This window comes from Hemiscyllium ocellatum, chromosome 15, assembly GCF_020745735.1.
Source record: "Hemiscyllium ocellatum isolate sHemOce1 chromosome 15, sHemOce1.pat.X.cur, whole genome shotgun sequence".
Classification (NCBI taxonomy): domain Eukaryota; kingdom Metazoa; phylum Chordata; class Chondrichthyes; order Orectolobiformes; family Hemiscylliidae; genus Hemiscyllium; species Hemiscyllium ocellatum.
The window spans coordinates 3,239,068-3,383,246 of record NC_083415.1 but is presented as its reverse complement, the minus strand read 5'-3'; the positions used below and the strand labels follow the sequence as shown (position 1 = coordinate 3,383,246).

The following is a 144,179-nucleotide window of genomic DNA, read 5'->3' as shown; positions in this document are numbered from 1 at the left end:
TTACCCCAGGTTATGTCAGTGTTCCCCTTCTCCCCTGTAGGCTACCCCGGGTTATGTCAATATTCCCCTTCTCCCCGGTAGGTTACCCCGGGTTATGTCAGTATTCCCCTCCTCCCCTGTAGGCTACCCCGGGTTATGTCAGTATTCCCCTTCTCCCCGGTAGGATACCCCGGGTTATGTCAGTATTCCCCTCCTCCCCGGTAGGTTACCCCGGGTTATGTCAGTATTCCCCTTCTCCCCTGTAGGTTACCCTCTGGTTATGTCAGTCTTCCCCTTCTCCCCTGTAGGTTACCCCGTGTTATGTCAGTATTCCCCTTCTCCTCTGTAGGTTACCCCGGGTTATGTCAGTGTTCCCCTTCTCCCCTGTAGGTTACTCCGGGTTATGTCAGTATTCCCCTTCTCCCCTGCAGGTTACCCCCGGGTTATGTCAGTACTGCCCTTCTCCCCTGTAAGTTACCCCAGGTTATGTCAGTATTCCCCTTCTCCCCTGTAGGCTACCCAGGGATATGTCAGTATTCACCTTCTCCCCTGTAGATAACCCCGGGTTATATCAGTATTCCCCTTCTCCCCTGTAGGCTAACCCGGTTATGTCAGTATTCCCCTTCTCCCCTGTAGGCTAGCCCGGGTTATGTCAGTGTTCCCCTTCTCCCCTGTAGGCTAACCCGGTTATGTCAGTATTCCCCTTCTCCCCTCTAAGTTACCCCGGATTATATCAGTATTCCCCTTCTCCCCTGTAGGCTAACCTGGGTTATGTCAGTATTCCACTTCTCCCCTGGAGGTTATCCCGGGTTATGTCAGTATTCCCCCTCTCCCCTGTAGGTTACCCCGGGTTATGTCAGTATTCCACTTCTCCCCTGTAGGTTACCCCCGGGTTATGTCAGTATTCCCCTTCTCCCCTGTAGGTTATCCCGGGTTATGTCAGTATTCCCCTTCTCCCCTGTAGGTTACTCCGGGTTATGTCAGTCATCCCCTTCTCCCCTGTAGGCTACCCCGGATTATGTCAGTATTCCCCTTCTCCCCTGTAGGCTACCCCGTGTTATGTCAGTATTCCCCTTCTCCCCTGAAGGTTATCCCGGATTATGTCAGTATTCCTCTTCTCCCCTGTAAGCTACCCTGGGCTATGTCAGTATTCCCCTTCTCCCTTGTAGTTTATGCCGGGTTATGTCAGTATTCCCCTTCTCCCCTGTAGGCTACCCTGGGTTATGTCAGCATTCTCCTTCTCCTCTGTAGGTTACACCGGGTTATGTCAGTATTCCCACTCTCCCCTGTAGGCTACCCCGGGTTATGTCAGTATTCCCCCTCTCCCCTGTAGGTTACCCCGGGTTATGTCAGTATTCCCCTTCTCCCCTGTAGGTTATCCCGGGTTATGTCAGTATTCCACTTCTCCCTTGTAGGTTACCCCGGGTTATGTCAGTAATCCCCTTCTCCGCTGTAGGCTACCCCGGGTTATGTCAGTATGCCCCATCTCCCCTGAAGGTTATCCCGGGTTATGTCAGTATTCCCCTTCTCCCCTGTAGGTTACCCCGGGTTATGTCAGTATTCCCCATCTCTCCTGTCGGTTATCCCGGGTTATGTCAGTATTCCCCTTCTCCCCTGTAGGCTACCCCGGGCTATGTCAGTATTCCCCTTCTCCCCTGTAGGCTACCCCGTGTTATGTCAGTATTCCCCTTCTCCCCTGAAGGTTATCCCGGATTATGTCAGTATTCCTCTTCTCCCCTGTAAGCTACCCTGGGCTATGTCAGTATTCCCCTTCTCCCCTGTAGTTTATCCCGGGTTATGTCAGTATTCCCCTTCTCCCCTGTAGGCTACCCTGGGTTATGTCAGTATTCCCCTTCTCCCCTGTAGGCTACCCCGGGTTATGTCAGTATTCCCCTTCTCCCCTGTAGGCTACCCCGGGTTATGTCAGTATTCTCCTTCTCCTCTGTAGGTTACCCCGGGTTATGTCAGTATTCCCCTTCTCCCTTGTAGGTTACCCCGGGTTATGTCAGTAATCCCCTTCTCCGCTGTAGGCTACCCCGGGTTATACCAGTACTCCCCATCTCCCCTGAAGGTTATCCCGGGTTATGTCAGTTTTCCCCTTCTCCCCTGAAGGTTATCCCGGATTATGTCAGTATTCCTCTTCTCCCCTGTAAGCTACCCCGGGCTATGTCAGTATTCCCCTTCTCCCCTGTAGGTTACCCCGGGTTATGTCAGTATTCCCCATCTCCCCTGAAGGTTATCCCGGGTTATGTCAGTATTCCCCTTCTCCCCTGTAGGTTACCCCGGGTTATGTCAGTATTCCCATTCTCCCCTGTAGGTTACCCCGGGTTATGTCAGTATTCCCCCTTCCCCCCGTAGGTTTACCCGGGTTATGTCAGTATTCCCCCTTCCCCCCTGTAGGTTACCCCGGGTTATGTCAGTACTCCCCATCTCCCCTGTAGGTTTACCCGGGTTATGTCAGTATTCCCTGTTCCCCCCTGTAGGTTTCCCCGGGTTATGTCAGTATTCCCCTTTTCCCCGGTAGGTTACCCCGGGTTATGTCAGTGTTCCCATTCTCCCCCGTAGGTTACCCCCGGTTTATGTCAGTGTTCCCCTTCTCCCCTGTAGGTTACCCCCAGGTTATGTCAGTGTTCCCCTTCCCCCCTGTAGGTTAGCCCGGGTTATGTCAGTATTCCCCTTCTCCCCGGTAGGTTAGCCCGGGTTATGTCAGTATTCCCCTCCTCCCCTGCAGGCTACCCCGGGTTATGTCAGTATTCCCCTTCTCCCCGGTAGGTTACCCCGGGTTATGTCAGTATTCCCCTCCTCCCCTGTAGGTTACCCCGGGTTATGTCAGTATTCCCCTTCTCCCCTGTAGGTTACCCCCGTGTTATGTCAGTATTCCCCTTCTCCGCTGTAGGCTACCCAGGGTTATGTCAGCATTCCCCTTCTCCTCTGTAGGTTACCCCGGGTTATGTCAGTATTCCCCTTCTCCCCTGTAGGCTACCCCGGGTTATGTCAGTGTTCCCCTTCTCCCCTGTAGGCTACCCCGGGATATGTCAGTATTCACCTTCTCCCCTGTAGATTACCCCGGGTTATATCAGTATTCCCCTCTCCCCTGTAGGCTAACCCGGTTATGTCAGTATTCCCCTTCTCCCCTGTTGGTTACCCCGGGTTATGTCAGTGTTCCCCTTCTCCTCTGTAGGTTACCCCGGGTTATGTCAGTGTTCCCCTTCTGCCCTGCAGGTTTCCCCGGGTTATGTCAGTATTCCCCTTCTACCCTGTAGATTACCCCGGGTTATGTCAGTATTCCCCTTCTCCCCTGTAGATTACCCCGGGTTATATCAGTATTCCCCTTCTCCCCTGTAGGCAACACTGGGTTATGTCAGTATTCCACTTCTCCCCTGTAGGTTATCCCGGGTTATGTCAGTATTCCCCCTCTCCCCTGTAGGTTACCCCGGGTTTTGTCAGTATTCCCCATCTCCCCTGTAGGCTACCCTGGGTTATGTCAGTATTCCCCTTCTCCCCTGTAGGTTACCCCGGGATATGTCATTGTTCCCCCTCTCACCTGTGGATTACACCGGGTTATGTCAGTATTCCCCTTCTCCCCTGTAGGCTACCCTGGGTTAAGTCAGTATTCCCCCTCTCCCCTGTAGGTTACCCCGGGTTATGTCAGTATTCCCCCTCTCCCCTGGAGGTTTCCCCGGGTTATGTCAGTATTCCCCTTCTCCCCTGTAGGTTACCCCGGGTTATGTCAGTATTCCCATTCGCCCCTGTAGGCTACCCCGTGTTATGTCAGTATTCCCCCTCTCCCCTGTAGGTTACCCCCGGGTTATGTCAGTATTCCCCTTCTCCCCTGTCGGTTACCCCGGGTTATGTCAGTATTCCCCTTCTCCCCTGTAGGTTACCCCCGGGTTATGTCAGTATTGCCCTTCTCCCCTGTAGGTTACCCCAGGTTATGTCAGTATTCCCCTTCTCCCCTGTAGGCTACTGCGGGGTATGTCAGTATTCCCCTTCTCCCCTGTAGGCAACCCCGGGTTATGTCAGTATTCCCCTTCTCCCCTGTAGGCAACCCCGGGTTATGTCAGTGTTCCCCTTCTCCCCTGTAGATTACCCCGGGTTATGTCAGTATTCCCCTTTTCCCCGGTAGGTTACCCCGGGTTATGTCAGTGTTCCCATTCTCCCCGGTAGGTTACCCCCGGTATATGTCAGTGTTCCCCTTCTCCCCTGTAGGTTACCCCCAGGTTATGTCAGTGTTCCCCTTCCCCCCTGTAGGTTAGCCCGGGTTATGTCAGTATTCCCCTTCTCCCCGGTAGGTTAGCCCGGGTTATGTCAGTATTCCCATTCTCCCCTGCAGGCTACCCCGGGCTATGTCAGTATTCCCCTTCTCCCCGGTAGGTTACCCCGGGTTATGTCAGTATTCCCCTCCTCCCCTGTAGGTTACCCCGGGTTATGTCAGTATTCCCCTTCTCCCCTGTAGGTTACCCCCGTGTTATGTCAGTATTCCCCTTCTCCCCTGTAGGCTACCCAGGGTTATGTCAGCGTTCCCCTTCTCCTCTGTAGGTTACCCCGGGTTATGTCAGTATTCCCCTTCTCCCCTGTAGGCTACCCCGGGTTATGTCAGTGTTCCCCTTCTCCCCTGTAGGCTACCCCGGGATATGTCAGTATTCACCTTCTCCCCTGTAGATTACCCCGGGTTATATCAGTATTCCCCTCTCCCCTGTAGGCTAACCCGGTTATGTCAGTATTCCCCTTCTCCCCTGTTGGCTACCCCGGGTTATGTCAGTGTTCCCCTTCTCCTCTGTAGGTTACCCCGGGTTATGTCAGTGTTCCCCTTCTGCCCTGCATGTTACCCCGGGTTATGTCAGTATTCCCCTTCTACCCTGTAGATTACCCCGGGTTATGTCAGTATTCCCCTTCTCCCCTGTAGATTACCCCGGGTTATATCAGTATTCCCCTTCTCCCCTGTAGGCAACACTGGGTTATGTCAGTATTCCACTTCTCCCCTGTAGGTTATCCCGGGTTATGTCAGTATTCCCCCTCTCCCCTGTAGGTTACCCCGGGTTTTGTCAGTATTCCCCATCTCCCCTGTAGGCTACCCTGGGTTATGTCAGTATTCCCCTTCTCCCCTGTAGGTTACCCCGGGATATGTCATTGTTCCCCCTCTCACCTGTGGATTACACCGGGTTATGTCAGTGTTCCCCTTCTCCCCTGTAGGCTACCCTGGGTTAAGTCAGTATTCCCCCTCTCCCCTGTAGGTTACCCCGGGTTATGTCAGTATTCCCCTTCTCCCCTGTAGGTTACCCCGGGTTATGTCAGTATTCCCATTCGCCCCTGTAGGCTACCCCGTGTTATGTCAGTATTCCCCCTCTCCCCTGTAGGTTACCCCCGGGTTATGTCAGTATTCCCCTTCTCCCCTGTCGGTTACCCCGGGTTATGTCAGTATTCCACTTCTCCCCTGTAGGTTACCCCGGGTTATGTCAGTATTCCCCTTCTCCCCTGTAGGTTACCCCCGGGTTATGTCAGTATTGCCCTTCTCCCCTGTAGGTTACCCCAGGTTATGTCAGTATTCCCCTTCTCCCCTGTAGGCAACCCCGGGATATGTCAGTATTCACCTTCTCCACTGTAGATTACCCCGAGTTATATCAGTATTCCCCTTCTCCCCTGTAGATTACCCCGGGTTATGTCAGTATTCCCCTTCTCCCCTGTAGATTACCCCTGGTTATATCAGTATTCCCATTCTCCCCTGTAGGCTACACTGGGTTATGTCAGTATTCCCCTTCTCCCCTGTTGGTTACCCCGGGTTGTGTCAGTTATCCCCTTCTCCCCTGTAGGTTACCCCGGGTTATGTCAGTATTCCCCCTCTCCCCTGTAGGTTATCCCGGGTTGTCAGTATTCCCCTTCTCCCCTGTAGGCTACCCAGGGTTATGTCAGTATTCCCCCTCTCCCCTGTAGGTTACCCCGGGATATGCCAGTGTTCCCCTTCTCCCCTGTAGATTACCCCGGGTTATGTCAGTAATCCCCTTCTCCCCTGTAAGTTACCCCGGGTTATGTCAGTAATCCCCTTCTCCCCTGTAGGCTACCCTGGGTTAAGTCAGTATTCCCCCTCTCCCCTGTAGGTTACCCCGGGTTATGTCAGTATTCCCCTTCTCCCCTGTAGGTTACCCTGGGTTATGTCAGTATTCCCCCTCTCCCCTTTAGGCTACCCCGGGTTATGTCAGTATTCCCCTTCTCCCCTGTAGGTTACCCCGGGTTCTGTCAGTACTCCCCTTCTCCCCTGTAGGTTTACCCGGGTTATGTCAGTATTCCCAGTTCCCCCCTGTAGGTTTCCCCGGGTTATGTCAGTATTCCCCTTCTCCCCTGTAGGCTACCCTGGGTTATGTCAGTGTTCCCCTTCTCCCCTGTAGGTTACCCCGGGTTATGTCAGTATTCCCCTTTTCCCCGGTAGGTTACCCCGGGTTATGTCAGTGTTCCCATTCTCCCCGGTAGGTTAGCCCCGGTTTATGTCAGTGTTCCCCTTCTCCCCTGTAGGTTACCCCCAGGTTATGTCAGTGTTCCCCTTCTCCCCTGTAGGCTACCCCGGGTTATGTCAGTATTCCCCTCCTCCCCTGTAGGCTACCCCGGGTTATGTCAGTATTCCCCTTCTCCCCGGTAGGTTACCCCGGGTTATGTCAGTATTCCCCTCCTCCCCTGTAGGCTACCCCGGGTTATGTCAGTATTCCCCTTCTCCCCTGTAGGTCACCCAGTGTTATGTCAGTATTCCCCTTCTCCTCTGTAGGTTACCCCGGGTTATGTCAGTGTTCCCCTTCTCCCCTGTAGGTTACTCCGGGTTATGTCAGTATTCCCCTTCTCCCCTGTAGGTTACCCCCGGGTTATGTCAGTACTGCCCTTCTCCCCTGTAAGTTACCCCAGGTTATGTTAGTATTCCCCTTCTCCCCTGTAGGCTACCCCGGGATATGTCAGTATTCCCCTTCTCCCCTGTAGGTTACCCCCGGGTTATGTCAGTATTCCCCTTCTCCCCTGTAGGTTACCCAGTGTTATGTCAGTATTCCCCTTCTCCTCTGTAGGTTACCCCGGGTTATGTCAGTGTTCCCCTTCTCCCCTGTAGGTTACTCCGGGTTATGTCAGTATTCCCCTTCTCCCCTGTAGGTTACCCCGGGTTATGTCCGTATTCCCCTTCTCCCCTGTAGGCTACCCTGGGCTATGTCAGTATTCCGCTTCTCTCCTGTCGGTTAACCTGGGTTAAGTCAGTATTCCCAATCTCCCCTGTTGGTTACCCCGGGTTATGTCAGTATTCCCCCTCTCCCCAGTAGGTTACCCCGGGTTTTGTCGGTATTCCCCTTCTCCCCTGTAGGCTACCCTGGGTTATGTCAGTATTCCCCTTCTCCCCTGTAGGTTACCCCGGGTTATGTCAGTATTCCCCTTCTGCCCTGTAGGTTACCCTGGGTTATGTCAGTATTTCCCTTCTCGCCTGTAGGTTACCCCAGGTTATGTCAGTATTCCCCTCCTCCCCTGTAAGTTACCCCGGGTTATGTCAGTATTCCCCTTCTCCCCTGTAGGCTACCCTGGGTTAAGTCAGTATTCCCCTTCTCCCCTGTAGGCTACCCCGGGTTATGTCAGTATTTCCCCTCTCCCCTGTAGGCTACCCCGGGTTATGTCAGTATTCCCCTTCTCCCCTGAAGGTTATCCCGGATTATGTCAGTATTCCTCTTCTCCCCTGTAAGCTACCCTGGGTTATGTCAGTATTCCCCTTCTCCCCTGTAGGCTACCCTGGGTTATGTCAGTATTCACCTTCTCCCCTGTAGGCTACCCCGGGTTATGTCAGTATTCCCCTTCTCCCCTGTAGGTTACCCCGGGTTATGTCAGTATTACCCTTCTCCCCTGTAGGTTACCCCGGGTTATGTCAGTAATCCCCTTCTCCCCTGTAGCCTACCCCGGGATATGTCAGTATTCCCCTTCTCCCCTGAAGGTTATCCTGGGTTATGTCAGTATTCCCCTTCTCCCCTGTAGGCTACCCCGGGTTATGTCAGTATTCCCCTTCTCCCCTGTAGGTTACCCTGCGTTATGTCAGTATTCCCCTTCTCCCCTGTAGGCTACCCTGGGTTATGTCAGTATTCCCCCTCTCCCCTGTAGGTTACCCCGGGTTATGTCAGTATTCCCCTTCTCCCCTGTAGGTTACCCCGGGTTATGTCAGTATTCCCATTCGCCCCTGTAGGCTACCCCGTGTTATGTCAGTATTCCCCCTCTCCCCTGTAGGTTACCCCCGGGTTATGTCAGTATTCCCCTTCTCCCCTGTCGGTTACCCCGGGTTATGTCAGTATTCCACTTCTCCCCTGTAGGTTACCCCGGGTTATGTCAGTATTCCCCTTCTCCCCTGTAGGTTACCCCCGGGTTATGTCAGTATTGCCCTTCTCCCCTGTAGGTTACCCCAGGTTATGTCAGTATTCCCCTTCTCCCCTGTAGGTTACCCCAGGTTATGTCAGTATTCCCCTTCTCCCCTGTAGGCAACCCCGGGATATGTCAGTATTCACCTTCTCCACTGTAGATTACCCCGAGTTATATCAGTATTCCCCTTCTCCCCTGTAGATTACCCCGGGTTATGTCAGTATTCCCCTTCTCCCCTGTAGATTACCCCTGGTTATATCAGTTTTCCCATTCTCCCCTGTAGGCTACACTGGGTTATGTCAGTATTCCCCTTCTCCCCTGTTGGTTACCCCGGGTTGTGTCAGTTATCCCCTTCTCCCCTGTAGGTTACCCCGGGTTATGTCAGTATTCCCCCTCTCCCCTGTAGGTTATCCCGGGTTGTCAGTATTCCCCTTCTCCCCTGTAGGCTACCCAGGGTTATGTCAGTATTCCCCCTCTCCCCTGTAGGTTACCCCGGGATATGCCAGTGTTCCCCTTCTCCCCTGTAGATTACCCCGGGTTATGTCAGTAATCCCCTTCTCCCCTGTAAGTTACCCCGGGTTATGTCAGTAATCCCCTTCTCCCCTGTAGGCTACCCTGGGTTAAGTCAGTATTCCCCCTCTCCCCTGTAGGTTACCCCGGGTTATGTCAGTATTCCCCTTCTCCCCTGTAGGTTACCCTGGGTTATGTCAGTATTCCCCCTCTCCCCTGTAGGCTACCCCGGGTTATGTCAGTATTCCCCTTCTCCCCTGTAGGTTACCCCGGGTTCTGTCAGTACTCCCCTTCTCCCCTGTAGGTTTACCCGGGTTATGTCAGTATTCCCAGTTCCCCCCTGTAGGTTTCCCCGGGTTATGTCAGTATTCCCCTTCTCCCCTGTAGGCTACCCTGGGTTATGTCAGTGTTCCCCTTCTCCCCTGTAGGTTACCCCGGGTTATGTCAGTATTCCCCTTTTCCCCGGTAGGTTACCCCGGGTTATGTCAGTATTCCCATTCTCCCCGGTAGGTTAGCCCCGGTTTATGTCAGTGTTCCCCTTCTCCCCTGTAGGTTACCCCCAGGTTATGTCAGTGTTCCCCTTCTCCCCTGTAGGCTACCCCGGGTTATGTCAGTATTCCCCTCCTCCCCTGTAGGCTACCCCGGGTTATGTCAGTATTCCCCTTCTCCCCGGTAGGTTACCCCGGGTTATGTCAGTATTCCCCTCCTCCCCTGTAGGCTACCCCGGGTTATGTCAGTATTCCCCTCCTCCCCTGTAGGTTACCCCGGGTTATGTCAGTATTCCCCTTCTCCCCTGTAGGTCACCCAGTGTTATGTCAGTATTCCCCTTCTCCTCTGTAGGTTACCCCGGGTTATGTCAGTGTTCCCCTTCTCCCCTGTAGGTTACTCCGGGTTATGTCAGTATTCCCCTTCTCCCCTGTAGGTTACCCCCGGGTTATGTCAGTACTGCCCTTCTCCCCTGTAAGTTACCCCAGGTTATGTTAGTATTCCCCTTCTCCCCTGTAGGTTACTCCGGGTTATGTCAGTATTCCCCTTCTCCCCTGTAGGTTACCCCGGGTTATGTCCGTATTCCCCTTCTCCCCTGTAGGCTACCCTGGGCTATGTCAGTATTCCGCTTCTCTCCTGTCGGTTAACCTGGGTTAAGTCAGTATTCCCAATCTCCCCTGTTGGTTACCCCGGGTTATGTCATTATTCCCCCTCTCCCCAGTAGGTTACCCCGGGTTTTGTCGGTATTCCCCTTCTCCCCTGTAGGCTACCCTGGGTTATGTCAGTATTCCCCTTCTCCCCTGTAGGTTACCCCGGGTTATGTCAGTATTCCCCTTCTCCCCTGTAGGTTACCCCGGGATATGTCATTGTTCCCCCTCTCACCTGTAGGTTACCCCGGGTTATGTCAGTATTCCCCTTCTGCCCTGTAGGTTACCCTGGGTTATGTCAGTATTTCCCTTCTCGCCTGTAGGTTACCCCAGGTTATGTCAGTATTCCCCTCCTCCCCTGTAAGTTACCCCGGGTTATGTCAGTATTCCCCTTCTCCCCTGTAGGCTACCCTGGGTTAAGTCAGTATTCCCCTTCTCCCCTGTAGGCTACCCCGGGTTATGTCAGTATTTCCCCTCTCCCCTGTAGGCTACCCCGGGTTATGTCAGTATTCCCCTTCTCCCCTGAAGGTTATCCCGGATTATGTCAGTATTCCTCTTCTCCCCTGTAAGCTACCCTGGGTTATGTCAGTATTCCCCTTCTCCCCTGTAGGCTACCCTGGGTAATGTCAGTATTCCCCTTCTCCCCTGTAGGTTACCCCGGGTTATGTCAGTATTCCCCTTCTCCCCTGTAGGCTACCCCGGGTTATGTCAGTATTCCCCTTCTCCCCTGTAGGTTACCCCGGGTTATGTCAGTATTACCCTTCTCCCCTGTAGGTTACCCCGGGTTATGTCAGTAATCCCCTTCTCCCCTGTAGCCTACCCCGGGTTATGTCAGTATTCCCCTTCTCCCCTGAAGGTTATCCTGGGTTATGTCAGTATTCCCCTTCTCCCCTGTAGGCTACCCCGGGTTATGTCAGTATTCCCCTTCTCCCCTGTAGGTTACCCTGCGTTATGTCAGTATTCCCCTTCTCCCCTGTAGGCTACCCTGGGTTATGTCAGTATTCCCCCTCTCCCCTGTAGGCTACCCCGGGCTATGTCAGTATTCCCCTTCTCCCCTGTAGGTTACCCCGGGTTATGTCAGTATTCCCATTCTCCCCTGTAGGTTTACCCGGGTTATGTCAGTATTCCCCTTCTCCCCTGTAGGTTACCCCGGGTTATGTCAGTATTCTCATTCTCCCCTGTAGGTTATTCCCGGGCTATGTCAGTATTCCCCTTCTCCCCTATAGGTTACCCCGGGTTATGTCAGTATTCCCATTCTCCCCTGTAGGTTTACCCGGGTTATGTCAGTATTCCCCTTCTCCCCTGTAGGTTACCCCGGGTTATGTCAGTATTCCCCCTCTCCCCTGTCCGCCATCCCGGGTTATGTCAGTATTCCCCTTATCCCCTGTAGGCTACCCCGGGTTATGTCAGTATTCCCCTTCTCCCCTGTCGGTTACCCCGGGTTATGTCAGTGTTCCCATTCTCCCCGGTAGGTTACCCCCGGTTTACGTCAGTGTTCCCCTTCTCCCCTGTAGGTTACCCCGGGTTATGTCAGTATTCCCCTCCTCCCCTGTAGGTTACCCCGGGTTATGTCAGTATTCCCCTTCTCCCCTGTAGGTTACCCCGGGTTGTGTCAGTATTCCCCTTCTCCCCTGTAGGCCATCCCGAATTATGTCAGTAATCCCCTTCTCCCCTGTGAGCCACCCCGGGTCATGCCAGTATCCAGATTGTGTGTCTCTATGGGGCAATTCAGTCTTGAAGCCACAAAGTGCATGTTCATTCCAATAAATTTGGTATGGGCATGTTAACACTGCATTAGTTTATTGACATTTGTCCAGAGTAGTGCCTGTGAGCCTCCCTTCCTTCTCCACATCATACAGTAAGGTGCCATCATCTCCTATCCATCGCCCTCTTGAATAATGCCTATGTCTGTTTCTTCAAATACCCTTAGTCCAATTCTGTCATCTGTGATTATTGTGAGACCTAATACTGTTCATAATGCTTTCCTGGGAATGCATTTACAGTTGTCGTTGTACCAGACTTTGGTCAGCTGCATTTAGTTAATAATTTGCGGTGGTTCTTTCCCCTAAATAAATGCTCTATCTGTTCGTTGCTGACCCCTGTCTAACTTGTTTGGAATTTTCTCTCAGCTGTTGTATCATCCAGCGTCCATATATGCTGCATGGTGTTTGACTCTGTTGCCTGCTCTCATCTTCTAATTTCCCTCTTCTTATCTGGTTTATTGTATTGACATGTCCTTCTAGCACAGCTACCATAAGGCTGCAGGCTTTATCCCTAGCTCATTCCCCTTGGGCATCCTGGTAACTATTCTCATTAATTGTGTCCAAAGTCTGTTTTAATTGTTCAGTCAGGACTGTGAGCTTATTGTCCAGGTCGGCCAAATCAAAGGTTGATACCCCTGCCCCAGATCCTGTCGCTAAGTCACTCAGTATTTCCCTTTTATGTTGCTTCTCCATTCTGGGTTTGGCCTTCCCTTAGTCTGTCCCTGTCTCTTGTCCCAGTAATCTATGGATCAGTGGAGGTATAGTCTTCTACAATGGGGAGAGCACCACTCTGGCAGTTGCGTTCCTGCTAAATTCACCACTGGAGGTACTAATTTGTGGTGGACGTTATCATACAGGACTTTTCCAATGAGTTTTAAAACTAGCCTGCTTTGTGGATCAGGGTAAACATGGGTTGGTGTGACTGTATGGCTGGTTTTAGCCCATTCCTCATTGAAGAGAATGATCTTCCCCTTTACGAGTTTCCCAGGGCATCGCTGTCTGAGTTCCAGTCCCTATTCTGGGCTGCTTGCCAAGCATCCTATCACGGGACACCCATTATTTGAAGGTCCCCACCAATCACCCATGATTTCTTTGCTCAGGTAGCAATTGTCTGAGCTCCCATTTGTTTTTCTATATACTGCCTGCTGGTTGTTGCACCCAAACATTATACTTTTATTGGGGTGTACACACCATCCTCACGTTTGCCTGCGTTCAGTCGGCTAACCCATAAGTATCCTGGGTGCATAAACCCTGGTCTTTCTTGTGTGTCGTTTCTGGGTTTGATGATGATCCTGATGAATTAGCTCTTGATTATGTTCTGTGTGGTCTTGGTTGTCCTGGGGAGAGATGAAGGTTGTTTCTGTTGTTATCCTTGTCTAAGATCTGACTAGTTTAGAACAGGTGTAATGTACACACCCTAACTCTTCCCCAATTTTTTTGAAGGAATGGGAGCCCAATATGGAATGTTAATTTGGGTGTAGATGTCTGGCAGGTTCCAACCTCAGTTTCTAATGGCTATGGTCTTGTTTCCTAATGGTAGGGTTTTGTCAAGTGTGCAGGTTTAAATGGCCTGGCCATGGAGTGGTTGGAAATGACTGGAATGAGGTGGTCAACCTGGACCCCAAAAATTTTCATTTAGTGCTATGAAGTGGTTATTAAGACCAAAGAATTAGCAATACAATGAGGCAAATTCTGTCACAGAGGTTGTATCTAGTGAACAATGCTGGGAAACCATAGGTTCAGTGGAAACCTGTGGGAAAGTCACTGTAAAGAGATTAAGTGGCGCCTGGAAGTAAACAGGCAATTGTCTGAACTGAGCATAACTGATCTTTGATCTGTCTGCTACTATGCTAACCTGGTTAATCCAATCAGAATTTACAACAATATGAGTTGATCCGACTGGACTTATGAAGAAGTGTGAATTGCATATGAGTGCAGACCATCAGAAATAGTTGCACCTCACCTTGGGTGACTGTCAGGAACCCGTTTCATCATCTGTATTAATAACTTAGTACCATCACTAAGTAGGCAGTAGGGTTGGACGAGGGTTGGGGGTGGGGGCAGGTGGGGGGCGGTGCTGGACGAGGTTGAGGGTGGGGGGCAGGTGGGGGGCAGTGTTGGATGAGGTTGGGGGTGCGGGGGGCAGGATTGGATGGTGTTGGGGGCCCTGGGGCAGACGGGGGGGGCAATGTTGGGCTGGGGTGGGCGGGGGGTGGTGATGGGGGCGGGGGCTCGCGCGCTGTCCTGCTACTGTCTCCTGAACGGGGAGCAGAGTTTAAAAACTCCGAGCCCCAGAGGAAAGGCATTTAATGGATTAACCAAATAATTGATTATCCAAATGAAATAGTGCCCGCCCACCTTGTTTGGATAATCGAGGTTCCCCTGTACACGGTACAGGCAGTCTTACCTGTGGCTAGTAGAACCTTATATAAGCGGAGTTCACCTCATCCACCACAGCGTGGGGACCTGAATATTTAAGGGAGAGAAAGGAAGTAGGGTTGTATATCTGTAGCATCACCTGCTGTCCTATGGGGTATTCGACAGGGTTAACTTTACTGTCAAAGTATGTCTCGCTCACTTGCTTTTTGGTCCCTAACCTGGCGGCTGCTGCTAACTGGGAGGCCTTGCTATTCTGGGTGAGCTGCTGCAACGCTTTTTAGTGGGTGAGTGCAGTGAGGGCAAATTCTGTGAAATTGAGACCAAACAGGTCGTCACCTCCTTTCATGCCATCAGAGTGTGAGGGTACACTCTGTGGATCAGGAGATGGTGTTATACGTGTCCCAGGCTGCACCATCTTCCCAACCATCCCTTTTAGGATGCAGTTCATCCTTTCCATGATCCCACTGGATTAGGGGTGGTATGCAATGTCACATTTCTGCTGGATGCCAAGCATAGTCATCACATTCTGCGTGACTTGGCCACTGAAATGGCTTCCCTGATCTGACTTGATACTGCAGAGTAGACCACATCGCGTAAATACCTGTTGTGTTAGGATTTGTGCAGTCATTGTGACTGTATTTGTCCTAGTGGGAAAAGCCTTGACCCATTTTGTGAATGTGTTTATGACTACTGGAATAGAGGTAAATCCATTGATGCATGGTGGAAGGGGACCTAGATAATCAATTTGCAGATTTGTCCAGGGCCTTTCCACTGGACAGGAGCGTACCTGTCTGGATTATTTTGGGTGCACACCACACAGTTTTCTATGTTGTGTGCTACGTCCTTACATAACTCAGGCCACCAGCACAGCTCTTTCAATCATTCAGAAGTGGCCTGAATTCCCTGGTGTCCATGCCTGTTCATGGTATTGGCATATGATCTGATTTCTGTCTTGAATTGGAACTACATAAACTCCTGCCTTTAAGTTTAATATGTTCTATACCTATAAGGAACCTTCCCATTTATCATACGCACTCCGTCCAAAATCTGTTTCAAAGAATCATCATGGCTTGGCTAAGGTCCTCTACGTTCATGTTGGCTGACAGTGTTCTCCTATAGGTGGCTGACAGACCTCTCCTACATGAGTGCCTCTCAGCTAACTTATCTGCTCTGCGCTTGCTTTCTGGGGATGTTTTGTGGTGGTTCCTAACTTTAATTATGTCATGTTTCCTTCCATTGGCTGCCTGTAGTATATATTTTAATAAGAGGGCTGATGGTAGGGATTTCCATCCATTGGAGAAATAAAACCTCCAACTTCCCAGGATGGTAAAAATGCAGTGAGGCTGTTGCATACATCCGTGTTGTCAGTGTAATGTCAATTCTGCTGGAATGTGGGAGTTCCGTTCTCAAGCCACCTCATTGTTGCAACTGCCACACGGTGTGTTTAACTTTTATATTCAGCAAAGAAACTGTGAGTCAACTCTTAATAATAATAAGTAATAGCATTTATTTATTTAACACAATTAATATTATAATAACAAAATACACTACAAACTAACAATTTACACCATAAATCTAATAAACGACCTTGTGCCTTAACTTAACTCTGGATGATCATATCCCAGAGTTTGGCTTTGATCCACGTGGTGATGATCGGCTGGTCTTTTCCCTGGGTAATACCTCGGGGTATCTTCTTCTCTCGGTGGCTGGTCTCGAGTCACCACTCCTGCGGGCGGTGTTGCATATACTTAGAAGTCTTCGTGCCCTTTTGGGAGGGTCTTCGATGTTCACCGATGGATTGATCAGGGTTCGATCACCCTGATTGATCCGACCCACGCAGGCGTTGACATGTCGATGGCAGGGTGGTTCCTGAGCATCCATTCCTGGAGGTGTTAGGGGGCATACAGCTCAGGTAGCCCTTTCCAAATAAAGGTGTGAGGCTCCCCTTCATCTGGTATACAACTCAATGTTTCTGATTGTCCTGGGGAATGGCATTCAGGTCGATGCTATTCAATTCAAACTCAAGTCTGTCAGTCGCCTGCCTGGGTTATGCAGCTTATTACAGAATCGTTGAGCACAGTCACTTTTGGCCAATGCTTGCCTCAATTTCCCAGCATTCCTCATTTAATGTCTCTTTCTTTCATAAGTCCTTCATTTTGAGCAGCCTGTCTGGCCACACCATCTTATAAGAAAATCCCGTAATAGCAGCACCCATTTAAACTAATGGGGCTGGAATCGTGTTATAACCAAGACACGCTTTAAACGTTCACACTTCAGAAACAGTGTCCCCCAGCTGGTGTCCCCAACACGGGTTATAGCAGGACAACCTGGATATATCTGTGGGTGAAGGGAACAGATCAGGGTGGCTGACCACAATGGCTACAGCGGCTAGTTCTGCAGCTTGACCACTGAGATGGCCAGGTAATGTTAAAGTGGATTCAGTAAGTGGTTTTCCCAGCGTGACTGTCATATATATATACCATAGCCAGTAATCTGACTGCTATCCTCCACAGGAAAGATACATTTGGACAGATTTGGACTGTGGTTTCTATGCTCCTATCCTTTTGTCTCATCTCTAATCATCTCTCATGCTGCTTTGGGATGAAAGGACCAGCGTGGTGACTTGCTGCTATTATTTGGCGGTCATGTTAGTCTCCCCCATAGTTTTGTTTATCGGCTAGGAAGGTGAACACCTTGGTATGCCTGACTGTGATGTCCCGACCTTGAAACAGTAAGAGTCCATTGTGCGACACGAATCTGGCTCACTGAGCTATCCAGCAGGAACTGGATTGGGGTGTGCTCAGTTAATACAGTCAGTGGACTGAAACCAGTACTGGACTGCCCTAAAGACTGCGAGGAGATGTCGTTTGCACATGGAAAACACTTGCTCCACGGGCTGTAGGATCCTGGAGGCATAGTCACTAGGCCTAAACGGCAGCTATTGTTATGGTCTGTGGCTGCAACTTCTAAGGCGTTTGGTCCATCAGGGTTGTGAACTAGCAAAGCTGGTGCGAGGGTGTGTTTTAAATCAGTTATTGCTTTTATATGTTGGGATGTCCAATTCCAGGTGGCATTCTTTTCCAGCAATTCTGAGAGTGGGGCTGTTTTGGTAGTGAACCCATCGATGTAGTTCCTGCAGTATCCCACTAGACCTAGGAAAACTCAGAGTGGGAAATCTCAGGGGAGTGGGAGTTAATCTATCCACTTTTGATGAATGTCTCTTTTGCCATGGGTGACTATGGTTCTCAAGCATGTAAGTCAAAAGATGTGGTGCTGGAAGAGCACAGCAGGTCAGGCAGCATCCAAGGAGCAGGAGAGTCGATGTTTTAGGCATACGTCCTTGATTGGGAATGTGAGGGGTTGGTGGGGGAGGAGGCTGAGAGATACATGGGGGGGGGGCTGGGGGAAGGCGATAGATAAATGAGGTGGGGGGTGATAGTGATAGGTTGGAGATAGGTAGTGATAGGGTGAAGCGGATAGGTGGGAAGGAAGATGGACAAGAAGGACAGTTCAAGAGGGCAGTGCCAAATTGAAGGGTTGGATCGAAGATGAGGTGGGGGGAGGGGTGATTAGGAAACAGGTTGATGTTGATGCTGTATGGTTGGAGGGTCCCAAAGAGGAATTTCTACCAGGTATCGGGTGGCTTGGATTTGGAGTTGGAGGTGGCCCAGCAATTGCCTGTCCTTGATGGAGTGGGAGGGGGAGTTGAAGTGGTTGGCCTCAGGGTACTCGGGTTGGTTGGTGCGTGTTGTCCCATGGATGTTCTCTGAAACGTTCCGCAGGTTGGCGTCTTGTCTCCCCAAGGTAGAGGAGACCACATTGAGAACAACAGACACAGTAGATAACGTGTGTGTACGGTGCAGGAAAAACTCTTTTGGATGTGGAAGGATCCTTTGGAGCCTGTGATGAGGTGAGAGGGGAGGTGTGGGCGCAGGTTTTACACCTCCTGCAGTGGCAGGGTAGGTGCCAGGAGGGGAGGGAGGGTTGGTGGGGGCATGGACCTAATGAGGGAGTTGCGGAGAGAATCATCTCTGTAGAATGCAGACAAGAGTTGGGAGGGAAATATATGGTGGTGGGGTCTGACTGTAGGTGGCAGAAATGGTGGAGGATGATGTGCTGGAGATTGGTGGAGTGGAAGGTGAGGATCGGGGCGTTCTATCCTTGTTGCAGTTGGAGGGGTGGATTTCAAGAGCGGAGGTGCAGAAAGTTCACGGCATTTTTGATCACGTGCGAGGGGAAATTGCAGTCCCTGAAATAGGAGGCCATCCGGGGTGTCCTGGAGTGGAATTGCTCCTCCTCGGAAGGAGCAGATATGGTGGAGGCGGAGGAATTGGGAGTAAGGAATCATGTTTTTACAGGAGGGGCTGGGTGGGAAGAGGTGTAGTCAAGGTAGTTGTAGGTGTTGGTGGGTTTTAATAGGTATCTGTATTGAGTCGGCTGTTGAGATGGAGACGGAAGTCCTGGAAGGGTGGGGGGGAGGTGTCTGAGATGGTCCAGGTGAATTTAAGGTTGGGTTGAAAGGTATTTGTGAAGTTGATGGACTGTTCAACCTCCTCGTGTGAGCATGAGGTCGTACTGATACAGTCATCAATGTAGCGGAGGAAAAGGTGGGGAATGGTGCTGGTGTAATTCCGGAAGATGGATTGTTCCACATACCTGACAAAGAGACAGGCAGAGCTGGGCCTTATGTGGGTCCCACAGATACCCCTTTGGTCTGAAGGAATTGGGAGGATTCGAAGGAGAAGTTGTTGAGGGTGAGGACGAGTTCCATCAATCAATCATGGCCAATTCACCTAACCTGCACATTTTTGGACTGTGGGAGGAAACTGGAGCACTTGGAGGAAACCCACGCAGACACAGGAAGAATGTGCAAACTCCACACAGAGAGTCTCCTGAGGCAGGAATTGAACCCAGGTCCCTGGCGTTGTGAGGGAGTAGTGCTAACCGCTGTGCCACCGTGCCAAATATAGAAAAGATATTGTTAAATTGAGAGGATGCAGAAAAGATTTGCAAGGATGTTGCCAGGATTGGAGGGTTTGAGCTACAGGGAGATACTGAGTAGGCTGGAGCTATTTTCCCTGGAATATCAGAGGCTGAGGGGTGACCTTATGTAGGTTAATAAAATCATGAGGGGCATTGATGGGCTGAATAGCCAAGGTCTTATTCCCATTGTAGAGTAGTCCAAAACTAGAAAGCACAGGTTTAAGGTGAGATAGGAAAGATGTAAGAGACAAGGTTTTCATGCAGAGTTTTATAGAATGAGCTGCCAGAGGAAGTGGTGGATGCTAGTACAATTACAGCATTTAAAAGGCATCTGGATGGGTATATGAATAGGAAGCATTGAGGGATATGGACCAAATGCTGGCAAATGGGACTAAATCAATTTAGGATATCTGGTCGGCATGGATAAGTTCTGTGTTATACATCTCTATAAGCTCAGTTTCCCTGCCTGAAGTGACTCCATTAAGTTTGCAATCTTGTGAAGTCAATGAAAATGATGAAGAGGTTCAGCAAGAATTTGTCACACTAAAAAAAATAATGACTGCACCACTATGAAGAAAAGTTGTTCCTCTGAAAGTTCAGTTATTACAGCAAGGTCATCAAGCAACTTTACAATAAAGTCTATTTCTAGCAAAAGAACCACTGCTGAGGTATGCATATTAAAATCATCCTCCCTTTCTATCAGTTTTCTCTTTAATCCTTTTATGTGTGAGTTGCTTGCTGGATTCAGTTTCAAAGGTAGTCTGTATAATCTGGTGCCTCATTGATTACAAGGCAACAGTGTAAACAAAACTCACAATGAGTTCTAGTGCTTTATTTTTCAGAAGTGCACCAATTGTTACACAATCCTTCGTGTTAAAACAGTATATTTCCCATTTTAGATCACAATCAAAAATATAGAAAATGCAGATTGTTTTGTAGATCGTATGAGGAAAGGCTGAGGCACTTGGGGCTGTTTTCATTGGAGAAAAGAAGGTTTAGGGGTGACTTGATAGAGGTGTACAAGATGATTAGGGGTTTAGATAGGGTTGACCATGAGAACGTTTTTCCACATATGGAGTCAGATATTATGAGGGGGCATAGCTTTAAATTAAGGGGTGGTAGGTATAGGACAGATGTGAGGGGTAGATTCTTTACTCAGCGAGTCTTGAGTTCATGGAACGGACTGCCAGTAGCAGTGGTGGAGTCTCCCTCTTTATGGGGATTTAAACGGGCATTGGATAGGCATATGGAGGATAATGGGCTAGTGTAGGTTAGGTGGGCTTGGATCGGCGCAACATTGAGGGCCGAAGAGCCTATACTGCACTATATTTTTCTATGTTCTATGTTCTTTGTTTCCAAGAGTGTTGGTAAATGCAGTGCATTTGATGTTATGCCTATATGGACTTTAGCAAAGCTATTTACAAGGTCCATTTATAAAGGCAGACTCATGAAGAAAGTAAGAGCCCATGGTATCAAAGACAAGTGACACTGACTAGTGGGGTACTACAACAATCAGTGCTTGGGCCCTAGCTATTCATATATATGGGTTTTATATGAATGACCTGAATGCGGAAACCAAATACAATATTTCAAAGTTTTCTGCTGACTCATACTGGGGGGGATTGTGCATTATGAAGATATTTCAAGTAGGCTTCAGATGGTTTAGATAAGTTGAGTAAGTGAGCAAATAGATAGCAGATGCAGTACAATGTGGCTAAATGTGAAGTTGTACACTTTGGCGTGAAAAGCAGAAAAAAAGAATATTATGTAAATAATGATATGTTGGGAAGTGTTGATGTATGAAAGGATTTGGGTGTCATTGTATACCAGTCAATGAAACTATAAAGGTAGGTGCCGTGAACAATTAGGAAAGCAAATGGTATGTTTGCCTTCATAATAATCAGGTTTCTGTTCAGAAATAGGATGTTGTACAGGGCCTTGGTGAGACCACACCTGGAATATTGTGTGTAGTTTTGTTCTGATACCCTGAGAGAGGATATACCTGCCACACAGAGGCAGTGCAGCAAAGGTTCAGTAGGTTGATTGTCCTATAAGGAGAGATTAGCTTGACTGGATCGACATTCCCCGAGTTTAGAAGGATGAGTGATTTGATTGAAACGTATAAAAAAACTAAACAGAGTGAAATAACTTTGTAGAGGTCAGTATCCTGTCACCAAGACAACTGTTATTTACACATGAACAGTCCTTGGGTTTAGTACTGTCTGATTCAGAGTCAGGTACCAGAGCATCAGTGTCTCTGACATTCACCTTTTATATGTTAGCCAGGGCTCGCTGATTGGAACAGCCCCAAGCAAGGAACTCATTCTAAAGGTTCCAGCTGGCTGACCTCATTGCAATCACATTATCTAATGGAGATGGTCTGGTCTTTTCTTTTGGAGAGACTCCTGTGGTGTTTTAGTACCAGGTCAGGTTCCTTCAATTCAGTGTCTGATTTGGGCAATGTGTAATACAGGGGAGCTTGCATTTTGCCACAGGGGCGCCTCATTAGAATTTCACTTTCTTCTTCTGGGCAATAAAGGTGTTGAGGCAGCTATATCCATCATGTCCATCTCTGATTCCGAGGACTAGATAAGGCTTGATGAAGTGAGTGAATCAATGAGTTCCGGCAGCATTTCTGACTGTTCCGAGGGTCAGGCTACATTTTGCTCTTTCACCATTTGCGAATTTGCAGCTTTCATATACTCTAAATGCATGGTCAGGACTGCTGCACTTATCTGAACTTTATATGTCCTTGGTCCTGACCGTGCATCGACCACGACTCATATCTTTGCTGGGCCATTCCTATGATTCTTACACCAAACTTTATCCTCTGTTTCAAACTGTATCTCTCGCTTGGCTGTGTCTTGTATCTGGCATTGTATTTCCTGATACTGTTTCACCCTCCTTCCCCCAGGTCTGGGAATTTCAGACTTAACTTGGTGTGGATTCAATCCATTATCAATTCTGCCATTGCTGTTCTTGTAGTTGCATGTGAGGTGGTCCTATGGTCAAATGAGAGCCATGGTATCTTGGTATCTAGCGAGGTTGTAGGTTGTTTCTTCAAGCCAGCCTTCAAAGTTTGGACTGCTTTTTCTGCCACACCATTGGATGATGGGTGGTACGGAGCTGTCCTTATATGCCAACTCCAATTCACCTTTAAGAAATAACTCAATTCCTGCTGGTAAACGATGTCCCATTATCTGTGACCAACACTTCTGGGATTCTGTGCCTTGAAAAAGATGCGCACAGTTTCTCTATGATCATCCCTGTGTTTGATGACTGGACCCTATGCATTCAAACCACTTTGAATGGGCACCTACAATGACTAAGAACATTGAACCTATGAAAAAAAACGTATAGTCAACATGGTACCAACTCCCAGGTTTACCCAACCATTCCCGCAGATATAAGACAGGTACTGGTGGTAATTTTTGTCCTTGTTCCCACTCACATTGCTATGGCTGCAGCAAAACCTGGCCACCAGACGTAACTTCTTGGCAACATCTTCATTTTGGAGACCCCTGGATGGTCCCAGTGAATTTCAACCAGTATTTGATGGAGATTTTGCTCAGGATAATTGCTCTCGCTGTGCTCTACAATGAGCTGGTCTTTCCATGTCAAACCGTTCTCAATTCTAGTTGTGACAGCCCTTTAGTTTCCCCCATCAACACCAGTCGTTTCAGTTTTGAAAGGACTGGATCTTTCTGCATCCAAAGTCTAATATTGTTAGAGCCCCAAACTGTCTTGTCCTCTTTAGGCAGACCTAGTAGGGGTTTGTGGTCTGTGATTATCACACACATTTTTTGTCCATGAAGATGTTGGTTAAGTTTCCTATCTCCAGATATGACTGCCAATCCTTTCTCTATCTGTGCATATTTACAGTCTGCATTAGCCAAATTTCTGGATGCAGAAACTCTAGGTCTTCCTCTCCATTGGGCCATCTATGAGCAAACCCTGTCCCAATGTAATGCTAGGAGGCATTGTATGACAATACCAGAAGTTTCTTGGGATCATAATGTGCCAACACCTTAGAGGATCAAAGCTGTTGGTTCACTTCATTGAAAGCTTGGGTTTGTCTATGTAACTATTTCCAAGAATTGATGTAAAGGTGCCAAGTTGGATACCAGGTCATTTTTGAACTTTCAGTAATCATTTCCCAGCTCAAGAAATGACCTAAGCTCCTGGACTGACCTGGGAGCCAGGGCACCTTTAATTGCCCTCACCTTATCTTCCAACGGGTATAACCTGGCCTTGTCAACTGTAGCCCACACAGGTCACTTGAGGAATCTGAAATAAACATCTTTCCCTTCTCAGACGTACCTGCCTTAGAAAAACACCTTAGGATTTCTCTAAATGTTCCTTATTAGTTTTGCCTGTTATTAGAACATCATCTAGGTAAAGGGAGACCGGAGGTGAACATTGTAAACCTTGTCCAGCTTCTCCTTATACTTCATACCCACTAACCCAGGCAGAATCCTGGCAAATCTCTTCTGCACCCTTTCCAAAGCCACCACCACACCCTTCTTGTAATGTGGTGACCAGAATTGAATGCAATGCTCTAAGTGCATCCTAACCAAAATTTTACAAAGCTGCAATATTACTCCCTGACTCTTTTACTTAGTGCCTCAGGCAATAAAACCAAGCATGCCATATGCCTTTTTTATCACCCTATCTACTTAAGTGGTCTTTGTCAGGAAGCTATGGATTAAGGGGCTCAGTGTCAGGGACCTGGGTTCAATTCCAGCCAAGGGCAACTGCCTGTGTGGATTGGATTAGATTAGATTAGATTGGATTCCCTACAGTGTGGAAACAGGCCCTTCGGCCCGACAAGTCCACACCGACCGAAACAATTTTAGATTTTCAAGGCATCAAGGAGTATGAGGAGAAGGTGGAAAGGATGAGCCATGATAATATTGAATGGTGAGTAGGCTGAAACGGCCGAATAGCCAACTCGTGCTCCTACTTCCTTTGCTCCTATATTTCTAAGGCATGTTGGATTCAAAATTAGCTGAAAGGCAGGAAGCAGAGAATGGTTGAAGTCTTTTTTTTCTGTTTCCACTGGGTTTCTGCAGTGCTCAGTACCGGGGTATTTACTGTTTGTGCTGTAGATTTGGATTTAAATGAAGGTGATGGAGGAAAAGGACGTGGAAGATATAGAATATAGGGAAATAGAAGGTGATATCTTTAATGTCCATATAACAGAGGAGGAAGTGCAGGATGTCTTGAAATGCATAAAAGTGGAAAAATCCCCAGGACCTGATGGTGTCCCCGAAACCTCTGTGGGAAGCTAGGAAAGTGATTGTTGGGCCTCTTGCTGAGATATTTGTATCATCAATAGTCACAGATGAGGTGCTGGAAGACTGGAGGTTGGCAAACGTGGTACCACTGTTTAAGAAAGGTGGTAAGCACAAGCCAGGGAACTATAGACCAGTGAACCTGACCTCGGTGGTGGGCAAGTTGTTGGAAGGAATTCTGAGGGACAGGATGTACATGTATTTGGAAAGGCAAGGACTGATTACGAATAGTCAACATGGCTTTGTGCGTGGGAAATCATGTCTCACAAACTTGGTTGAATTTCTTGAAGAAGTAACAAAGAGTATTGATGAGAGCAGAGCGGTAGACGTGATCTATATGGACTTCAGTAAGGCATTTGACAAGGATCCCCATGGGAGACTGATTAGCAAGGTTAGATCTCATGGAAGCTGAAAATGTGTTGCTGGTTAAAGCACAGCAGGTCAGGCAGCATCCTAGGAACAGGAAATTCGACGTTTCAGGCCAGAGCCCTTCATCAGGAATGAGGAGAGGGTGCCAGGCAGGCTAAGATAAAAGGTAGGGAGGAGGGACTTGGGGGAGGGGCGATGGAGATGTGATAGGTGGAAGGAGGTCAAGATGAGGGTGATAGGCCGGAGTGGGGTGGGGGCGGAGAGGTCAGGAAGAGGATTGCAGGTTAGGAGGGCGGTGCTGAGTTCAAGGGAATCGACTGAGACAAGGTAGGGGAGGGGAAATGAGGAAACTGGAGAAATAGTTCAATCTAGATCTCATGGAATACAGGGAGAACTAACCACTTGGATACAGACCTGGCTCAAAGGTCAAAGACAGAGGGTAGTGGTAGAGGATTGTTTTTCAGGTGGGAGGCATGTGATCAATGAAGTGCCACAATGATCGGCGCTGGGTCCACTACTTTTCATCATTTATATAAATGATTCAGATGTGAGCTTAAGAGGTGTGGCTAGTAAGTTTGCAGTTGACACCAAAATTGGAGGTGTAGTGGACAACGAAGAAGATTACCTTGGATTACAATGGGATTTCAATCAGATGAGCCAATGGGCTGAGGAATGGCAGATGGAGTTTAATTTAGATAAATGTGAGGTGTTGCATTTTGGGAAAGCAAATTTTAGCATTAACACTTAACGGTAAGGTCCTAGGGAGTGTTGCTGAACAAAGTCACCTTGGAGTGCAGGTTCATAGCTCCTTGCAAATAGCATCACAGATAGATAGGATAGTGAAGATGATGTTTGATATGCTTTCCTTTATTGGTCAGAATATTGAGTACAGGAGTTGGAAGGTCATGTTGGGGCTGTACAGGACATTGGTTAGGCCACTTTTGGAATATAGCGCGCAATTCTGGTCTCCTTCCTATTGGAAGGATGTTGTGAAACTTGAAAGAGTTCAGAAAAGATTTACAAGGATGTTCCAGGGTTGGAGGATTTGAACTACAGGGAGAGGTTGAATAGGCTAAGGCTTTTTTCTCTGGAGCATCAGAGGCTGAGGGGTGACCTTATCGAGATTTATAACATCATGAGGGACATGGATAGGGTAAATAGACAAAGTATTTTCCCTGGGGTGGGGGAGTCCAGAACTAGAGGGCATAGGTTTAGGGTGAGAGGGGAAAGATATAAAAGAGATCTAGAGGGCAACCTGTTCACAGAGAGGTTGGTGCATGTGGAATAAGCTACCAGAGGAAGTGGTGGAGACTGGTACAGTTGTCACCTTTAAAAGGCATCTGGATGGGCATATGAATAGGAAGGGTTTGGATGGAGAGAGGCCAGGTTCTGGCAGGTGGGACTAGATTGGGTTGGCATATCTGGTCAGCATGAATGAGTTGGACCGAAGGGTCTGTTTCCATGTTATACTCTGGTTAGCATCCTATCTTTCATTAATGTAATCTTAAGCAAAGCAGCCCTGCGCTATCCTAATTCCCACTTAGTGCCATTCACTCATTAGCCTATGCTAGCTGGCCGAGTGGAAACATTGCCTCAAATTTAAAATGTTCATCCATTGCATTGCAGCTCTCTGTCTCTGTTTTCTCCCTCAGCTGCACAACCCTCTGAGATCTCTATGCTTATCTCTTGGGCTTACCTACTCTCCTAATTTTAGTCACGCCACACTTGGTGGCTGTCCCTCCAGTTGCTAAGTCACAAAGGTCAAGAACAAGATGTGAAACTCCCACCCGAAACCCTCTTCAATTGATCCAAGTTTGCCAATGCAGCAAAAGTGGTTCAGGGCTGAGTTCAAACAAAGTCAATGTTCCAAGGTCTTTAAACCACATTGTGGGAGTCATAAATTAATGAAATAGATGTAAAAGCTTGAAAGGACAGATTATGTTTATGTGTCATAATCACATTTGTTTTTCAATTCCCTTTTCTTAAAGTTTTGGGAAAAGGACCAACTTTTCAGAGATTTGAAAAGAATTGCTGAACTGCTTTATTTTATATACACTCTGCTACAGCTAGAAAAAAAAAGCATCCAGTCAAGTGGCTTCAACATTTGATATTTCTCCCATGGCTATATTATTTCATTGTGAATGCTTGGCTCAGTTTCAAAAGCTACATTTATCTCAGTAGTTTGTTCTGAGCTCAGTGTGATTGACAAATTGGATGTTATTAAGGAATTTACTATCTTTGACATGAGATTTGAATAGAAGTCTGTTTTATTTTTAATGAGATTAACTGCTTGAGGCTTAAAAGACTTTAATGCGTTCTGTGAATGAGTTTTATTTTTGTTTTTTGGTGCTTAAAAGTGAGCTTGGTGTTACATTGTCAGAAGTTTCTTAAATCTCCACTTCTGACCTTCTGGTCAATAAAAGGAGGCAGGTGTCAGGTATAGACAGCTAGGCTCAAGTGAGTATAGAGGGTGTCGGAGTACACTTAAAAGGGAAATCAGGAAGGCAAAAAGGAGATCTGAGATAGCTTTGGCAGATAAGAGTAACTAGGGAGGGAATAGGACTCCTTAAAGTTCAACATAGTCATCTGTGTGTGGAGCAGGACTTGGGTGAGATCCTAAACAAATATTTCACTTCCGAGCGGATAATATACAAGAGGCTATGGAAGAGATGAGGAAACCATTGAGTGAGTAGGGAACAAGAGTTACCATTGAGTTGGCATAGATAATATGAGAGGCCACAGGCAGTGCAAGGATGGGTGGGAACACAGTTACAGGGCCTAACAGTTTTAGGGTGGCACGGTGGCTCAGTGGTTAGCACTGCTGCCTCACAGCGCCAGGGACCCAGGTTTGGTTTCCACCTTGGACAACTGTCTGTGTGGAGTTTCCCACTAATCCAGAATCTGGTTTCCAGCATCTGCAGTCATTGTTTTTACCTGTGTGGAGTTTGCACATTCTCCCCGTGTGTCTGCGTGGGTTTCCTCTGGGTGCTCCAATTTTCTCCCACAGTCCAAAGGATGTGCATGTCAGGTGAATTGGCTATGCTAAATTGCAATGTCGGGGTAAATATTGGGTAGGGGAATGGGTCTGGGTGGGCTACTTTTCAGAGGGTCGGTGTGGGCTTGTTGGGGCTGAAGTTTCCATACTGTGGGAAATCTAATCTAATCTAAACAACAGCTGAAACACCTGGGACAAAGTCCCACAGGGGGCTTCTAACTGACCCAATGGTGTCCTACAATTTACTTATGGGGTAGAATAGAATAGAATCCCTACATTGTGGAAACAGGGCATTCAGCCCTACAAGTCTACACTGACCCTCCGAAGGGTAACCCACTCAGACCCATTCCCCTTTTACTCTACATTTACCCCTGACTAATGCACCTAACCTACATATTCCTGAACACAATGAGTAATTTAGCTTGGCCAATTCACTTAAACTGCACATCTTTGGACTGTGGGAGGAAACCGGAGCACACCCATGCAGACATGGGGAGAGTGAGCAAACTCCACACAGTCGCCAGAAGCTGGAATCAAACCTGGGTCTCTGACACTGTGAGGCAGCAGTGCAAACCAATGAGCCACCACACTGGTAGGCAGGCTCAGTCTCCTCTATCACACAGTGAGTACTTTTTAACCAACATTTCCTGAAGTAACCATCTCAGGAAGTGAAAAACCAGCACATTGAGTAATCAGAAAAGGAAGCTACAGTAGGAATATTTCTGAATCGTTGCTCAGACCCCAGCTGGACCTAGTGGCCAGTTCTGGCCATTAAGCTTCAGGAAGAGTCTGAGCAAAGGGTCCACAGGAGCTTCACCAGGATAGTATTAGGCATGAGAGTCTTCGGTTTTGTGAGAATCAGAAAAACTGATATTGTTCTCACAGAGAAAGTGAATGGAGAGGTTCTGAATGATGAAAGGTAAATAGGCACTAACTGTTACCAGTGTAATAAAGGTCTTTCACTGTGTCTCCTGGTTACAATATTTGCCAACAGAACCAGAGGTAAGTTCAATGTTTTTCCCTATTGCTGCGAGTTATTAAACGCAAAAATACAAGGCCTGAAAAGAAAGATTCATTAAAAACTTTGAAAAAAAAAGATAAAATACCTGAAGGGGAAACAAAAGGGTGGAAAGCAGTAGTGCAGATCACTGCTGCATCATCCTATGATGCTATGTCACTCAGGGTAATGTTATTTCAGCACAAAGTCAAACCAGGGATTAATACCCATGCACACACATATACACCTCCCCCCGCAAACCTGCCAACCCATGGGACATTACCACAGAGGATATCATTGTCTGGGTAATGGCAACACAGGGATTTCATCCCACAGGAGTCTTAGAGGAAGGGTCACCTCCAAGGAACTTCTACCTCTGCCTTAGAGTCTTTGAAGATTTCTGTCTCCACTACCTTTTGAGATAGGGTTCCAAAGATTCAATCCTGTCAGAACATTTCAACTCTTAAGTAAGCTTATTTTCAAACTGTGACCTTTGGTGCTACATTTGCCAAGAAACAACATTGATTCCACATCCCCTCCTGTCAACACCCCTCAGAATTTTACATTTTTCAATAAAGTTCATAGTTTGACTGGATGCCATTAAGTGTTAGTGCCTGATGACATCTGAAAGATGTCTACAATGGGTGATTTCCCCTGAATTAGTCCCTTGATGGAACACGGATGAATATACTGTGATTTTGCTCTTCGTTCCCAAATCTACTTGAAAGGTTTCTTTAAATCACATTTGTGCTTTACCTTTGGTATCAGTCCCATGAAAAATAAAATTGGTTGTGTATTTTGATGGCAATCATTCCACAATCTACTATGGTTGATGTGAATCTAAAAGCCATACTATTGCCTTTATTCTGCAGCACACACTAGTATCCAGCCAAATGAGCTCACCCAATCCTTGTTCATTATCATAAAGAACAACTACTTCCTCCTGTTAGGTAGTCTGGCTATGCTAAATTGATCAATGTCCAGGGATTTGCAAGCTAGGTGAATTAACAATGGGAAATGTAGGGTTACAGGGATAGAGTAAGAGGAAAGGATGCCCTTCAGAGAGTCAGGGTGGACTCAGTGGGTCAAATGTCCACAGTGATGGGATTCTATGATTCTAATCCTATGGGAGTCCTGTGGGAGATGATGCTCAACCAAAGGCCCATTGGATAGTGTTAATACATAAATGAAATCTCATTCAAACAATGCCTAATCCTTTTTTTAAAGTGATAGTTAAGATCATAAGATAGGAGTAGAAATTAGGCCATTCAGCCCATTGAGTCTGCTCCACCATTTAATCATGGCTGATAAGTTTCTCAACCCCATTCTCGCTTCCTCCCTGTAACCCTTGATCTCTTTGACAAGCAAGAACCTGTGTATCTAAGTCTTAAGTATGCTCATTGACCTGGCCTCCACAGCCTTTTGTGGCAGTGATTCACCACTCTTTGGCTGAAGAAGTTTCTCCTTATCTCCATTCTAAAGGGTCTTCCCTTCATTCCAAGTCTGCACCCTTGGGTCTTAGTCTCTCCTACCAGTGGAAGCATCTTCCAAACATCCACTCTGTCCAGACCATTCAGTATTCTGTATGTTTCAATTAGATCTGTCCCCCCTGCCCGTGTCTGTGCGGGTTTCCTCCAGGTGCTCCAGTTTTCTCCCGTAATCCAAAGATGTGCAGACCAGGTGAATTGGCCATGCTAAATTGCCCATAGTGTTCACGGATGTGTAGGTTAGGTGTATTAATCAGGGTTAAATATAGGGGAAATGGGTCTAGGTGGTATACTCTTCAGAGGGTCAGTGTGGACTTGCTGGATCCAAGGGCCTGTTTCCACACTGTAGGGATTCTCTGATTCTACACTCCTAACCTGTCCAAATCCTGCAGTCTTCGGTAGCAACACAACAAAGGAAAATCATTTCTAATGATAGTGGGCGGCACGGTGGCACAGTGGTTAGCTCTGCTGCCTCACAGCACCTGAGACCCGGGTTCAATTCCCGACTCAGGTGACTGACTGTGTGGAGTTTGCACGTTCTCCCCGTGTCTGCGTGGGTTTCCTCCGGGTGCTCCGGTATCCTCCCACAGTCCAAAGATGTGCGGGTCAGGTGAATTGGCCATGCTAAATTGCCCATAGTGTTAGGTAAGGGGTAAATGTAGGGGTATGGGTGGGTTTCGCTTTGGCGGGTCGGTGTGGACTTGTTGGGCCGAAGGGCCTGTTTCCACACTGTAAGTCTAATCTAATCTAATCATCAACCTCCCCATTTCCTGATCCCCACCAAGCTCACTTCTTGCAGGTTTGTTTTTAGTTCTTGCATGGGGTCATCAATCTCTGATTCAGTTAAAGAGAGTCTCATTTTGAGCACTTCGGTGTCCGTGTTGTAATGGATATCCAAAGTCAGCTATCTGAACTCTGGCTTAATAGTTGCGGGGGTGCAGACAAATCTTAAATCCAAAAGAATACACTGACAATAGACTACTTTAAAAACACTAAATTTTATTGTCTGTTGTTAAAAATGTTAACAACTTGGCTGGAGCTTGAAGTACAATTCAGTGCTATTAAAATAAATACTATTCCATACAAAAATGTCATGGAACTGCAAAGTAGCAGAGATCTTACACAGGAAAGTCATTTAAAAAAAGGTAACACTGTTGTGTTTGAAGTGAATTAGCCTAATCCAACGTTTCATTCTTCTTGTTGGTCACATAAAGTTAAACAAAACCTTCATCTAGCAAAACATTAAATAATAAATGTTACGAGCAGCATATAAAAAATGTTTGTATTTCTGTAGCTGTAAAACCTTCCATATCTTGGGACATTTTATGTAGCAAAAGAAATAAAAGTAGATACAGTTTGGTCCAGGAAGGATCATCCATTGTATCATAAAAGTAGGTGTAAAGGTGGAACACAGAACAGCCCTCTTAGTCCAATTAACATATAACAATTCTATGTAGAATTGTCCCTTTAAACTCTCAAAACAGTATGGATTACACTGCCTAATCAAACCTGCTTCCTTTTGAACCCCACTTTTAAAAGAGTGATCTTTTGAGCTTGTAGATATCAGGCAGTAAACCAGACTAAACCCCATATAAAGTTTATGGGGATGAACCACCCATTTCACCTACTTCTCCAGAAGGGCATCAAACTTCGTATTCCTAGAGAATCAAATAAACTATCCCACAAAAAAACTGTACTGGTGTGAACTCTCCGACATGGAGCTACTTACCATACAACAGAAAACCACAGAAGCTGAATATCTGAATCCTGTATAAAATATGCTGCAAACACTCAGCTTAGGTGGTAAGAGGAAGGTAGCATTAATACATCAGTCTGTTGACCTTTGTCAGAAGTTGTTCTGATGAAAATTTAATCGACCTGAAACATTAAGTATACCTTCCCCTATGTATTTATCTACTTCAAGCTCAACTCCTTGTTGTACAGTTATACAAACCAAGCCTTAACAGCAAACTCATTATATGCAGTGACATTTTCCAATATATTAATGGAGAAACCCAATTTATTAAAATTTAATTTCTATTCACGTTTAAGTGAATGTGTTTTGGCACAAATTATCTATATGTCCGACAGTGGCAAAACTCCAAGGTGAACCGACAGATACGTATATTAAGTATTGCTAACAGGATTGCTTAAATTAAAATGTGATGTTTGGAACAAAGAGGAGGTTTTTTAATTACAAAAAATATTGTGTGATGCTTTATGGAAAATAGTGAAGATCAGGAGAACCCACAAGTCCCTGCATCAGATTTTCATTGTGTCCTGGGACAGAAGGCACAGGTGAATGAAGGCATTGGCAATTGGTACTTGCCAGTCGTGCACTGAAGCAAACTTCTGCACAGGAGGCACAAGCTCTGCATTTGCCCTCCCTCTCAGTATAATGAAGGCAGAGCACAAAACCTTCCCTGAGAGCAATCCAAAACCCTGCTGCACATAGCTGGTACTCTGTAAAAACACTGCCCATAACAGGGAATAGCTCAGCAGCATCACTTCAGGAGACAAAAGCTCTCAACTCTCCCAACAAAAACAAAAAGTGGTACAGAAAGAGAGCTCAGATAAGCAGCTTTCAAGTTTACCAGCTCAAATATGATTCTCAATTCCAAACTGTAACGAAAGTTAAGGTAAAAGTCTAATAAATTAATGAAGCACTCACTTCTTAACCTCATCTTTAACTAAATACCATTGAATGACTTGTATAGAGTAACATACAGTATTGCAAACACAGCAAGGTCCCACAACTAGTAAAAAGTGATCAGTTAATACACCTTTGATGGCACTGATGGAGGAATGTTAGCCAAAGCAGTGGAAAATCCCCTTTTGTTAAATACTGACTCAGGGTCTTTTATGATCGCTTAACTTGATAAATTTTCATATGAAGAATAGCATTACTATGCGCTGTGTTACTATTGTGCTGTCAATGTTTTAGTGTGCTTGTATCAGTTGCCTTCTGATCCTGAGGCAGGGTTGATGGCAAACTGACACTTCAATCAACAACTCTGCAAGTTACAGTAAACACTTTACATTCAGAACTGGAAACTTTTGGAACTAGAACCCTGCAAAATACAATGAAATTCAAATTTTGTACACTCTTAAGTGCTTTGAAAATCTTTAAAGCAACTTAAGAATAAAAGAGACCACAGAGGGCGAGCCTAGCTCCAGAATTTGTCAAGTGTCTTTTACCACAACAAAGACTCTTCTCTACAGAATACAATGCTATGTTTAACCGTGAGACATTAGTGTGGAGCTACTAAAGTATTGATTCCCTATGGTCAACAAGTAACTACGTAGCATCCGGGGTATAAGATCAGTAGCCAAAACCAACACTGGGTCTTAGGGTCAGAAGACAGACGCCCACATCTAGTCACTCAGGTAGCCATGGTATGCAAGGATGATCACAAAGCTTCAGTGAAAATTTGATAAATCCAGAAATTAATAAACTGAGGTGAGGCAAACTGCATTTTCTTGTGCTAATTTACTGTTAGATCAGAGGACAGTCCTGTGACGATCAAAAGTAATTAAGGTAGAACAATCTTATGGCTGCTCTTTTAAAAAAAGCACCTGATCTAAGTTCTACAACATTCAGAAAACTTTCAGTTATGCTTCAGTGCTTTCGGAATGTTGACACAACATAGAAAATCCTTGGCAACTTTGTTGGACATTTCACTCTAGGTTAACTTGTAAATGTTAATAAAACAAATAGATTCCCAAAATTTGGTTACCCAGAAATTCACAGGAACATTCATACAAAATGCACAATTTCAACATTTTTTTTAGGATGATGGCTATACTATTGGTTTTCTGCGGCAGACTTGTTCTTAACCTGAAGACTTCAAATCTAAATGTTTTAGCTCCTTAAATTCTGTACAATATTATCTCTCACAATGATAAAGGCCCATTTATTAAAGAATATTGCTTTACATGACTGAGAACTGGATATTAGTTCTACAAGTTTAACTTCCTAATTTTAATACTGAAATTTAAAATATGCATGCTGCAATAATTTGCTGTTTGTTACAGGAGGTTAAAGCAACGACTTTTCTCAAGTTCTCAGAACAGTTAACAGACAGGATCTTTGTTTAGTGATCCACCAGGGAGGGTACTGCTTTAATGATCAACTCAAGTAAGCAGCACAAACACTTTCATTTTTAAACTCTGCAAGTACATGGGCTGCCAAACTGGAGATCACAAGCTCCTCCATTGCTAACTTTGCCATCTTTCAATTCTGTCAACATTATAATATACCTAGTAATAAATATTGAAGCCAATACTTCCCTCTGTGCATCTATTCTAATATATTCATCAAAACAAACCAAACACCCCTTCAGGAAAGCCTCTGCACTATATAGCAGGTGCACAACCACAATCAGTAGACAGTTGTATATGGTGTGCCACTGAAACAGAGCAAGAGTCAATTAGGTTTATGCTGCTTCAACCTGAAGCCCTGGTGAACTAGGGAAATGAAATGCACAGTGGGAAGGAATTGGCTGAGTAGCTCAGAGGCCAGCAACATATTTCTCAACAACTCTCCATTACTCTACTGATGTCGCAGCCATTGGCATTTTGATACTTCCTCTTGCAGATGCAGCCAACTCTTCAATTTCAGCATTTAACCTGCGGATTACCCACTCCATTGCTTCTCGTCCCTGCACAGAAAAACAGACGTTGAGCCGTGGCAAAAACAGAGCAAGTCATTCAATAAATATATTTAAGCTGCATAGCCAGGAAAGAACAATTATAAACCAAGACAGTAACACTGTTTGGAGTCTGTTGAAAGCAATTCAGCCCATTAGTCAAACCATACAAGCCAAAAGTAGCCTCACAGCTATTTCAAATTCCTGTCAGTACCTTTCAGGGCAAGCATTACTGGTGCTGCAATTGCCATTGATGGTGACAAGGCAGAAAATGGAAATGTATCTGGTTCACAAGAAGAGAGTCAGTATGTCTATAATGCTCAACTAAGTCAGGGCTAAGATAGGAAAAGAGATAGAAAAGAGACTAACAGCATAGAAGCATATTTAAAAGCGTAGGAGGAAATGGTTGGGAGGGTGTATGAGAAATCAGGACACAGATAGATCAGTAATTGGGTTGTTGAAAAATCATCACTGTGGCATTTACAAATTGTAATGTCAAAATTAAAAACATGCACTCATAATTCATAAAAATTACAATAAAAGTATAAAGCGTTGCATAATTCTGATCATTTCAGAATTCACAACAAAAATACATCACAAAATGCAGGACTGCTTAGTTTACAGAAGTCACATAGCAAAGTAGTGTGTCATGGAGATGTACAGCAAGGAAATAGACCCTTCAGTTGAACTCGTCCATGCCGAACAGATATCCTAATCTAATCTAGACACATTTGCCAACACTTGGCCCATATCCCTCTAACCCCTTCCTATTCATTTATCTATCCAGATGCCTTTTAAATGTCATAATTGTACCAGCCTCCACCACTTCCTCTGGCATCTCATTCCATGCACACACCACCCTTTACGTGAAAAAGATGCCCCTTAGGTCCCTTTTAAATCTTTCCAATTTCACCCCAAACCGTATGCCCTCTAGTTCTGGACCTCCCCAACCCAGGGAAAAGGCCACGTCTATTTACCCTAACCATGCCCCTATTGATTTTATAAACCCCTATATCGTCTGATGTTCCAGAGAAAACAGCCCCATCTATTCAGCCTCTCCCTCTAGCTCAAACTCTCTAACCCCAGCAATATCCTTGTAAATCTTTACTGAACCCTTTCAAGTTTCACAACATCCTATAGAAGGGAGGCCAGAATTGCACACAATATTCCAAAAGTGGCCTAACCAATGTCCTGTACAGCTGCAACATCTCAGAAATACTATACAGGTAATTTTTAAAAAAATTCTCTTTTCTGTTGTGTAACATACAATTCTATTCTCCCAATCACTGTACTCACTTTATTTGCATTTGCAGAGATCGTGTTTGCCATTATTCCTTCCATATAGCTGCTGAGACTGACTCCTTTCACACTGATAATAGCTTCTTGGGTAAGGATAGTTCTGAAACAACAAAACAGAATTATACAGGAAATCCTATGAGAAGAGGAGCAGCAAAATTATTAACATATAATTTCCAAGTTCACCGTCTACTCTATTCTACTTTAAGCAATTACTGCAGAAAGCAATCTGCCTTTCCACTGAAGGTAAGCCAACAAGACCTGTGGATTAGGCATTGGGAAACATCTTTACATTGAATGTGGAAAAGATGAGACATCAGGGAGACATAGTAACACACAAACCAAGGAATGGATGCATCTTACAAAGTAATGCATTGCCTGGAGCTTGTCACTAGCTTCACTGAAAATGACAGAAAAGGATTGGCACCAGACTGGCAGCTAGAATGAGAGTGGTTGACATGACAAATTTATGCTCTTGGAAAGTTTCTGATTCTCCACTTGTCGTCTTCAAAGCAGACAGTGGACTGCTATTAGTCACTCAAAAAGAAAACATAGAAGTTACCTATGCAATAAGAAGCTACCTATGCAACAGGACCAAGAAGAAATAGGAATATTTCCAAAGTGGAGTAGCCATATAGACTCGTGACATTACTACTGTAGATACACAGAGTGTTTTGTGTAGAGTCACTGCACTTCAACAACACTTATACCTACTTTTCTGGATCCTGCGGGTGAGGTTTATACTCCAATCGTTCATCCACTGATACTAGATTTGTTAATGTTATCTGAAACATACCATAATGAAGAGACAGACTTTAGATATTATTCAGAACAGAGTTCTACAATTAAGATACTCAGAGTTATATACCATTGATGACAGATAACATGCCCACCAATAAAATGCCAAAGGGGATGATGGTACCTGGTTTCACATCAAACCTAGAATAGTGGTCTGATTGAGGGCTGTGAAGTCACGTCAGCTTGGTACAAATCATAAGGTGAAACTGTACTCCCAGGTCTTGGGAGAGACCACACGCTGGGTGTTTCAGTGAATGGAAACTCATCATTGGTACAGCAGGGTTTGCTGTTCTGTAGCACAGTGTTACACTACATTATCTCCATAGCAGAATGTGAAGATCAATGCTGAATTACACTAACTTTACAACAGACTACTTGATATGGCAGGCCCATGACTTATGTACTGTATGAGTCTCCCTCTTATTTTCTTCATTTAACTATACCATTATGTTCTTCTGGTCCTTTTCCCATCCGTATATTTATTTAGACTCCCTTTCATGTATTAATGCTATTTGCCTCAATTACTTCACATAATCATGAATTCTACTTTGCCCAGCTCTCTGGGTAAAGTCATCCTCTTGGATTCATTAGTCACCTCTCATATACTCCTACCAGTTTTGAACTCACTCAGTAGTGGAAACATCTTCCTTACATCTACCCTATCGATTCCTTTCATTGTCATAAAGACCTTCTATCAGGTAAATGAAACTCACTCTTTCCTGGAGGGAAGTCCTTTGCTGAGGTATAACATCTCAATTCTGTAGTGCCTCTGCATTCTTTTTGTAAAATGGAAACTGAAACTATTCACAGTGATCCACCCAAGATCCTGCAGAAACGTGGCATAACTTCACTAAATTTTAATTCTATCACACTGCAGGTACCTTTTAACTTGTGTTTCTAATTTAACTAGTTTGAGAGATTGAACCAGGTCTCTATTTCTTAAGTACAAACATGCAGCCAGAGAGAAGAATCGTGTTATTTTGATTCTTTTTGATGCAGTTCTATTGTATGATTCTGGAAAGCAAAGAAGAAATTTTCACTTGTGCACTGTCACAACATGTGAGGTACCTTGAATTTTAGACTGGTGGAAAGGACCAGCATCAGTCACCTCAATATTCACCCAGCCAATGATCCAGACAGGTAGGTGTGTCACAATAAATTTGAGAATAAAATCTGAGCTGGCACCAGAAATACTGCCCATGAAAGTTACTTTGATTTCATAACCCAACTGGTTTATTGAACTTCTTCCAGTAAGGGAATCTTTTACCCCGGTAATAATTGTTACGACTTTCAAGAGAGTCAGCTACCAGAAGACAGTTTTAAGATAACTTCTCTCTAGTTCTTTTTCTGATCAGGAATGCACTGCCTGAAAGGGTGATGGAAAGAATTTCAAAGGTAACTGGATGAATTCATGAGATGGAAAAACATTGCAGTTATAGGAAAAGAACAGGGAGTGTGACTAATTACACATATTGTTTTGAACTGCAAGATCCTTTGAATAGAATGTGATCACGTTAAAAACAAAACCTGAGATAAATCCAGAGAAGCATATATAGTCATTAATCAATACATATCAAAGGTGATTACCTGAGCTGTTTCAAAGCTTGGATATAGAGGAGTTTTTAAGGGATTAAATGTGGAAAGAAAGCCAGAGGGATTGAGGGATGGAAATCTAGAGCTGCAGGCACAGACAGCTGAGTTCACGGTTTCCACTGGTGGCAAAAAGAGTGGACTTTGGAGTTCACAAAACACCAGAATCACAGCAGCAAGGTCACAGAGGGACTTAAACACGACTAAGAATGTAAAATTTGAGGCATTGAGATAATGGATGGCAATGTAGGTCAGTTAAGTACGGGGTGCTCATGCTGATGTAGGGGCTGGATTCTGGACAGCAGCGTTTGGATTAGCAAGTTTATGAAGGAAGAGAGCACGGGAATAATCAGAAATAGAAACATAAGGTGCTGGAGGAACTTAGCAGGTCTTAGAGGGAGAAACAGACTTAATGTTTTCTGTCCAATTATGCTACTTCAGAACTTGGATTTGAAATGTTAACTGTTTCTCGCTCCACAGACGATACCAGACCTATTGAATTTCTTCAGCCCTCTGTTTACAGCTCAGATTTTCTGCATCCACTGTATTTTGTTTTCATTAAAATAACTGGATTTGGAGTTTAAAAGAAGACCTGAATGAGGATATCAGCAGGAGATGGACTGAGGCGGTGGAAGTAGGCAAACGGGAGGTTAGAAACTCAGCTCAGGATCAAAAATGCAGGAAAGGTTTAACCTGAAACCATGGGCAGGTGAGGGACAGGATTAGTAGCAAAGGAATAAAGCTTACACCAGACACATCACCTTTTGATACGAACAGGTTACCAAACATGTGAAAGGAGAAAATTAAAGTTCCCTAAGGCTGAGTGTTGTACAAGAAATCTGAGGACACAATAGAGGGGCTGAGTGGATTGATGGAGAGATAGAGGAGCAAATTGCTGCTGATGCTGGAATCTGTATTGAAAATAATCAATGCTGGAGATCACAGTGGGTCAGGCTGCTGTGATTTCCAGCATTTTTCTTTGTTTTCAGAAAGAGAGATAGAGTTAAATGTAGTCAGAATACATGTGGAATTTGGCCCCTTGTCAGTCCGGCTTTTCACTTCTGTTACTCTGCAAGATTATTCCAGTGTCAAAAAGTGTGGTGCTGGGAAAGCACAGCAGGTCAGGCAGCATCCGAGGAGCAGGAGAGTTCACGTTTCAGACATAAGCCCTTCATCAGGAATGTGGGAGGGAAGGAAGTTGAAAACTGTGGATGCAGGTGGGGCAGTAATTGTGATAGATTGGTGGGGAAGGTGGAGCAGATAGGTGGGAAGGAAGATGGACAAGTGGGACAGGTCAAGAGGGCGGTGCCAGGTTGGAGGGTTGGATCAGGGATGAGGTGGGAGGAGAGGAGATGAGGAAACTAGTGAAGTCGACATTGATGCCATGTGGTTGAAGGATCCCATGGTGAAAGATGAGGCGGAAGTTCTTCCTCTAGGCTTTGGGTGGCTTGGATTTGACGGTGGAGGCAGCCCAGGACTTGCATGTCCTTGGCAGAGTGGGAAGGAGAGTTGAAGTGTTCGACCACAGGGCGGTGGGATTGTTGGGTCCATGTGTCTCAGGGATGTTCCCTGAAATGCTCTGCGAGTTGGCATTCTGTCTGCCCAATGTAGAGGAGACCATATCGATAGCAACAGATGCAGTAGATGAAGTGTTTGGATGTGCATGAAAATCTTTGCCAGGTACGAAAAGATCCTTTGGGGCCTTGGATGAGGAGAGGGTGTAGGACACAGGTTTTATACCTCTTGTGGCGGCAAGGGAAGGTGCCAGGTGTGGAGGGTGAGTTGGTTGGGGGCATGGATCTAATGAGGGAGTTACAGACTGAATGATCAAATAGGGTTGGGGAGGGAAACATATCTCTGGTGGTGGGGTCTGATTGTGGGTGGAGGAAATGGCGGAGAATAATGTGTTGTATTCGATTTTAGTGGGTGGAAAGTGGGGACGGGGTGGGAGGCTTCTATCCTTGTTGTGGTTGGAGGGATGGGGTTTAAGAGCAGCGGTATGGGACGTAGAGGAGATGGAGATGCGCTGGAGGGCATTGTTGATCATGTGTGAGGCGTCTTGTTTATATTTTTATGGTCTTGTCAACCTTTGTTTTTACTATTGGGTATACAGCAGTTAGGTATTGCAGAATATGGAGTAAATTACATCTTTGGCGAACTGAACTGAAGGAGATTAATTTCGTCTTGGAAAAAAGTACAGGTTTTCGTAATCTCCAATACTACAGCACAATCAAAGTTATTAACCAGAATGAAACAGCTTGACCATTATATCCATTATATGTGGGGATATATTGGTCAAGATTCAAAAATAGCCTCAGCATTCAATTTTTAAGAATTTTGCTAGGAATTCAGCTCAGAGTTGTCCATAACAATTCACATTCCACAAGAACACTTTAGATGATAAGGACGCAATGGAAAAGGAGTATTTACTAATTTGGCAAATTTTTAAAGTGACATTTTTAAAGTTGGATGCTTAAAGTCTGTAGAGCATTAGAGGGTTGTAGATTTGATGTCCAATCTGTGCCAAGCTGAGCTAATGCTATCAAAATTGACTGCAGACTCCCTAGATGAGAAAAAGAGCTGGTGGGGAGTGAAAGTGCCAGCTCAAGCACCCATTCACAAACCAAAGACACTGTGGAAAATGTGCAGTTGACCAGAATGAGTTGGATTCAGACCCTGGTGCCCTTAAGTCAAATAGCTGCCTCACACATGGGCTGGGACAGTGGCAGGAATGCTATCCAATGTGGAGCAAAGTGACAGCACTGTTTGAGAGTAACCTATCCAAAGGTGACTGCAATAAGCTTCCTGTTGTACCATAAATGAGATACACCTGAGAATAATAAGCAAAAGTAGTAAATAACGTTTAGTGAAGACAAAATAGTTGAAATATTGTCATAGCAAAAATATCCTACAGAAATAAAGTCTGATCCACAGTGTACCTACCAAGACACCAATTAGTTCATGCCTGCTAGTCACTGGTACTAACTGGTTGCCACAAGACCATTTTTAGTGTGTGATTTTTCCCTGGCACTCAGGTCATTGTGCTCAGGGTTTACATTGTCAATGTTGTCTGTTAAACCTGCAGAAGGAACTGCAGATCCAGAAGTACAGCATCTTGGACATCAAATACAGCCCATTATATAAAACAGGGATCATCACTTCAGAATGTGGGACTGGTTATTAGCTAAATCTGAAGTTTGCACAACAATAGAGTTTTTCCAACCACATATTAAAACTCCAACTAAACCCCCACATATATTAGACAAGGGAAAATCATGCATAATTTCTAGTCATGTTACTTGACTAACATTCGCAGATTTTAACTCCATGGTCCGTTTCACAGGGTCCACAACGGAGTGTTCCTGTACATATGTCCGTGTCCTTGATGCACCAATGAGCTGAAAAATTGAAAGAAAGATCAATGTTTCCTTTAAGCAATAATTTAGCATTTGACAAATGTGACATTTTATATTATGGCGAAACTAGCCACATGACTGCTCCCCAACCACAGTTTTTAAGTGAGATTCTCCAGATTCCCAAAGCTACATCTGTAGACAATTATTTACTTTGAAAAGGTTCTTTCTTCCAACAGTTTCCACCTATGAAAGATGGTGGACATGGAAGAAACAGCCATTTCTAATGGTGCATTGTCATATGATGCAGGTTTGCGGAGAGCTAGGAGGGCAATCCTCGAGGCAGGCTTTGTCATGTGCAACACATGAATTTGCTACATGTTGTTGGTTGCTGTTTTTAACATTGGCATTTTTTGCTAAGCACTTTACTGACTAGTTGTAGCGGCCATTCACAGCCCACAGGATGCATCGTCATTTTACTCTATCACTGAGTGATTCCCTTGTTCAAGGCCTCCCGGTCACTTTTTTAAATGTCTCTCTGTAGCAGATCATTCAATTAGTTGTCTGGCTGCAGCTCCCTCATGATACAGAAATACCTGAGGCATGTTTTCCATCCTGCTTGGACACGTCAGCAGAATGTTCGGGGTGGGAAGCCAGAATAGAAGTGGTGGATGATGGTGGTTAGAGAAATTTGTTCAATTATCAAATTACTTCTTTTTTCCCCCAACAGTTAAACATAGAGGCTTCAATTACATTGATCCACTTCAATTAACACCAGGAACTGCCTTGTTCATCAGCATTTGAGGGAAGTAAAGTTGTGAGAGTAGACAAATGTAACTGACTGGGTTTTTCTAGTAATGGTATGGATGGCTAAATGGCCTCCTCTCGGGCCATAATGGCTCTAAATAATGGACAAGTGGTATTAGGACACGCTACACAAAAAAAAGGGAAGTTGTAGATAATTTGGTTTTTAGGACTTTAGACTCCCAATCATCCTCAATTATGATAAAACTCTAGCTACATCTTGCACAAATGATTTATTTACCAAGCTGTTGCAAATAGACCTTGATCTCTCTTACAGACAAGCAGTGCCAAATAGAATAATAGAATTTTACATTACAGCAGACTGTAACTGCACTGGCGAAGGAGCCACCCAGCTGGTGCCATTCTCCTGCCATATCTCTGTAGCCCTCTAAAGTCATCACTTTCAAATATATACTCAGCCCTCTTTAAACTTCACATGTAATCCATCTCCAACAGTACTCCAGGCAGTCTCATCTCACTCCTAGCTCTCTTGCTGACAATCTTGAAATTGTGACCTCTAGTCAATGACACACCAACTACTGGAAACAGAATATCTTTATATATCATGTTAAAATTGTTCTAATTCTGAACACCTCACTAAAATCACTGTTGTAATAGAACATTACAGCACAGTACAGGCCCTTCAGCCCTCGACGCCGTGCCCATCTAACCTATACTGTTCCATTCTCGTCCATATGCCTATCCAATGACAAGTAAATGCCCTTAAAGTTTGTGAGACTACTATTGTTGCAGGCAGTGTATTCCATGCACCTACTACTCTCAGTAAAGTAACTACCTCCGACATCTGTCCTATATCTATCATCCCTGAATTTAAAGCTACATCCCCTCATGCTAACCATCGCCATCTGAGGAAAAAGGCTCTCACTGTCCAACCTATCTAACCCTCTGATTATCTTATATATCTCAATTAAGTCATCTCTCAACCACCTTCTCTCTAACAAAAACAGCCTCAAGTCCCTCAGCCTTTCCTTGTAAGACCTTCCCTCCAGACCAGGCAACATCCTATAAATCTCCTCTGAACACTTTCCAAAATGTTTCCACATCCTTCCTATAATGAGGTGATCAGAACTGTACGCAATACCCCAAGTGCAGCTGCACCAGAGTTTTATACAGCTGCAGCACGACCTCATGGTTCCGAAACTCCAATCCCTCTACCAATAAAAGCTAACACACTGTATGCCTTCTTAACAACCCTATCAACCTGGGTGGCAACTTTTAAGGATCTATGTACATGGACACAGAGATCTCTCTGCTCATTTGCACTACCAAGAATCTTACCATTAATCCAGTTTTCTTTACTGCTGTTACTCTTTCCAAAGTGACTCATCTCACACTTTCCCGCATTAAACTCCATTTGCCACCTCTCAGCTCAGCTCTGCAGCTTATCTATGTCCCTCTGTAACCTACAACATCCTTCAGCTCCACAACTCCAGTAACTTTAGTGTCATCCGCAAATTTACTAACCTATCCTTCTACACCCTCGTCCAGATCATTTATAAAAATGACAAACAGCAGTGGACCAAAAACAGGTCCTTGCAGTAGACACAAGTAACTGAACTCCAGGATGAATATTTCCCATGAACCACCACCCTCTGTCTTCTTTCAGCTAGCCAATTTCTGATCCAAACCGCTAAATCACACTCAATCCCATGACACCGTATTTTGTGCAATAGCCTACAGTGGGGAACCTTATCAAACACCTTACTGAAATCCATATACACCACATCAATCGCTTTACGCTCATCCACCTGTTTGGTCACCTTCTCAAAGAACCCAATAAGGTTTGTGAGGCACGACCTCTCTTTCACAAAACCATGCTGACTACCTCTAATAAACTTATTCCTTATTAGATGATTATAAAACCTATCCCTTATAGCTCTCTCCAACACTTTACACACAACTGAAGTAAGGCTCACTGGTTTATAATTACCAGGGTTGTCTCAACTTGAACAAGGGAACAACATTTGCTATCCTCCAGTCTTCTGGCACTATTCCTGTCGACAATGATGACATAAAAATCAAGGCCAAAAGCACTGTAATCTCCTCCCTGGCTTCCCAGAGCATTCTAGGATTATTTCCATCCAGCCCAGATTTGCCAAATTAGTAAATACTCTTTTTCCATTGTGTCCTTATCATCACACTTTCCAGAACTGCTAACATCTCCTCCCTGTGAACCTCAATTCCATCTAGTTTAGTACGATGTAATCTCAGTATTCTCCTCGACCACATTGTCTTTTTCTCAGGTGAATACTGACGAGAGGTATTCATTTAGCACATTCCCTATCTCCTCTGACTCCATACACATATTTCCATTACTATGCTTGATTGGCCCCAATCTTACTCTAGTCATTCTTTTATTCCTGATATACCTACAGAAAGCCTTATGGTTTTCCTTGATCCTATCTGCCAATGACTTCTCATGTCTCCTCCTGGCTCTTCTTTACTCTCTCTTTTGGTCTTTCCTGGCTAACTTGTAACTCTCAAGTGCCCTAACTGAGCCTTCACATCTCATCCTAACGTAAGCCTCCTTCTTCCTCTTGACAAGAGATTCAACTTCTTTAGTAAACCACGGCTCTTTCGCTCGGCCACTTCCTCCCTGCAGACAGGTACATACTTATCAAGGACCTGCAGTAACTGTTCGTTGAATAAGCTCCACATTTCAATTGTGCCCAACCCCTGCAAGTGACTTCCCCATCTTATGCATCCTAAATCTGGCCTAATTGCACTGTAATTGCCCCTCCCCCCAGCTATAACTCTTCCCCTGTGGTGTATACCTATCCCTTTCAATCGCTAAAGTAAACATAACTGAATTGTGGTCACTATCACTAAAGTGCCCACCTACCTCCAAATCTAACACCCGGCTGGGTTCACTACACAGTACTAAATCTAATGTGGCCTCACTCCTTGTTGGCCTGCCTACATACTGTGTCAGGAAACCCTCCTGAACACATTGGACAAAAACTGTCCCATCTAAAGTACTTGAACTGCAGTATTTCCAGTCAATATTTGGGAAGTTAAAGACCCCCATAACAACTACCCTGTCACTTTTGCTCCTATCGAGAAGCATCTTTGCTATCGTTTCCTCGACATCTTTGGAACTATTCGAGGCCTACAGAAAACTCCCAACAGGGTGACTTCTTTCCTGTTTCTAATCTCAACCTCAGTTGACAAGTCCTCAAATGTCCTTTTTGCAACCGTAACACTGCCCTTGACTAACAATGCCACACCCACCCCCTTTTACAGTTTTCTCTGTTCTTTCTCTGTCCCTACTCTGCTCCAAGTAGAACGAGCCCAATTTCTGAAATCTTTCTTTCTATCTAAAATGTCTCATTCTGGTATCATTCTAGTAAATCTCCTTTGAACTTTCTCCAGGGTTTTAACATCCTTCCTTAAATAAGATGCTCAGAGCTGACTACCATACTTTAAATGTGGTACTCCCCAATGATTTGTGAGAGGTGCAGCATCACTTCTTTGCTTTTATACTCAGGGCTCTGTGGAAAAGTGACAGTGGGTCAGAGGGGGCATTGGTCAGGGAAGATGCAATTGAATAAATTATTTTAATTTAATTTAAAGAACAAGGGATTTCATCTCATACGAGAGTTTTATTTAGCAGAAAGATAAGTTTTATACGGAAAACACTTGAATGTGACTCAGCAGTAAACTGACATCATCCAATTTAAAAAAAAACCTCCTCCCATGGGTTACATTCCTATACTTATACTAAAGTGATGCATTGGAATCTTGGCTCCTGCATCTAGTTTGGGAAGTAATGCGTTGGAAGTCATCAGATAAGGTATCACATGTAAACTGGAATTATCAAATGCAGCCAGTGTGCACTTCCTGACCTTTTCTCAAGTGCACACTCCGTTCTCTACTTTCTGAACGATGCTTAGTAGTGACTTGCTGATCAACCCAGCAGGAGTCACAGTGAAGGAACAGAAAGGTGACCTTGACCTGCTTTTTGATGTATTAAACTATTGTGCAATAGTAGGAAGCCTGATACAGAATTACACAACTGAGGTTATATGCAACCAGTGTAACCTTTAACATACATTTCATGACAGAATACAAGATCATTGCGATTATGACTGAACTTTACTTGCCCTGTCAGTATGAATTGATGAAGCAAATGTATTATGCAATTCATAGACTCACTGACTAAAATAAATAGCAAAACTATAAACCTAAATCACAAAACTCCACGTACTAGGATTAACTTCTTTTATAATTTCATCTTCCCTTACCCCACTATTATACACAATAGATTCAATTAACTCAGCATAATACACAAACATGCAAGGACGTAGGCCAGAATATCATTTACTGGATCAGTGGTGCTGGAAGAGCACAGCAGTTCAGGCAATATCCAACGAGCAGTGAGATCTACGTTTTGGGCAAAAGCCCTTCATCAGGAATAAAGGCAGTGAGCCTGAAGCGTGGAGAGATAAGCTAGGGGAGGGTGGGGGTGGGGAGAGAGTAGCATAGAGTACAATCGGTGAGTGGGGGAGGAGATGAAGGTGATAGGTCAGGGAGGAGAGGGTGGAGTGGATAGGTGGAAAAGGAGCTAGGCAGGTCGGACAAGTCCGTCAAGTCACAGGGACAGTGCTGAGCTGGAAGTTTGAAATTAGGGTGAGGTGGGGGAAGGGGAAATGAGGAAGCTGTTGAAGTCCACATTGATGCCCTGGGGTTCAAGTGTTCCGAGGCGGAAGATGAGGGGTTCTTCCTCCAGGCGTCTGGTGGTGAGGGAGCGGCGGTGAAGAAGGCCCAGGACCTCCATGTCCTCGGCAGAGTGGGAGGGGGAGTTGAAATGTTGGGCCACAGGGCGGTGTGGTTGATTGGTGCGGGTGTCTCGGAGATGTTCCCCAAAGTGCTTTATATGCTACTCTCTCCCCACCCCCACCCTCCTCTAGCTTATCTCTCCACGCTTCAGGCTCACTGCCTTTATTCCTGATGAAGGGCTTTTGCCAGAACATCGATTTCGCTGCTTATTGGATGTTGCCTGAACTGCTGTGCTCTTCCAGCACCACTGATCCAGAATCTGCAGACATTGTTTTTACCTCCTAGAATATCATTTAGCCAAACTTTACAAGTCCGACCAGATCAGTGAACCAAACGCAGTTCAAAACGATGAAGACAGAACAGAATACACTCTAGTTTTTCGTCTCCAAGTGCATACATCTATCAGATCAGTTACATGTTGAAAACTATGCATACCAACAAAACCTGGCACAGTAACTCAGAATTTATACACCAAGGTAACAGCTTACCTATATAAGTAAATAGATTTCCTATGCAAAATTTTAATGAACACAATTATGTGTGATAAAGAAAATGGCAAGGTGCAACAGACATGCAAAGTACTTCTAACAGGACTCAGAACAGGTCTTCTGGAACCTCTAGGAACATGAAAGCCAAAAAGGAAAGTTTGGTTTGTCAGCAAGAAGCTATTAATACATGTTGGTGCCAAGACTCCTTGGCTACAGGTGACTTAGAAACTATATAGATAACTGGCTTCAGATTTAAATATATAAATGCACATCCATAAACTTGCTTTATAAATTTCCCAGTCATTACTGGACCACAAATTAATACAAACTATGACCACATGATTTTGAGAAGTCAGCTGGACTGAAGATTGATGAGTCAGCTCAAACTTTTCTCAGCTTGCAAACTCGCTGTTAAAACTGGAAATCCAGGATTGAATTAATTTTGAATTTTTTTAAATTCTTGGCCATTCCAAATAAAGTGTTGAGCACTCCTATCAGTTATTGTTTCACCCCACAGCTAGTGTACAGACTCTGATCTCCCTCCCCTTTTACTGCAGACCGTCCCAAGCTGCTGATATGAAGTTGCAATATCATTCTCTTCCTGACTAAAGGGGCTGTTCACAGCCTATTATGGAGTCATCAGATTCCCATACATCAACTTCTGGGTAGTGGGAAACTGGCCCAGATTGATTAATGTCACAATGACAACTGTAAAATACGGCTTGTAGTGACCCTGTAGATTGATCCTGGTGAATGATAACAGTTTGGGTCATGTTCTTAAACTTGTCCCTGAGTTCTTCATAGTGCAATGGTAATGTCCCAATCATGGGTCAGGGACTACTATATTTGGAGTAGCAGTAGTTAGACATGTCACCGAAAATACTAACACATACTTCACAATACCATGAACAAATGACTCTGACTTGTTAGATAAACTGTGGTACAACAGAACACTGCTATCCCACTCCCCAGAATTACTTTCAGGCTAATAAAATGTACATTTGGATGGCACCCCTCATGTCAATGCAATGAGTGTGAGGATAAGGTGGGATATTTGGAACTCGCCCTGGTTACTAGGGACTGCTGCTGGCTCAGCAATAGTTATGGTGCATTGAACGGAGGAAGAGTCTGGGGGATAAGAAGCTTCATGTGAAGGTGCACTCCCTGACCTTGACCACGCCAGTTCATTCACAAGAGAATTAGATATGCTGCTTAAAAAAAAAGAGACACACTATGGCAAGATGAGGAGCAGCTGAGTTGCTCTTGCAGAGAGCCAGCACAGACACAATGGGACAAATTACCTCCTTCTATTCTGCAATCATTCACTTCTATCAAGAGACAGATAGCTCAGTATTTAAGAGAATTAAAAGTAAGGAACAAAAACAGAAGGATCAGTGATAGGAAAAGGAAATAGTATGGTGAAGCAAAAGGTTTAAAATGCTTTTCAAACTGGGATAACATGACAGCATTTACAGAGTGCTTTGGTGAACAGAAGCAAAGTCAAAAGAATAATAATTGCCAGGTTGATCATGCAAAGTTAAAGGGCAGCACTGATATAAGCTGGGGAACAAGCCTTTTACCCTTTCAACTGCAGATTGACATTGTCTTTGCAGGGCTAAAAGAAGATAGGGTGGGAGGTCTTAAAACATTGGAAGAATCTTGTGTTTTCGAAAAAATAAAAACTGGCAAGATTGACAGAATACCTGGAAAAATTTGATGACAGATTCTGCTTCTTATTACCTAAAAGTGATGGTTAATAGTTAATAACAAAGAACAATACTTACTGATTTAACAACAGATGGTAGACCCCATTCCGTACTGAGCAGCCTCTGACTATGTAACTTGCCTTGGTCATCAATACGTCGATCTAATACATCCACTCCTACAACACATGGGTTCATGGGATTGGGATACTTCTGCATGGCAGCTTTGAAAACTGTTTCCCAAGGGTGGCTGAAGAAAGAAGGACAAAGATTCAGCAACAAAACACTGGAGAAGAAAAATTACAGACTGCAGAAGTGTATCGGTGAATTTTGCGTTTGACAACAACGAAGTAGGATAATTCTGATAATTAAAAACTCCAATTCTGTTGTGAACTTGCCTGTTCAAGAATTAGTCTCTCATTTGAAGACATTATCCTCTGCTCTTTAATGCCTAAATCACAAACGTATAATGTTTGTGTTTTCAAATGTCTATGTTCAGAAGATAAAACCAATTCCACTATCCAGTATGCCAATTTTAACACTGTTTCTGGAATCTAAAGCATTGCATTTCCCGAGATTAAGAAGGCAGGAAGCTTTGAATTCTCTCACCCAATAAGAAACTGTAGACCTGATCAACACTAATTAGTTACCATTCTTAAAATAAGCTTGTACCTTACTTATACAAGTGTGTGTCCTGAGTTTACAATTTAAAACATAAAGAACTTATAAGGATAGACAACAAAAACTGTCAGAAATTTAAGGAACTATGAAAATGCTAAGAGGATATTTCAAAAGGCAGAATGAAGAAATGACATTTTTCTATGTATATTAGCAAATATTTAAAAAGAAAAAAGAGGCTGAATGAAATTAAATTTAAAAAATGAAGAAATGACAGAAACATTGAACAAGTAATTTAGGAAAATTTTGAACTACCAATTATTAAGAGGTTAACATTGATAATTTTCAATAAATTCGAATTGGACCAAAGGGTCTATTTCTGTACTGTACGACTCTATGACTCTAGATGGTAGAATCAACAAATGACTCCAAGATAAATTGGGAAAAAAAAGATTTAGGACCGTATCCTAGCATACTGGGGGAAGTTCAGGCCAAACAAAATCCCAGAGCATAACTTCAAGGATGCTGCCTGGTCTGGAGGATATATTTTATAAAGGAAGGTAGACAGAGCTAGGGCTTTACTCATGGGAACAAAGAAAGATGAGAGGTGAGTTGATAGAGGTGCAAAAGATGATGAAAGGCATAGATACAGTGGATAGCCAAAGACTTTTTCCCAGGGCGGAAATGGCTATCACAAGGGGGCATAATTTTAAGGTGTTTGGAGGAAGGTGTAAGGGAGATGTCAGAGGTAGGTTCTTTACACAGAGTGTGGTGGGTGCGTGGAATGCACTGCCAGCATTGGTAGTACAGTCAGATACATTAGAGACATTTAAGTGACTCTTGGATAGACACATCGATGATAGTAAAATGAAGGATACGTAGGTTAGTTTGATCTTACAGCAGGATAAAAGTCAGTACAACATCGAGGGCCGAAGGGCCTAAACTGTGCTGTTCTGTTTTAAGTTATATGCTCAAGTCCTGCAGAGCAGAAACTATGGCAAAGAAATGGAAGGAGACAAAAATAACAATCTTTTAAAAGAAAAAGAGAAAATAAAACAAAAGTCTAGGCAAGTCATTTACTTCAAAATAAAGGCTTTGTGCGTGGGAAATCATGTCTCACAAACTTGATTGAGATTTTTGAAGTAGTAACAAAGAGGATTAATGAGGGCAGAGCGGTGGATGTGACCTAAATGGATTTCAGTAAGGCGTTCAACAAGGTTAGATCTCATTGTATACAGGGAGAACTAGCCATTTAGATATAGAACAGGCTCGAAGGTAGAAGGCAGAGAGTGGTTGTGGAGAGTTGTTTTCCAGACTGAAGGCCTGTGACCAGTGGAGTACCACATAGATCGGTGCTGGGTCCACTACTTTTTGTCATTTATATAAATGATTTGGATGTGAACATAGGAGGTACAGTTTGTAAGTTGGCAGATGCCACCAAAATTGGAGGTGTAGTGGACAGTGAAGAAGGTTACCTTGGATTACAATGGGGGCTTGATGAGATGGGTCAATGGGCTGAAGAGTGGCAGATGGATTTAACTCAGATAAATGAGAGGTTTTGCATTTTGGGAAAGCAAATCTTAGCAGGATGTATACACTTAATGTAAGGTCCTAGGGAGTGTTGCTGAACAAAGACACTTTGGAATGTAGGTTCATAGCTCCGTGAAAGTAGAGTCACAGGTAGGTAGGATAGTTTGGTATGCTCTCCTTTATTGGTCAGAATATTGAGTACAGGAGTTGGGAGGTCATGCTGCAGCTGTTCAGGATGCTGGTTAGGCAAAAGTGAGGACTGCAGATGCTGGAAATCAGAGTCTAGATTAGTGTGGTGCTGGAAAAGCGCAGCAGGTCAGGCAGCAGCCAAGAAGCAGGAAAATCGACGTTTCGGGTAAAAGCCCTTCATCAGGAATGAAGACCGGTAGCCTCCAGGGTGGAGAGATAAATGGGAGGGGGGTGGGGGTTAGGCTACTGTTGGAATATTGTGCGCAATTCTGATCTCCTTCCTATTGGAAGGATGTTGTGAAACTTGAAAGGGTTGAGAAAAGATTTACAAGGATATTGCCAGGGTTGGAGGATGAGCTATAGGGAGAGATTGAATAAGCTGGGGCTGTTTTCCCTGAGCATCGGGGGCTGAGGGGTGACCTTATAGTGGTTATAAAATCATGAGAAATGTGGATAGGGTAAATAGATAAGGTGTTTTCCCTGGGGTGGGGTGAGTGCAGGACTAGAGGGCATAGGTTCAGGGTGAGAAGGGAAAGATATAAAAGGAACCTGTGGAGCAATTTTTTCAGGTAGAGGGTGGTGTATGTGTGTGTGTAATGAGTTGTCACAGGAAGTAGTGGAGACTAGTACAATTGCAAAATTTAAACGGCATCTGGATGGTATATGAATAGGGAGGGTTTGGAGGGATATGGGCCAGGTGCTGGCAAGTGGGACTAGATTAGGTTGGGATATCTGGTTGGCATGGACGGGTTGGTCTGTTTCCGTGCTGCACATTTCTATGACACTATGACTCTAAGATGTTGAAATATACAGTCTGATATAACATTACAAACCGGTCAACCAGGACCCATTAACCTGGAGTTCTTAAAAGCAAACTGAGCCTGAGTCAAGATTGAGGTGCTGGAAAAGCACAGCAGGTCAGGCAGCATCCAAGGAGCAGGAGAATCAACATTTTGGGCATAAGCCCTTCTTCATACTGAGCCTGACCAAGATTCTAGAATCCTCTGTAGTACTAAAGAAAACCTCAGAAGATACACAGGAGAATGCAGTAAAATTGGTTCCCATAAATTTTTTTTTAAAAAACGTAGAGAACCGTTTCTTGAAGAATATAGAAACAGAGGACACTTGGATATGGTGGTTGAAGTGGAGCTGCTCTTATTAACTCCTTACATAATTGACCTGGAGTTAGGAAATGCAATCTAACAATAACCATGAAAGAAACCAGAAGGACACAGATGAATTAGCAGGATGAGTTTTTAGTTAAAAATCACACAACAACAGGTTTAATTGGAAGCACTAGCTTTCGGAACGATGCTCCTTCATCAGGTGGTTGTACGCTCCGAAAGCTAGTGCTTCCAAAAAAAAAAGCTGCTGGACTACAACCTGGTGTGAGATTTTTAACTTTGTACACCCAAGTCCAACACCAGCATCTCCAAACCATGATGAGTTTTTAGGTCATGAATGTAGTTCATGTTTTTAAAGATGGAAATTCATCCAATACTAATTCAAAATTGTTTTCAATCAATGAAGAATATTTTGATGTAAAGATTCAAAATAATTTCGAGGAAGCTTAGCATGCAAATACACAAGCATTAAAATCACCAGAGGCGATCACCACAACCCACATAAAAGCAGAATCCTTGGTTTTATACTTTAAAAGATGTAGAATACAACACTTTAGGTCATAGTTAAGTTCTTGTATTACCGCCTAGTGTTTGTAGCAAATGTCACAGGGACACTTTATAAGCAATAAAAAGATGCAAAAAGAATAATCTAGATAACTCAAGGCTGTTTTCACTCAAGTTGTGAAATTTAAAGAATGATCTCAACCTTTGAATAGTGATAGCATGAACTGTGGATCATTTCCAATGGTCAGAGAGATTGTTCCAGTGCAACTCAAATTCATTACCACGGAAGGTTAGAAATAAAGACAGGAAACGATGGAAAAACTCAAAGAGGTCAGGGAGAATCTGAGGAGAGAGAAATGTTAGTTTTCCAGGTTAGAATTCCAATTTCATTAAAGTTTAACTTGTAAAAGCCAGTATTTGTTGCTCATCCCAAATTCCAGTGAAGGTATGTAACTTTTCAAATACATATACAAAATGATTAGAGAAGGAAGCACTCTGTAAAAAGAATTACTGAAGCTGAATTCACAAATGATCTCAAAGGGAATTAGGCATTATACATAAAAAAATTAAGAAATGTATGGAACTAAACAGGAGCATTGAATCAGACTAGATACACAAACTCCTTGTTGACATTTAATGGATCTGATTTCTTAATACTCTATTAATCTATTTTCAATTAGCATTACCACACATGAATTATAAAAGTTATCTATTTTTAACAGAAGTTGATCAAACCCCAGTCAGATGATAATGACAAAGAAATTGTCAAGGTTCACCATCATTAAATTATGTCTGGAATTTGGATAGATTAGCATGGGAAACTATAAGCAGTCAGCAATTTTACATTCCTTTTAAGCTGCAGAATTAAACTCTCCCAGACTGTAATCAATTGTAACTCACTGAACTGAAGAGAACTTCACTTTATACATGAATACTCTCACTGTAAAGCAATTCAAAAAGTTACAGTATTGTGGTGAAATTAAATTTTTAACTGTGTGCGCAAAGTGCATAATTACTATCCTGAAAAACAGTATACTTGCAAAATGTAAAATGACAAATAAGATTCACATTTTTCAAAGTGTTAAAGGTAAACCTGGTTCTACAGTTCTCACATGTATGTCCCAATGCATTTTACTTCCAGGTTTGCTGAGAGAATATTTCAATATGCTACATTCTTAATTCGTTTGATGATATCATTTCTGCTGGAGCCCTGGAGAAGCATTTTACTTTGCATTAAACTAAAGTCAGGAAAGCGGAAATCCACGCCACAAAATTGTCAGGTCTTTGTGAGGAACGCCCCTTGAGGTCAGTGGTGAGCTCTGTTGCTTCATGGCTGACCATGAATTGCAGGCCACTGGCCCACTGTTGTTTGATAATACACTGCAACCACAAAGATCTTATCATATTTAACTTGGCATTGCTGGTCAAGGCTCCCAGCAAGGATATGGCAATGTACTAATATGAATTTTTTTTCCTATCCATCCTAATCATGGGCATCTGAAAGGAGGCCTTCACTTGTGAATACAGACAAAGTCTTTTCCCTGGGGTCGGGGAGTCCAGAACTAGAGGGCATAGGTTTAGGGTGGGAGGGGAAAGATATAAAAGTGACCTAAGGTGCAACTTTTTCACTCAGAGGGTGGTACGGATGTGGAATGTGCTGCCAGAGGAAGTGGTGAAGGCTGGTACAATAGCAACATTTAAAAAGGCATTTGGATGGGCATATGAATAGGAAGGTTTTGGAGGGATATGGGCCAGGTGCTGGCAGGTGTGACTGGGTTGGGATATCTGGTTGGCATGGACGGGTTGGACTAAAGGGTCTGTCTCCATGCTGTACATCTCTATGACTATGATTCTAAAACTGCACATTGTACTCCAAATGTGGCCTAGCCATTACTGAATTCGCCATTATTAACATGCTGGGGACCTTAGATGACCCAAGTATTAAATCCAAGATTATAGTCTATTTTAAAGATGATGAGTTGAAGGGAAACATTAATTAAATAAAAAATATTTAGAAAGCCTTTTATTCTTGCATTGTAAAAAAACTAGAAATTTATAAGAATGGGGTCAGGTGCAAACCTCACATATGGCAATTAACCTAAAGCCAAATTGAAGACATTTACACAAAGATGCTTTGCAGACTTAAAAGTGCAGGGCAGTTAAAATCATTTTTACAGAATGACAGTATATACAACTCTCGTTATAACAGTATCAGATCCACTGGTTTGTATAGTCAATACACAAACTGCTACACAGACCAGTTGGAGCGAGTAAATTAGACTCCAAACTCTGCAATTTGTACACAAAGTAACTGGATATGTTGCTACAACAATATAGAACACTAACCTTTGTGGAGGTGCATGAAGAACTTTGTGCTGACTGTAAATTACAGTCAAAACACTTAGGTTCTGAATTATCAAGTGAGGTGTTAAGTCTGCTTCAAACTGAAAATTATTTTATTTTTAAAAATGTATTTGACCTGTCAAATTCTCCTCCACTGGTATGGAGTCTTGCTGGAGTATGATTCACATGCACAGGATTTCCTGAATGCAAACAACGTGTTTGGGCCAAATGAGAACATCAGCAAATTATCTGTGGCTAGTATCACCATGAAAAGTAATGGTGTCTACCAGTGACAATCCTTGGCTAAGTTTAACCAACTCCCAAAACCCTATCTACCATCGACAAGGCACAACTGAAGAGTGTTTGAATACTGCATTCGAGGAACAGGACAATCGACTTTGAAGGCCCGAAATGTCGATTTTCCTGCTCCTTGGATGCTGCCTGACCTGCTGTGCTTTTCCAGCACCACTCTGATCTAAACTCTGGTATCCAGCATCTGCAGTCCTCACTTTTGCCCAGTGTTGGAATACTCCCCAGTTGCCTGGAGAAGTGCAGTTCTAACTCAAAATGTTCGACCGTATCTAGCAGCCTGCTTAATCAGCGATCCATCCGTCACTTTTGCTGTTAACCACAGAGGCATAGTGGCAGCAGTGTACACTATCTACAAGATAATTGCCTCATCAGTAAAGCTTCTTCAAAAGCACCTTCCTAACTTGTGACCTTTACCACCAAAGAGGTCAAGGGCAGCAGAAAAGTAGGAACACTACCACCAATAAGTTTCTCTCCACAAGTATTGTTCCTTCTGTGTCACTGGGTTAGAGCCCTGAAACTTGCTCCCTAGCAGCACTTTGGGCGAATATACAGCTAATGTTTCCAGGTGACAGCTCACCAGTTTCTCAAGGGCACTTATAGACTTGGACAATAAATGCTGACCTTCCATAATGCTCACATCACGATACATTTGTTTCCCCCTGTCATCTCTGACAGGGAGGGGAAGAGCTTGCTTCCAGCATCTACTCATGTCAGTGAGTCCCTGCACCATGTTGCATGCCCAGGGCAGTGTCAGGTCAGGCCGCTGACAGTATAACTGGCTGGTGGAACGGGGCAGAGTTAGTGACCTTAGGTTGGGAGAGTGGCCCGTTTGCAGGGGCAGTCTACCTTGACAACCCACATGGTGGACAACAGCGGGGCGCTGCTCCCCGGGGGGGCCGACTCGACTCGACTCAACTCAATCAGGTGGCGCTGGGAAAGCGCAGCCGCTCGGGCCGGCTCTCCCAGAACCACACCCCTTCTCCCCACTCAAACCCAGGGCCTGGGCCCGTGAGGCGGCCACTTACTTGAAGACATGCTCGGAGGTCCAGATCTTCATTCTCTCGCCTCTCTCACTATCCCCCTCTCCCCGCCCCCGCCTCCGCCTCCGCCTCCGCCTCGGACCGGGCCCGGTCTCTCCTCTAGCCCCGTCCAGTACCCGCCGGCCGGCCCCTGACGTCAGCGCGCTCGTGTGCGTCATCCACGTCGCCGGAACGCGGCCGTTCGCATGTCCATGACGTCGGAACGTTCACGTGCATCATTCATGACGTCGGCACGTTCACGTGCATCATTCATGACGTCAGCACGTTGGGTCCCCGGGTGTTTGACCCCCACTACAATGGCGCATGCGTCTGTCCCCGTGTTTGACCTTGACAGTGTCGCCTCTCTAGTGACTAACACACAGTCGGGGAACGCTGGAGAAACCCTACAGCTCGGACAGTTTCCATGTGAAGAAACAGAGTTCATATTCCGAGACCATGGACCTTTATTAGATGGTAATGGCGGGAGGTGACTCCGCCTCTGGTTAAAGGTGATGGATGGATCGCTGGTCAAGCGGCCTGCTCTGGCCTAGGCACTGTCGGACATCCTCAGGTAGAATTGCACCTATCCAAGCAACAGGGCAGTATTCCAACACACACGGTCATACTGCAATCAGACCACCCCAGGGCTCTCCCCTGCACACTCTCCATTACAGTCACACCCTTCCCACAGCATGGCCCATTCACCTTTCTTCGAGGAGAAAGTGAGGACTGCAGATCAGAGCTGAAAATGTGATGCTGTGCTTTTCCAGCAACACATCTTCACCTTTGATAAATTGCCCAGTGTTCGTGGATGAAAAGGTGTTGCTGGTTAAAGCACAGCAGGTCAGGCAGCATCCAAGGAACAGGAAATTCGACGTTTCGGGCCAGAGCCCTTCATCAGGGTTCGTGGATGTCTAGGTTAGGTGCATTAGGCAGGGAATGGGTCTTGGTGGGATTCTCTTGGGGGGGGGGGGGGTTGGCGTGGACCTGTGGGGCCAAATGGCCTGTTTCCACACTGTAGTGATTCTCTGATAAAACAACATTCGATGCAAAGTCACAAGATTATCTACACTCCATGAGCTAACGTTTGGAGAATGATTTTCGTGGAAATTCCTCATTGGAATCTGTCCTAGAGTAGAAGTGACCTGTACAAGAGGGACAGATTGCACCCACAGTGGAAGGGGACTATTATACTGGCAGGGAGATTTGCTAGAGCTGCTCAGGAGGATTTAAACCATTAAGATTGGGAGGGAGGGATGAGACCCAGGGAGATAGTGAGGAAAGAAATCAATCGGAGACTGGTACAGTTGATAAAAGAAGCAAATCAAAAAGTTAGGGGTAGGACTGGCACCTTAATGTTTCAGGATACAAATGCTACAGGAAGGATAGAAAGGGAGGCAAAAGAGGAGGGGGAAGAGGAGTTTTTGATAAGGGATACATTACAGCTGTACTGAGGGAGAATATTCCTGGAAATACATCCATGAAATTATTTCGGTTGAACTGAGAAATAAGAAAGAGATGATCACCTTATTGGGATTAGTCAGTCAGTCAGAGGGAAATTGAGAAACAAATGTTGTAAGGAGATCTCAGTTATCTGTAAGAATAATAGGGGGGTTATGGTAGGGGATTTTAAGTTTCCAAACATAGACCAAGACTACCATAGTATTAACAAATTCCTCTCCATCTAAACCCTTAAGTGTGTACAGGAAAATATTTTCTGATTCAATATGTGGATGTACCTACTAGATCTACTCTTGGGAAATAAGGCAGGGCAAGTGAGTGAGTGTCAGTGAGGGAGCACTTTAGGGCATGTGACCATAATTTTATTAGTTTTAAAATAGTAATGGAAAAGGATAGACAAGATCTAAAAGTTGAAGTTCTAAATTGGAGAAAGGCCAATTTTGACAGTATTAGGCAAGAATTTTCAAAAGCTGATTGGGGACAGGTGTTTGCAGGTAAAGGGACATCTGGAAAATGGGAAGCCTTCAGAAATGAGATAACAGGATTTCAGAGACAGTATATTCCTGTGAGGGTGAAAGGAAAGGCTGATAAGTATAGAGAATGCTGAATGACTAAAGAAATTGAGGATTTGCTTAAGGAAACGTGTCAGGTATAGACAAGATAGATCGGATGAATCCTTAGAAGAGTATAAAGGCAGTAGGAGTATACTTAAGAGGGAAATCAGGAGGACAAAAAAGGAACATGAGATAGCTTTGGCAAATAGAATTAAGGAGAACCTAAAGAGTTTTTACAAATAAGGACAAAAGAGTAACTAAGGAGAGAATTAGGCCCTTCAAAGATCACAAAGGCAGCCTTTGTGTGGAGCTGCAGGAGATAGGGGAGATACTAAATGATATTTTGCATCAGTGTTTACTGTGGAAAAGGACATGGAAGATATAGAATATAGGGAAATAGATTGTCACATTTTTTAAAATGTCCACGTTAGAGGAGGAAGTGCTGGATGTCTTGAAACACATAAAAGTGGATAAATCCCCACGACTGATCAGGTGTACCCTTGAACTCTGTGGCAAGCTAGGGAAGTGATTACTGTGCCCCTTGCTGAGATATTTGTGTCATCGATAGTCACAGGTGAAGTGTTGGAAAACTGGAGGTTGGCAAACGTGGTGCCACAGTTTAAGAAGCAATGGTAAGGACAGACCAGGGAACTATAGACCAGCGAGCCTGATGTTGGTGATAGGCAAGTTGTTGGAGGAAATCCTGAGGGAAGGATGTACGTGTATTTGGAAAGGCAAGGACTTCTTAGGGATAGTCAACATGGCTTTGTGTCATGTCTCACAAACTTGATTGAGTTTTTTGAAGAAGTAACAAAGAGGGTTGATGAGGGCAGAACAGTAGATGTGATCGATGTGGACTTCAGTAAGGCATTCAACAAGGTTTCCCATGGGAGACTGGTTAGCAAGGTTAGATCTCATGGTATAAGGAAGAACTAGCCATTTGGATACAGAACTGGCTCAAAGGTAGAAGACAGAGGGTGGTGGTGGACGGTTCTTTTTCAGACTGGAGGCCTGTGACCAGTGAGTGCCACAAGGGTCGGTGCTGGATCCACTACTTTTTGTTATTTATATAAATAGTTTGGATATGATCATAAGAGGTATAGCAAGTTTATAGATGACACCAAAATTGAAGGTGTAGTGGACAGCAAAGAAGGTTACCTCAGATTATAATGGGATCTTGATCAGATGGGCAATGGGCTGAGGAGTGGCAGATTGAGTTTAATTTAGATAAATGCGAGATGCTGTATTTTGGGAAATCAAATCTTAGCAGGACTTATACACGTAATGGTAAGGTCCTGGGGAGTGTTGTTGAACAAGGAGACCTTGGAGTGCAGGTTCATAGCTCCTTGCAAGTGGAGTCGCAATTAGATAGGATAGTGAAGAAGGCGTTTGGTATGCTTTCCTTTATTGGTCAGAGTATTGAGTACAGGAGTTGGGAGGTCACGTTGCAGCTAAGCAGGACATTGGTTAGGCCACTTCTGGAATATTGCGTGTAATTCTGGTCTCCTTCCTATCGGAACGATGTTGTGAAACTTGAGAGGGTGCAGAAAAGATTTACGAGGATGTTGCCAGTGCAGCAGGGATATTGGGGCAGTACGGTGGCTGTAGTTAGCTCTACTGCGTCACAGCACCAGGGACCTGGGTTCAATTACAGCCTCCTGCAACTGTGTGTGGAGTTTGCACATTCTCCCAGTGTCTGCGTGGGCTTCCTTTGGGTGCTCCAGTTTCCTCCCACAGTCCAAAGATGTGCAAGTTAGGTGAACTGGCCAAGCTAAAATTGTAGGTTCAGTGCATTAGTTATGGGAAATGTAGAATAATAGGGTAGGAGAATGAGTCTAGGCAGGTTATTTGTCAGCGGATCGGTGTGGACTTGTTGGGCAAGTGGGAATTTATGATTGGATGGTGTTGGTGGTTTCTGAGACTATCTGTAAGGAATAATTCTGGAGTATGACTTTCAGGCTATTGCTGGACTAGTCTTGTGAGACAGCTCTCCTAATTTTAGCAGTAGATCCCAGATGTTTGTAAACAGGGCTTTGCAGAGTTGACAGTACTGTGTTTGCATATGCCATTTCCTGTGCCTTAGCTGATGCCAGGTGGTCTGTCCAGTTTTATTCCTTTGCTTTACTAACATTTGACACAACTGATGGCTTACTCAGTCACTTCAGAGAATAATTCAGAGTCAACTACATTGTAGGTCTGAAGTAGAGAGATTTTAAATTTATTTGGAAGTGCAGACAGATCTTCAGTTTCATGGCTCATAACTGACATTTGCAAAAGTAGAGCACTCTACTACATTAGAGGGTCAGCCTCAAGTTTGTGATCACATTTCAATCTATCACTTCAAGTAACCAATGAGTCACATCTGACAGATCAAGTCTACGTAGTAAGAAACCAGCGGAACTCGGTGCAGCATAGTATCCCTCTCTCTGCCTGTAATGCCAGCTTAAAGTACCATGCCTGGATTTGGTGGCTTAATAATTTGTAGCCACAATGTGACCGTGCAGATTGCTAATCAGCCTGTAAATCCTTCCAAATGCCTGGAGGCAGGTAGTAGGAGTTTGTTTGGGTGGGGTGGAGGTGCACTGGTCAGCCATTCTGTAAAAGGACAACAGCAAATCACTCAGCACTTTGCCCATAAGCATGGGCCAACCTTCAGAAATGAGGAAAGCACATAGCAAGCCACCAACAAAAATTCTCAAAAGAACATTTTATTAACATTCTGAGTGTCTAATTTTGTCAACACAAACATATTTTAAAAAGTACAGCAAATCTCAGACATTGTAGGTAGAGGTTACCCAGCAAAAAGACAAAGCAATGTTATTTTAGCCTTCAGAGAATGTCGACAGATAAAATGTTGACCCCCATGACCACCACCAGAAATAGTTAGATCTCTGCTCAATTCACAACTATTGAACAGATTTCTTCCCTCTTTATTCCTTTCCGGAAATCAACCCACCTATCTACCATTCAGCAATCCAGACATACATTTGATGTCCTTCAACATTACACTATCTGCTTTGGTGACTTTTCCCGCTCACCAACTTCAAACTCTACTAGCCTTTGGAGGGCAGTTTCCCCTCAATACCCTAGTGTTTTAATATTTAACCTGGGCTCCTCTTTGTACATAATTAGACTGAATATAAAAGAGACAAAGCCAGATTGGCAGTTTTTATTACAGCAGAGTAATTCATGTCTGACAGCAGCAAATTTTAGAGGTGAGTCTTCAGTATAGACTGTACTTACTTCACCTTTCTAGCATCACTTAATCAGCAAGCTGGCAATTGTGTGCGCAGCTTTAGAATCTTATTAATGGAGAAGCTGATGCACAGCAACAGTCGTCTATGTCGCCTGTGAATGAGAGAGAAGATTCCTTCTTGTCAGACTCTAGGCTTTTCCATTGCTATTTCTGACAGACCAGTTAGTGAACACAGTACACAGTACAAAGAAGGGAGGGGAAAAAAAAATCAATGTCATAAAGATGTTTTTATAGCAGAGAGCCATTCAGCCCATCAAGTTAATGCTGTTCTTTGAATTCACTAAGTCCCATTCGCCCACTCTTTCTCAATGCTGTGCACCGATTTTGCTTTTCAAATATATATCCCATTTTATTTTAAAGTTACTATTGAATCTGCTTCCAATATTCTCTCAAATACATTCAGCTTGATAGTTATTCAGGTTGAAAAAACAAAGCACTTTCCTCCAAAACCCCCTTTACAGTAATAGGGAGCAGGTATGAAGCTAATGGTCCAGAAATTGAGTGGTGAATGGTTAGCAATCATGGTCATTGCCACTTTGAAATTGAGAACCTGAGGATTTAGCACAAGTGCAAATTGATGCACAAATCCTAAATTGTGGTCTGTCATTGACAGCTCTGTCACGAGGCACATAATGGGCCAATTCATATCTTCCAACTTGAGCCAGTGATCAATTAAAATCAATTGCGTTGATGAGAATTTCCAGTCTCATCACTGTTTAACACCCTATCAAAGTAAAGCTCCAAAGTGAAACAGGGTTTTCACAACAGTGATCTGATTAATAATTAATACTCAACAACTGAGTTGACTTTAAGTAATTTTATAATTGGAATATTGCTTAGTTCCTCCATTACATATAGAACACTACTGTCAATTGTTCATTGAAAAAGTTAGAAGGTCTCACCACGGATTGCTAGAATTGTTCAACAAGGTGCTTTGTTACGAACAAGTCTGGACCAATGTCACAGCAGCACAGCTCAGAGGCTTTCCTGTGGGTCCGAAAGCCCCAAATTTACAAGAGAAATCAAATCAACAGTAAACAATAGGTGGCACAGCAAAATTTAAAGTTGCACATACTCCCTAAAGCCCGGCCTTTGAACATTCCATTTCTTAGGTTGGATCAATATTTGTTGCTTGAAATTTGCTGAATCATTTCAAGATAGAAGAATCTCATTTGAATTTCTAATGTCATCCATAGCATACTTAAACAGCTTAGCATTTATAATACTATCATATTAAAATCAAAACCGGATTTAAATTTAAGCTCAGTGCAGGAGCCAAGATTTCAGAAGTTGTCCATTTTGTGATTTCTGGTTAATTGTTTTTGGGACTTTACATTGGCAGAAGCACTGTTGACCCCCACCCCCAATTCAGGTAGCTAAGCACAGCAATGTGCTATTAACTACATGGAGGCTAGGCCTCAGGAGTGTACACTTGATTGCAAGGAAAATCATTTCAGGAGTGTGCCATAATCAAAGAGAGCACTTAAAATATTTACAGAAAGATCTCAAACACAGACAGGATTTGGTTTAGAGTGTGTCAGGAGGCAATTTTCAGTTTGGAAAGATGGTTCATGAATTGTTCATAGCCCTCAACACATCAACACTCAATCCTTCAATTTATTGCCTCAGAACACACTTGAAACTCTCTTCCTTCTAGTTTGTCCAGCGATATAACCTCAATCTTCAGATTTCTTGGGTGTAGTTCATCTTGGGTCATTCTCAAAATGGCTCCTTGTGAAGGAAACGACTGAAAAACGTAAATGCAGCCAGAGGCTTGTCTGTTGGCACCATGTGACCTGCTCCCTGTCAAAGATGGGACAAAATAAATTCAATACTCTGTTGCAGTGCAACACCCAATTATTCAAATCTACTTTCTTCTTCTAAACTTTCTCAACTGCTATCAGAGGGACCAACTCAATTCTTTGATGTAATCAAATGATCATTCTGTGCAAAGAGTGGACAGATTATTTTCAATCCTGCGGCAAAACAGAGGTTTTTGAACATGGTAAAACATATGAGCATACAATCAAATGCATGTTTCTTCAATGTGAATTGGCTTTAATGCAATTGAATAATTTAGATCTTTATTTGTAGAACGCAAACTTTCCTTATCTGTACTGGCTATACTGCAATTCCAGCCCTGTTTGTTTAAATGATGCAGCTATTGCACAATTTTCTTGTAACATGAGATTGCATGAAAACGGAACTGCCACGTTATATCAGAACAGACTACATATAAAACAGAAGTAAAAGTTGGCCACTCAGACTCAAGTCCACTCTGCCCTTCATTCATGTCATGGTGAGCCTGTTTGTGTTTAGAATTCAACACTCCCATCTACCACTCTTTTGATTCCCCTGCCTAAACAAAAAACTACCTTTGCCTGAAACATTATAGGTTGGCTGCACAGCTGATTTGTGATGCAGACTGATGCAAACTGTGTAGGTTCCCCACCCCCCCCAACCCAACCCACTTCTTTACCTCTCCCTTTGCCGAAGGTGTAATCATCCCCAGTCATCTCCCTCTAATGAGGGAGCAGCCCTATGGTCTGGTAACTTTACTCAAATGACACTCCCTCCATTGGAACACACTGCCTCAGAAGGCAAAGTTGCACTACTCAAAAAAATGCTCACCTCATTCCTAAAATGGTGACTGCTAATTTTTAAAAACAGTACTACCTAGTTCAGGACTCACCCACAAGAGGAAACATTCTTTCATAATCCAACTTGTCAAGAACAGGATCTTGTACATTTTGATTGTGTCATCCTTCATTCTTCTGAATGCCACTGGAAATAAGCCTGGTCTTTCCAATCTTCCCTTAACTTTAATCCAAATATCAATCTAGTATCTCCAATCTATCTCCAATGCACTCACATTCTTCCTTAAAAGGAGACCAAAATTGCACAGTATTCCAGAAGTGATACAATTCTCTGTAGAACTAAAACAACCTTACTTTAACTGTCGTTTGCTAGACACTTAAAGCCCCTGCAGAATTCTGCAGTTGTTTTCCATTTGGTCAACACTTTTTATTCATCCTGCCAAAGTGAACAGTGTCACATTTTCTCATTATACAGGCAGATTTATTGTTGTTGCTCACTCACCATTGGGCTGCATTTTTCTTATGCCCTCGTCATAACATACTTTTCTATTTATCTTGGTATCAATATAAATTTAGTTACACTTTTGCTTCCCCCAAATCATTAAAAAAGTGTCGCAAAAAGTGAAGGACTCAGCACTGACCTGCCAATCAAAGAAAGACAGTTTATGTAATACTGCTTTCTGCCAGCTAATTTTCTAGTCAAGCAAACCTGTTAGTCCCTGGCATCACTCACTCCTACCTCACACAATAATCTTTAAAGTGACACCCTGAAAAATGTTTTCTTGAAATCCAAGTACATTATACCTTCACCCTTTATCCACATGTTATTGCTTAAAGGAGCTTAAAATAATTTAGATAAGACATTATTTCTTGTGCATATGATGACTCTTCCTGATCACCAAGATTTTATTTCCCCATTGCCCAGTTATAACTGGCTTAGAAATCTAGTCCAACACCGTCCCCATAAACATCAAGCTATATGGTCTAGTGTTGTTTTCTGCTCACTCCTTGCTTGAATGAGTTATATTTGCTACTTCCTAGTCTTATCTACAACTTGATTAGCCACCTCATTCACAACACTTAAGGTGAAGTCCATCTGGAAACATTTCATGGAATTTTACAGGGCTATCATCAGACATTACTTTCCACCAGAGCTTAGTAATAGATTCTTAAGAGGAGAGTGGCTGGAATAAGTGGGCAGTTTGAAAATTTGATTTCAAGAGCTGAGGGCTTAGGCAGGTAAAGGAGGCTCAATAAGAGGCCAGAATTGGAGAACAAAGAATTCATGAAGTGTTTTAGGAGGTTACACTGATAAAAGGAGAGTCAGGACTACACTGGAATTTGAACACAATTGCATTGCCAGATGGAGTCCATTCAGCAAGCTCAGCATCAGTGGATGAGTTTTGCTTTGCATTCGGATGTGGAAAATAGTTTTAGGATATGATGAAATATACAGAGCATGAACAAGGTTGAGGGGTCATGCTGGTGGGACAATTCATTCTTTGCCTTAACCTACAGGTTCATCTCTCACTCCCTACCTGTCCCGGTTCAGATCAGCACAGCTGACTCACACCGTGATGGATTTGATCCATCTGATTAAGTCCACTGTTAACAACAGGCCAGCTACGAGTGGTTTTCAACTTTGCTGTTTGGAGGCAGATATAAATACTGGACAGGTTCTAGTTGCTTTGCTTTCGTTGAAGCATGAAAGAAAGTTGGAAACAAATGGGTCAGGCAGCTGGAGGAAATTTCATCGACATTTGATGCAATGACCTTTCATCAAAATAGGAAAACCAATTAGATAGAGATGTGATAATTAATAAACAAAGGTAAGGGAAAGGAAAGAATGTGAAAGAGAGAATCTAGGATTAAATAACAAAAGGAATGACGAATGAAAACTAAACTGCAACAAGATAATGAAGTAAAATATCAAAAATATGATTTTTAATGTCATTGCCTTGAGCTATTAGAAAAGCCACAATGCTAACAGAGAGGAAGTTCCAGTATTTTGAGTTGGTAACAGTGAAGGAATGACAATATATCATATATACTCGAGTAATAGTCGAATTTTTTGACTACTTTAAGGTTAAATTTATGGGGTTGACTATTACAAATATTAAATGGATACTATTTTTGAGGGGCTGAAATTCATACCATATCATATCATTAGCAGAAACCCAATTGATGTCTACATGAAAAAAAATTATAGATCATTCTGAAAATCCGGAGTGGCTCACAACAGCCAGTAGACTGGAAGTACAGCAGAACAACCGGCAGACTGGAAGGCTGGAGCAGAATGGGACAGCCGGCAAAGAACTTGGGTCAACTTTTACACAAGATAGATGGAAAATTCTAGATTTGGCCAAAATAGGAGGTCGATTTTTACATGAGATTGACTATTACTTGAGTATATATGGTATTTCCAAGCCAGGATAATGAGTGGCTTGGAGGGGAACATGCAATTGGATGCGTTTCCATGTATCTACTGTCTTGTCCTCCTAGATGGAGGAGGGTGCAGGTTTGGAAGGCTGCTGTCAAAGTAAACTTAGAGTTACAACAGTGCACCTTGTAAATGGTACAGTGTGTCTGGGGTTAAACCCATTTAGCATGACAGCAGTGGCACACAACATAAATGGAGGATATTCTTAGTATAAAAAGGTGTGACTCTTACTGACAGTCATGATCGGGTGTATCTATGACAGATAGATTAGAGAAGAGGAGGTCAAGCAGGCCATTGCTTAGGTTTTCCCTGACTGCCACGGACCCAGTTGAGCAGAGATGGTATAACTGAAACACTCTTGGTGGTGGACATTGGACACATTCTGTGCAACATGTCGAAGTACAGAACATCTCCAGGACATCATGCACAAAACAACTCCCCCAAGGACATGCAGGTCCTGGGACACCTCTGCTACCAAACCCTTACCATCCGATCCCTGGAGGAAGAATGCCTCATCTTCTGCCATGGGACCCTCCAACCACATGGGATCATTGTGGATTTCACCAGTTTCCTCATGTTCCCTCACCCACCCCACTTTACCTCCGATCCAACCTTCCAACTTGGCACTGCCCTCTTGACCTGTCCATCTTCCTTCCCAGCTATCCACTCTACCTCCCTCTCTGACCTATCACCTTTATGTCTAATTTCACCTACCTATCGCATTCTCAGATACCTTTCCCCACTCCCCCAGGCTACCCACTCATTCCTGATGAACAGCTTATACTAGAAACGTTGATTCTCCTGTTCCTCGGATGCTGCCTGATCAGCTGTACTTTTCCAGTCCCATACTCTTGAGTTCTGATCTCCAGCATCTATGGTGCTCACTTTCTCCCCGTAACAGATTCATCACTTGGTAAGGGTGGTAGGTGATAACGAGCAGATTACTCATGTTTGACCTGACACCACAGACATCATGGGGTCCAAAGTCAATGTTGAGGGCCAATGCCCCTGACTGTATAGCACTGTACCATCACCTCTGCCGCACCTGATCTGCTGGGGAGAAGGGACATAGCCAGGGAGGTTGATGGTGGCATCTTTGGAATTGCATGAGGGTAGGAGTCCACGAGTATAACCACACTGACCTGTGCTTGACCAGCTTAAGTGGCTGCTATTGTACAATATAGCAGAGACTACAATCTTAAGCAGTGAACTCAAATGTTAAATCCCAAAGATTGCAAACAGTCCCCAAAAGATGACATTTTGTTTTTGAAAAGGAGTATTGAATTTCTCTTTGCCTTCACTAATCTGTTGTTTATGAATTGTTAAATCTCAAACTTCTTAGAGGTTGTTTTGCAAAGGCATGGATCAGAAATATTTCTCGTTTCTGTCCACAGACACTGCAATACCTGTTGGCCTTCTCCAGCATTTCTTGCGTTTATTGAACATAGATTAGATTTCCTACAGTGTGGAAACAGGCCCTTCGGCCCAACCAGTCCACACTGACCCTCTGAAGAGTGCCCCACCCAGATCCATTTCCCTCTAGCTAATGCACCTAACACTATGGGCAATTTAGCATGGCCAATTCACCTAACCTTCATATCTTTGGACTGTGGGAGGAAACCCACGTAGACACGAGGAGAATGTGCAAACTGAAGCTGGAATTGAACCTGGGACCCTGGCGCTGTGAAGCAGCAGTGCTAACCACTGTGCCACCATGCCACCCTATAGCAGGGGGAATAGGCCATTTGGCCCCTCAAGCTTGCTCTGCCAACCACTTCATGCTGGATCATCGATCTCAAAAGTCATTTTCCAGCACAACCCATCTATTTCTCAGTAACTTTAATATCCAGAAGTTTACTTCACACTAATGCACCCATACCTTGATTGTCAAGAAAGCAAGGTTGCCGAACTCCTTGACAAATCCTCCCACCTGATCACCGTTTCCATCATCATACAGCCAAGTTCGACGGTTCACTGTCACCTAAGAAGAAAACAAAACGGGTTGACACAGAGACCAAGCTTCCAACACAATAGACCCAGAAGAAATGTCAATGCATTGTGAACAAGGTCAGAAGATAGAGGTCTTTTCTACAATTCATTCAATTGATGATGGTATCAATGGCTATGCTAGCATTTATTACCAATCCAGAGGGCAGTTAAGAGTCCACCACATTGCGGTGGGTCTGGAGTCACATGTACGCCAGACCAGGTAAGGATGGCAGTTTCCTTCCCTAAAGGACTTTAGTGAACCGGATGGATTTTTCCTGACAATCAACAACGGATTCATGGTCATCATTAGACTGTTAATTCCATATTTTATTGAATTTAAATTCCAGCATCTCCTGGGATCTCCAGTACTCAAGAACATATCTAGGTCTCTACGATAATACAACAAACCATTGCCTTTCTATAGCCAGTCTTAAGTATAAAATTTGCTTTGCCCAGATTCAACAGAGAGATTCCAAGCCTGCAGCTCCTTCCCTCCCTCAGCTGACTCCTCCGGCTGTAAATTAAAGACAAAGCTCATGATTACTGACAGCTGACAGGCACTATTTCAGTCCTTTGTGGTTACAGCTACATGCAGCACTGGATTTGATCCATTTAAAGAATGAGCAATGTAATTTGCAAAGCAAGATGGCTCAAGGTCCAGCTAAAATAATAAAGTATATACAATAAAAGCATTTATGAAAAATATGAAAATATTTTTCATATAAAGCCAAGTCAAAACAATAGGTAGTATGAACGTGTGCTGAACAGATATTGCTCATAAGTAATATTTCAGTGAATCAGGATTCTGTGTTGCACAACTTCTGTTTATGTATCCAAAATTTAAACAGCAGTTTGAAAACTAGCACAATGTTCCACTTCCTCAAACTCTGGAACTCGGCACATTTGAAGCTCAGTCTACATTTCAGACTTTATTTACCTGCTCCTTTTGTGGAGGGGGAGGATGCAGAGATTGACTACAATTTTCTCTCCTTATTACCAATCAATAAAATTCATATCAGAGAATGGGTTATCCCAAGTTCTTTGAGAGAGGAATCAAGCCTTAACCATAATTCACATACTGTCCCTACCCCCCCCCCCCCCCAAATAATTACATTTCTCTTGCTATGCCTAGTCTCCATTTGGAATGAATTAATTAGTTCAGGGTCTCTCACAGGGAAGCAGCCATTTGGCCCATCATGCATATACCTGCCATTTCCAAAGGGTTTTCCAATTATTCTCACCTTCACCATATCATAGTGGTTAAGTTTAAGATTAATCCAATAATGAATGTCAAAGTAAAGGATGTGATAACAGTTTCATTAATTTTTGGAATGTACCTGTGCATATTGAAACAATATTCTGTATCACTTGCTTACAAGGCACAAGACAGACAGACAGAACCATGGTAATGGTCCTTACAGCTGGTGTCTCAACTCATCATCATTAGAATCCAATAGAAAAACAAACTGAGTTCTTGACTGTTCCTGCTCATTTCCCTGTTGAATTGGAGTGTCTGCTCATCCTTTTAAAAAAATGTTTCTTTTCAGATGATTACAATATGATAAAGTTCAGTTCACACCATTTTTTTTGTATAATATCTGAAGCATCGCAAAGGTTTCTGCTGTATAACTCAACCATTTCATTGCAAGTTGAGAGGACAGTTCATGCGAATCTGTCTTTTTAAATGGAAAACACAATACTATTCTGTCTCAGACTTTCTCCAGTTGTACTGAGGTATTTCAAGAATCGAAGCTCTTTCCCCTTTATTTTAATGAATTTGAATTCAAATTTTGTGACAGTACTCGAATGTAGATGTACACAATTAGTCCTCTGCCACTCCCACTCACTCTGTTCTCGAGAGCAATGAGCAATGAATAGAAGCACTCACCTTTTGTTGAAGTGACTCCACAAACCACTCATCTCCCATGAAGTTACAGGCCATATCCACGTCGCCATTGTAAACCAGGAGCTGGTATTGCTGTTGCCAGAAGTGTGGCAATATTGAGAGGAAAATAAAACACACAGAATAAATATTCTATCTGAAGAGATCATAAAGCATTTGTGTTGCAGAGAGCGAACAGAGTACAGGCACCTGGGCTACAGGTACTCACTCACAGCACTGACACTTCGATGCAGTGCAGAGGGAGTACTACATTGTTGGGGATGCCACAATTTAGATTAGACATTCAACAAAGGCTCTGTTTGACCCCTAAGATAGATGTAATCTCTCTTCTAGCATCATTGAGGAAGACCTAGTCAAATCATCACCCTCAAAACAATATTATTGAAGCAAATGATCCCATCAGTTCCACTTTGTTGTTGGTGGGATCTTGCTGTGCACAACCAGGCTGCTGAATTTTGTTACGTTGCAACAGTAAGTGCACTTCTAACTGCTTCACAGACCGCAAAGCACTTGAAGACATCTGGAGGTTGCAAAAGGGTCCTTCCCAGGAAAGCAGCTGGTGACAAGTGCTGTCAACAAGGGTCAGTGTTGAGGCCACAACTTTTCACTTTATGTATTAATAACCCTTGGAATGGAGGGCATTCTGGCTAAGTTTGCAGATGATACAAGGATAGTATTAAGGCAGCAGGGAGGCTGCAGAAGCATTTAGACAGGTTAGGAGAGTGGGTAAAGAAGTGGCAGATGGAGTACAATGTGGGAAAGTGGGATGTCATGCACTGTGGTCAGAAGAATAGAACATAGAACAGTACAGCACAGAACAGGCCCTTCAGCCCACGATGTTGTGCCGACCACTGATCCTTATGTAAAGTATAGATTATTTTCTAAATGGGGAGAAAATTTGGAAATGTGAAGTGCAAAGGTGACTTGGGAGTTCTTGAGCAGGATTCTCAAGGTAAACTTGCAGGTTGAGTCAGTAGTTAAGATGACAGATATAATATTGGCATTTATTTCAAAAGAATTAGAATATAAAAGCAGGAATGTACTTCTGAGGCCCCTTAAGTCTCTTATCTCTTTCCCCTTACAATTGGGGAGTGCGCTGTCAGTACATGGGAAACCTCTGGATGAATATTAAAACTCAGACTCTGCCTGCCAGGTGACTGGGGAGAGACTTTAATAGCACTGGTCAGTGACCATAAGTCTGCTCATCATTCTTTTTTGTCAGTCAGTCAACATGGCCAAAGAATAAGTAACACAGGTTAACTGAACATTCATTGGTGGCTCGAGTGTTCAGGGATATGTAAGTTAGCTGCATGAGTCAGGGTAAGTGTAGGATAATAAGGTGGGGGAATGAGTCTGAGTTTGTTCCTCTTCAGAGGGTCCTGTTGGGCCACATAGAATCCCTGGTGTGGAAACAGGCTATGATTCAAACCTAGGTCCCATGTACATCATCTGGGTCGCTAGATTAATAGCCTTTAATAATACCATTAGGGCCACTGTAAAGACAGTAATTGGTCTAGGCTGAGAAAGGTGACCACAACTTGTAGGCTGCCAACAGTAATGGTCTCGGCTTGTATGAAGCATAGCCTTGCAGGTTAGATATCAGAGGGATAGTGGTACTAACAAAGCTGTGAGTGGGCAAGTATCAAGATAAGGTGAAGGCCATTTAGGACTGAGAGGAGGAGGAGGAATCTCGAATTCTCTGCCCCAGAGGCTGTGGAGGGTTGTGTTGCTATGGTCTGGCGATGGAGAAGACCATTGCGGAAGTGACCATTGCCAGACCATAGCAACACGACGGCTGGAGGAAGAGCAACTCATCTTCCGCCTTGGAATCCTCCAACCACAAGGGATGAATGCAGATTTCACCAGTTTCCTTCTTCCCCCCCCCCCCCCGCAGTCCCAACCCTCGAACTCAGCACCACCTTCCTCACTTGCAATCTTCTTCTTGCCCTCTCCGCCCCCACCCCAACCCCCACTCTGGCCTATCACCCTCACCTTAACCTCCTTTCCACCTATCGCATTTCCAATGCCCCTCCCCCAAGTCCCTCCTCCCTACCTTTTATCTTAGCCTGCTGGACACACTTTCCTCATTCCTGAAGAAGGGCTCATGCCCGAAACGTCGACTCTCCTGCTCCTTGGAAGCTGCCTGACCTGCTGTGCTTTTCCAGCAACACATTTTCAGCATACATTCAAGGGAGAAATCAATGGATTTTTAAATATTAATCCTACCATAGGATATGGGAATAGTGCAGGAAAATGACATGGGAAATCAACCATAATCCAGTGGAATGATACAGCAGTCTCAACGGGGCCAAATGGCCAACTGCTGCTTCTAGTCCCCACACTGTTGCAACAATGCAATGAAGCTTTAACTCCCCACAGTCCCAAACCAGTGCTACACGATTAAAACATGCACAATCCCTCAAAGTTAATGGCTGAATTAAAATTGATCAGTGGAATGGAAAGAACGTTTAACTACCCTGGCAGACAGCAGTTTCATGTACTGATCCTTCATATCACTGTACAGCCGTTGATAAAGCAGGTTCACTTCTGCGCTAAACAGGAGCAAACAAAAATCAAAGTGAGTGTTAAAAGTAATTCAATCATCCACATGTTCTAAAGAAGGCAATACTTCCAATGTCACAGCATCCCCAGGACTTCCCTGTGAATGTAGAACCCACTCCAGTTAGAAAAGCCTTCTTCTCCCCCTCCCACCAATCTCAACCCCACAAAGAAGCAGGCAATCCAAGCGAAAATCAAACCCTTGCTGAAAATATTTTAAATTCACATTCAATTTAGAAATAAAGCAGGAAATGTGAACTTAATACATTCAGTTGCAAACTGACAGGATCCGGTTCAAAATCCGTCTTCCATTCTGTCCAATTTGACCTGTTGTCAAAGTCAGTGGAGAGTTAAGATCATGCTGGGGACAAGTCTAGAATTTCATCACATGCCGTGAGATTTCTGACAGTGGATTAGGCTAAAAGGGAAGGAGAATTTGTGATGTATTGTGCTCGTCATAACCCTGTCCCAAACAAACAAGGATCAGGTCAGTCAGACTGGTCACACTAGTGTCCATACTCTCTGGATTATAAAATCATACAATACAATAGAAACCCTTTGGCCCATTGAGTTTGTACTGCCAGCGTCACTAAATTTACACTATCCCCCTTTCCAGCACTCAACCCATTGTCTTGAATTTTTATGACATTTCAAGTGCTCATTTATGTACTTCTTAAAAAGGTTCAAGGTTTCCCACCTCAACTAACTGTCTAAAGTAATGTATTCCACAACCTCACCAGCCTCTGGGGCAAAATAATTTTTCCCTCAATCCCCTCTAAACATCCTATCTTTCACCTTAATATTAGTCCCCCCTTGTTATTGATCCTTCAACTAAGGGGTCAGCTGCTTTCTATCGATCATGTTCAGGTCCTTCATAATCCTATATAGTTCTATCAAGTCCCCCTCAACCTTCTCTGCTCCAAAGAAATCCAACTTCTCTTCATAGCTATACTGCTCCATCCCAGGCAACATCCTGGTCAATCTTGTCTGCACCCCCTCCACTGAGATCACATCCTTCCAATATAGTGTGGTGACCAGAACTGCGCACACTACTCCAGCTGTATAGCTCCACCATAATCTCTCTGCTCTTATAATCTGACAATGGCAACTGTGGCATATATCTTGTTAAATCGCCCTATCCTGCCAGTTTCAGGTACGTGTGGACCAGCCCTGCCAAGAACCCTCTGTTCCTGAGTTTCCTAACATCCTGCCACTCATTGAGTACTCTTGGCTTTTTACTTCTTCCAAAGTCAAAACCAAACCTACACAAAGTTTAGTTCAGCTCACTTAGGAAATGTGATCACCACTGAAGGTTTTCTCATGGATTAGCAGAGAAGGTATAATAGATTAAGTGGGCAAAACTAAGGAAAATGGATTTCAATCCAAGCAATCCGAAGTCCTCCACTTTTAACCCAAAGAGTTAAAAGATAGAACAGGAGCTTTCTAAATGATGAAAAATTAGAGAGAATGGAAGATCAAGGAGATTGTCAGTTCATACACACTGATCATTGAACTGTCCTGAACAAGTGGAAACAAAAGGACTTATGAAGCATTGACTAGTTTCTGAACGACTAGGATAGAACAGCATAGGGATTATACTACAGCCATATAAAATTCTGGTTAAACCACGGACAGCGGTAGGAGCACCACACCTTAAGGAAGATAGATGAGGGGAGCACAGTCCAGTTTTATCAGAATGATGCCCAAATGTCAGAGGAATATGGAGGAGAGATTACACAGGTAGGAATGTATCCCTTAGAATTCACAGTTTAAGAGGTTAATTTGGTTGAGATTATTCAAAAGAAGTGGAACATAAGAGAATGGGAGAGATAGAGAAAACACTTGCTGCTCTTTGGAGAGTCTAGGCCATGATCTAAGGATTTGAGCCAGATCTTAAGTTAAGAAACACTTGTACAAACTAAGGCTGGTGGAACACTTCCACAACCACAATTAACGCTGGACTAAATATTCATTTTAACTTGGAGATTGATGGATCTTTATGATCAAGGAGCACAGGCAGGATATGTTGAATTAGGTCCTGATCAACCAGGAACTATGGAGCAACTGTTTCATGCAGAGGGTGGTGTGTGTATGGGATGAGCTGCCAGAGGAAGTGGTGGAGGCTGGTACAATTACACCATTTAAAAGGCATTTGGATGGGTATATGAATAGGGGCAGCATGGTGGCACAGTGGTTAGCACTGCTGCCTCACAGCGCCAGAGACCCGGGTTCAATTCCTGCCTCAGGCGACTGACTGTGTGGTGTTTGCAAATTCTCCTGGGTGCTCCAGTTTCCTCCCACAGTCCAAACAATGTGCAGGTTAGGTAAATTGGCCATGCTAAATTTCCCGTAGTGTTAGGTGAATGGGTCTGGCTGGGTTGCACTTCGGCAGGTCGGTGTGGAGCCGAAGGGCCTGTTTCCACACTAAGTAATCTAATCTAATCTAGTATTTGGAGGAATATGGGCCAGATGCTGGCAGGTGGGACTAAATTGGGTTAGGATATCTAGTTGACATGGACGGATTGGACCGAAGGGTCTGTTTCCGTGCTGTACATCTCTATGACTTGAGAACAGCAGGACAGGGTGGAGGAGCAGAATTGTTTCATCCTTTGTTTCTAAGTGCCAAATCATCAGCACCATATATCCTCCTCCAGACAACTGGAATTCAGATGATTGACAATGATTGCAAACAATTATTATTGTCAATCATCAGGAGAGGTGAGTCAGGCTGTTGGGTGTGCCGGGGGAGGGGGGGGGGGGGGGTGGGGGAGGTTGCTGGAGATGGTGGTGTGTGCGCATGGTGTGAAGCTGTGGTTAGAGGGGTGTGATTATTGGAGGTAAGGTAGCCAGTTCATTTTGAACAACTGTTGGACAAGCTTGATGACAGAACATTGGTATCACCAAGGCAAAAAGGAGTGGCTACCTTTCACCCAAGGAAGGTAGAGCAAGTTCTCGGAAAATGCTAGAACTACTGATGAAGGATCACTCTGCACGCCTCATGGTTTTAGGAACATTTGATAAAATCCCTTGGACAAGGCTGACACCAAGGTGAAAAGTGGCTGTACGTCTCGATAATCATGGCAACTATTCTGTTCCAGTGAATGATGGATACTATGGTATCAGTGCATGGTCCTTGTTAACTTCCCTGGGCTCAACAGTTACCCCATATGGGACTGTACAGTAAAACTGGGACAGATGTTGGCTTTGGCTGAAAGTGGCACCTATAACTACACAAAGCCAGATACCCCAGACGAGCCAGAAGGGGAAAGCCTGCAATAATATATACATGGAGTATTGTGCAGCAATTAGTGTCAAGTCAAACAAAATAAAAAGGATAATGAAGTCGATTCACAAGGAAGACAGAGGAGGCAGGACCTTTAAGAGTGGGGAAACAAGACGCTATATAATATCCTACGTGAGAGGATACCATCTACATACATGGCCATGTCCCAGCCATATTGTGAACACCATTTATACCACAGTTACAAATCACATGGACAGTGCATGTACAAAATATATCAAAGCTACTAAGAGTAGAAGTGGGCCATTCAGCCCCTCAGGCCGATTCTGTCATTCAATAAGATCATGGTTTATCTGATTGTAACAATTTCACATTCCCACATATCCTCAATAATCTTTCGTGTCCTTACTTACCAAGGAGCTAACTACCACTGTCTTAAAAAATATTCAAGAAATTCTATCCATCATTCAGGAAGACTGTTCCAAAGACTCTGAATTCTTGAAGAAAAATTATTAGCCTTATGTTAGTTTTAAATGAATAAATCCTGATTTTTAAACAGTGACTCCCCACTTCTACCTTGTCAAGAGCCTTCAGGGTTCTGTGTGTTTCAATCAAGTTCTCTCTTATTCTTCTAAACTCCAGGATTTTGACCCAGTGACACTGATGCTTTCAAGTCAGGATGGCGAGTGGCTTGGAGGGGAACTTGCAGGTAGTGATGTTCCCATGTATCTGCTGTCCTGTCCTTCAAGATGGAAGTGGTTGTGAGTTTGGAAAGTGCTATCTAAGGATCTGTGATGAATTTCTGCAGTGCATCTTGTAGATAATACACACTGCTGCTACTGAGTGTTGGTAGAGGGGGGAGTGGATGCTTGTGGATGTGAAGCCAATCAAGCAGGCTACTTTTATCTGGATGGTATAAAGCTCGAGTACTGTTGGAGCTACATTCATCCAGGCAAGTAGGGAATATTCTATCACCTTTCCAACTTCTGCCTTGTAGGTGGTGGACAGGCTTTGGGGAGTCAGGAGATGAGTTTCTCACTACAATATGCCTCGCTTCTGATCTGCTCTTTTAGCCGCTGTATTTAAATGGAGTATCAAGTTGAGTTTCTAGTCAATGGTAGCCCCACAGGATGTTGATAATGCGGGATACAATGATGATATCATCATTGAAATGTCAAGAGGTGGTGGTTAGAGTGTTTGTTATTGGAAGTGGTCAATGCCAGGCATTTGTTAGGTGCAAATGTCACTTGCCACTTGTCAGCCATGGACTGCTTCAGTATCTGAGGAGTCGTGAATGGTGCTAAACATTATGAACATCCCCGTTTCTGACCTTATGATGAATGGAAGCTCATTGATGAAGCAGCTCAGGGATAAATGATAATGTTCTAATACCTTTCCTAATTGCTTCTAGATTCCTTCCAACACCAGACTACAAATTGTCTAATATTTGTGGCACATGACTCACTTTTAGGTAACTTGAAACCAAATGGCTATCCCCAGAGGAGAGATACACCTAACTGGAACCCATCCCAAAGCATGAATACACACCTCTTATCAAAACACAGTAGGGACAGGATAAAAATAAGAGTGAGAATGTCAATTTTTGTATTGATCATACAGATTGGCTTTAATTCAGAAGCTGGATGTTACCTGCACATCTCCCAGTTCTGCACAAAGGCAGGGATATGCAGAGCCCTCCGAACCTCTGGGTCATTCAGGTAGTCGCAGCAGGCAGTGGTGTTGGTGCATGGGGGATCAAGCCGAACGTTTCTGTGGCTCTGATGTACATCTTTCAGTTTCTGGAAAAGATATGCAGAAGGTGAACATGGAGACAGGGCAGGGAAATCCACTTTAGATGAGGAATGATCTCACTGATGTATATCATAGGAGGTGTAGAAGGAGGCCATTCAGCCCATCATGCCTGTATTGGTTCCAATAGCCAGTGCCAATCTCCTGCCCTTTCCTGAGGTTTTTACTGAGATCCAGTTACAATCCCATCCTCCATACTTTAATTCAACTGATGGAGACTTTGCAGTGACCTCAGATTGTCTTCAATTGACTAGTGATGCTGTCGCACATGCCAACTGCTGCCTCCTGCCAGCATCAGCATCCCATCCAGAGGTGGCACACCTAACCCCCATCCCACCAACTGCCAAGTGCTAGTGCACCCATTTCCCTCCACAGCCAGAGCCCGTTTACTCAACTTGCTGTATTTCTGTTTAATCCCTCCCAACTATACCATGAAGGGGCTGATGGCAAACCTCGTGTCCCTGACAAATGAAACCAGTGGGAACCTGGTCTTGTCTGTACCAGAGTCCCCTTTAACAGGCAGTAGTGTCTGAACAGAGCCTATCCCCTCAAGACCAATTTCACCAAAGTATCTCCAGATTCACCATTACAACATAAACAAAGAGTAGGGACTCCTAACCACCACCCCACATCTCTGCTCCAACATTGTCAGCTGCACCAGTTCAGCAGTCGCACTTACTCTCCTCAAAGAAATTCTTTAAAATGTACTTTAAGAGTTCTGGATCACCCATGGCTTGATTTCACATTTTATTGTCCACTTATACTCCAGCCTGAAATCTTAAAATCATGAAATAAATGCAGGTTGTTGGCAAATTATAAAATCTGGCCACCACTTTCAGTAAAAGAATGTATGGAGTTTACCTTGCGCCACCACAGACTCATTTCGTTTTTGGGGAATAGGTTTCCCAAGTCACTGATGACCAGCTGCTTCCGACTCTCATCAAATCTGTGAAAGGACAGATCACTTGTTGGTTTAAATTTTGGCTCTTTGAAGTGATTTTAGGTTTTACACCTCGTGTGGAGCTAACTCAGATCAGCAGTATTTCCCCGATGACTTCTGTCCACTGAGTTCAAGCCAGTCAGTCCATCTCACAAACACTTGGGTCTTTAGGATTCACAGTATCATCCCACAGAGCAAGAAGCCACCCAATAATGTTACCTTCCTCCAAAAGGCCTACTTAAATTTTACAAGCCCTAGCGACAGGATAAGCATCCCAGATACTTGAAAGAGTCTGGGATTTCTCGCTTCAAAACATAGACCTACCCACTTCAGAATAGGGTTTGTTTCAGTTCCTCTGTTACAACTCAAATGAGAATGTATTAACGTTACAATTTCAATTGAAATTTAACAATATATTTCAAGTAAATTTCTGTATCAAAAACAAGAACTATCAAGAGGTTTAATTTAAAATCTACAAGAATCTATTATCTTTGTGTTATTTGTAACGCGTCAAGGAACATTAAGAGCATCTCAGAATATTTTAAAATATCCAAGAATAGCTAAGAATATCAACATTTAAAGTAAAGTTTTATCTAAAAGCTCGAAGCAAGATATTTTTTCCCCTCTGCAGAAGCTATCTTCTGAGACATATTATCTAAGGGTTTCTACAATCTCAGATATACTTTTCTGACTCAGATATACCCCTGTTTGCCTCTAATGGTCTCTGAACACTTTACACCAAGGCAGTAGATATTCATTACAAACACAGAATGCTGGAGAAACTAAACTCTCATGTGGAGAAAGAAACCAAGTTTATGTTGAGTCCAGTGTGACTCTATCCACAGACTCTGCCACATTTAATGGTAAGGTCCTAGGGAGTGTTGCTGAAGAGAGACCTTGGTGTGCAGGTTCATAGCTCCTTGAAAGTGGAGTCACAAGTAGATAGAATAGTGAGAGTGGTGTTTGGTATGCTTTCCTTTATTGGTCAGAGTATTGAGCACAGGAGTTGGGAGGTCATGTTGTGGCTGTATAGGACATTGGTTAGGCCACTATGGGAATATTGCATGCAATTCTGGTCTCCTTCCTATTGGAAAGATGTTGTGAAACTTGAAAAGGTTTAGAGAAAGACTTACGAGGATGTTTCCAGGGTTGGAGGATTTGAGCTACAGGAGAGGTTAAATAAGCTAGTGCTGTTTTCCCTGGAGCATCAGAGGCTGAGGGGTGACCTTATAGAGGTCTATAAAATCATGACGGGCATGGATAGGATAAATAAACAAAGTCTCTTCTCTGGGGTCGGGGAGTCCAGAACTAGAGGGCATAGGTTTAGGGTGAGAGGAGAAAGATATAAAAAAAGAGACCTAAGGGGCAACTTTTTAACGCAGAGGGTCGTATGTGTATGGAATGAGCTGCCAGAGGAAGTGGTGGAGGCTGATACAATTGCAACATTTAAGAGGCATTTGGATGGGTATATGAACAGGAAGAGTTTGGAGGGATATGGGCCGGGTGCTGGCAGGTGGGATTAGATTGGGTTGGGATATCTGGTCGGCATAGACGGGTTGGACCAAAGGGTCTGTTTCTGTGCTGTGTATCTCTATGATTCTATGACCTGGTTTGAAGATGCCAGTATTGGATTGGGGTGTACAAAGTTACAAATCACACAATACCAGGTTATAATCCAACAGGTTTAATTGGAAGCAATAGCTTTCCGAGCGCTGCCCTGATGAAGGAGCGTCGCTCCAAAAGCTAGTGCTTCCAATTAAACCTGTTGGATTATAACCTGGTGTTATGTGATTTGTAACTATATGACCTGTGAGTTTCTGCAGGATGCCGTTTGTTTCAGATTTCAACATCCACAGTATTTTGCTTTTATTCCATGTTGCCTGTCACTTTCTGGCATTTGCTCTCCTTTAAACTGCTCTAGTGCCACCTTGTTACAGAGTAAAGCCCTCAGCAAGAGCTGGTGAGAGTTGATGCACATAAACACACATTGGTGATACACGCATTGGTGCTGTATGTAGTCCTAGAGTTGGTTACAAATACAATTAGAAAGTGCAAAAATACATTAAATGTATGTGACAGTGAGCAGGAAAAGGGTTTTAAATGGTTGGTCAGGTGGGGGTGGTAGTGGTGGGGAAGGCAGGAGATAAACTGCAACCCCCCCTCCCAAACCCCCCCTTGCCCCCGATTTCTATTTGAATACCAAGTGCACATGTGCAGTGCAGGTTCTGTCCACTATGCAACAATGTACAGGCTCTCTGTATTCACAGGGATTAGAAGCACATAATCCACGATCTCAGCAATTTGCAGCCCTGCCCACCCTCCTGAACCTGGTTTATCTTAATGCCAGGATATTTACTTTCAGCAGGCAGAGTCTGGCTCCTGTTTATTTGCCTGGCAGCACCTACAACAGGCAGCCAATACAAAACACTGCAAACACTCATCTGGGTTGACAGCCTCTGTCAATGTCTCTTTCAGTTCCAATAAAGTGTCAAGGTTTTGAAGGCAGGAAGGTCAAGGAGAAAAAAAGTGTCTTCCCCACAGGGTGTGGGTTTGGAGGCTGATGAAGGCATGAGTCAAACATTCTCTGATCTTATCTGCAACCTGATCGAGGGTTCTGTTAAAGTCACCTTCCCTCTCCCATCGCAACCATCAGCCATCATCAAATCTTTCAGATGGCAGCACCCTGCAGTGTCTCCTCCCCCCCTCGGTAACTTACCGAATCTCACCAGGCACACCTCCAATACAATCAGCATACAAATTGTACACATTCAGACCAGAGGACCACACGATGTGTGACACTTCTTTAACCTGAAAAAGAAACAAATTACTGCATTGCAGTTCACAACCAAAAAAAACTATCCCATGCCAGTAAGACAACTGTATTCCAATATTCATTTCTGTATAGTTTACCCTTCAAAATACCTGAATCTCCAGCAACTGGACCACCACAGGATTGGTACAATCACAGCTGCAGTCCACCATGAGAGCATTAAAACTTTCACAGAAGCAATATTATTGGAAAGGAAAAAAAAAAAGAGAGAGAGTGCAAACGCAAGTTAAACTTTTATAAACCACCCGTTAGACTTCGGCAGGTTGTCGTGTGTTCAATTCTGGGCACCACTGAGAAGGTACAGAAGAGATTTACTGAGGTGGACCAGGGATGACTGGAATACTGCAAACAGTTCTGCATCCCTTATCCAAGGAAAGAGAGAGATAAGCTGGCACTGGAGGCGGTCCAGAGAAGGCTCACTAGACTAAACCCAGGTGTGGAAAGACTGTCTTCTGAACAGAGATCGAGTAGGTTGGGCTGTGCTGTTTGGAATGGAGAAGAATGATAGGCGATCTTATCGGAACATACAAGATCCTTCAAGGACTTTACAGGGTAGATGCAAAAAGATAGTTTCCTCTTGTGGGCAAGTCCAGGATCACCTTAGGTCATACATTTAAGGCAGATGACAAATTTCTTCTCTTAGATAGCATGAATTCTGTGGAATTCTTTACTGCAGGAGGGTGTTGAGGTTGGGTCATTAAGTATATCCAAGGCAGAGACAGACACATTTTGAATTGGTAAGGGAAGAGTTTTATGGGGATAACGTAGGAAAATGGAATGGAGGGTGATCAGATCAGCCACGATGTCACTGAATGTCAGAGTACACCCAACAAGCTGAATGGCTTCTAGCCTCATGATCGTAACATGCCATACAAGAGACGGCAGCTCAAAGTTACAACGCCTGGAATTGGGGATATTAGAATGGATTGTCAATTGAATATAGGAGAAATAAATAGGTTTTTATAGTGTTTACACTTGTAAACAGTGGGGTGCCACAAGGATCAATCCTTCAGTCTCTGCTATTTACAATCTACAATAATGTTATGGATGGGAAGAGCAAATGTACAATGATCTGAGATTACTGATAATACAAAGCTAAAGGCAAGGTGGTGATATAGTGGTAATGCCACCGGACTAGTAATCCAAGAATCCAGGTGCATTCTGAGGATACGTAGTCAAATTCAACCCAAGCAAATGGTGGAAATTAAATTCAAATTAGTAATACATCTGGAATTGAAAGCTAGTATCAGTAACTGATCATGAAACCATCAGTGATCATCATAAAAACCCATCTGGTTCACTGATGAATGAAGTCAGTTGTCCGAACCCACTCCAGCCTGTGAGACTCCAGACTCTCAGGAATGTGATTGACTCAGCTACCCTCCGAAATGTCAACTCAGTTCAAGGGTAAGTAGGGACAGCCAACAAATGTCAGCTTTGTCAATGATGCCCACATCCCATGAAAGAATAAATAATGTAACTTGTGAGCAAGGAGTAAAGAGGCTGAGAAGAGAAATAGATTGATTAAGGAATTGGACAGATCTGTGAAAATGTGACACTTTCCCACTTTGGTAGGACCAATCAAGTAGTATTACATTGTTTCCTGGGTGTTCTTTTGGTGGAGGATGGGTGGGAAGAAATGGTGTCATAAGGAAACATCTGCTTCAACCAACCTTATCAGCAACGTACTGTACTTGCCACTGAACACGGTGGCTACCAGAGCAAGTCAGAGGTCAGGAATATCACAGCAAGTAACTCACCTCCTGACTCCCCAGAGTCTATCCCCCATCCACAAGGCACAAATCAGGAGTGTGATGGAATACTCCCCAATTGCCTGGATGTGTGCAGCTCCAACATCACTCAAGAAGCTTGACACCATCCAGGACAAAACAGCCTGCTTCAGTGGCACCACGTTCACTCCTTCTGCCACAGATGCTAGGTAGCAGCAGTGTGTGCCATTTACAAGATGCACTGCTAAAATTCACCAAGACTCCTCAGACAGCACCTTCCAAACACACAATCACTTCCATCTAGAAGAACAAGTGCAGAAGCAATATGGGAAAACATCTGAATGTTCTTCTCCAAGCCAAGTGGGCGGCACAGTGGCACAATAGACAATCGGTGCAGGAGTAGGCCATTCTGCCCTTCAAGCCTGCACCACCATTCAATATAATCATGGCTGATCATCCTTAATCAGTATCCTGTTCCTGTCTTATCTCCATAACCCTTGATTCCACTATCTTTGAGAGCTCTATCCAACTCTTTCTTAAATGAATCCAGAGACTGGGCCTCCACTTCCCTCGGGGGCATTCCACACAGCCACCACTCTCTGGGTGAAGAAGTCTCTCCTCATCTCTGTCCTAAATGGTCTACCCCGTATCTATAAGCTGTGTCCTCTGGTTCGGCACTCGCCCATCAGCGGAAACATGTTTCCTGCCTCCAGAGTGTGCAACCCTTTAATAATCTTATATGTCTCAATCAGATCCCTCCTCAGTCTTCTAAACTCTAGGGTATACAAGCCCAGTCGCTCCAGTCTTTCAGCATAAGGTAGTCCTGCCATTCCAGGAATTGACCTCGAGAACCTACGCTGCACTCCCTCAATAGCCAGAATGTCTTTCCTCAAATTTGGAGACCAGAACTGCACACAATACTCCAGGTGTGGTCTCACCAGGGCCCTGTACAGCTGAAGAATCTCTTTGCTTCTATACTCCTCTTGTTATGAAGGCCAGCATGCTGTTAGCCTTCTTCACTACCTGCTGTACCTGCATGCTTGCCTTCATTGACTGGTGTACAAGAACACCCAGATCTCTTTGTACTGCCCCTTTACCTAAATCAATTCCATTGAGGTAGTAATCTGCCTTCCTGTTCTTGCCAAAGTGGATAACCATACATATATCCACATTAAACTGCATCTGCCCACTCACCTAACCTGTCCAGATCACCCTGTAATCTCCTTTATCCTCCTCACACTTCACCCTGCCACCCAGCTTAATATCATCAGCAAATTTGCTAATGTTATTACTAATACCATCTTCTCTATCATTACTATATATTGTAAAAAGCTGCAGTCCCAGCACTGATCTCTGCGGTACCCCACTGATCACTGCCTGCATTCCGAAATGGAGCCATTTATCACTACTGTTTCCTGTCAGCCAACCAGCTTTCAATCCAAGTTAGTACTTTGCCCCCAATACCATGCGCCCTAATTTTGCTCACTAACCTCCTATGTGGGACTTTATCAAAAGCTTTCTGAAAGTCCAGGTACACTACATCTACTAATATCTCCCTCGTCCATCTTCAGAGTTACATCCTCAAAAAATTCCAGAAGATTAGTCAAGCATGATTTCCCCTTCATAAATCCATGCTGACTCTGTCCTATCCTGTTACTACTATCCAGATGTGTCATAATTTCATCCTTTATAATAGACTCCAGCATCTTTCCCACCACTGAGGTCAGACTAACTGGTCTATAATTTCCTGCTTTCTCTCTCTCACCTTTCTTAAAAAGTGGCACAACATTAGCCACCCTCCAATCTGCAGGAACTGATCCCGAATCTATTGAACATTGGAAAATAATCACAACGCATCCATGATTTCTCAAGCCACCTCCTTCAGTACCCTGGGATATAGACCATCAGGCCCCGGGGACTTATCAACCTTCAGACCTAACAGTCTCTCCAACACCAATTCCTGGCAAATATAAATTCCCTTAAGTTCAGGTCCTTCAGCCACTGTTACCTCAGAGATTGCTTGCGTCTTCCCCAGTGAACACAGATCTGAAGTACCAATTCAATTCTTCTGCCATTTCTTTGTTCCCCGTAATATATTCCCCTGTTTGTGTCTTCAAGGGCCCAATTTTAGTCTTAACCATTTTTTTGCCTTTCACATATCTAAAAAAGTTTTTACTATCCTCCTTTATATTTTTGGCCAGTTTACCTTCATACCTCATTTTTTCTCTGCGTATTTCCTTCTTATTAATCCTCTGTTGTTCTTTAAAAGCTTCCCAGTCCGCCGTTTTCCCACTTATCTTTGCTATGTTATACTTTTTCTCTTTTAACTTTATATGTTTCTTAACTTCAGTCGTCAGCCACAGCCGCCCATGCCTCCTCCTAGGATCTTTCTTCCTTTTTGGAATGAACTGATCCTGCAATTTCTGCATTATAAACAGAAATATTTGCATTGTTCCTCCACTGTCATCCCTGCTAAGGCATTGCACCATTGAACTTTGGCCAGCTCCCTCCTCATAGCTCCCTTTATTCAACTGAAATATTGTCACTTCCGATTGTACCCTCTCCGCCTCAAATTGCAGATTGAAGCTTATTGTATTATGGTCACTACTTCCCAATGGCTCCTTCACTTCGAGGTCCCTGATCAATTCTGGTTTGTTGCACAATACCAGATCCAGAATTGCCTTCTCCCTGGTAGGCTCCAGCACCAGCTGTTCTAAGAATCCATCTCGGAGGCACTCCACAAAGTCTCTTTGTTGAGGTCCAATACCATTCTGATTCTCCCAGTCTACCTGCCTGTTGAAATGCCCCATAACTGTAGTAACATCTTTGTGACAGGCCAATTTCAGCTCCTGATTCAACTTATATCCGATATCCGACATCCAGACAATTGTTTGGGGGCGTGTAGATAACTCCCAAGAGGGTCTTTTTACCCTTAGAATTTCGCAGCTCTATCCACACTGACTCTACATCCCCTGATTTTGGCCCCCCTCCGCCGCAAGGGACTGAATATCATCCCTTACCAACATGGCCACCCTACCCCCTCTGCCCGTCAATCTGTCCTTACGATAGCACGTGTAGCCTTGAATATTCACTTCCCAGGCCCTGTCCACTTGAAGCCATGTCTCAGTTATCCCCGCAATATCGTATCTATCAATCAATTTCCAAAAGAGCCTCAAGCTCATCCATCTTATTTCTAATGCCTCACAGCACCAGAGACCTGGGTTCAATTCCAGCCTCAGGTGACTGTGTGGAGTTTGCACACACTCCCCGTGTCTGCATGGGTTTCCTCCGAGTGCTCTGGTTTCCTCCCAGTCAAAAGATGTGCAGGTTAGGTGAATTGGCCATACTAAATTGCCCGTAGTGTTAGGTGAAGGGTTAAATGTAGGGGTATGGGTGGGCTGCGCTTCGGCAGGTCGTTGTGGACTTGTTGGGCCGAAGGGCCTGTTTCCACACTAAGTAATCTAATCCACTCACTGTCCTATTTGGGAATTTATCACTATTCTTTCACCGTCACTGAGTCAATATCCTAGAATTCTCTCCCCAAGGGCATTGCAGGTCTACCTACAGCATATGGATTTCAGCAGTTCAAGATGACAGCTCATCATTCACATTCTCAAGGGCAGCTGTTGGTGGGTAATTAATCTGACCAACCACATCCTAGTGACCAAAAAAAAATGCCTGGATTTAAGAAAAATGAAATGTTTTGATTGAAGTGGGCAAAATTCTGACAGGGTGGCTGCCCAGTGCCTTTCCCGTCTGAAGCATCAGGAACTAGAGGTCCTGCTTAGACAATGCTAAAAGGTAAACTGTTTAAAGAGGAAAAATTTGTTCAGGGAGGTGTGGATGCTTGGGACCCCATATCAAAGAAGGCTGGTTGTTCAGTCATTGCATGTGTTCAACACTCAGATTGATAAGTTTGTTTTTCAGCTGTAAGGGGGGGGGGGGGGGGGGGGGGGGACATGACAAGATGAAGCTAATGTGAAAAACAGCCATAATCTTACTGATCACTGGAAAAATCTTGACGGTATGAATGAATTCCATTCCTTCCTGCTGTTTGTGGTGTATGATTCTCTGAAACGCAAGGAGCAGAAGGAAGCACAGATGCTGAAGTTACCCATTAGGACTGAATGAGCATATGAAACACTACTCACCCTCAACTGACAGTCCTTATCTTTATTGTCATGGAAGTTGCATTTTCCCTCAGAACAGCAGAATTTCTGGAGATCAGCCCACAATCTGGAAAAAGAAACACACGAAGAACAAAGTCTAAACATTTAGTCACAGATGCAGTGGGTGTAGTAGGGGAGGAGGGAGAACATTGAAGTGAAATCCACTGTTCCAAGTTTTCCATCACCTGGCTTTTACAAGGTCTCTACTGAAGGAGTAGTTGATAGTGGCATTGAACAGAGTTTGGGGGGGTTGGGGAAGATGCTCCTTTGCTTATACATTTTCCAACTTCTGTCACCCTCCAAAATTCAGTATTTACCTCTCATTAGGGAAAAAAAAGCTGGTAGGCGTTTAAAGAGATATTCTATTCCTGACATTTAAAATACTGTCTCCTTGTGAATGAATTGCAATAGTATGCAGGGACAGCAAGTAAACAGGAAAGCAAATAGACTAATCAGTTATTGCAAGAGAATTACAGCAGAACTGCAGTTATTTAAATTTTGGAAAATCCGAACATGATCTCAAGGTCCAATAAAGATGTTTCAAAGAGGCAAGTGAATTTGATTTACCTGTACTGAGGAATATGTAAAACACTGGCAAAAACAAAGAAACAAGCACCTCAAGCAACAGCAACTGGGCTTTTTTTTAAAAACGTAAGGTTAGTTACACAGCTCTTTGCAAAAGGGCTTCATTCCCATCACTTTACTGGGACGTTCATGAAAAAAAAGGCAAAGAAAGTAAACACATGTGAGGCGGTGCTGCTGTCTCTCTATCACAACACTGAGTTCAGCAGAAACTGAACAGCTCGTGATTGTAGTAGTTATTCAGGACCTTGTTTAATTCGGGGATTTCATACATTTATGCAATGGTAAAGGTTTAGTCCTTCGCAATTTAACTTACAATTTGCAGAATGCAAAGATTAGTTTGTTTAAACAGCAGACTCAAAATTAGAGATTGAAACAAATTCTCTGGTAGATACAGCATTAGATCAGTTTGGCTTCCCTTGTTTAAGGTCAAATCGATTATCTGAATAATCAATTATCCAAACGAAATACTGTCTGCCTATCTTGCTCGGATAATTGAGGCTTCTCTGTAAATACAAAAGTATCGAGGTAATACTTCAGTTTCACGGGACATTGGTGAGTCAATATCTGAGCACTGCCTACACTCTTGGTCTCAGGAAGGATGTGAATGCATTGGAGGCAGGTTAAAAGTGGCTTATTAGATTAACATATAGGAATGGGCAGGTTAGCTTATGAAGGGAGTTGGAATTTAGAAGGTTAGAAGGTTGGGGTGGGGGGGGGGGGGGGTGGAGAGGCCGGGAGGCGGGGGGGGGGGGGGGGGAGGGGGAGGGAAAGAGGAGGGAGAAGAGAACTGGTTGAAGATCCCCAGTGGCCCTGACCAGGAGAATGTGGAGAGCATGATTGCTCAAGGGAAAGTCTGGAACTGAGGGTAACTTTAAAAATAAAGGGTCATCCATTTAAAACCATAGATTAGGAGAGTCTCTTTTCCGCTTAGGTGGTCATAAGTCTTCCTGAAAAGATGTGGAAGCAAAGTAGCATAGAAGGTAGGCCATTTGGCCGATTGACTCCAGCCTGCCATTCACCTTGACCATGCCTGATTCTCTATCTCAATATCATACACCTAGTCTCTCCCTGCATCCCTTCAGCTTTTAGAATTCTGCTTTTTTAATTATTTAATATATTCACTGACTTGGCCTTCATAGCCTTCTGTGGGACAGAATTCCACAGGTTCACCACCTCATTTCAGCTATATTTCCTCATTTCAATCCAACTCTCATCTCCTGACCCCTAGCCACAAGGAAAAAGAATTACTGGACAGAAGCGAGGGTCTGTGGTGACAGTGTTGTGAGGGAGATGGAGATGGTGGGGTGCTTTCACGAGGCTGAACGGAGGGAGAAAGATCTTCTAGACTGGAGGAAGCCAGTTGTGAGAGGGGGCAGCAAGCTGCAGGAAGGAGCTGCCAGCAAAGGTTTGCCTGTGGATCTTGGGAAGGATGGCTTGATTGAAGTCTTGGTGGTGGGGGGGGGTGGGGGGGGGGGGGGAAGGGAGAAGATATGGGTGGGGAGAGGCAGGAGGAAGCAGAGTTGACCTTCCACCTCCAAGATTAAATGCAGCATGGTGGCTCAGTGATTACCACTGCTGCCTCACAGCACCAGACACTCGGTTTCAGTTTCAGCCTTGGGTGACTGTCTGTATGGAGTTTGCACATTCTCCGTGTCTGCTTGGGATCCCTCCCAGAGTCCACAGATGTGCAGGTTAGGTAGATTGGCCATGGGAAATTGCCTATAGGGTCCAGGGATGTTTAGGCTAGGTGGATTAGCCATGGTAAATGCAGGGTTATGGGGGAACAGTGTGGGTCTGGTGTTATGAAGGTGTAGGTGTGTACTGTACCTTTGAGAGCGAGAGCGAAACTACCAAGGACTGATCGAAAACACACAGTGTACTGACCAATTTAACAATGTAACATTTGGTTGAAACAAACAGCTGGAGTTATGTTGCCATAAAACAAAAACAAATTCAAATCTGGCCACTTTAAATTATGCCCCAGATACCAAACTCCAATCAAATTTGAATTTTACTGTTTGGGAGGACATCAAACTAACGAAATGATCCGACGTTTTGGGATATAAAATTGGACACTTTGAACAGTTGCGGGAGAACTGCGAATTTCACTAAGTACAGACTCCTAGCCAACTAGCTCTCAGGGAGATAGCTGTCCATAAGAAAAGATGTGCAGCAGAGGACCGAAAAGAAAACGACCGAGGAGAATCGACAAAGCTGGCTGGTTTTGAAAACGTGATAATTTTTTTTGTAAACCCGAATTGGGGTTTTTTATTTAAAAAAAAATTGGACTAGTATTGTAGAATGGGAGATAAACGATAGGTTTAAGAGAAAGGAGTTGTAAATAGTTGTTGTTTTAAATGTTCTCTTTTGGACTTAAAGAATAAAATTGTAACTTTTTACTTTAAATAGTGAGATCTGGGATAGTTCTTTGCGTCTCAAAAATTTAACAGATTCCAGCGGGAGGTGAGCTTGTGTGTGCTGGGTTTAAAATGGCAGAGGGGTTTACCCCTTGTTGTAACACTGGGTGGGTTGCTCTTTGGAGGGTTGGTGTGCACTCAATGGGCTGAATGACCTGAGGGATTTTATGATGATTCTATGAAATAACTGCAAACATCAAATTGCAGCATATGTTAGTGACAATGTTAGGCTTGGAGTGTTGATAATGGAGTGCCACAAGTTCCCAGTTTCCTTAGCTCCATGAAGGGTCAGCTCTGAAACGTAATTGTTTCTTACATCGGTGATGGTCAAATTATTGGAGAGGATTCTGAGAGACAGGATTTATGATTTGAGGGGGCAAGTAGTGCCTCACAAGCCTTATTGACTTCTTTGAAGATGTGACAAAACACACTGATTAAAAGGTAGAGAAGTGAATATGGAGTTTATGGATTTTAGCAAGGTATTTGATAAGGTTCCCTGTTGTAGGCTCATTCAGAAAGTAAGGTATGGGATACAGGGTATCCCGGCATTCTGGATGCAGAATTGGCTGACCCATAGAAGACAGAAGGTACATGAAAAGCATTCAGCCTGGAGCTTGGTTCTGGGACTGCTGCTCTTTGTGATTTTTATAAATTATTTGGATGAGGAAGTAGAAAGGTGAGTTAGTAAGTTTGCCGATGACACAAAGATAGGAGGAAGTGGATAGTGTGGAGGGCTGTTGTAGGTTGCAACAGGACATCGACAGGAAGCAGCGCTGGGCTGAGAAGTGGCAGGTGGAGTTCAACCTGGAAAAGTGTGAAGTGATTCATTTGGAAGGTCAGATTTGAATGCAGATTACAGGGTTAAAGGCAGGATTCTTGGCAGTGTGGAGGAACAGAGGGATCTTGGGATCCACGTTCGCTCAAAAGTTGCCACCCAAGTTGGTGGCAACCCAAGATTGTTAAAAATGCATTATGGTGCGTTGGCTTTCATGAGCAGGGAGATTGAGTTTAAGAGCTGCAAGAGTATATTACAGCTCTGTAAAGCCGTGGTTAGACCACACTTGGAATATTGTGTTCAGTTCTGGTCACCTCATTATCAGGAGGATGTAGAAACTTTAGAGGCGATGTAGAAATTTACCAGGATGCTGCCTGGAGGTGGAGGTGGAGGGAGCTAGGGCTTTTCTCATTCGAGCAAAGGAGGATGAGTGGTGACTTGATAGAGGTATACAAGATGATGAGAGGCAGAGACAGAATGGATAGCCAGAGACTTTTTCTCAGGGTGGAAATGGTCAGCACGAGGGGTCATAATTTTGGAGGTGATTGAAGGAAGGTTAAGTGGAAATGTCAGTGGTAGGTTTATTTTTTACACAGAGTGTGGTGGATGCATGGAATGCACTGACAGCAGTGGTAGTAGAATTAGATACATTAGGGACATTTAAGTGACTCGTGGATAGGCACTTGAATAATAAGGTCAGTTTGATCCTTGATTAGGATAAAAGTTGACACAACATTGAGGGTCGAAGGGCCTATACTGTACCATTCGATGTTCTTTCTCTCTACAGATGCTGTAAGCCTGAATTTCTCCTCGGTTTCTATCCTCAATTAGATTTAACCCTGTTCTTATCAGCTTCAGCCTCATGAAGCAGGCTCTCAGCTCTTAAAGCCTCCAACCTATTAATCCCAATACACAATGGCCCAAACCAATAGAAGGCAACATTTAAACAAGACCTGCGTTTCAAAAGCTGCAGGACATTTGGTAAACCTGCTCCCCCTGGTGCCCTGAACACTCAACAGCAGCAAAACCCTCCCACACAGAGCATAGCTCAAGGCTCAAAATCAGTTGTTCCTACTTACGTGGATCTCAAAAGCCCATGGTAGAAAGCAAAGTAAACCAAAGAGTTGTCATTATACTCCCAGCTCGATAATCCATTTCCAACAGCCATTCCCTGAAAAAGCAACATTAATATTATGATGGAACAAGAGAACTGGGAGATCGGTTAGTCCCCATTCTATTCAATCATGACCAATCCACTGTAAAACCATGTACTCACCTTTACTCTATACGCTCTGCATCCTTAACTAACATCTCAACAGCCATAGCCTCTAACGGAGAATGTTCCGGATTTCCACTGCCTTCAGGTAGGATGAAGGCTTCATACAGGGCGAACGAACTCTATGGTTCATTCCCCAACAACAGCGAATAGTTTTTCTGCATCTCTTCTACCCAATCCTGTTAAATGCTTTGGCGAGGCTGCCCTGAAAACATTATCAAATCCAAGTGGATTTAGAAAGCCACTGTTCACAATTGGAGCCGTGCCTGATAATCTGACCCAGTAGCACATCAAACCAGGAGACTGTGAGGTCTGCAGATGCTGGAGATCAGAGTTGCGTTTGTGTTGCTGGAAAAGCACAGCAGGTCAGGCAGCATCCAAGGAGTGGGAGAATCGATATTTCAGGCTGGAGCCCTTCATCAGGACATTAAAGCACACAGGCCAGCTATTTGCATGGAGAGTTGGTCTGGATGAGAACACCAAGACAATTTCCAATCTCACGGTTATTGGATAGTGGAGAAATACCCTGAGGGATTGAGCCCAGATTACGATAGAATTGAGGCAGTCAGGAAATGAAATGCAGAATTTATTCAGATTTGTTATTCAGATGAAACTACACCAAGAAAGCAACATTGATTGCCTTTAGGATATTATCGAGTCGTAGGGTCTTTTTCTGTGCTGTAGAACTCTGCCAATTGAGTCTGTGCCAAAAACAATTCTAATTTTCTTCTTATTCTAATTTTCCAGCACTTGGCAACACATGCGCACATTTAAACGCTAGGAGCATTCACCTTGTGGTGTGGGACTGGAGTCACATGTAAACCAGACCAGCTGTAATGAGCAGATTTATTCCCTGAAGGAGATTATTTCATCACAACCCAAGAGCTTGTTTCCATTCCATGAATTCACCCTCACAATTGGTCATGGTACAATTGTAATCTGGTTGCTGGTCTGATGCCAATAATTACTAAACCCCCTGTATCCTCCAGTAAAACACAATGTACAATCACAATGAAGGAAAACTCTCGGAAATCACCTTCTCCAGGCGGAGTCAGGATGATAATAAATGCTGGCCTGGACTCCTATGATCCCACACCAAACAATTGTGGAATTTCCTCAAGTGAAACAAAAAAGATTGAATGCTTTTGATTGGAACATCCTGAAAAGTGCTTTTGGGATGTAGTTACTTTGTTCTCGTGCAATCTAGTGTTATAAGAAAATTCATCATAGATGTTATTATCAGAATCCCTACTGTCTGGAAACAGGCCATTCGGCCCAATAAGTCCACACTGACCCTCCGAAGAGTAACCCACTCAGACCTATCCCCATACACTATTACTCTACATTTACCTCTGTCTGATTGCTCAATAGCTGCGCTACTTAAACTGATGGGGCAGGAATCACAGCATAGCCAATTCAGGCAAGGATGTTCGCATTCTACAAACAACAATCGAAGTTCTTCAAACACATTAAAAAAGAATGCGTATTGAAGAAACACGCATTATAGCAGAACCGTCTGTATACTAACTGTTGTAATGTAGGAAATAGGCAGTCCAATAATGCACAGCAAGATCCCACAAACAGCAACAAGCAGACAGCCTATTTTTAAATAGTGACGTTATTTGGAGGTAAACATTGGCTCTTGAAAACTCAAAAAAGATTTATTTTTTTTAAAACAGTGTTGAATTCTGACATTTTACCAACAACGGATACTCCCATCAGGATGTTGACACACCCCACTTCTCCTATTCTGATTTAAAAAAAACAAACACTGCACATGGAGCCATTTACAGAGACAAAACGAGTCACTAACATGCGGCATCGACCGGGATCCCCAACCTCCCTGCAGCCCCCTCCACTGTTCCTGCCCAACTTGAAACCATCTGGCATTTTCTTTATGATTTTTCATCGTCTAGCTCCCCACCTGAAAACGGATGGTGCTGTCTGTTATAACACGCTCTGCCAGTGTTGGCACGTAGATCCCTCCATAGCTCTCCCCTGTGATGTAGAAACTATTCTTGCTGTATTCAGGGAACAGACGGAAGAACTCCTTCAGAGCCAGGTAGTTATTGAATGAAACCTGAAAGAGGAGAAACATGGTGGGGAGATAGAGAGAGAAATAAAACGTTCCATCAGTAGAGAGAGAGGATTCATTTAGGTCCACATTAAACATGATGCAAGGCAGAACTCAACCAGTCTTATTGTGATTCCTATCTTGGGACTGCAAGACACTGAGATCCCCCAACCCGCAGCAGGAGATGGGTCATGGGGCCAGGAGAAACACCTGTAGGTGGTGGCGGAGGGGGGAGACATCTCTAGGTAGTGGGAGGTGGTGGTGGGAGGGGGAGATGTTCCTCCCACAGTCAAAGATGTGCAAGTTAAATGGACTGGCCATGCCAAAGGTGTGGAGGGATGTGCAGGCTAGGTGGATCAGCCATGGGAAATACAGGGATGGGGGTAGGTCGCTGTAGGATGGTCTTCAGAGGGTCAGTGTGCACTCAGTCTGCCAAATGTCCTCCTTCCACGCTGTAATGCGGTTCTAGAGACAGCTGCAAAGACCGTCAATTCAAGTCCAGTGGGGAATTAAGATTCCTAGTTTTAAAGTCTAATCCAATAGGCTTCATCCATTTACTCTAGACGTATTGAAGTAGTCAGGTAAGAGATTTAGATAAAATCACAAAAGAACTATTGAGAGATTGTTTGAGATTGAGAGATCCCAGCTTTAAAGATTGGGGACCAGGGCAAGGCAATTCAACTGTACCAGAGTGTGACTAGACTGGACATTTGATCCATGATCTCCAAGCCTCGTTCAGAACACCAGAAGGTGTTATGAAAGAGTTTTCCAGGATTTATATTCCCCTATTGGTCCTGGAATTTGCTTCTTCATGAATAGGAGGGATGTGAGGGGGTAGAAGGGCAAGTGGGAGAGGTCTAGTCACATAACCCACCTGTCAGGAGTGTGCAGCAGACTAGTTAAACAAGATAGCTTCAAACTGCAACCACGTGAAAAAGACTTTCAGGTCAGACTGCCTCTTTCCCATTCCCACTTATTGGTAGGAGGTTGTAACCGGCAAAATGATGGCACCATGTCGAGTTGCCAACTGTGATGAAATCAATTCCTGGAGATGGTGTGTCATGGCCAGGTTCCAGTCAGTAGTTATAGTATCCCTATAGTTAGGGAAGAGATTTATAGAGGTTTATAAAATCATGAGAGGCATGGATAGGTGAATATCCTAGGCCTTTTCCTAGGGTCAAGATGTAAAAAGGACACAAGGAGTAACTTTTTCAGGTAGGGAGTGGTGCATGTATGGAACGAGCTGTCAGAGAAAGTGGTGGAGGCTGGTACAATTACGACATTTAAACAGCATCTGGATGGGTATATGAGTAGGAAGGGTTGAGAGGAATATAGGCCATATTGCTGGCCAATAGGACTGGGTCAGATTGGGAAGTCTGGTTGGCACGGATGAGTAGGACTGAAGAACAGTTTCCGTACTCTATGACTATGACCCATCAGGTCTGTACCAATCCTCTGCAGAACATCTCATTCTACCCCATAACCTCTCATTTACTGGCTAATTCACCCAGCTTGCACATCTCTGGATACTAGGGGAAAATTTAGCATGGACATGTACATCTTTGTGTTGTGGGTGGAAACTGGAGCACCTAGAGGAAACCCACACAGACACTGGGAGAATGTACAAACTCAGACAGTCACCCAAGGCTGGAATCAAACCTGAGTCCCTGCTGCTGAGACACAGCAGCACTAACCACTGAGCCGCCTAGTTTGACAATAAATTGACAATCTTCCTCCAGCAATCAGAAAGCAAATAACTCAATTCAACTAGATTTTCTCCCTTCCCTCTGCATCGTGCCAATTTTAAAAATATTTATGTCTGATAGAGAAGAAATGTTAAAAAAGAAAGCAGGCCTTTGTTTTATGATTTTTCTCTAATGTTGCACACAACAGTGCTCTGGAGATTCAGCTTTGATTCCTAGAGACCCAGGCCAATCCTGGAGGGCTGCCAACCCTAGTATAACAGACAGAAGTGGCAAAGGAATGCATTGTGGAAAAACATGAAATTGTTAATTTTGGCAGGACGAACCAAAAAAAAACCTAAATCTGACAACACCAGGCTACACTCCAACAGGTTTATTTGGAAGCACTAGCTTTTGTAGCGCTGCCCCTTCATCAGGTGGACGATGAAGATGATGAATATTTTAAGGTAGCCTAGACCATAACTTTTTCTTATTTTAAAGGCAGATGTGGCATGATGTGATGCAACTGATCAAACCACTTAGGCATAACAGCAATGTATTTAAACATTACAGTCGAAAACAAAAATCAAGCAGAATTTAGAATAACTCAACTATTAGAAAAATGACCCAATACAGCAACTATTACTAATGAACTGTTCTAATACAGTAACATCCCATAAACACATCCCTGGTCAAAAAAAGGTAAATTCAAACATTCTTAGAGGCAGGAGGGAACAACGCCCAGAGAGAGATTTCAGAAAAAAGTCAGGAATTCTTTACAGAAACTTGCATCTCCCTGGAATCTCACATCTTGCGACTGCTAAGGCTAAAAACCAAAACTAGAATAAACCTGAACTGGGAGAACTGGCCGCACTCATTCCATTGTTAAACTAGATATTTTGTTACCTCTGCCTTTACGACCTCTCCAATAAATATATATATTTTTAAAAGTGGGAACATTGTCACAGGGGTCAGATTGTTTCCTGTATGAATCACAAGAAGTGATTATGCAGACACAGCAATTAATGTGATAAGACAGAGCAAATGAAAATGTGATAAATTATAAACAAGGAGAACAAAATAAAAGAGGAGGGAGATTATGTTCCAGTCATACAGTTTACTTGTACTCTCACGGTCGCACTCCCTCTCATCCTCCCCAACCAGCACACCCTCCCAACAGTCTTACCGCAGTATCATTGGTTCTGTACTGTTGGTCATCAGAATAGGAGAATCCAACCCCTGCTGGCGACTCAAGATACAGCACATTTGCAATCTGTGATGGAAACATGGCTCGTTATACACTGTTAAAGCAGAATAATTAACCAAGTGAAAGGACAGACTAATGGTTGCACAGTCTACTTAGTCAGTTAACACAGAGGAGAACAAGATCCTGGTTAGTCATACATCACAGAAATAGACACTGTGGTCCATCTCATCCACATCAACCAGACATCCCAATCTGAACTAGTCCCATTTGCCACATTTGGCCTATTTCCCTTTATACTTTAGTTTTACTCTTCCTATTTATGTGCCCATCCAGATGGAATTGTAATTGTACAGACTCCACCACTTCCACTGGTAACTCACTCCATACATGTACCACCCTCTGCGTGAAAACGTTGACCTTCAGGACCCTCTAATATCTTTTCCCTCTCACCTTAAACCTATGCCCTCTAATACTGGACTCCCCAACTCTAGGAAAAGGCCTACGATGTTCACCATATCCATGCCCTTCATGATTTTATAAACCTCTTGGCTCAGCCCTCAGTCTCCAATGCTCCAGGGGAAAAAAAACAGCCTATTCAGCCTCTCCCTTGAGGTCAAACCCTCCAGTCCAATCAACATCCTTGTAAATTTTTTTCTGAAATCTTTAAGTTTTACAACATCCTTCCTTATAGGAGATTGACCAGAATTGTATGCAGTATTCCAAAAGTGGCCTTACCAATGTTCTTATGCAGCCACATGATATCCTAACTCCTATCCCCAATGATGTGACTAATGAAGGGAAGAGCTGAAAATGTGTTGCTGGAAAGGTGCAGTAGGTCAGGCAGCATCCAAGGCGCAGGAGAATCGACATTTCGGGCATGGGCCCTTCTTCAGGAATTGTAGAAGGAGGAAGAGAGTTTCTTCAAGGAAGGCATCCTTGCAAGAGGATTCGCAGTAGGTTAAAATCTTCTAGGAGAAAGTGAGGACTGCAGATGCTGGAGATCAGAGCTGAAAACGTGTTGCTGGAAAAGTGCAGGTCAGGTCAGGCAGCATTCATGGAACAGGAGAATCGACGTTTCGGGCATGAGCCCTTCTTCAGGAATCTAATGAAGGTAAGCATGGCAAACATCTTCTTCACCACTACCTAGCTGAGACTCCACTTTCAAGAAACTATGCACCTTACTCTCTTCTACAGATTCACTCAATCCTAGCTGTTTATAGCTGACATAAGCCTCTTCCTTTTTTTTTTGACCAGAGCCTCAATTTCTCTCGTCGTCTAGCATTCCCTACACCTACCAGGCTTGCCCTTCACCTTAACAGGGTGATAGTACCTTGGAACTCTATCTCATTCTTAAAGGCCTACTACTTTCCAACCATCCCTGTGAACAACCTCACCCAATCAACTTTTAAAAGGTGCCATCTAATACCGTCAAAATTGGTCTTCCTCCCATTTAGAAAAACCACGTTTCTAAGTGCCCCAGTCAGAAAATTTTCTTTTCCAATTTCCACTGGATAGAATTCATGTGTCAGTCAATGGGTAAACCAATAGTTACTAGAGTTCAGTGTGGGAAAGCAGGAAATTCTCTCCTTTGGATCTAAGGTAAGTCAATCTGAGCACTTTATAAACAAAGAATCAGATAGCAAGGTTATGGGAAGGCAAATTGATTTGAGTGTCCAAATATCATTGAAAATGAATAAACATGAACCAAAACTAATGAAAGATTTCTCATTCGTTGAATCCAATCCTCTTGAAATAAAAGCCAAAGAAGCAGAAATTGTGCTTAATTTGCCTTGTACAGATTGTGTCTCGAAATATAATGTTCAGATTTGGACACAGCTCCTCAGAAAAAAGGATATTTTCACGGAGAAGGGGACTATCCACAAAAACATCGAAGCTCAGTGGTGAGTACGGTAGAGTTTCTATGTTTCTTTACAAAAAGAGATAAATTTCTAGTTGCTAATAATAGCAAGGAATAGGGAGGCAACAGATCGTTGAGGTACATGGTCAGACGTGATCCGGCCAGAGGGACCTTAATGACCTTCTCCAGCTCCTCAGTGATACTGGGGCCAAAGGGATGAAGTTATATGGATATCTTGCAGAAAATTTCCTCATTCCTTTGCGTTTCAGGGGAGAAGCAGAAGAGAGAGACAAAAGCTCATTAAAAACCAATTAAAGGACAGCAAAAAAAAACACTCGCAATGGAAAAGAATACATACCAGATTCCAGGAGTAAGGATTATACTGAAGTGTCTTCCCATCTGGTTGTATCTACAAAGTAAATAATATTGAATTGGTTTATTCAGTTCTGAGGGCAATAGTGGGATGGAGCAGTGGTTTGCCAATATTAGCTGAAAGATATCTTTTCAAATGGATCCATAGTCCTGGAGACCCAGTTACATGTTAAACACCTGGCACATTTACAAAAAGATCACCAGTATCCTGTTAGAGGAACTTGCAATGTCATTGTGTCAGGGTACAGAGAACATCAATGCGGCTGATGAGGTGAAAACCTTTTCCTTTCCTCAGTTGGAAAGTTCAGCAGCTTCACAACAGGCCCCCGCCTGCTCTCTAAGAGAGTACGCTGGAGAAACTCAGCACGGTTTGAGCAGCAGCTGCAGAGAGAAAGACTTCAAAAGGTTTGTGAATCTTTGGGGACTACAAATGCTCCATTGTTGAGTATATTCCAGGTGAAGAATTTCTAATCTATCAGCCAATAAAGAAAGGGGACCCAAGACAGATCAAATGATTAGCTACAGTTGTACTGATCAGTACAGAAAGCGAGGGCCTGATTGCTCTATTCCTGCCCCTGTTTCATAGAATCATAAAGACACAGATGTACAGCACGGAAACGGACCCTTCGGTCTAACCTCTCCATGCTGACCAGATATCCCAACCCAATCTAGTCCCACCTCATAGCACCTGGCCCATATCCCTCCAAATCCTTCCTAATCATATACCCATCCAAATACTTTTTAAATGTTGCAATTGTACCAGCCTCCACCACTTCCTCTGGCAACTCATTCCATACATGTACCACCCTGTGTGTGAAAACATTGCCCTTTAGGTCTCTTTATGTCTTTCCCCTCTCACCCTAAACCTATACCCTCTAGTTCTGGACTTCCCCACCTCAGGGAAAAGACTTTGTCTATTTAATCTATCCATGCCCCTCATGATTTTGTAAACCTCTAAAGGTCACCCCTCAGCCTCCAACACTCCAGGGAAAACAGCCCTAGCCTGTTCAGCCTCTCCCTATAGCTCAAATCCTCCAACCCTTGGCAACATCTAAATAATTTAAGTAAGTAACAAAGAGTAGTGGACCCAGCACCAATCCTTGTGGCACTCCACTGGTCACAGTCCTCCAGTCTGCAAAACAGCCCTCCATCACCTCCCGGTCTTCTACCTTTGAGCCAGTTCTGTATCCAAATGGCTAGTTCTCCCTGTATTCCGTGAGATCTAACCTTGCTAATCAGTCTCCCATGGGGAACCTTGTCGAACGCCGTACTGAAGTCCAGAGAGATCACATCTACTGCTCTGCCCTCGTCAATCCTTAAAATACTCAATCAAGTTTGAGACATGATTTCCCATGCACAAAGCCATGTTGACTATTCCTAATCAGTCCTTGCCTTTCCAAATAGATGTACATCCTGTCCCTCAGGAAACCCTCCAACAACTTGCCCACCACCGACATCAGGCTCACTGGTCTACAGTTCCCTGGCTTGTCTTTACCACCCTTCTTAAACAGTGGCGCATTTACCAACCTCCAGCCTTCCGGCACCTCACCTGTGACTATCGATGATACAAATATCTCAGCAAGAGTCCCAGCAATCACTTCTCTAGCTTCCCACAGAGTTCTAGGGTACACCTGATCAGGTCCTGGGGATTTATCCACCTTTAACTGTTTCAAGCCACCCAGCACTTCCTCCTCTGTAATCTGGACATTTTGGAAGGTGTCATCATCTATTTCCCTATATTCTATATCTTCCATATCCTTTTCCACAGTAAATACTGATGCAAAATACTCGTTTAGTATCTCGCCCATTTTCTGTGGCTCCTCACAAAGGCTGACTTGCTGATCTTTGAGAGATAAAAACAATGACTACAGATGCTGGAAACCAGATTCTGGATTAGTGGTGCTGGAAAAGCACAGCAGTTCAAGCAGCATCTGAGGAGTAGTAAAAATCAATGTTTCAGGCAAAAGCCCTTTATCAGGATCTTTGAGGGGGCCTATTCTCTCCCTAGTTACCCTTTTGTCCTTAATGTATTTGTAAAAACCTTTTGGATTCTCCTTAACTCTATTTGCCAAAGCTATCTCATGTCCCGTTTTTGCCCTCCTGATTTATCTCAAGTATACTCTTACTGTCTTTATACTCTAAAGGATTTAAATGATTTATCCTTTCTATACCTTATACGCTTCCTTCTTTTTCTTAACCAAGACCTCAATTTCTTTAGTCATCCAGCATTCCCTATACCTACCAGCCTTTCCTTTCACCCTAACAGGAATATACTTTCTCTGGATTCTCGTTATCTCATTCCTGAAGGCTTCCCATTTTCCAGCCGTCCCTTTACCTGTGACCATCTGCCCCCAATCGGCTTTTGAAAATTCTTGCCTAATACCGTCAAAGTTAGCCTTCCTCCAATGTGGAACTTCAGTTATTTGGATCCACTTTCTCTCTATATTTGGGACTTTGCACAGCTCAGTGTTGCTTGAACTCCACCCTAAACCATTCCAGTGCACCCATCGCAGAGTCAGAGATGTACAGCACAGAAACAGACCCTAGGGTCCAACTTGTCCACGCCGACCAGATATCCCAAACTAATCCAGTTCCATTTGCCAGCACCCAGCCTTTATCCCTCCAAATCTTCCTATTCATATATCCATCCAGATGCCTTTTAAAATGCTGTAATTATACTAGCCTCCACCACTTCCTCTGGCAGCTCATTATATACATGTATCACCCACTGCATGAAAAAAATTGCCCCTTAGGTCCCTTTTAAAATGTTTCACCCTCAGCCTAAACCTAAGCTCTGTAGTTCTGGACTCCCCCATCCTGGGGAAAAGACTTGTCTATTTATCTTATCCATGTCTCTCATGATTTTATAAACCTTTATAAGGTCACCCCTCAGCCTCCAAAACTCCAGGGAAAACAGCCCCAGGCCTGTTCAGCCCCTCCCCATAGCTCCAACCCTGGCAACATCCCTGTAAATCTTTTATGAACCCTTTCAAGTTTCACAACATCCTTCCAAAAGGAGGGAGACTAGAACCGGAGGAAACCCACACAAACACTGGGAGAATGCGCACACTCTACACAGGCAGTTGCCCAAGGCAGGAATTGAACCCAGGTCACTGGCGCTGAGGTAACAGTGCTAACCACTGAGCCGCCGTGTCACCCCTAAGTGAGGCATGATTTTCCATGCACAAAGCCATATTGACTATCCCTAATCAGTCCTTGCCTTTCCAAATACATGTAAATCCTGTCCCTCAGGATTCCCTCCAAAAACCTGCACATCACCAATGTTAGGCTCACTGGTTTATAGTTCCCTGGCTTTTTGTTACCACCACGTTAGCTCAGTAGTCCGACTTCCTCTATCTCCACTGAGGCAATATTCCTTGTCGGTTCTTCATCTCGGACAACATCACAGTTACATCAGATCATTGTGTAAGATTAGGCCGGTCAGCCTACTGCGCCATTTAATACGATCATGATTGGTCATTTCTGATTCAATTCCACTTTCCTGCCCACTCGCCATAAGCCTTCAATCTGTTAATAAATCGATCTCCTCCTTACTGTTACCCAATGTCTTACTTCCCACTGCCACAGGAAAACAGTCAACATAATCGAAGACCCTCCCAGCCCTGTTACACTCACTTCCATCGGGCAGAAAGTTTGAAAACATACCAACAGATTCAAGAGCAGCTCGCTGTTATGAGATTTACGAAGAGTCCTCTCATATCAGAGTTGATCTTACTCTGCAGCTTTAACACTATATTCTGCATTCTGCTCTATTACCCTGATGTGCTAATGTAAGATATGATTTGCCTGGATAGCACGCACAACAATACTTTTCATTGTATCTTGGTACATGTGACAATAATAAATCACGTGACAATAATAAATTAAATCCAATCAAGTCCCAGCATCCACTGCACACTCCAGCAGCGAATCCCACGGATTTACAACCCTTTGAAGGACGTAATTTCTCATGTGTGTTTTAGGATAAGGGGTAGTATATTTTAAACAATGCCCTCATTCTAGATTGCCCCCAAATGAGGAAACAACCTATGCCGACTCTATCAACCCCCTTTATGATCTTCCATCCCTCAATGGGATCTCCTCTCACTCTTCTAAACTACACAGAGTGTCAGCCTATCCGTTCAATCTCTCTTCATAAAATAACCCCTCACCTCTGGAATCAGTCTATGAATCTCTGGTTGGGTTCCATGATTGTTCTGCTGCAGACCTAGTGAGGCTTCAAGAACCTAGCTGATGCTTATCCCATTAACTCCATCTCCCAAACTTCCCTGAGCTTGCAGTGTGGAGACAAATTGGAAATTTGCCAGATGTAACCAGCTCAGCACAGACGAGGGAAACCCACTGACCGACACGAGCTCATTCAGGGTTAATATCTACCTGATCAGCTCATCCCACAGGTTTTGCAGCAGAATCCCAAACTCTTCCCAAATCCATGAATCTTCCATTGGCCCAGCCCCCAAGTCTCTGCTTGCTTACCAAGAAGGGCCCATGCTCATTTAGAAGCCCATCCAAGGAGCTGCAGCCAGGTCCTCCATTCAGCCACAGGACAACAGGATCACTTTCAGGATGGCCCTGAGACTCCACAAACCTGCAGGACAAGAGCCAGTAAACATTCAGCACAAAGAGACTGGATCACGACACAATGCAAGGGGCTGACAAAAAAAAGGAAAGGCTGAGCCCGGAGTGGGAGAGAGTGGAGCTGGTCCTGAACCAAGGGAGTGAGCAAGGCAGGTTAAATGCAATTTTATCTAGTAAACTCTCCAAATTAAAGTTAGATTGAGTACTTTATATTTTTACGATGAGGATATCATTGTATTTTGTTTTCCAAATAACAAAGCTTATGACATTAACCAACCTTAAAATGAATAAGATTAGTTAGGGACAGCAGTGTAGCTTCTGTCCTGTAACAGCAGATCAGGGGAGTTTGTGGAAAAGCACCGAAATCGTGGATGACAATCTCAGCAGGAAGTATCCATGTCACAAACATCAGCTCAGAGCTGTTATGCTGGAATCCAAAGTGCAGACGTTGTGGACCATCAGGAAGAGTCTTCCCCGGATACCTGTGTCCCAATAATAGGGTTCACAGGGGTCCAGTGTGCTTCGTGTGGTGAGAGAAGTGTCAGACCAATGGGGGATAGTGAGATGTGTTGGGTGGATAAACAAACTTATGGAGTTTATACAGACTGTCAGACAGACGAGAAAGAAAGAAGCACAGTAAATTTGCAAATGACATTAAGGTCAGTGGAGTTGTGGACAGTGCAGAAGGATGTTGTAGGTTACAGACCAACATAGATAAGCTGCAGAGCTGGGCCAAGAGGTGGCAAATGGAGTTTAATGTGGAAAAGTGTGAGGTGATTCACTTTGGAGGGAGTAACAGGAATGCAGCGTATTGGGTAAATGGTAGTGTTTTGTGCAGTCCTTGCATGGGATTTTGTAGGACAAACAGGAAAAGACAGTTGGCGATCCGCATCCATGAACACTAACTAGCCACAAAACGACATGACCAGCTATCCTTAGTAGCCACACGTGCAGATGACATGCAACATGAGTTCGACTGGGACAACATTACTATTATAGAGCAAGCCAAACAGAGAACAGCCAGGGAATTCCTAGAGGCATGGCACTCATCCACAGATTCTATCAACAAATACATCGACCTGGACCCAATATACCGGCCACTGCAGCGGACAGCAACTGACAACCGGAAGCGGCAGAGACAAATCACTATAAATACCGGAGGAAACAATATAGAAGCGCTTCACAGGAGGCTCCCAGGCACTGAGGATGTCACCTAGACAGGGGACGAAACGTCTGCAACACAAATTCCCAGCTCGGCAAACAGAACCACAACGAGCACCCGAGCTACAAATCTTCTCACAAACTTTGAATATAGGACAGATGTCAGAGGTAGGTTCTTTACTCGGAGTAGTAAGGGCGTGGAACGCACTGTCTACAACAGCTGTAGGCTGGCCAATTTTAAGGGCATTTAAATAATCATTGAATAGGCATATGGATGAGAATGGAATAGTGGAGGTTGGATGGGCTTCAGATTTATTTCACACGTCAGTGCAGAGGGCCTGTACTGCACTGTAATGTTCTGTTCTATGTCCTTTCAGTTTAGGATATCTGGTCAGTACTGACAAATTGGACTGGAGGGTCTCTTTCTGTGCTGTATAACTATGACTATTTATCCAAAAAACAAGGTACAGCTGTCTGGCCTGCAGTTCTCCAGTCTTCTATCTCCTTTTGTTTTGAGTAGCTGTATTACATTATTAACTTCCATTACAAAAAATATATGCAATTTTTTGAATAACTTTTGTCATTTGCATAAATAATTTGAATGCAAGCATAAGAGGTACAGTTAGTAAGTTTGCAATGACACCAAAATTGATGGTGTAGTGGACAGCAAAGAGGGTTTCCTCAGATTACAACAGGATCTGGACCAGATGGGCCAATGGGCTGAGAAGTGGCAGATGGAGTTCAATTCAGATAAATGCGAGCTGCTGCATTTTGGGAAAGCAAATCTTAACAGGATTTATACACTAAATGGTAAGGTTCTAGGGAGTGTTGATGAACAAAGAGACCTTGTTCATAGGTCCTTGAAAGTGGAGTCACAGGTAGATAGGATAGTGAAGACAACGTTTGATATGCTTTCCTTTATTGGTCAGAGTATGGAGTACAGGAGTAGGGAGGTCATGTTGCAGCTGTACAGGACATTGGTTAGGCCACTGTTGGAATATTGCGTGCAATTCTGGTCTCCTTCCTATCGGAAAGATGTTGCAAAACTTGAAAGGGTTCAGAAAAGATTTACGAGGATGTTGCCAGGATTGAAGGATTTGAGCGACAGGGAGGCGCTGAACAGGCTGGGGCTGTTTTCCCTGGAGCATCAGAGGCTGAGAGGTGACCTAATAGAGGTTTACAAAATTATGAGGGGCATGGATAGGATAAATAGACAAAGTCTTTTCACTAGGGTCGGGGAGTCCAGAGCTAGAGGGCATAGGTTTAGGATGAGAGGGGAAAGATATAAAAGAGACCTAAGGGGCAACTTTTTCACGCAGAGAGTGGTACGTGTATGGAATGAGCTGCCAGAGGATGTGGTGGATGCTGGTACAAGTGCAACATTTAAGAGGCATTTGGATGGGTATATGAATAGGAAGGGTTTGGAGGGATACAGGCCGGGTGCTGGCAGGTGGGACTAGATTGGGTTGGGATATCTGGTCGGCATGGACGGGTTGGACCGAAGGGTCTGTTTCCTTGCTGTACATCTCTGACTCTAACAGCCAGCATCCCATATCTCTGTAGCTGTCTCTCAGACCTAAGAATGTGGATTATCGGGTCCTGGGAATTTGCCAGATTTTAGACCCTCTTTCCCTGCTGGTATTAATTACCACAATTCCCTCACTCACCTGGTTTACCCTTCATATCTGGTATGTAAATTCAAACAGAACAGTACAGCACAGTATAGGCCCTTCAGCCCACGATGTCGTGCAAAGCGTTTATCTTAATCTAAGATCATCCTAACCTACACACCCGATTTACTGCCATCCACGTGCTTGTCCCGCAGTCGCTTAAATGTCCCTAATGGCTCGGACTCTACTAGTACTACTGGCAGTACATTCCATGCACCCACCACTCTCCACAAAGAACCTACCTCTGACATCTCCCCACACCTTCCTCCAATCACCTTAAAATTATGATCCCCTTGTGACAGCCATTTCTGACTTGCAGAAAAGTCTCTAGCTATCTACTCTCTCTATGCCTTTCATTACCTTGTAGACCTCCACCGAATCACCTCCCTTCCTCCTTCTCTCCAGTGTGCAAAGCCCTTCCTTAATCAACCTCTCTTCACAAGACAAGCCCTCTAATCCAGGCAGCATCTTGGTAAATCTTCGCTGCACCCTCTCTAATCCTTCCTATGAGGCAGCTAAAACAGGACACAATATTCCAAATGTGGTTTTACCGAGCTGCTCTTAAACACAATCCACGTTAATGAAAGCCAAAAACACCACATGCCTTCTCAACAAACTTATCAACTTGGATGGCAACTTTTAGGGATGTGTGTGGGGACTTCAAGATCCCACTGTTTCTCCACACTGCCAAGAATCCTGTCTTTAACCCTGTATTCAGTATTCAAATACGACCTTCCAAATGAATCACTTCACATTTATCCAGGTTGAACTCGTGTCTGCTGTTTCTCAGCCCAGCTCTGCACCCTGTCCTTGTCTTGTTATAGTAAAAAGTGAGGTCTGCAGATGCTGGAGATCAGAGCTGGGCGGCACGGTGGCACAGTGGTTAGCACTGCTGCCTCACAGCGCCTGAGACCCGGGTTCATTTCCCGACTCAGGCGACTGACTGTGTGGAGTTTGCACGTTCTCCCCGTGTCTGCGTGGGTTTCCTCCGGGTGCTCCGGTTTCCTCCCACAGTCCAAAGATGTGTGGGTCAGGTGAATTGGCCATGCTAAATTGCCCGTAGTGTTAGGTAAGGGGCAAGTGTGGGGCTATGGGTGGGTTGCGCTTCGGCGGGTCAGTGTGGACTTGTTGGGCCAAAGGGCCTGTTTCCACACTGTAAGTAATCTAATCTAAAATGTGTTGCTGGCTAAAGCACAGCAGGTCAGGCAGCATCCTAGGAACAGGAAATTCGACGTTTCGGGCCAGAGCCCTTCATCAGGAATGAGGAAAGTGTGTCCAGCAGGCTAAGATAAAAGGTAGGGAGGAGCGATGGAGATGTGATAGGTGGAAGGAGGTCAAGGTGAGGGTGATAGGCCGGAGTGGGGTGGGGGCGGAGAGGTCAGGAAGAAAATTGCAGGTTAGGAGGGCGGTATGTTCTCATGTCAGAACATACCAACACGACGGTTGGAGGAAGAGCGCCTCATCTTCTGCCTGGGAACCCTCCAACCACAAGGGATGAACTCCGATTTCTCCAGTTTCCTCATTTCCCCTACCCCCACCTTGTCTCAGTCGATTCCCTCGAACTCAGCACTGCCCTCCTAACCTGCCATTTTCTTCCTGACCTCTCCGCCCCCACCCCACTCCAGCCTATCACCCTCACCTTAACCTCCTTCCACCTATCACATCTCCATCGCCCCTCCCCCAAGTCCCTCCTCCCTACCTTTTATCTTAGCCTGCTGGACACACTTTCCTCATTCCTGATGAAGGGCTCTGGCCCGAAACGTCGAATTTCCTGTTCCTAGGATGCTGCCTGACCTGCTGTGCTTTAACCAGCAACACATTTTCAGCCCTGTCTTGTTATAGCCTGCAACAGCCCTTTCCACTATCTACAACACCACCGACCTTTGCGTCATCAACAAACGTACTAACTCACTCTTCCACTTCCTCATCCAAGTCATTTATAAAAACTACAAAAGAGCAGAGGCCCAAGAACAGATCCCTGTGGGACACCACTGGTCACCGACCTCCATGGAGAATACTTTCCATCCACAACCTCTCGCTGTCTCCTTTCAGATAGCCAAATGACCCTGTATCCCATATCTCCTAACTTTCTGAATGAGCCTACTGTGGGGAACATTATTAAATGCTTTACTGAAATCTATATACACCATATCCACTGATTGACCTTCGACAACTTGTCTCGTCTCATCTCATCCTCAAGAACTCAATAAGGCTTACGAGGCATGACTTGCCCCTCACAAAGCTATGCTGACTATCTTTAATCAAACTTTTTTTTTTAAACAAATGGTCATAAATCATCTCTGCCAAAATCTTTTCCACAAACATAAGACTGACTGGTCTGTAATTCCCAGGGATTTCCCTATTCCCTTTCTTGAACAGAGGAACAACATCGCCACCCTCCAAGCATCCGGTACTACTCCCGTGGAGAGGGAGGATGTAAAGATCATCGCTAGAGATGCAGCAATCTCATTCCTCACTTCCCATAGTAACCTTGGATATATCTGGTCCAGCCCTGGGGACTTGTCTATCTTGATGCTTCCCAGAATTTCCAGCACATCCACTTCCTTAATATCAATCTGTTCAAGCCTGTTAACCTGGTCCACAGTGTTCTCATTATCAACAACTGTATCCTCCAGCATGCAGACAGACAGAACATTTGTTCAATAATCATCAATTCTTCATTCCCCATGATAACTTATCCTGTCTCTACTTCTAAAAAGGACCAATATTTGCCTGATCTACAATGAGGTACTGAAACTGCTGCAGCGCAGCCTGCTATCTGTAAACAGAGCAGCCACCTCATACTGGAGAAGGAGGAAGTGATACAAAAATATATAGCTCAACAACTGCAGTTAGAAAGTGAATCACTGACCAGTAATGGAGGTGTATGTTTTCAGATACATTCAGGTATCCGGAGTACTGTTTAAAGCTGGGTTGCTTGGCCAGTCCTGGTAGGTAGTGGATCTCATCCTTGGCTGGGGCAGATTCAGTAAGAAAGATTTCCAGCAGCACAGCTAACAGCCCAAGCCAAACCATCTGTGAGACAAAAAACCAACAGAGTTACATAGCCCTTATTTGCTCCTGGCTCCACAGACACCCCGCAGCTCAGAGTTCACTGCCAGGACAACCAGCAGCACTCCCACTCAAAACCTGAGCCGATCGGCCTCCGACAGTTCTGGGATAAGGGGGAGGAGACAGGCCCTCAGAGAGACACCGGGAATGTCGGTGCGGGCTCAGCGCCCAAGTCCCGGGAGTGGGAGGTGGGGCTGGGCAGCGGAACCGTGTTCCCCACGGGGCCACAGATCCTGCTGCTGCAGAAGCCGAGGAGGAGGAGGCAGCTCTGGAGAGCAGGGTCGCTCCCGCTCCCGCCCCTGCCCCTAGCATCACCTTCTACACAGTGCCCGGGACACACCGGGCTGTCTGCTTGGACGGACCGGGAGCTCTCACTCACACTCAGGGTGCTACCTGGACTCCGGTCACGTGGCTGCTGGTCACATGACCCCGCGCTGCGGCAAGGCGGTCACATGACTCGGTGGGAATTGATACACAGAAGGAAGTGTCAATATTTGCACTGAGTGGCCAGCATTCGCCCTGTCTCCAACACATTGCTTTCTCCCCAGTGACCTGTACTGATCTCTGGGTACAGAATGCAGCCTCTGTCCCACCCTGTTTACTGTAATTTAAATCTGGCCACTCTGCTCTCCAGCTCATGGACACTGGTATACGTGACCAGTCGTTATTCCCAATTCCACTGCCTATTTCCTTCTCAAATGATACCAACTTTCAGGTGTCACAGGGACAAGGCATTTCTTTCGCAGTCATCCTTGGCTGTGTGCCAGTTTGAGCCACAAAGTCGGTGGATTCAACTCCCATTCGAGCACCGATTGCAGGCGGGAACTCCAGTGCAGGACTGAAGGAGCATTACACTGCTAAAAATGCTGGCTTTTGCACAAGACATTGAAATGAGTTTCCCTCTGCCCTCACAATGTGTTAAGTTCACTAAAAGTCACTATTTCGAAGTCTGTATCGGCACCGCCTCATGCTCCCACGAGGAGGTTGAACAGTTCATCAACTTTACCAACGCCTTCCACCCAACCTCAAATTCACCTGGACCATCTCAGACACCTCCCTCCCCTTCCTGGACCTCTCAATCACTGTCTCCAACGACCAACTAACCATAGACATCTACTAAAAACCCACAGACTCCCACAGCTACCTAGACTACACCTCCTCCCACTCTACCTCCTGTAACAACGCCATCCCTTATTCCCAATCCCTCCACCTCAGCCGCATCTGTTCCCAGAATGATCAATTCCACATCAGAAAGTTCCAACTGGCCTCCTTCTTCCATGATCGCAACTTCCCACGCAATACCTTCCAGCAATCTCCTCCATTTCACGTACCACCACCCTTGAACTCCACCCATCTCAATGCAACAAGGACAGAACCCTCCTGGTCCTCATCTTCCACCCCACCAACCTCCATCGCATCATCCTCCACCACTTCTGCCACCTCCAGACGGACCCCACCACCAAAGATATATTTCCCTCCCTACCCCTATCAGTGTTCTGGAGAGACCATTCCCTCTGCGATTCACTCGTCAGGTCCACGCCCACCACCAGCCCATACCTCACTCCTGGCAGCTTTCCTTGCCACCATAGGAAGTGCAAAATCTGCACCCACACCACTCCCCTCACCTCTGTCCAAGGCTCCAAGGGATTCTTCCACATCCATCAGAAATTTACCTGTACCTCTAACAACGTCATCTACTGCATCCATTGCACCCGATATGGTCTCCTCTACATCGGGAGTCAGGATGTCTTCTTGCCAGTCGTTTCAGAGAACATCTCTGGGACACCCGCTCCCACCAACCCCACTGCCTCGTGGCTGAACACTTCATCTCCTCTTCCCACTCTGTCAAGGACATGGAGGTCTTGGACCTCCTCCACCACCAAATCATTACCACCCAATGCCTGGAGGAAGAACGCCTCATATTCCACCTTGGAACCCTGCAACCATATGGGATAGATGTGGATTTCAATAGCTTCCTCATTTCCCATTCCCCCCACCCCACATTATCCCAGTCCCAAGCCTCCAACTTGGCACCACCTTCCAGACCTCCCCACTCTGACCTATCACCTTCTCCCTCACCTTCATCCACCTATCACTTTCTCAACCTCAACCCCACCCTCTCTTCCCTTTTATCCCTCAGCTCTGGCCCACAAGCCTCATTCCTGATGAAGACCTTATGCCTGGAACATTGATTCTCCTGATCTTCGGATGCTGCCTGACCAGCTGTGCTTTTCCAGCACCACACACTCTCGACTATTTCGAAAGTTGTTGAGTTCACCCTACTGTCCAAAACTTACACTTCACTTAAGGGCTAGAACACATTGACTGCTACTTGTGAATTTTTCCATATGTAAATTAGTTAATGTATTTTATTTCAGGTATCCGTGGGGCTTTGGGGCCATTAGCAGCATTGTAGTCAACTGCAGTAAACCTCACGGCCTAGAATATTCCCCCCTCCTCAAACTCTATCGTTATTATCAAACCGAGAGCTCTTGTTCAATGCAGAGTACAAGAGGGATCCCAGGAGCAGCACCAGGCATGCTTAAAAATGAGATGTTATCTTGCTGAATTTACAAAACAGGACAACTTGTACTTTCAAATAAACCTGTTGGACTATAACTTGGTGTTGAGTGATTTTTAACTATTAAAAAGCAAGACAGATCCAACCTGACCAATTCCCACCTATTAGTCCACTCTTGATCATCAGTAAAGTGATAGAAGGTGTTAACAGTGCTGTCAAGCAGAACCTGCTTAGCAGTCAGCTGATCAGTGATGCTCAGGGCCATTCAGCTCCTGATGTCATTTCAGCTTTGGTTCAAACATGGACAAAAGAGCTGAATTTCAGAGGGGAGGTGAGAGTGACAGCCCTCGATATCAAGGTTGCATTCAACCAAGTGTGGCATCAAGGAGTCCAAGCAAAACAGGAATCAATGGGAATAAGGGAGGAACATCCATGTTGATTGGAGTCATGCCTGGTACATAGGAAGATTGTTGAAAGTCAGTCATTTTATCTCCAGAACATCTCTGTGGGAACTCCTTATGGTAGTGTCCTAGGCCCAACCACCTTCAGCTACTTCATCAATGACCTTCCCTCCATCATGCAGTCAGAAGTGGTGATATTCACTGATGATTGCACAATGTTCAGCTCCTTTTGCAGCTCCTCAGACACTGAAGCAGTCCATGTTCAAATGTAACAAGTTCTGAACAATATCCAGATAATATCATGACAAGTGGCAAATAACATTTGCATCACACAAATGCCAGGCAATGACCATCTCTAACTAAAGAGAATCTAACCATCACCATGAGAAACTTCATAATAGGTGGGAATTGGTCAGCATGCAGCCTTTTGGCCTTCACACTCTCACAGTTACTGAAGGCGAACAGAGGATAGTGTACCGTAGGAAAGGAAGAACAATGAATATGCAGATTGGAGGATTTTGATGTCCTTCATTTCAGGATCAGGTTTTCAACCTGACACCATGAAAGACTGGTTGATTTCCAGGACTGTCAACAGTAAATTGCAACAATCATTTTCCATTCGATGTTGTCACTGGGCTTTACTTCTTGAGAACAGGGGAGTGAACCTTCTCCTTACTTTCTGTAGTTAAAACTATCTCCTCTGTTTCTCATTAAAAATCCCCCAACACTAGGATTTAGTCCAACAGGTTTATTTGGAAGTACAAGTTTTCTGTGTGCTGCTCCTTCGTCGCTCCAAAAACTAGTGCTTCCAGATGAACCTGTTGGACTTTAACCTGGTGTTGTGTGAGTTTTAACTTTGTCCACCCCAGTCCAACACCGGCATCTCCACATTGTTCTCTGTTTCTGCCATAGAAAAATTGTTCAAAATAGCAGTTTGCTTTATATTAGATTAGATTAGATTAGATGCAGTGTGGAAACAGGCCCTTCGGCCCAACAAGTCCACACCAACCCGCCGAAGTGCAACCACTCATCTGCATTAATCCCTTCACCTAACAGTACGGGCAATTTAGCATGGCCAATTCGCCTAAACTGCACATTTTTGGACTGTGGGAGGAAACCGGAGCACCCGGAGGAAACCCACGCAGACACTGGGAGAACGTGCAAATTCCACACAGTCAGTCAGTCGCCTGAGGCGGGAACTGAACCCGGGTCTCTGGCACTATGAGGCAGCAGGGCTAACCACTGTGCCGCCGTGCCACCCACAAGACAAAGTGGGCGGCACGGTGGCACAATATTCTGTCTGAACATAATATTTCAGCTTCAACATGTGAAAACACCCATGATTGTGCAAAACAGTTTGGAGATAAGGATCCTAGGTTGGGCATTGACTACTTTAATTTCCTTTGAATAAAATGTTACTTTCAGCTTGGTACGTCTTAACTAATCAAGTTTTTATAAAACTTTGCCAGACTGGTGAAGTGATGCCAAGGGCCATTTTCAATCGACGTCTTTAAAAACCATTTATGGTATTAAATTCAATGATGGGATTCAAGATCAATAGTCCATTTTTTATATCATTGTGAGCTAGCACAGAAGGAGGTCATTTGGCCCGTCATGTTTGTACCAGTTCTCCAAATCACTAAGTTTCCTTCTCCTGCTTCCTCCCTTAGCCCTACACCTACTTCTTTTGAGATAACGGCCTAATTCCCTTTCGAATATCTTGCACCTGGTCTGTTCACACTGAACATTGCGGAACTTGACCACTCACTGAATGAAGTATCAATTCTGCCTCTTTTGAAAATGACTCTCAAACTCATTCACAAACAGATCATTTAGTTCCAAGAATCCACTCTCGTTCCCCTCACAAGAGAGTCCCAGTAACAAGTATAGGTTCTCATCTCAATTGCAGGACAATTATATCACAATTTGCACAAAGAAACAGAGAGAGTCATTGGGGTCAAACACTGAGTATGAATCTCTTTCTTTAAGTGGTGGTTTTTATTCATTGATGGGTTATAGGTGTCACCTAAAGGCATGCATTTATTGTCCATCTTCCATAGTCCTTGAACTGAATGGCTTGTTGGGACCATTCAGAGGGCAGTTAAGAGCCAACTGTGGGTCTGGAGTCACATGTAGTCCAGATCAGGCAAGGAAGGCAGTTTTCCTTCCATGAAGGGCATTAGTGAAGCGGGGGCAGGCCATATAGGCAGGCCCGCAGCTGGGTCCATCCACTCAGTAGTTCTGGATGAAGGTGATGGGTCACAATTAGCAGAAGGTTTCCTTGCCCATGTTTGATCTGGTGCTATGTGACTTCATGGTATTCAGAATCACCATTGAGTTCTCCTAGAACCACTCCATCCTGACTGCTGCTAAAATAGGACATGCCCAGGGGATGGTGTTAGAGGAGTCTCGAATGTTGACCAGAAGATATGATTGGTTGAGCAGTGTCATACTGTTAGATGATGGGTCTGTGGGATGGCTTTCAAACCTTTGGATAAGTCCAGACATGTTAAAAAGGAGCACTGTGGATAGCTGACTGGACTGGTTGGGCCCTTTTTTAGTGTTCAGTTTTATGGTAAGATTTTTCTGTCATGTTTTGCTACAACTGAATGGTTTACTGGACCATTTCAGAGGATGGTTCACAGTCAAGCTCATTGCTGTGGGACTGGAGTCACATGTAGACAAGACTGGGTAAGGACAGCAGATTTCCTTCTCGGAAAGACATTAGTGAACCAGGTGGCATTTAACATGACAATGCTGATGGCTTCAAGGTCACCCACATCACCATGCCTGGTGTCTGACCAGGTAATAATCACACTGTAGGTAGACAGTGTGGGATATGGTAAATTAATATTACTCCTGCAATTCTCAGTTATTAGCTAAAAGCGTATGCAAGAAAGAAATGGGACTGTAAGACAGACAGTTAAACTCAATATGACCGTATAAACAATAGGTCTAAACATCTGTTTCTCACTTTTACAGAAACACAGGAACAAACCCCAATAAAAAGGGCTTAGTGATAAGATGCTGTGAAAAGGCAAGGATGTGCCCACAGCAGGATGAGAACAGGAATGAGCATGTTTCACAGACAAGACTGGATAAGACACAAGATAAACAGGAGTAATGGGTACCGGTCTTAGGGAAGTGGAGGATGTAAATGGGGGGCCGGGGGGGGGAGAAACAATGAAATAAGGAAAAAATATCTGGGAACCAAATTATATAAATATCAAATATTTGTTGAATTCAGTGTGTGTTTGTCCCTGCCTTGTGGACATCACACCCACTTGGAAGTGTGAAATAAAGGGTGTTACTGATTCAGATTTTGTCTCGGACTGAAATTATTGCAGTGAGTGAGCTTTGTTTCTCACAACAGTGAGCAGTATCCTTTCCCCTGAGTGTATTTAACAGCAGCAACTGATTATGAAGAAAAATAGTTGAGGCAAGGACACTGAACTGAAAAAAAAAACACTGGATGCTCTAGTGGAAGAGCCAGTCAGATTAAGTTGTCTGACCCTGCAAGTAAGTTTGTCTTGTGAATCTGAACATGACTGGGCTGGGAGCCAGCTCTAATCTTTCCACAAACTCATTACTTCCTCATTCTGTTGTTCCGTTTTGACTGGCTTTTCTTAACTAGATTAAAAAGCACACAACACCAGATTATAGTCCAACAGGTATAATTGGAAGCATACTAGCTTTCAGAGCGACGCTCCTTCATCAGGTGATAGTGGAGGGCTCGATCGTAACACAGAATTTACAGCAAAAATTTGAAATTAGTTGAAATTATACATTGAAAAATTGATTGTCTGTTAAGCCTTTCATCTGTTAGAATACAGTGATAGTTTCACTTCTTTCATGTGTAAATCACAAAACCTTTTTTTAAAAAAGTTGTATTCTTGGGTTAACTGTTAACGATGGTGATAGCTAGACAATATGTTGAAGGTGTTAGCCCCCTGTCTTCTCTGTCTATGACCATGATGCTTAGATTGGTTCTAATCTAAAAAAGTGTGATAACAGAGTTTTACATAAATTCATGCAGTTTTTGAGCAAAGTACAATGTAACCTTGCAAATACAAATTCACCCCACAAAATATATGTGTGTGTGTCTGTCTGTCTGGGTTGGAGGTTGTGAGTGTGAGAAAGTGTATGTGTGTGTGTAGTGAGTGCAGAGTGTCTTAGGTCTGTGAGGGGGTGCATGTGTGAGTGTGGGAGTGTGTATGTCTATAAGGGTGTGTGTGGGTGTCTGTGTGCGCGTCTGTGTGTATGTGTGTCCTTGTGTATGTGTGTATAGGAGTGCTTGTATGTGTGTGAGAGTGTGTATGAGTAGGAGTATCTGTGTGTGTGTGTGTAGTGCAATGGTGGTCACCTGTGATGTGACATGAACCCAAGGTCCCACTTGAGGCCCTCCCTATGGGTACCGAACTTAGCTATCAGCCTCTGCTCGGCCACTTTTCTCTGCTGCCTGTCCCGAAGTCCACCTTGGAGGATGGTTACCCGAAGGTCCAAGGCTGAATGTCCTGGACCACTGAAGTGTTCCCCAACTGGGAGGGAACCCTCCTGTCTGTTGATTGTTGTGCGGTGCTCATTCATCCGTTGTCGTAGCCTTTGCTCAGTTTCCCCAATGTACCATGCCTCCGGGCATCCTTGCCTGCAACATATAAGATAGACAATGTTGGCTGAGTCACACGAGTGCCTGCCATGTACAAAGTGGGAGGTGTTCCCACACATAATGGTGATATCTATGTTCACACTCTGACACGTCTTGCAGCGCCTACCGTGACAGGGTTGTATGGAGTTGGCCTGACAGCCAGGCAGCTTGCTACTAACAATGACCTGTTTGAGGTTTGGCGGTTGTTTAAAGGCAAGTAGTGGAGGTGTGGGGAAGGTCTTGGTGAGGTGCTCATCCTCATTGATAATGCATTGCAGGTCACGAAGAACATGGTGTAATTTTTCAGCCCCTGGGGAGTACTGAAGAATGAAGGGCACCCTGTCAGTTGCAGCACGTGTCTGTCTCCTGAGGAGGTCATTACGGTTCCTTGCTGTGGCACGTCAGAACTGCCGGTCGATGAGTTGAGCATCGTACCCTGTTCTTATGAGGGCATGCCTGAGTACTTCCAGATATCTGTCACGTTCCTCCTCATCTGAGCAGATCCGGTGTACGCGTAGGGCTTGTCCATAGGTGATGGCTGTTTTAATATGTTTTGGGTGGAAGCTGGAGAAGTGTAGCATTGTGAGGTTGTCTGTGGGTTTGCGGTAGAGTATGGTGCTGAGGTGTCCATCCTTGATGGAGACGCATGTATCCAAGAATGAGACAGATAGTCGAGAGTAGTTCATGGTGAGTTTGATGGTGGGATGAAACTTGTTGATGTCACTGTATAGTTTTATCAGTTTTCTTAACCAGCGAGTCATTTTTATGTTTCCTCGTTGAGATTTTGCAAGATGTGGTTATGGAGGTAACATCTGGGCCAGAAAAAAAAGCTACACCGACAGCACAGCATATCACTAGGGAGACCTGGATTTGTAAGATTCTGAGGGGCATGGACAGGGTGGAATAGAAAACAGCTGTTCCCCTTACTCAAAGAATCAAGAATAAGGGGCCACATTTTTGAAATGAAAGGCAGGAGGTTTGGAGTGGATTTGAGGAAAGTCCTCTGTCATTGAGAGTGTGGTGGGGGTCTGGAATGCACTGCCTGTACTGGTAGTTGAATTGGGAAACCTCACAACCTTTAAAAAGCATTTGGATGAACACTGAGATGGAGGTGGTCAAAAGTTTCAAGTTCCTAGGAATAAGTATCACCAGTAATCTATGCTGGTCCATCCACATTGACACTACAGTCAAGAAAACATGCCTCTTACTTCCTCAAAAGGCTCCAGAAATTTAGTATGTTCACAATGACTCTTGCCAATTTTTATAGATACACCATAGAAAGCATCCCAACCTGATGTATTATAGTTTGATATGGCAACTGTTCGATCTAAAGCTGCAAGAAATTACAGCCAGTTGTGAACGCAGCCCAGTCCATCACTTCCTTCCATTGACTCCATTTTTACTTCCCACTGCAAGGAAAGGCATCCAACATAATCATAGATTCCTCCCACCCCAATTATACTCGCTTCCACCCTCTTCCATCGGGCAGAAGACACAAAAGTTTGAAAACATGTACCAACAGAATCAAGAACAGCTTCTTCCCCGCCTGTGGTCAGACTTAAGATCGGTGCTCTCCTTTACTGGAGCTGATTTTCTCCACACCTTCTCTGTAGCTGTAACCCTATACTTAGCATCCTGTTCTATTACCCTGAGGTAAGGTATGATTTGTCTGGTTAGCACACAAAACAATACTTCTCATTGTATGTCGGTACATGTGACAATAATAAATCAAATCAAATCAAATCAATAACATTCAAGGCTAGGGGCCTATTGCTGGAAATTATAGGTAGTAAGGTATCTTTGATGGTATAGACTCAATGGACCAAAGGTCCCTTTCTATTCTATATGATCCCATGAACTGGCCAAAAGAAACTCCTGCAATATATATTGGAAATTACAAGTTATTATTAACAAATCCACTCATACCTATTAACAACATAAAACATCAACCTCTGTCTCTCACTGACCCACTGGGTTTGCACAATCTTGGATAAAGCCCAAATATGTTCATGGACATAGATTTTCACCAGCCATTCACCCTGGTTTCAGTAGTTGTCTTAGTGCATGTCCTTATTGTTGCATTTACAAATCAAGGCATCTCAAAAAAGCTTTACAGCCTAACAAGTACTTATAATGTTGTAATATTTATAACTTATAGCTACTGTTGCAGGAGTCAAGTAATTTTCATTCTGTGTCCCATAATTTTATACTTATTTCAGGAAATAAAATAAATGGCTATTCTAGATTTCATCTTCGGAAACCCCAAAGGTGGATGAAAGATAGGTGGATGAAGTAGCAATAGGTGGCCATTTTGGAGATAGTGATCATAAAATAGTCAGATTCAGCATCGTTATTGAAAGGAACAATAAGCCAGCAGGAGTAAAAATTCTAAATCAAGGGTCTACCAGTCTTGCTGCTGGCCAGCTCAGACTGCCTGATCCTCTGTTTGCTGTCAGCTGTCTCAAAGTCACTGATCCTGCTCTTGACACCGGTCACACCGGGCTGCCTGATCCCACTCTTACCACCGGCTACCTGATCTTGCCGATGCTACCTTCCTTTCCCATCACCACCTACCCTGCCACCGCTGCCATCTGTTATTGTTAGCGTAGACAGAGATGGGCTGTTTCCTCTAGCAGGTAAGTTCCAAACAATTGATGATAGTTGCACAGTGGATGCTATCTATGTGAACTTCAGACAGGCATTTGACAAGGTCTAACATGTCTGACTGGTCAGAAAAATGAAAGACCCTGGAATATAGGAGTATATGGTGAGGTCGATCCAAAACTAGCTCTATACAGGATATAGAGATTGATGGATGTTTTTGTAACAGGAAGGCAGATTACAAGACTTGGTGTTGGCTCCCTTGCTGTTTGTTGTACATTTTAATGATTTAGACTTAAATATAAATGGGTGGCACGGTGGCACAGTGGTTAGCACTGCTGCCTCACAGCGCCTGTAGACCCGGGTTCAATTCCCGACTCAGGCGACTGACTGTGTGGAGTTTGCACGTTCTCCCCGTGTCTGCGTGGGTTTCCTCCGGGTGCTCCGGTTTCCTCCCACAGTCACAAAGATGTGCGGGTCAGGTGAATTGGCCATGCTAAATTGCCCGTAGTGTTAGGTAAGGGGTAAATGTAGGGGAAAGGGTGGGTTGCGCTTCGGCGGGTCGGTGTGGACTTGTTGGGCTGAAGGGCCTGTTTCCACACTGTAAGTCTAATCTAATCTAATAAGAGATATGGTTGGGAAATTTACAAATGAGACAAATATTGACCTGTGCAGTATATCATGAGGAAGATGGTTATCAATGGTTTAGTGCATGGAAAATGACAAATGGAATTCAGTCTGAAAATGTGAGATCATGCATTTGGGGAAAGACATTCAAATCAAGGGAGTACATTAAGAGGTCTAGAGGAAGTAAGAGACCTTGGAGTGCATGTCCTTAGATTGTTGACAGTGGTGGCATGGTGGCTCAGTGATTAGCACTGCTGCCTCACAGTGCCAGGGACCCGGGTTTGATTCCAGCCTCGGGCGACTGTCTGTGTGGAGTTTGCACATTCTCTCTCTGTATGTGTGGGTTTCCTCCCACAGTCTGAAGATGTGCAGGTCAGGTGAATTAGCTGTGTTAAATTACCCATAGTGTTCAAGGGATGTGTAGGTTAGGGGTAAAACGTATAGTGGTAGGGGGTGGGTTACTCTTCGGACGGTTGGTGTGGACTTGTTGGGCCTAATGGCCTGTTTCCACACTGTAAGGATTCCAAGTTTTATAAATTGTAAGTAGATCCCACTGTTCTATCAATGCAGAGGGTTGTAAAGAAGACATAGAGCTGCTTTACTTCAGTGGATGAACTATTCAATACAACAACAGGCACGCAATACTGGAACTGTGTAAGACATGATTAGGTCGCACTGTAGTTTTGTGTACAATTTTGGGCACCACTTTTCAGGAAGAACTCAATTACTCCAGAGAGAGAGCCAAGGAATAATTTACAAGATTGTTGGCAGGACTTAAAAATTGCAGCAATGGGGAGAGATTGGTCAGGCAAGGATTGTTTTCCTTAGAACAGAGGAGGCTAAGGGGAGACTTTATGGATGTGTACAAAACAATGAGGTGCTTGGATACCATAGACAAGGAAGATCTGCTCCCCCCCGTGACCAAGTCAGTAACTGGGGAACCCAGATTTAAGGTGACTGGGAGAAGAATGAGAGGCATCATGAGAAAATCCTTTTCCACCCAGCAGGTGTTGGGTGGCTATAGAACATAGAACAGAGAACAATACAGCACAGAACAGGCCCTTCGGCCCACGATGTTGTGCCGAACATTTGTCCTAGCTTAAGCACCTATCCATGTACCTATTCAATTGCCGCTTAAAGGTCACCAATGATTCTGACTCTGCCACTCCCACAGGCAGCGCATTCCATGCCCCCACCACTCTCTGGGTAAATATTTCACTGCCTAGTGCAAGCCCTCAACTCATTGAGAAGGAACCTGTAGTTCTGTTGGTGCTGGTAAGTAGGCCAGAATGCTCAGCTAGTACATTCAACTGGCACAATAGGCTGAATAACTTCCTGTGTTATAACTGTTTTTTGGTTCTATCTGATAGCATATAGAAAACGATAACTTTACGTACATCTTTGATATGTTTGATGTTGTGTCAGAATCAGAATGTCCACAAATGAAGCAATTGACAAAGTCAACTCCCCTCTGACCACAATGTTGACAGCTAAAATACTAATCACCTCTTGGGCAGACTAAATTATTGATGATGGGTCTCCCAGCTCTTTTCACCCACAATTCCTAGCCCTGAAATGACAAATGGTGAACCAGGAATGAGCGGGTAGTTCAACTTTTCACCCACAGCGATTTCTTCCCTTTGAACCTTGAGGTCAGCATGTGTAATAGTGAAACCTCCAGCACGACAGAGAAAGGGCCACCACAACTTTCACATCTGTAGGCCACAGTGGGCCAAGCCAGAGTTCCTGGCCTTTCTGCTAATGAAGGTACGGGGAAAACTGACTGTTCCATCTTCATAAACAAAACTGAGTCCTGGCCAATATAACTTGGCTGAGGCATAGGCTCTAAAAATGAAGACCTTCATCCACACACTGTTAAATACAACGGCCTCTTATACTTTCTTTCAGCTAAATCAAAATTGCATTGAGACGTTTGGAGCAATTTCTGTCCCTAGGCTTACTGAGATTTCTTATTGTATCTGACCAAATCCGCCACATGAATTACCCACCCACCCCATAGCGTCTCTCACATCTGGTTCCAGCTCCATCTTGCCAGCTGCCATCCCCAGGACAACTCCACAGATATCTGCCAAAAGACCAGCATGCCTTGTGTCTGCACCATCTTTAAAAAGCTGCCGTGTACTGGATGAGCACGGGCAGTCTGAAACCACTCTTCACCCTCGAGGACAGAGTGTGAACATGTCAGAGAAAAGGAAGATGGCTCTGGGATTCTCTGACAGGGACCTGGAGATCATGATTGAGGGGATAGTGTAGAGAAGAGGTCTCCTCTTCCCAGAGGACCAGCAGAGGAGGTCATGCCACCAGAGCCTGGCCACTTGGTCCAAGGTGGCCGTCAGGGTCAGAGCAATCTCCAGGGTGGGGAGGAATGCCCCGTGGTGATGTAAGAATGATCTTCTTCTCACTTCCAGGGTAAGGACCACCTTCTTCGCACTGCCACCTCATACTCACTCTATCTCTGCTCCAGCACCCTCCTCCTACCGCAGCTCAGGCTCTGTCACCCTCAGTGTTACCTTCAGCATCCTCCCTCCCTCACTCTGTACCCCTCCCACCTCCCACTAATCTGGTATTGCCTCTGTGCTCCCCTCCTCACTCCCTCAGGGCCTCCTTCTATCCGTCTGCATCAGTGTCTTACTCAATCCCTCCCTTTCTCTTACTCCAGGAGAAGATAGTCCATGGCAGGGCAGAGGGAGCTTGTACAGTCCCCGTCAGGACAGTCCAGAGGTTCCCAGGCCCTCCAAACTGCTTATCTTCCACCAATCCTCAGGAGCTCACTCTGAGGCGGGTTCACTTGCTTTTGGTATTGTCTGGGCCGTTCAGGCACAAACCCCCACAGGGTCTCCCAGCCAAACCGCCAGGGCCAACAGGCTCCACTGGTGAGCAGGCTTCCTCCACTGCAGCTGTGGAACCAGAGAGTCCACTGAGACAGAGTGGGAGGGAGAGCCAGAGGGAGAGCACTGAGGGAAATACATGTAGGTGGTCAGGGTCACGTGAGGGATCCTTTGGGTCTGTGTTCTGACCAGTACATGGTTCTGTGTATGATGTTGAAGACCCTCATATTGAATGGTGCTACAGTCCCCTCCCTCACAGCTTGAGATCCTCACCCCACCCACTGTGGCTGTGTTTACGGCCATTTCCTGTCCCATTGTGTACTCTCCATTCCCAGCCTGATGGAAGGTGACAGTGAATGCACATCAGCAACAGGCTTCTGAATGTGTGGGTAAGGCCCGAGAACATCTCGATCCCCTTCCTGATATCCCTTCAACTTCATCCCATCAGTTTGTTATATCCCTAGGATCCCGGTCTACCTGCCCCTGCCCCAGCCGTCACCCCCATCCTGCACCCCAGACCTGGGCATATCAGATGATCATGGTAGCTCCAGTCAAACACTGATCCCCCAAGGTTAGGGTGCCCTGCCTGCATTAGTTTTACTCCCTGAACTTGCCTCTGTGGAGCCACAGCTCCGACCGTGAGCCACTCCCCGAACTGTAGAACCACAGGACTGACCGTGAGCCACTCCCGGACTGTGGGGCCACAGGACTGACCATGAGCCACTCCCCGGACTGTGGAGCCACAGGACTGACCGTGAGCTATTCCTGGACTGTGGGGCCAGGGGACTGACCGTGAGCCTCTCCCCGGATTGTGGAGTCACAGGACTGACCGTGAGCCATTCCCTGGACTGGGGGGCCACAGGACTGACCGTGAGCCACTCTCTGTCTGTGAAACCACAGGACTGACCGTGAGTCACTCCGCGGACTGTGGAACCACAGGACTGACCATGAGCCACTCCCCAGATTGTGGAGCCACAGGACCGACCGTGAGCCACTCCCCGGTCTGTGGAATCACAGGACTGACCGTGAGCCACTCCCCGGACTGTGGAGCCACAGGACTAACCGTGAGTCACTTCCCGGTCTGTGGAATCACAGGACTGACCGTGAGCCACTCCACGGACTGTGGAACCACAGGACTGACCGTGAGTCACTCCCCGGTCTGTGGAACCACAGGACTGACCGTGAGCCACTCCCCGAACTGTAGAGCCACAGGACTGACCATGAGGGACTCCCCGGACTGTGGGGCCAAGGGACTGACCATGAGCCACTCCCCGGATTGTGGGGCCAAAGGACTGACTGTGAGTCAGTCCCCGGACTGTGGCGCCACAGGTCTGACCGTTAGCCACTCTCTGTCTGTGGGGCCACAGGACTGACCGTGAGCCACTCCCCGGACTGTGGGGGCACAGGACTGACCGAGAATCACTCCCCGGACTGTGGGGCCACAGGACTGATCGTGAGCCACTCTCTGTCTGTGGGGCCACAGGACTGACCGTGAGCCACTCCCCGGACTGTGGGGGCACAGGACTGACCGAGAATCACTCCCCGGACTGTGGGGCCACAGGACTGATCGTGAGCCACTCTCTGTCTGTGGGGCCACAGGACTGACCGTGAGCCACTCCCCGGACTGTAGAACCACAGGACTGACCGTGAGCCACTCCCCTGATTGTGGAACCACAGGACTGACCGTGAGTCACTCTCCGGACTGTGGTACCACAGGACTGACCGTGAGTCACTCCCCGGACTGTGGGGGCACAGGACTGACCGTGAGCCACTCCCCGGACTGTGGGGCCACAGGACTGACCGTGAGTCACTCTCCGGACTGTGGTAACACAGGACTGACCATGAGCCACTCCTCAGACTGTGGAACCACAGGACTGACCGTGATCCACTCCCCGGACTGTGGGGCCACAGGACTGACCATGAGCTACTCTCTGTCTGTGGGGCCACAGGACTGACCGTGAGTCACTCCCCAGACTGTGGGGCCACAGGACTGACTGTGAGCCACTCCCCTGATTGTGGGGCCACAGGACTGACTGTGAGCCACTCCTCAGACTGTGGAACCACAGGACTGACCGTGAGCCACTCCCCGGACTGTGGGGCCACAGGACTGACCGTGAGCCACTCTCCGGACTGTGGAGCCACAGGACTGATCATGAGCCACTCCCCAGACTGTGGAACCACAGGACTGGCCATGAGCCACTCCTCAGATTGCTAAGGTACAGAGCCACCTGACCAAGATCGCCCAAGGCAGTTGTCTGACTGTGGCCATCCCCTGGACTGCGAGTGGAGGTTGCCCTTGACTTCCTGTGTCGTGAGTCCCTGATTGACTGGTACCTCCATGGACCTCAGTGTGGACCTCCCCCCAAAGACTTTGTGACATGGCTGCCTCCTCTATACACGTGCCGTGGAAGCTGCTGGCACATGGTGCAGGTGTGAGATTGAAACAGCATACTGCCCTATAGCAAGATGGTCACCCCATTAACCAAGGATTGGTGATCAGCAAGGCAAGCGGCAAGGTGTGTGACAGTGTTAAGAGGCACAGCAAGGTCAGGCATGCTAAGGAAAGGATGCAGTGAGTGCACAGGCAGGCACTGAGTGAGGACTCGCTGAGGGAGCAAGCAAGCAGCTCTGAGATGCAGCCTGCTCCAATCTGTGAGCTGGCTGCTTGGGTCCATGCTGATGTCCCTTGCAGTGTAAACCTGTGCTTCCACAGTATCCCATGTGACAATGCTGCTGCTTTTACAAGGTTATCATATCCTTGGTTCTTTTCTGAGAAGCTATAAATGAGACAGACTGTGAAAAGTCTGGGGTTGAAGGGTTTCAGGGCCAATTTGATTATAGCTAATGGATACTGCCACAGTTAAAAGGCTTTCAAGTTTAAGAAAAACAGGAGATTTATTTTACAACTAAAGGGAAGTGGCCAGTTCTCCCAGCTCAGGTCTTCTCTGGTTTGGTTTGTTTTTTTTTAACCGTCGTGTGTTGAAGTTGCCAGACCCAAGAAGGAGATCCAGGCTGGTCCTTCTCTCCCTCTCTCTCTCTGACCTGTCTCCTGTAAGACCCTGTGTTTGATTTTATCTTTTGTGCCAAGGGGTGTTTATGGGGATTGTTTCAAGTTTTTGGAACAGCATCATTAAGTTGGGATGATCTGTTGGGTTTTCGGAGAGGTTAAGTTATTCAGTATCCTGTTCTCTTTTGTTTGTGTTTCATTCAGTGATCTTGTAAATAAATTCTGTTTGTTTAAAACTATGTGGTTTGACCAGCTACATCTCTCCTGGAATATATGCGATACACCTGCTTAAAACAACAAGCAAGATAGGGTCTGGGCTACCTTCTTGAAATGTTTTGAGGGGTCTGGCCTGGTCCATAACACCTGCCAGTGTATCACAGCGGTGCCAAAATGGTCCTGAGGGGTTGGCAAATGCTGGATGGCAATGGCGTGTGGATGAGGATACCATCATAGAATCCCTATAGTGTGGAAACAGGCCATTTGGCCCAACAGGTCCATACTGACCCTCTGAAGAGTATCCCACCCAGACCCATTCCCTTGCCTATTGCACCTCAGCTATACATCACTGAGCACTATGGGCAATTTAGCATGGCCAATTCACCTGACCTGCACATCTTTGGATTGTGGGAGGAAACTGGAGCACCCGGAGGAAACTCACGCAGACATGGGGAGAATGTGCAAACTCCATACAGAACGTAGCCCAAGGGTGGAATTGAACCCAGGTCCCTGGTGCTGTGAGGCAGCAGTGCTAACCATTGAGCCACTATGCTGCCCCTGTGGCTGCTGCCTGTGGATTATGCCCTGAGGTACATTTTGGTACTGACCAAGCAGTGGAGCAAGCAGTGAATTAAATCAACCAAGTACCCGCTCTGATTTCCATGTTATATTTTCACAATGTCCAGCTCATTTGGTAAATTTGATAGGATAGAGAGCTGAATATTAAGGAGGAGAGTTCGGCCCATTAACAAAGTGTTTAACCAGCAGTAATCTCCCTTAACTAGCACCTCTCCACTGTCCAGTGAGAATCTCACACCACTGCTTGTGAAGTTCATAAAAAGGTGGTGCAAGCAGCTCCTGACATTGAAATGGGGGTCTCATCTGCTTCTGTCCCACATCTCACTTTCGCTCACATCATCACATCCACCCGATGGCCCAGGGCCGTGAGGCAGAACCTCCTGATGACTGCAGCTCAACCTTTTCATGGGAAAAAAACATTCGATTTGCCTTTTTGATCAGTTCTTGTGCCATGCCCACTGTAAAATATTTAAACAAAGAGACAAAAATACATTCACTGTTACCGAGATGAAACATTAACTCTCCACCACAGTGGTGTCATCAGCAAACCTGCAGATGGTGTTCATTCAGAATTTGGCAACATAGTGGTGGGAGTCTAGGGAGTACAGTAGGGGCTGATAACACCATCCTTCAGGGGCACCAGTGCTGACCGTTACCTTGGAGACAGTGCAGTTACCTATCTTCACTTCTTGCAGTCTGTGGGTCAGAAAGCTGAGGAACCAGTTGCAGAGAGCGGAGCCAAGATCTAAGTCTTAGTGTTTTGAGATCAGTCTGGAGGGTGTAATGGTGTTGAATGGTGTGGAGCTATATCCTGTGGTGTGGACCTATATCGAGTCAAGTGAAACTGCCTCCCCGACACTCTCAGACGGTACATCCCAGACCCCAACCATTCGAGTGAACTTGCCTCCCCCACGCTCTCAGATGGTACATCCCAGACCTAAATACTCGAGTGAAACCCGCTCCCCCACGCTCACAGGTGGTACATCCCAGACCCTAACTACTCGAGTGAACCCGCTCCCCCACACTCTCAGACAGTACATCCCAGTCCCTAACCACTGGAGTGAACCTGCTTCTCCTCCACACTCTCAGACAATACATCCTAGACCCTAACCACTGGAATGAACCTGCCTGTCCCCTACACTCTCAGACAGTACATCCCTGACCCTAACCACTGGAGTGAACCTGCCTCTCCTCCACACTCTCAGACAGTACATCCTAGACACTAACCATTGGAGTGAACCTGCCTCCCCGACACTCTCAGACAGTACATGCCAGACTCTAACCACTGCAGTGAACCTGCCTCCCCGACACTGTCAGACAGTACATCCCAGACCCTAACCACTGGAGTGAACCTGCCTCCCCTACACTCTCAGACAGTACATCCCAGACGCTAACCACTGGGTGAACCTGCCCTTCCCACACTCTCAGACAGTATATCCCAGATCCTAACCACTGGAGTGAACCTGCCCTTCCCACACTCTCAGACAGTACATCCCAGACCCTAACCACTGGAGTGAACCTGCCTCCCCTACACTCTCAGACAGTACATCCCAGATCCTAACCACTGGGTGAACCTGCCCTTCCCACACTCTCAGACAGTATATCCCAGATCCTAACCACTGGAGTGAACCTGCCCTTCCCACACTTTCAGACAGTACATCCCAGACCCTAACCACTGGAGTGAACCTGCCTCCCCTACACTCTCAGACAGTACATCCCAGACCCTAACCACTGGGTGAACCTGCCCTTCCCACACTCTCAGACAGTACATCCCAGACCCAAACCACTGGAGTGAACCTGCATCTCCCACACTCTGAGACAGTACATCCCAGACGCTAACCACTGGAGTGAACCTGCCTCTCCCCTATACTCTCAGACAGTACATCCCAGACCCTAACCACTGGAGTGAACCTGCCCTTCCACACTCTGAGACAGTACATCCCAGACCCTAACCACTGGAGTGAACCTGCCCTTCCCACACTCTGAGACAGTACATCCCAGACCCTAACCACTGGAGTGAATCTGCCTCTCCCCTACACTTTCAGACAGAACATCCCAGACCCTAACCACTGGAGTGAACCTGCCTCCCCCACACTCTCAGACAGTACATCCCAGACCCTAACCACTGGAGTGAACCTGCCTCTCCACCGCACTCTCAGACAGTACATCCCAGATCCGAACCACTGGAGTGAACCTGCCCTTCCCACACTCTCAGAAAGTATATCCCAGACCCTAACCACTGGGGTGAACCTGCCTCCTCCACACTCTCAGACAGTACATCCCAGATCCGAACCACTGGAGTGAACCTACCCTTCCCACAGTCTCCGACAGTACATCCCAGATCCTAACCACTGGAGTGAACCTGCCTCTCCCCGACACTCTCAGACAGTACATCCCCGATCCTAACCACTGGAGTGAACCTGCCTCCCACACACTTTCAGACAGTACATGCCAGACCCTAACCACTGGAGTGAACCTGCCTCTCCCACACTCTCAGACAGTACATCCCAGATCCTAACCACTGGAGTGAATCTGCCTCCCCCACACTCTCAGACAGTACATCCCAGACCCTAACCACTGGAGTGAACCTGCCTCTCCCCTACACTCTCAGACAGTACATCCCAGACCCTAACCACTGGAGTGAACCTGCCTCCTCCACACTCTCAGACAGTACATCCCAGACCCTAACCACTGGAGTGAACCTGCCTCCTCCACACTCTCAGACAGTACATCCCAGACCCTAACCACTGGAGTGAACCTGCCTCCCCCACACGCTCAGACAGTACATCCCAGACCCTAACCACTGGAGTGAATCTGCCTCCCCCACACTCACAGACAGTACATCCCAGAACCTAACCACTGGAGTGAACCTGCCTCTCCCACACTCTCAGACAGTACATACCAGACCCTAACCACTGGAATGAACCTGCCTCTCCCCTACACTCTCAGACAGTACATCCCAGAACCTAACCACTGCAGTGAACCTGCCTCTCCCCCGCACTCTCGGACAGTACATCCCAGACTCTAACCACTGGAGTGAACCTGCCGCCCCCATACTTTCAGACAGTACATCCCAGACCCTACCCACTGGAGTGAACTTGCTTCTCCTCCACACTCACAGACAGTACATCCCAGACCCTAACCACTGGAGTGAACCTGCCCTTCCCACACTCTCAGACAGTACATCCAGACCCTAACCACTGCAGTGAACCTGCTTCTCCTCCACACTCTCAGACAGTACATCCCAGACCCTAACCACTGGAGTGAACCTGCCTCTCCCCTACACTCTCAGACAGTACATCCCAGACCCTAACCACTAGAGTGAACCTGCCTCCCCCACACTCTCAGACAGTACATCCCAGATCATAAACACTGGAGTGAACCTGCCCTTCGCACACTCTCAGACAGTACATCCCAGACCCTAACCACTGGAGTGAACCTGCCTCCCCCATACTCTCAGACAGTACATCCCAGACACTAAACACTGGAGTGAACCTGCCTCTCCCCTACACTCTCAGACAGTACATCCCAGACCCTAACCACTAGAGTGAACCTGCCTCCCCCACACTCTCAGACAGTACATCCCAGATCCTAAACACTGGAGTGAACCTGCCCTTCGCACACTCTCAGACAGTACATCCCAGACCCTAACCACTGGAGTGAACCTGCCTCCCCCATACTCTCAGACAGTACATCCCAGACACTAAACACTGGAGGGTACCTGCCTCCCCCACTCTCAGACAGTACATCCCAGACCCTAACCACTGGAGTGAACCTGCCTCCCCCACACTCTCAGACAGTACATCCCAGACACTAACCACTGGAGTGTACCTGCCTCCCCCACACTCTCAGACAGTACATCCCAGACGCTAACCACTGGAGTGAACCTGCTTCTCCTCCACACTCTCAGACAGTACATCCCAGACCCTAACCACTGGAGTGAATCTGCCTCCCCCACACTCTCCGACAGTACATCCCAGACCCTAACCACTGGAGTGAACCTGCCTCCCCCACACTCTCAAACAGTACATCCCAGACACTAACCACTGGAGTGAACCTGCTTCTCCTCCACACTCTCCGACAGTACATCCCAGACCCTAACCACTGGAGTGAACCTGCCCTTCCCACACTCTCAGACAGTACATCCTAGACACTAACCACTGGAGTGAACCTGACTCCCCCATACTTTCAGACAGTACATCCCAGACCCTAACCACTGGAGTGAACCTGCCCTTCCCACACTCTCAGACAGTACATCCCAGACCCTAACCACTGGAGTGTACCTGCCTCCCCCACTCTCAGACAGGACATCCCAAACCCTAACCACAGGAGTGAACCAGCCCTTCGCACACTCTCAGACAGTACATCCCAGACCCTAACCACTGGAGTGAACCTGCCTCCCCTAACCTCTCGGACAGTACATCCCAGATCCTAACCTCTGGAGTGAACCTGCCTCCCCGACACTCTCACACAGTACATCCCAGACCCTAACCACTGGAGTGAACCTGCCACACTCACACTCTCAGACAGTACATCCCAGACCCTAACCACTGCAGTGAACCTGCCTCCCCCACACTCTCAGACAATAGATCCCAGACCCTAAACACTGGAGTGTACCTGCCTCCCCCACTCTCAGACAGTACATCCCAGACCCTAACCACTGGCGTGAACCTGCGTCTTCCACACTCTCAGACAGTACATCCCAGATCCTAACAACTGGGGAGGACCTGCCTCCCCCACACTCTCAGACAGTACATCCCAGACACTAACCACTGGAGTGAACCTGCCTCCCCCACACTCTCAGACAGTACATCCCAGATTCTATCCACTGGAGTGAACCTGCCTCTCCCCTACACTCTCAGACAGTAAATCCCAGACCCTAACCACTGGAGTGAACCTGCCTCCCCCACTCTCAGACAGTACATCCCACACCCTAACCACTGGAGTGAACCTGCGTCTCCCACACTCTCAGACAGTACATCCCAGACCCTAACCACTGGAGTGAACCTGCCTCCCCTAACCTCTCGGACAGTACATCCCAGATCCTAACCTCTGGAGTGAACCTGCCTCCCCTACACTCTCACACAGTACATCCCAGACCCTAACCACTGGAGTGAACCTGCCTCACTCACACTCTCAGACAGTACATACCAGACCCTAACCACTGGAGTGAACCTGACTCCTCCACACTCTCAGACAGTACATCCCAGACCCTAACCACTGGAGTGAACCTGCCTCCCCACACTCTCAGACAGTAAATCCCAGACCCTAACCACTGAAGTGAACCTGCTTCTCCCACACTCTCCGACAGTACATCCCAGACCCTAACCACTGGAGTGAACCTGCCCTTCCCACACTCTCAGACAGTACATCCTAGACACTAACCACTGGAGTGAACCTGACTCCCCCATACTTTCAGACAGTACATCCCAGACCCTAACCACTGGAGTGAACCTGCCCTTCCCACACTCTCAGACAGTACATCCCAGACCCTAACCACTGGAGTGTACCTGCCTCCCCCACTCTCAGACAGGACATCCCAAACCCGAACCACAGGAGTGAACCAGCCCTTCGCACACTCTCAGACAGTACATCCCAGACCCTAACCACTGGAGTGAACCTGCCTCCCCCACACTCTCAGACAGTACATCCCAGACCCTAACCACTGGAGTGAACCTGCCTCACTCACACTCTCAGACAGTACATCCCAGACCCTAACCACTGCAGTGAACCTGCCTCCCCCACACTCTCAGACAGTAGATCCCAGACCCTAAACACTGGAGTGTACCTGCCTCCCCCACTCTCAGACAGTACATCCCAGACCCTAACCACTGGCGTGAACCTGCGTCTTCCACACTCTCAGACAGTACATCCCAGATCCTAACAACTGGGGAGGACCTGCCTCCCCCACACTCTCAGACAGTACATCCCAGACACTAACCACTGGAGTGAACCTGCCTCCCCCACACTCTCAGACAGTACATCCCAGATTCTATCCACTGGAGTGAACCTGCCTCTCCCCTACACTCTCAGACAGTACATCCCAGACCCTAACCACTGGAGTGAACCTGCCTCCCCCACTCTCAGACAGTACATCCCACACCCTAACCACTGGAGTGAAGCTGCGTCTCCCACATTCTCAGACAGTACATCCCAGACCCTAACCTCTGGAGTGAACCTGCCTCCCCTACACTCTCAGACAGTACATCCCAGACCCTAACCTCTGCAGTGAACCTGCCTCCCCTACACTCTCACACAGTACATCCCAGACCCTAACCACTGGAGTGAACCTGCCTCACTCACACTCTCAGACAGTACATACCAGACCCTAACCACTGGAGTGAACCTGACTCCTCCACACTCTCAGACAGTACATCCCAGACCCTAACCACTGGAGTGAACCTGCCTCCCCCACACTCTCAGACAGTAAATCCCAGACCCTAACCACTGAAGTGAACCTGCTTCTCCCACACTCTCAGACAGTACATCCCAGACCCTAACCATTGCAGTGAACCTGCCTCCCCCACACTCTCAGACAGTACATCCCAGACCCTTACCACTGGAGTGTACCTGCCTCCCCCACTCTCAGACAGTACATCCCAGACCCTAACCACTGGAGTGAACCTCCGTCTCCCACACTCTGAGACAGTAAATCCCAGACCCTAACCACTGGAGTGAACCTGCCCTTCTCACACTCTCAGACAGTACATCCCAGATCGTAACCACTGGAGTGAACCTGCCCTTCCCACACTCTCAGACAGTACATCCCAGACCCTAACCACTGGAGTGAACCTGCGTCTCCCACACTCTCCGACAGTACATCCCAGACCCTAACCACTGGAGTGAACCTGCCTCTCCCCCACACTCTCAGACAGTACATCCCAGACCCGAACCACTGGAGTGAACCTGCCTCCTCCACACTCTCAGACAGTACATCCCAGACCCTAACCACTGGAGTGAACCTGCCTCCTCCACACTCACAGACAGTACATCCCAGACCCTAACCAATGGAATGTACCTGCCCTTCCCACACTCTCAGACAGTACATCCCAGACCCTAACCACTGGAGTGAATCTGCCTCTCCCCTACACTCTCAGACAGTACATCCCAGACCCTAACCACTGGAGTGAACCTGCCCTTCCCACACTCTCAGACAGTACATCCTAGACCCTAACCACTGGAGTGAACCTGCCTCTCCCACACTTTCAGACAGTACATCCCAGACCCTAACCACTGGAGTGAACCTGCCCTTCCCACACTCTCAGACAGTATATCCCAGACCCTAACCACTGGGGTGAAACTGCCTCACCCACACTCTCAGACTGTACATCCCAGACCCTAACCACTGGAGTGACCCTGCGTCTCCCACATTCTCAGACAGTACATCCCAGATCCTAACCACTGGAGTGAACCTGCCCATCCCACACTCTCAGACAGTACATCCCAGATTCTAACCACTGGAGTGTACCTGCCTCCTCCACAATCACAGACAGTACATCCCAGGCTCTAACCACTCAAGTGAAACTGCCTCTCCCCCACACTCTCAGACAGTACATCCCAGACCCTAACCACTGGAGTGACACTGCCTCTCCCCCACACTCACAGACAGTACATCCCAGACCCTAACCACTGCACTGAACCTGCCTCCTCCACACTCTCAGACAGTACATCCCAGACCCTAACCACTGGAGTGAACCTGCCGCCTCCACACTCACCGACAGTACATCCCAGACCCGAACCACTGGAGTGAACCTGCCCTTCCCACACTCTCAGACAGTGCATCCCAGATCTTAACCACTAGAGTGAACCTGCCCTTCCCACACTCTCAGACAGTACATCCCAGACCCTAACCACTGGCGTGAACCTGCGTCTCCCACACTCTCAGACACTACATCCCAGATCCTAACCACTGGGGAGGACCTGCCTCCCCCACACTCTCAGACAGTACATCCCACACCCTAACCACTGGAGTGAACCTGCCTCCCCCACTCTCAGACTGTACATCCCAGACCCTAACCACTGGAGTGAACCTGCGTCTCCCACATTCTCAGACAGTACATCCCAGATCCTAACCACTGCAGTGAACCTGCCCATCCCACACTCTCAGACAGTACATCCCAGACCCAAACCACTGGAGTGTACCTGCCTCCCCCACTCTCAGACAGTACATCCCAGACCCTAACCACTGGAGTGAACCTGCGTCTCCCACATTCTCAGACAGTACATCCCAGATCCTAACCACTGGGGTGAACCTGCCTCCCCAACACTCTCAGACAGTACATCCCAGATCCTAACCACTGGAGTGAACCTGCCCATCCCACACTTTCAGACAGTACATCCCAGACCCTAACCACTGGAGTGTATCTGCCACCCCCACTCTTAGACAGTACATCCCAGACTCTAACCAGTGGAGTGAACCTGCCTCCCCCACACTATCAGACAGTACATCCCAGACACTAACCACTGCAGTGAACCTGCCTCCCCCACACTCTCAGACAGTACATCCCAGACCCTAACCACTGGAGTGAACCTGCGTCTCCCACACTCTCAGACAGTACATCCCAGACCCTAACCACTGGAGTGAACCTGCCGCCCCGACACTCTCAGACAGTACATCCCAGACCCTAACCACTGCACTGAACCTGCCTCCTCCACACTCTCCGACAGTACATCCCAGACCCTAACCACTGGAGTGAACCTGCCCTTCCCCCACTCTCAGACAGTGCATCCCAGACCCTAACCACTGGAGTGAACCTGCCCGTCCCACACTCTCAGACAGTACATCCCAGACCCTAACCACTGGAGTGAACCTGCCCTTCCCACACTCTCAGACAGTGCATCCCAGACCTTAACCACTGGAGTGAACCTGCCCTTCCCACACTCTCAAACAGTACATCCCAGATTCTAACCACTGGAGTGAACCCGCCCTTCGCACACTCTCAGACAGTACATCCTAGACCCTAACCACTGGAGTGTACCTGCCTCCCCCACTCTCAGACAGTACATCCCAGACCCTAACCAGTGTACTGAACCTGCGTCTCCCACACTCTCAGACAGTACATCCCAGTCTCTAACCACTGGAGTGAACCTGCCTCTTCCACACTCTCAGACAGTACATCCCAGACTCTAACCACTGGAGTGAACCTGCCTCTTCCACACTCTCAGACAGTACATCCCAGACCCTAACCACTGGAGTGTACCTGCCTCCCCCACTCTCAGACAGCACATGCCAGATTCTAACCACTGGAGTGAACCTGCCTCTCCCCTACACTCTCAGACAGTACATCCCAGACCCTAACCACTGGAGTGAACCTGCCTCCTCCACACTCTCAGACAGTACATCCCAGACGCTAACCACTGGAGTGAACCTGCCTCCTCCACACTCTCAGACAGTACATCCCAGACCCTAACCACTGCACTGAACCTGCCTCCTCCACACTCTCCGACAGTACATCCCAGACCCTAACCACTGGAGTGAACCTGCCCATCCCACACTCTCAGACAGTGCATCCCAGACCCTAACCACTGCACTGAACCTGCGTCTCCCACACTCTGAGACAGTACATCCCAGACCCTAACCACTGGAGTGAACCTGCCTCTCCCCCACACTCTCAGACAGTACATCCCAGACCCGAACCACTGGAGTGAACCTGCCTCCCCCACACTCTCAGACAGTACATCCCAGACCCTAACCACTGGAGTGAACCTGCCTCCTCCACACTCACAGACAGTACATCCCAGACCCTAACCAATGGAATGTACCTGCCCTTCCCACACTCTCAGACAGTACATCCCAGACCCTAACCACTGGAGTGAATCTGCCTCTCCCCTACACTCTCAGACAGTACATCCCAGACCCTAACCACTGGAGTGAACCTGCCCTTCCCACACTCTCAGACAGTACATCCCAGACCCTAACCACTGGAGTGAACCTGCCTCCTCCACACTCACAGACAGTACATCCCAGACCCTAACCACTGGAATGTACCTGCCCTTCCCACACTCTCAGACAGTACATCCCAGACCCTAACCACTGGAGTGAATCTGCCTCTCCCCTACACTCTCAGACAGTACATCCCAGACCCTAACCACTGGGGTGAAACTGCCTCACCCACACTCTCAGACTGTACATCCCAGACCCTAACCACTGGAGTGACCCTGCGTCTCCCACATTCTCAGACAGTACATCCCAGATCCTAACCACTGGAGTGAACCTGCCCATCCCACACTCTCAGACAGTACATCCCAGACCCAAACCACTGGAGTGTACCTGCCTCCCCCACTCTCAGACAGTACATCCCAGACCCAAACCACTGGAGTGTACCTGCCTCCCCCACTCTCAGACAGTACATCCCAGATCCTAACCACTGGGGTGAACCTGCCTCCCCGACACTCTCAGACAGTACATCCCAGACCCTAACCACTGCACTGAACCTGCCTCCTCCACACTCTCTGACAGTACATCCCAGACCCTAACCACTGCACTGAACCTGCCTCCTCCACACTCTCAGACAGTACATCCCAGACCCTAACCACTGGAGTGAACCTGCCTCTCCCCACACTCTCAGACAGTACATCCCAGACCCTAACCACTGGAGTGAACCTGCCCGTCCCACACTCTCAGACAGTACATCCCAGACCCTAACCACTGGAGTGAACCTGCCTCCCCCACACTCTCAGACAGTACATCCCAGACCCTAACCACTGGAGTGAAACTGCCTCTCCCCCACACTCTCAGACAGTACATCCCAGACCCTAACCATTGCACTGAACCTGCCTCCTCCACACTCTCCGACAGTACATCCCAGACCCTAACCACTGGAGTGAACCTGCCTTCCCACACTCTCAGACAGTTCATCCCAGACCCTAACCACTGGAGTGAACCTGCTTCTCCTCCACACTCTCAAACAGTACATCCCAGATTCTAACCACTGGAGTGAACCCGCCCTTCGCACACTCTCAGACAGTACATCCCAGACCCTAACCACTGGAGTGTACCTGCCTCCCCCACTCTCAGACAGTACATCCCAGACCCTAACCAGTGTACTGAACCTGCGTCTCCCACACTCTCAGACAGTACATCCCAGACTCTAACCACTGGAGTGAACCTGCCTCTTCCACACTCTCAGACAGTACATCCCAGACCCTAACCACTGGAGTGTACCTGCCTCCCCCACTCTCAGACAGCACATGCCAGATTCTAACCACTGGAGTGAACCTGCCTCTCCCCTACACTCTCAGACAGTGCATCCCAGACCCTAACCACTGGAGTGAACCTGCGTCTCCCACACTCTGAGACAGTACATCCCAGATCGTAACCACTGGAGTGAACCTGCCCTTCCCACACTCTCAGAGAGTACATCCCAGATCCTAACCACTGGAGTGAACCTGCGTCTCCCACACTCTCAGACAGTACATCCCAGATCCTAACCACTGGAGTGAACCTGCCTCCTCCACACTCTCAGACAGTACATCCCAGACCCTAACCACTGGAGTGAACCTGCGTCTCCCACACTCTCCGACAGTACATCCCAGACCCTAACCACTGGAGTGAACCTGCCCTTCCCACACTCTTAGACAGTACATCCCAGACCCTAACCACTGGAGTGAACCTGCCTCTCCCCTACACTCTCAGACAGTACATCCCAGACCCTAACCACTGGAGTGAACCTGCCCTTCCCACACTCTCAGACAGTACATCCCAGACCCTAACCACTGGAGTGAACCTGCCTCTCCCCTACACACTCAGACAGTACATCCCAGACCCTAACCACTGGAGTGAACCTGCCTCTCCCACACTCTCAGACAGTACATCCCAGGCCCTAACCACTGGAGTGAACCTGCCTCCCCCACACTCTCAGACAGTACATCCCAGACCCTAACCACTGGATGGAACATGCTTCTCCCCCACACTCTCAGACAGTACATCCCAGACCCTAACCAATGCAGTGAACCTGCCTCCTCCACACTCTCAGACAGTACATCCCAGACCCTAACCACTGGAGTGAAACTGCCTCTCCCCCACACTCTCAGACAGTACATCCCAGACCCTAACCACTGGAGTGAACCTGCCTCGACCCTATACTCTCAGACAGTACATCCCAGACCCTAACCACTGCAGTGAACCTGCCCTTCTCACACTCTCAGACAGTACATCCCAGACCATAACCACTGGAGTGAACCTGCTTCTCCTCCACACTCTCAGACAGTACATCCCAGAACCTAACCACTGGAGTGAACCTGCCTCTCCAACACTCTCAGACAGTACATCCCAGACCCTAACCACTGGAGTGTATCTGCCTCCCCCACAATCTCAGACAGTACATCCCAGACTCTAACCACTGGAGTGAACCTACCTCTCCCCCACACTCTCAGACAGTACATCCCAGACACTAACCACTGCAGTGAACCTGCCTCCCCCACACTCTCAGACAGTACATCCCAGACCCTAACCACTGGAGTGAACCTGCCTCCTCCACACTCTCAGACAGTACATCCCAGACCCTAACCACTGCAGTGAACCTGCGTCTCCCACACTCTCAGACAGTACATCCTAGACTCTAACCACTGGAGTGAACCTGCCCTTCCCACACTCTCAGACAGTACATCCCAGACCCTAACCACGAGAGTGAACCTGCCTCTCCCCTACACTCTCAGACAGTACATCCCAGACCCTCACCACTGGAGTGAACCTGCCTCTCCCCTACACTCTCAGACAGTACATCCCAGACCCTAACTACTGGAGTGAACCTGCCCTTCCCACACTCTCAGACAATACATCCTAGACCCTAACCACTGGAGTGAACCTGCCTCTCCCACACTTTCAGACAGTACATCCCAGACCCTAACCACTGGAGTGTATCTGCCTCCCCCACTCTCAGACAATACATCCCAGACCCGAACCACTGGAGTGAACCTGCGTCTCCCACACTCTCAGACAGTACATCCCAAATCCTAACCACTGGGTTGAACCTGCCTCCCCCACACTTTCAGACAGTACATCCCAGACCCTAACCACTGGAGTGTACCTGCCTCCCCCACTCTCAGAAAGTACATACCAGACCCAAACCACTGGAGTGAACCTGACTCTCCCCCACACTCTCAGACAGTACATCCCAGACCCTAACCACTGGAGTGAACCTGCCTCTCCCCGACACTCTCAGACAGTACATCCCAGACCCTAACCACAGGAGTGTACCTGCCTCCCCCACTCTCAGACAGTACATCCCACACCCTAACCACTGGAGTGAACCTGCGTCTCCCACACTCTCAGACAGTACATCCCAGATCCTAACCACTGGAGTGAACCTGCATCTCCCACACTATCACACAGTAGATCCCAGACCCTAACCACTGGAGTGAACCTGCCTCCCCCACACTCTCAGACAGTACATCCCAGACCCTAACCACAGGAGTGTACCTGCCTCCCCCACTCTCAGACAGTACATCCCACACCCTAACCACTGGAGTGAACCTGCGTCTCCCACACTCTCAGACAGTACATCCCAGATCCTAACCACTGGTGTGAACCTGCATCTCCCACACTATCACACAGTAGATCCCAGACCCTAACCAATGCAGTGAACCTGCCTCCTCCACACTCTCAGACAGTACATCCTAGACTCTAACCACTGGAGTGAACCTGCCTCCCCCACACTCTCAGACAGTACATCCCAGACCCTAAACACTGGAGTGTACCTGCCTCCCCCACTCTCAGACAGTACATCCCAGACCCTAACCACTGGGGTGAACCTGCCTCCCCTACACTCTCAGACAGTACGTCCCAGGCTCTAACCACTGGAGTGAACCTGCCTTCCCCACACTCTCAGACAGTACATCCCAGACTCTAACCACTGGCGTGAACCTGCCTCTCCCACACTCTCAGACAGTACATCCCAGATCCTAACCAATGCAGTGAATCTGCCTCACCCACACTCTCAGACAGTACATCCCAGACCCTAACCACTGGAGTGAACCTGCCTCCCCCACAATCTCAGACAGTACATCCCGGTCCCTAACCACTGAAGTGAACCTGCGTCTACCACACTCTCAGACAGTACATCCCAGGCCCTAACCACTGGAGTGAACCTACCTCTCCCCCACACTCTCAGACAGTACATCCCAGTCCCTAACCACTGCAGTGAACCTGCCTCCCCCACACTCTCAGACAGTACATCCCAGACCCTAACCACTGGAGTGTACCTTCCTCCCCCACTCTCAGAAAGGACATCCCAGACCCAAACCACTGCAGTGAATCTGCCTCCCCGACCCTCTCAGACAGTACATCCCAGACACTAACCACTGGAGTGTACCTTCCTCCCCCACTCTCAGACAGTACATCCCAGACCCTAAACACTGGAGTGTACCTGCCTCCCCAACTCTCAGACAGTACATCCCAGACCGTAACCAGTGTACTGAGCCTGCGTCTCCCACACTCTCAGACAGTGCATCCCAGATTCTAACCACTGCAGTGAACCTGCCTCCCCAACTCTCAGACAGTACATCCCAGACCCTAACCACTGGCGTGAACCTGCGTCTCCCACACTCTCAGACAGTACATCCCAGACCCTAACCACTGGAGTGAACCTGCCTCGTCCACACTCTCAGACAGTACATCCCAGAACCTAACCACAGGAGTGTACCTGCCTCCCCCACTCTCAGACAGTACATCCCACACCCTAACCACTGGAGTGAACCTGCGTCTCCCACACTCTCAGACAGTACATCCCAGATCCTAACCACTGGAGTGAACCTGCATCTCCCACACTATCACACAGTACATCCCAGACCCTAACCACTGGAGTGAACCTGCCTCCCCCACACTCTCAGACAGTACATCCCAGACCCTAAACACTGGAGTGTACCTGCCTCCCCCACTCTCAGACAGTACATCCCAGACCCTAACCACTGGAGTGAACCTGCGTCTCCCACACTCTCAGACAGTACATCCCAGATCCTAACCACTGGGGTGAACCTGCCCTTCGCACAGTCTCAGACATTACATCCCAGATCGTAACCACTGGAGTGAACCTGCCCTTCCCACTTTCTCAGAGAGTACATCCGAGATCCTAACCACTGCACTGAACCTGCGTCTCCCACACTCTCAGACAGTACATCCCAGACCCTAACCACTGGAG

General features: G+C 45.6%; 2 protein-coding genes across 4 annotated transcripts; both read right to left on the bottom strand.

Moving 5' to 3' along the window:
- Positions 1-32,099: 32,099 nt before the first annotated feature.
- On the bottom strand, positions 32,100-57,459 carry prelid3b (PRELI domain containing 3). The gene is made up of 6 exons (XM_060836242.1): positions 57,377-57,459; positions 49,813-49,981; positions 41,892-41,981; positions 36,910-36,980; positions 36,196-36,298; positions 32,100-34,911 (listed from the first exon to the last, which is right to left on the bottom strand). The coding sequence occupies exons 1-6, from the start codon at positions 57,406-57,408 to the stop codon at positions 34,798-34,800; spliced, it is 579 nt and encodes a 192-aa protein (XP_060692225.1). The 5' UTR covers positions 57,409-57,459; the 3' UTR covers positions 32,100-34,797.
- A 4,616-nt stretch (positions 57,460-62,075) lies between these two features.
- On the bottom strand, positions 62,076-112,042 carry ctsa (cathepsin A). 3 transcript variants are annotated; one of them, XM_060836239.1, is made up of 15 exons: positions 111,976-112,042; positions 111,397-111,560; positions 105,592-105,703; positions 101,081-101,131; positions 98,844-98,930; positions 95,826-95,981; positions 93,705-93,796; positions 88,831-88,915; positions 82,836-82,927; positions 80,041-80,125; positions 79,021-79,169; positions 74,047-74,122; positions 71,556-71,645; positions 69,558-69,659; positions 62,076-64,444 (listed from the first exon to the last, which is right to left on the bottom strand). In XM_060836239.1, exons 2-15 carry the CDS (start codon positions 111,558-111,560, stop codon positions 64,361-64,363), a joined length of 1,425 nt encoding a protein of 474 aa, XP_060692222.1. In that variant the 5' UTR covers positions 111,976-112,042; the 3' UTR covers positions 62,076-64,360. The 3 variants fall into 3 exon arrangements, with proteins under 3 accessions (XP_060692222.1, XP_060692224.1, XP_060692221.1); XM_060836241.1 differs by having other exon boundaries at positions 111,990-112,016; XM_060836238.1 differs by having other exon boundaries at positions 111,912-111,991.
- Positions 112,043-144,179: the final 32,137 nt, after the last annotated feature.

Excerpts from the sequence above, each read along its gene's own strand:
- prelid3b (XM_060836242.1), bottom strand. The coding sequence starts at position 57,408 with ATGAAGATCTGGACCTCCGAGCATGTCTTCAA. Across the intron at positions 36,981-41,891 it reads TGGAGTTAAAATCTGCGAAT|ATAACATTAACAAATCTAGT; the intron begins GTTAGTCAAGTA and ends GGTATGTTTCAG. Across the intron at positions 36,299-36,909 it reads CACCCGCAGGATCCAGAAAA|AACTATCCTTACCCAAGAAG; the intron begins GTAGGTATAAGT and ends TTGTTGTTTCAG.
- ctsa (XM_060836239.1), bottom strand. The coding sequence starts at position 111,560 with ATGGTTTGGCTTGGGCTGTTAGCTGTGCTGCTGGAAATCTTTCTTACT. Across the intron at positions 79,170-80,040 it reads TGAGTCTGTGGTGGCGCAAG|AAACTGAAAGATGTACATCA; the intron begins GTAAACTCCATA and ends TATCTTTTCCAG. Across the intron at positions 69,660-71,555 it reads TGGAGTCACTTCAACAAAAG|GTGACAGTGAACCGTCGAAC; the intron begins GTGAGTGCTTCT and ends TTTTCTTCTTAG.